Source organism: Rhea pennata, chromosome 2 (assembly GCF_028389875.1).
Source record: "Rhea pennata isolate bPtePen1 chromosome 2, bPtePen1.pri, whole genome shotgun sequence".
Lineage (NCBI taxonomy): Eukaryota > Metazoa > Chordata > Aves > Rheiformes > Rheidae > Rhea > Rhea pennata.
In genome coordinates, this window is record NC_084664.1 from 75,443,185 (window position 1) to 75,581,645 (window position 138,461).

A 138,461-nucleotide genomic window follows, 5' to 3' on the forward strand; every position below is an offset into this window, starting at 1 on the left:
TTAAAATGATGTAGCCATGCCCTTTGACTCTAGCCTGTAGTGCAGACAGAGCAGAGAAACATATTTTCTACCTCCATGATCCATAATTTTAGAAAAATGTATTGGTCCTCTGAGTGAAGGTGATGAGGCATTTTCACAAGTTCCAACTGCTTTCTGCATTGACATATGTATTTCCAGTCGGAAAAGTGCATATCTTTACATTAAAGATGATCCACACATGAAATATGATAACTAATGGCGCACCCCAGGGGTCAATATTGAGTCCAATCCTGTTTAAATTCGTTAATAATCTGGGTTATGGAACAGAATGCACCCTCAGCAAGTTTGCTGGTGATCCAAACCTGGGAGGAGTGGCTGATACAGCAGAGAACTGTGCTGCCATTCAAAGGGACCTCAAGAGACTGGAGAGGTGGGCAGAGAATAACCTCATGAAGTTCAATAAAGGGAAGTGCAGAGTCCTGCACCTAGGGAGGAACAACCCCAGACACCAGTACAGACTGGGGACTAACCTGCTGGAAAGCAGCTCTTCAGAGAAGGACCTGGGAGTGCTGGTGGACAAGAGGTTGATCATCAACCAGCAACATGCCCTTTTGGCAGAGAAGGCTAATGGTATCCTGAGCTGCCTTAAGAAGAGGAGGATGTGATCCTCCCCCTCTACTCAGAACTGATGAGGCCATATCTGGAGTGCTATGTCCAGTTCTGGGCTCTGCAGTACAAGGGAGATACAGAGGCCAGTGAGTACATCCTATTATCTAGTGGGCAAGACACAAAAAGAGTGTGAGGAAAGAAGTGTGGCCAGAAGCCCAGTAGAGTTTCTGAAGACCTGAGAAAAAAGGAAATGGAGCTGGTGAAGCAGGAGTATGGGTATGTTTCTGAGGAGTGATTTGGCAGGGAGTGCCTGGTTGTTGTACCTCCTGCCAAAGCAAAGCATGGATGAGCAACCACAGAGTGATTTCCAGGGCTGATCTTTGGGAAGGACCATCATGGGGTTAGGAATGAGCAGGAACTACTTGCCATCAGGATTTGCTTGAGATAGGAGAGAAATGAGGAATGCAAGTTAGTTCTCACCTCCTGAGAGCTGTGGGAGATGCAGTAAGTGTGATGTTCCATGCAATGAATGAGCAATTGGAGGTCCATCCAGTCCTTTATAGCAGCTAAGATTCCCACCATCTGCACAAACAGGTGTGGGGCAGAATTTTGGCTAGAACTCCCTCTCCTGTTTGCTCTATGAAGAGTTTTGGAAATCTCATTGTTTTAAAGAGCTTCCAGGCCCTGAGGAAATCTTGGTATAAAATCCATGGGGTAGATGAGAGACCTGCCAGTCATACCAGAGACCTCAAAGCCAGTGGAGCAGTACACATGATAGCATCTTGCACAGCAAAATACCTGATCTGTATGGAGTTAGGTTATGTGATTAAAAGCTTAAACACAAAGGAGTAGAAGAACAATGACAGGCAGAGGAACTGCACTAACCTGATTAGAGGAAACAAGCAGCAAGTCTCAGTACTTTCAGGGCCACCCCAGGAGGACAAACAGCCCCATTGTCCAAATGTGACACCCACCGAATGAGTCAATGAGAGACACTCACCAAGTTGAAGGGGTTACTGCCTTCAGTGGTATGAGGCTCACTGCGGGATGATGGAGTAGAGCATTTTTGGGATTGTGCAGGACAGTGTGGTTGGTTTGGGGGAGGTACCAATCACTCGCAAACATCAAGCTGAACCAGCTCGTGATTAGGATAAGAAGCCTAGGAGCCATGTAGCACAGTGATTGTGAAGTTGGGCTGGATTGGAAAGATCAGAGGGCCTGATAGTTGGCTACTGGAGGGATCAGGAGAACCAAGTCAACTACCACAGAGACTGGTGGTCTGATGGTCTGCTACCATGAAGCCCTAAGTCTAGACCAGCTAGTGGAGTGACCCGTGTGAGTGTATATATGTACGTGTGTGCATATATGTACATGTGTGCATGAGGCATCCAGGGCCAGCTGCTGGATAGCCTGCATACCTAAGACCAGCTACTGAAGGGATCTGTATTGTACATTTTCTACTAATGTGCTTTCATTTTGATTAGTCAGCAAGGGGAACAGGCTCAGACTGTTTGGGTTTGTGTGGGTGCTGTTTTGTCTGTGCTGATCTGTGTGGCTGGCCATGTGTGTATGTATATATGCATTTTGCGTGTGTGTGTGTGCATGCCTGTTGCTAATACCTGCTCAGCCCCACTACTGGCTGGACTGGAAACACAAAGCTGTAGTAGTGTCACCTCTGTAGGGCTACCAGATTCGGCAGCTCCTGAGATTTTGTATTGCAAAGTCAAGAAGTAAATATCAGGCAACTCCAGACAATTTTAACTTGGATCTCTTCTGCTTACAGGGTGTTCTTCAACCTTAGCTCTGATCAGCACCCAAAATCAAGTCTTTTTTTCAGGGGACATCTCTGAGTAAAATCTACTTTATTAGAGACTTCATATGCTCCTCACTATTGTTCCCTGAAGCAGCCAGTTTTCACTGTCACTGGGTACTGAGAGTGTTATGCTTACTGCACTAGTGGAGAGTGGGAGACAGGCTTAATCCCTCATACAGGGCAAACAACTGAAGATGCTCAACTTTGAGTACATATTGTACGTTCAAAGCAAAATCAAATGCAGATCTGAGTACTTCTTGCATTTTCAGGAAATGGCAGTGCCTTAAATCTGCTCCCAAAAACTAGACATGAGCAGTTAATCATCAAATGTTGGAATTGTGCTTATTGATTTGTCCATAAGAAACCAAACATTCGGAAGCCATAAAAAAGGCTTAGCCCATTTTAGCTTGTTTTCAAACGCACAGTTATGATCTTCCACTAGAGCTTCAAAAGCAGGTTAAATCTGTTGTTTTTTTTTTTAATTTAGAACTTCCTTGGAGTCACAGAAGATGTCAATTGGAAGCGACCTCTGGAGGTTTTGAGCCCAGCCTCCTGTTGAGAGAAGGACTGTCACCAGCACTAAATCAAGTCAGTAATGACTTCATCTAGCTGATTCTTCAAAACCTCCAAGCATGGAGACTCCCTTTAAACGTCATTGTATCAAGAAACAATACACTGTAGAGTTGTCTAAGCTATTCTCTTTTTGTCAAATGTGTTGACTTCTGTACATTTACCATATCCCCCAAGACAAAAATATTGACTGCCTGAGTAATGACAGCAGATGGTACATTACAAATGCTAGACGTGTATCAAATAGTTTTACTCTACTGTTCTATTTGGAAGGAAGCCAAACATCAGATAGAATAAATACAGATGATAGTGCATCTCTTTTCCATGAGTGACATAAAATTCCTCTGGATAACTCATTAAAAAAAAAAAAAAAAAAAAAAGAAAGAAAAAACAGGACTATTTATGTAGCCAACAGCTATGAGGTGTAACTTGATGTAAGTACCACAGGCAGAAATAAGATTTTTTTTTTTCAAAATTTAACTCAAGTAGCTAGTGTAAGAAATAAACAAGAGTACAGTACAGAAATAATCCTTGAGTCTAAGAAACACAGAACAACAAATTACCTAATTAAATCTACTTATGGCTTTGGTGCAAGTATCAGCATAGGATGTCATCTCATTCTGGATGTCATCTCCAGACAGAGGAAAAGAAAAAGAAAAAGAAAAGAAGGTGATCAGGAGTAGCCAGCATGGATTCACTGGGGAATCCTGCTTAACCAATCTGATAGCCTTCTATGATGGAAGGACTGGCTGGGTAGATGAGGGGAGAGCGGTGGATGTTGCGTACCTTGACTTCAGCAGGGCTTTTGACACTGTCTCCCATAACATCCTCCTACATAAGCTCAGGAAGTGTTCATTGGACAAGTGGACAGTGAGGTGGATTGAGAACTGGCTGAAAGTCAGAGCTCAGAGAGTTGTCATCAGTGGAACGAAGTCCAGTTGGAGGCCTGTGGCTAGTGGCGTTCCCCAGGGCTCAGTACTGGGTCCCACCCTGTTCAACTTCTTCATCAATGACCTGGGTGAGGGGACAGAGTGCATCTTCAGCAAGTTTGCTGATGATACCAAGCTGTGAGGAGTGGCTGAGACACCAAAGGGCTGTGCTGCCATACAGGGGGACCTGGACAGACTGTAGAGCTGGGCAGAGAGGAACCTCGTGAGGGTCTACAAGGGCAAGTGCAGAGTCCTGCACCTAGGAAAAATAACTCCATGCACCAGTACAAGCTGGGGGCTGACCTTCTGGAGAGCAACTCTGCAGAGAAGGACCTGGGAGTGCTGGTGGATGACAAATTGACCATGAGCCAGCAATGTGCCCTTGTGGCCAGGAAGGCCGATGTTCTCCTGGGGTGCATTAGGAAGAGTGTTGCCAGCAGGTCAAGGGAGGTGATCCTGCCCTGGTGAGGCCTCATCTCGAGTACTGTGTCCAGTTCTGGGGCTCCCCAGGACAAGGGAGACCTGGAGCTACTGGAGAGAGTCCAGCGTAGGGCTACGAAGATGATCAGAGGGCTGGAGCATCTGCCCTATGAGGAACGGCTGCAAGAGCTGGGCCTCTTTAGCTTAGGGAAGAGAAGACTGAGGGGGATCTTATCAATGTGTATAAGTATCTGAAGGGAGGATGTCAAGGGGACGGGGACAAACTCTTTTCAGTTGTCCCGTGTGACAGGACAAAAGGCAACAGGCAAAAACTGAAGCACAGGAAGTTCTGCCTGAAGGTGAGGGGGAATTTCTTCCCTGTGAGAGTGATGGAGCACTGGACTAGGTTGCCCAGGGAGGCTGTGGAGTCTCCTTCTCTGGAGATCTTCAAGGCCCGCCTGGATGCAATCCTGTCTAACCTGCTCTAGGTGACCCTGCTGAGCAGGGAGGTTGGACTAGATGATCTCCAGAGGTCCCTTCTAACCTTACTGATTCTATGATTCTATGATAGGCACTGAAAGCCACTTGAAGTTACATGGGTATAAATGCCCAGTAAACAGTGCTGAACTGCCCTCTGCCGTACTGAAATGTGCCCTTGCCAGCGCTTACAGCAGGAGGATCCTTAAAGAAGTGCAGAGCTCCTTTATACAGCAATTGGTTGCCTCCTATAGTTTAGTTAACAATCCTTCACAGTCTAGGGTAGTTTTTATCCAGCCCTGTGCACTTGTGTTGCAAGTATCGACATGCCACTTGCTGAATTTCAGTGTCTCTCTCAAGCACTTTACAACATCATCATGGTTTTCTGCTGTTCTTACATGGCAAGGGAGGTGCACGAAGGCATTGCAGTTATTTTCCAGGCTGCCACCTCAGCCATTCAAACAGGGACAACCGTCTTGTGACAGCTCTGTATCTGAACCCTTTTGAAAACCCATTTTTACTAGCCTATCTTTGTTTAGGTTACAAAATATGCTTTAGAAAAAGGCAAAAACATATGACACTGTAAGTAGTTTCCTTAGAAAGACAATCAGCCAATTTTACCTGGACTTTTATTGGAAATAACAGACCTGCTATTCTATCCACACCCATTTGTTTTAGCTTCTTCGCAAGATTTCTCCTAGAAAGAAAACACTGCAAGACCCTGAGCTGTTCTCAACTCTGTCAGTAATACGACTGCTTTTGTTTCTGTGCTGGAGTTTTGCCATTGGAAGAAAGAAACATGTCAATTCCTAAACATGCAGTTTAGAATATGGATCATTACAAAAGCTCAAGTGGTTCCTTTTACTGCTTAAAACTAAATTTGAAGTTTATAGGCAGGAAATGTTGAAGGGTGTAAATGCTTTGAGAAATCTCATTGACTTTTAATAAGACTCAGATGTTTAAGAAATTCATCTAGGTACCAACAGATCATGGTGTATTGATTTTGAGGCAAACTAAATCATTGAAATTCTAACAAAATTCCAAAACACTATTAACATTAAATAGATATTGAGGGCAAAACTGCAAAGAGTATCCAGTGCTTTCCCTCCTTTTCTTTCTAGATTTTTCAGATAGGCAGTGGATAATTTGCTGAAGTTTCTAGCCGCTCCTCTTAAGGGCCTATCTGAGCAGAACCTAATCAGAGGATGCTCTTAGATGCAAGAATTTCTTCTTCTGGTTTCCTCTATTATGGAAAAAACTCCTGCCATCAATGCAAACATTTAGAGTCCTGCATTGCTAAAAATGGCAGTTAACTACCAAAAACTCTCACAACATTTAATAGGGCCTGCTTATATGAACTTGATTGTTTATGAACTTCAAATCTGAAGATTTAAGAGGCTTATATTCTTAGACTTAACAAAATCATTTATTATTATTTTTTAGTCTTCATTTCATATTGTTAATTATGCCCAAACCCAGTTCAGCATCTGATCTTTAGAATTACTTGCTATAATAGCACATACTATATTTCTCATCAGAGAAAAAAAAAAAAAAAAAAACACAAATGTTCCCTGTTTCAAAGGACGACTAACCTGGGAAGCTAGGAGAGACCTTTTTTTTTTTTTTTTTTTTTTGGTTAAACACCGGCAGTCTTTGGGGTTTTCTGCAGATGTGGAATAAGGCCACTTATCAGCACCAAAAATAATCAGATTCACAATTTCTTGACTCAAATTCTCAAATGCATTTGCCAAGAAAAAAACTCCAAAAAAACAAGAGAAGGTATCACAGGAAAACAGAAATACTCAAAGAATTTAAGAGAATGCAGATGTGGGCTCCTGTTTTCTTACGAGTCTAAGTTATACCTGATCTAACCTGTTTAAGGTGATATAGGATGATAGCCCCAACTTTTCTCTAGTTTTTAGGTAAAAGTTTCCTACTCAGTCTGCCAGTGATGGCTCAGTGGTGAGCTAGATCAAAAAACTTAACAGGATTGTCTCACTTCTTATAGTTAGCTTACTGCTGACTTAATTATCTGAATCAACTTTTCCTGCAAGAATAACCTGTCACAGAGTTGTATCCTCGGTCACTGACTGAAACAAAACTTGAAACTAATACTCAAGGGCATCAACAGCTGCAAGAGCAGACATCACTCAAAACAAGTTCTGATCCTCTCTATAGGATTTTAATACTTGATCTCTGATACTTTTATGCTTTAATGAGGTCTATAAATTAGTGGCTGCATTAGAATCAGCCATCTTCAGTGGTGAATAGTACAGTCTGTGTGATGTTGAAGAGGACTTTTAAAGTTACAATTATCTTCCAAGCCTTCCTCTCTTTTTGATACCTATTTTTTCAGGATAAATGCAAAGATATCAAAACCGATGTCAAATATAATGCTCGAAGTGTGAAACTGCCGTAGAAGAATTTTTTTTTTTTTTTTTTTTTTTTTTTTTACATACTCCATTAAGAATTTAACATAATTCAAAAAATCTTTCTGCTACACTGTTCTGCAGCTTATGGAGCTGCCAAAAAAGAACCTGTCCCATCACAATTATCAATTCAATGAATGAATCAAAACTTAGTTTTGAAAATACATGACAGAGTATCCAAAATGCAAAATACAAGGGCAGGAACTGAATTTTTATTAACCTACTTTTACGGATTCTCAAGAGGTAAGTGACTCCTGCCAATGCTTTTTCACTGCATGAGACTTAACATCTTCTCAGAGGACATGTCATTATTTCAGTTTTATACCTTTCCCTCAGGAATACTTCTCTTGATGAAGTAGTTCAAGGACAGGCATCCAAAAGTCTGTTGTAGGAAGGTACAGCAAATGGATTCAAGCCATATTAGGATCTCACCAATAAAAATAAGAATCATAAAATTCAGTTTGACAACCAGTACAGTCTGTGAAATATTTGCAGCACATAGTCCTGCTAGAGGATAATACTTATCTTGTACCATCAGTCACTTTCCTTTCAGGTCAACTTGATACAATGACAAAGGGTATTGCAGAAGTTTAGCCACAAAGGATGGAATCTCTACTATAAAATTCTGAGACAGTCATTGAATTTTTTTAGTTGCATTAAGTGAATCACTCTCTTAGATCTAAATAACATCCTTCAAGCATATTCTCTACAACAGTATATACACCACCATCTATTTTATTTTAACTATTATTTCAGCTATAAACATGTATCTTGCAAAATTTAAGAAATGACTCTCACTTGAAGAAATGACAAAGAAACAGATGACTGGAGTTGGCCTGAGGGAGCGTCACAGACTTTTAACAGGCAAATTTTGGACAAGAGTTTGAGGCATGCTCAGTGGAAGTGTTCTTAAATAGATCTTCGGGTATGAGCTGTCCCTGATGAGGAATTTGCCACACTGAAGAATAATCTTGGACATCAGTCTCTGAATAAACATACGTACATAGTATATTTCTTTACAAGGACATTGTGCATTGTTTTATTCTGACTAAACATTAATCAGTATTTTATATTAATGGTTGTTAATGATGTATCCTATGAATGTACTTGTTTGCACATGCACACTTACATCCTTATCCACCAAAAAACCTACATTCTCAGGTTGGGGGTGAGGTGAGAGAGGTCTTAAGAGAAAAAAAATGCTTTCCTAGAGCTTGTACTTTTTGAATGAAACTTCAGTTTTTTATTCTGAAAAGATTCTTCACAAGATTCGGACCAGTATGATAGGCAATTTATTTGTACATATCATTATTCCGTTTCCAAGACGCTTCAGATTTTACTATTGCACGGTCCATTGCCAGCAACAGACACAAAAACCCATTGGTAATAGAGCTGAAAATGGTAAAAACAAGACAGACAAAGAGAAATCTCCTTATAGTTTTCTTTTAAAAAATAAAATAGGTGAAACTTTAAAAAGAGAACCTCATATTCCAAATGAAACTTCAAAAGAACTTCCCAGCTAAAGGCAAAAGTCTGGATGTGAGCCTCATGGAAGCTGTTAAGTGACAGAGAGAGAAACTTAATCATTTGCGCTACTTGTATCAGTCTTTGCTTTCCCAGCTTACATGATTGTTGGCATTTTTACTAAGTTGATCTAGATCTTCAGTTTTAGTTTCTACCTCCATAGAACTACTTTCCACAGGAGCATGGGAAGATTCTTCACCTGTTTCTGCTTCCATTTTTGTGACTAAATCATGTTCTTTATCTTCTACATCCATTCCTTCTTCCAGTTGTGTTTGCTTGTACTGAACTTCTTCCTCTGTTTTACTTTCCGATTCCTCCTCTTTCCTCTTTGCTTTGAACACTTCAACTCCCATCATCCTCAGGTAATGAAGTCTCTCATTCTTGGGCACAAAGGCACGTAGTGATGTCTTTCCTTGCCAACCACAAAGCACTATGGGACACTGAAGGGTATCAGGTTTTCTACAAACAAATAGTTATGTTAGGTTAATTATGATAAAATTAATCTTAAAAAATTATTTTATAGCCATATCCTTATAATTAAATGCATAATCCTTAATAGCATATGCTTTTATACCTATTTTAGAAGATGCAAGTACGTTGTTCTTAACTTTAAAATCTAAAGAAGTACTTGCTCACCTACAGCAAATAAGCAAAAAAACTGCCCAAACCCGAAGCTACTAATTTCAGCATCATGTATAACAAATTTCTGGTTTTGATATTTTCAAAATTAATTTAAGTAGCAGTGAGATTTAAGTTTATGTTTAAAAAGAACTCAAGGGCTTCTGATATTGCTTCATCAACAAAAATGAACAATGAAGTTCATTTTTTCATAAATAAAGAGGTTTAACTTCCTTTATTCCAAACTGCAGTCAACAGGGAAACAAAGAATCAAATGCAGTGACATTGTGGAGCCCTGACAGGCAAAACTACTGGTTCTCCTTCACAGGGCTAAATCCTACAACTGTTTTTGATAGTAGTCAGGCAAGATAGAATATACAAAGAATTAATAGGAAAAAAAGCTGTCTGGCACTGACTTTATTGTCGACCTCACTGCATCTCTATGCCTCCATTAGGTTTTTCTGAGTGAAAAGAAAGTCTTGTCCAAATTTTAGAAGTAAATAAACAAAGAACAATCCATCTACTTACTCAGGATCAGGGTCATACTTCAGAACTATACTTCCCATTGCTAGGGGGAATAAGGAGGACATTTTATTTGGTATAATGTTAAAATAACTGTAATTTAGAAGTGTTGAAGACAACTAGAAATTTTGCATAGCCACACAATATGGTGTCACAACTGTGCAGGGATTTTCTACATGAATACAGTAGACAATTACATTTTTTTTCTTTTTTGCAGACCAAAGTATTCATATACATTTTATATAAACAACTGCCACAAATATAAAACAGCAAATAAAAACACAAAACCAAAGAGCGGATTAATCCTCTCAGCAATGCCAACAAAGAACTTTATTTAAGTAAAATGAACATGAGAGCATCCTAGCCCAAATATTAGAAAAAGTGTTCTTTAGCTAGTCTATCCCTCACTATTTACCTTATCAAACATTGAAGTACAAGTAACTGTGGTGACTGGAAATAAAATGATATAAAGACTGAAATGCTGGCTGAATTTTTACAAGCATCCTGTATGGAAAGGGAAAAAAAATCTAATATGAGGAATAGACAGGGCCTCCTATAGTTAAGAAAAAACAAATCTGAATAAATTTGATATGTACAGTTTATGAGAAACCACTGCAGATGCCACAAAAACAGCTTCAATTGGAGCACTGACAGGAACAAAAAATCAGTAGTGCATCATAAATATTTGTTCATCAGTACTGCTTCACAGAAGTCACAGGTATGGCAAGTCTCCTGTTCTCTGGAGTTCATAAACCTCAAAGGCTGACCAGAGAGGTCTACAGAGCCTAGTAGCAGACCGGGCTTTTGTAATATTTAATGATCTAATTAACAGCTATGTTTAAAACAGATTTAGCCAACATTTTTAGTGAATACAGCTTGTGTGATCAGACTTTCGTGAAGTATTTAAAAATACTACATTATGCTCTTTCGGTCAAAACATAAACCAAAAAGCTTACCCATATCTTTGACTTTCTTCTGTGTTTCACTGCTAAATTTACTTAAGAATGGATTCTCCTGGGTTAGCAGAATTTTAACATCTTCTATACAGACATTTATAATCCTTGCATGAATGAATGGGTATAGAGTATATATTCCCTGTTAAATAAATAAACACATTTCAAAATGCAATTGCTACTTTCTAAAGGAAAAACAGAATTAAACATAGTATTTGCTTTAGCTAATATCAGAAAACAATTTTCACATTTTAAAGTATACTGAAAACACAAATTGTCCTTCATCTGACAAAATTTCTGCCAGATTCATTCTAGCTTCTACAGGAAATCAAATAGGAAAATATAATGCTATTTTATTACCTCCTGCGCTAATCTGAAGGCACATCCAAACTGCTCACCATCACTGTTACGAGACCAGACTTTTATCCCTGTGTTAATAACCTGCAAATTATAAAGCCAAAAAAAGGATAATTAAAGAGTATAAATTCTAAATTAGCACTTTGAACTTTGTTTTGCTTCAATTGTTTAACTAAAGGTAGGAAAGAAAATAGTTCTGCTGCAATCTATGCTCATTCATGTTGGACACAATTAAATTCATGGCAAAATTCAAAACCTAGATTGGCTTACATTATCAATGCAGTTCAAGATTCAGTTGTTGAGAGGGAGAGAGGAAAACAAATTGCAGTACCAAAATACAGATCCCTCTCAAGATTAACAACTTTCATTCTTTTCTATATTGTTGAAAATTGAACACTGAAAAAGTGGTGGCCTTAAAATGAGGACACTGAACTAGGAAGATCTAATTTTAATTTTAGTAAGAATTTTCTGGGTGATTCTGGGAAAGTCAATCAAGGCAGGATTTGAAAAATACAGAATGCTTAATATTAGGACACTATCCATTGTGTAAAGATTTAGTGCCTAATACAATGTATCAGTTTCTTAAGATCTTGTCAATTATGTAGTCATTTCTTGTCAGCAGGATAAAAGGATAAATATTTACCCATCCTGAATATTTACTCATCTTCTCTAAAAAAAAAAAAAATGTATTTAATCTTGGAAACAAAGACTTATCCATCAGAGACAATTCTTTACCTCTTAAGAAGAGGATGGAAAAAGAGGAAAACATTCATTCAGGCTAAGAAAAAAAAAACAAAGTAGTCTAGTTCTCTGTATTAGCAACAGGCTGTGCAACAAGGTTAGAGGAGGCATCCAGCGATGCTTATGAATTCTGTTCTGAAAATGTGAAGAGATGAATCATACCTTCATCTTCTCACTGTTGTTCAGAAGCACATTCCTTAGCTCCTTAGAAACCATGTACAGCTGTCTCTTCTTCCCTTCTTGAGTTCGAGTTAGTAAATTCATCTTGGGAAAAGAAGGGTCCAATGCATAAAATTTCCTGTGACCAAAATACTCATTAATGCTTGATTAACTGAACAATGAAATCAGATATTCAAAACACACTTACTAGCCTACTTCCTGGAGTGATCTCTGCAAAATCCTTCAGTCATCTGACACTTCAGCTGCAGAACATGTATTAGCATTTCTAAGACACCTGATACCAGAAAATATTAGCTGCCGTAGACACTAAGATACATTTGAAAGTTTCCAATGCTAGCTATCTTCTGTGGCCTACTGAATCCAGATTATTTTATTTTAGTTGTCTATCCTCACTTAAGAAAAATTTAAGTGTTGAAAAGAGAATTTACCTGACATAAAGTTAGGGAAAACATTTTATATATGAACAATTAGACCCATCTTTTGTGATGAACTAAATTACTAATATCCCCAAACAATGAGGATTCTTACTGCTAAAACAAAAACTTTTTTCCTTACTGGATAGGAGGGAATAATGGATCATCTTCAGGGAGAAACACAAATGGGTCTTCTTTAAAACCAAACAACTTCATTTTTTTAGATGGTGGTGGCCTAAAAAACAAATAGCATTGCCAAATTTTAGTAAAAATGTCTGATTTAAAATCAGTAGATTTAGTTTACTTAGTCAATACTTTCTTTACAAATAATGATAATATGCAATAAAGACTGGCATTTTCTTGTGCTCATTACCTAAGACAGCACTACCCACAATTTTTCTTAAAATAAGAAAGTGAAAGCAGTGCTTGAGAACAGAAAGCCCATATAAGAAAGCAGAGACTTGTGCAGGAGTAACAGAAAGATCTTCCAAACGTTAATTTTTTTAAGTAGTTGTTTCCTTAACAGAGAAGAAAGGCCTAAAGAAACTTTGCAAATGATAGTAAGTGAAGTGGTTGTTCTCCTAATTTTCTGAAATACAAGACAAAACATGGCACTATAAGACAGTTGAGTATATTCAATAACTGCTCATTGATCATTTTTTAAATGAATCCAGTAACTTAAGAACTACAGAATACTCAGCAGTTAGGAAGCTGTTACAATAAAAATATTTAGACATAGCCTCTCACCCACAAACACCTTCCTTTTTGCTTTCGTCAGTGTCTGAATTCTGTAATTTTTGCATTTTCTTAGACTCTTCATTTTCTGCAAGTATCAGCTCTTCAGTGATATCTTCAGAACCAGCATCTGAACCAGCTGCTGTCTCTACAGTATCTCCTGTTCTTTGTGGTAATTTCTGATTAACCTGTTTCAAATTATAATCAGTATTTTCAACAAAGCAAAAGTAGTGTCTAACTGGTAGTAAGAGGTACCTATGTTCTCTCTTTGCACACGCTTAATTCTCATTGATTTGTACACTAATTTAAAAGATCCATTTAGGGAAATACTCTAACTACTAAGTCAAGATTCCATCAAAATTTGTATTTACCTGTAGTATTGCTCTGGACAATTTCTCACTGACTTTCCAAGAAAGGTATTCTTGTACCATTTGTAAAATGCTCAAGCATTCACAGAGAAGACCATTTTAATTCAGGATCAATTCTTTTCCTTCTAGCTCTCAAAGTAACACACACATCCTGCTGCACACTTTCCATGAGAGTATAAAAGCATGAAATTTACAATAGCATGAATTATTCAGATGAAGCTTGCTTCTGCGTGCATACTTTTTCCTTACTGTCTCATAAATTTAACTCATAACGTGTTTTAATGAAGCAAATCAAATCAACAGAAACAGCCATAAAGTATTCACAGAAGAAGGTTTTTTTTCCAAAGATACGAATAATCTAAGAGATCAAACAAAACCCGACAACTTTAAATCCTGTTGGTTAAGAAAGAAAGATAACTGACAACAGTGAATTCAAGTCAGATGGCTGAAACTGCTACACTTTACAGCTTTACATCCATTCCTCCTACTGCGGATCTGCCAGACTTTAGCGAATCACTCCTGACTCATCAACCATAGAGTAAGATGCATTGAAATCAGTTAGCTTACTGCTACAACACAGTAGAAAAACTGCAGCTGAGGGACTCGCACACACATCTAAAGGCAGTAACAGCTTTAGCTATCAAACCTAATCTGTTTCTGCATTCTTTCCGAACCATAATTTTAGGTTCAACTTTTATCTTGCTATTTTACTGTGGTTGCAGAATTGCTTTTTCCTACTTTCAAAGGAGATTTGTTAAAGTTTTTATGGGATTTAGGAACTCATTTTTACCTGACCCACTGAAATATAACTTAAGGTACATACAGAGCAGTAGTTACATTTCTATTACGAAAACTTTCAAAAAATTCTAGAAATGTTATAAAAGGTTATCATTTTATCTTTTTAAAGAGAAATTACCTTAGGCTGGCGTTTATTCCATGGCATTGGGGATTTTTTTATTAATACTGCCACAAAGAAGCCTCCTGTGTTCTGGTGATGAGGCAATATCCGAAGACTTGAAAAAGAAAGGTTGCCATCTGTTCATCATCAGCTTTCAGGTTTTCAGAGTACTAGATGCGTCGCATCTGTATTTACTTCTAGAGTAAACTAAGTATCCCTATTAGGATCGCACAGATTAATTGGTCAAGGTAGAAATCAGATCTAAAATGGAGCATTCTGGCAAATAATTTGCCTCAGTGCCATACACTCATTTCATCATTCTCTTCTGAGCTTTCATGAGTCATTTCTAAACACTGTATTTTTAGAATAGCTGTGGAAAACCTTTCATAGAAAATTAGTCACACTGTTGAAAGATCCAAGTTTTACCTACTTTTCTAGTAATTTTGCCTACGTATCTGTATCAGTTGTAAATAATTTGACCTATTTGCATGAATATTTTTTTTCCTTGTAAGCAACCTCCAATAATTTGTCTGACATCACTAGACTCTAACTACTGTCTGCTGTCATTACCTATGATGCAACCAAAAAATATATTTACTAAAAAAAGCATAGGTCTGTGTTGCAAGACATTCTTAACTTGAACTCCTAACTATAATTTGCCCATCAACATAAAAGCTAACCATCCAAGACTCATAAAATCTACTCTGGGAAAACTTACCAGCGCTCTAGATTCATTGCTTTTAGCTTCTCTTCTTCTTTTATTGGAAACATAGTGGGACGTATTTGTGTTTGTCTGTTGGAAGGTACATCTTTCCAGTCTTCAAACCACTGCCCATCTTTCAGCATTACCTTCAGAGGAGGAAAAAAAAACATGAACAATTTGGGCCAACATTTTTTACAAGTTTTAATTAAAATACTTTCAAAAAAAACATTCAGATGCCAAAAAGAGAAGCTATTTTCTGGTACAGTAAATTAAGTTCTTTCAAATGTATTGTTCCTGTATGTAAAGCATGTGTGCACCTAAAGTACAGAAAATTTTTACCAGCTATGCCTCTTTACTCCACTCTTTATGCATCAAATAGTGAGCAGTCAAGCAAAGACTAGTGCAGGATCAACTGCAGTGACCACTGTTAACTTCCAGAATGTATAGAAACACAAAAACCAAAAGGGGAAGGATAGTGGTGGAATTTATACAGATTTGAGATATGTCACTTCTCTTTCTCCATGAGACTGGCTGTGTGACATTCTACTGGGGGTAGTTTCCAAGCAATATATAAGGAAAAAGGGTGATTGTATTCTACTAGAATCAAGTTATCTGGAAATGAGGAATCTGACACATTGCTCATTATGTTAGTAAGATGCAAGATTGTAACATGGCCTGGTAAGCATAAAGCCCCATGTTGCAGCCCTATATAACTCACAGAAATGTTTTTAAGGAAAGCTGCTGAAGAACCATATCCCTGTGTATTTTCTAGTTCTTTTAGAGTACAAGTAAAAGGTTAAAACCATAACTGCTAAACAAGGCATTTCAAACATTGATTTAGCAAGAATAGCAAAGGGAAGAAAAATAAAATAGGAAAAATTTTAACTTCATGATCTCTAGAAGTCTGTTTTTCATAGTGGATGTTAGGGCTGTAAGGAAAGTCACACCTGCAGATATGTGGGAAAGAAAACAAAATTCATGACTAGAGTAAAGGGTCATTCAGTGTTTTCAGAAAAAAAAAAATAAAAACAGTAGCACCACCATAGTGGTGATTTCAGGATTGTCAGGTATACTGAAAGGTTTCCATATAACCTTCTGTGAAAGATTCAATTAAGTGGCCTACTGGAAACTGAAATCTTAGATTTATCTAGACGATAATTTCGCTAAGAAAGTTCAAACACAGATTTCAACATCATGCAGTATGGTATTTCTTAGTAACTGTGCTATAGTGCCAATGATCAGATCACATCTAAAATATCATGCCTTTACATGTTCCTGCTACCAAAATAGAACGGACTGCACTTCCAGATTTAGTATTTCAAGTCTAAACCCACTACATGTCATTTTGCTAGATGGAGAGAAGACAGAGTGTGATTTTGAACTGTTCTTCTTTGCAAGCTGCAAGTTCAGCTTGAGAGAAACAAACAGTGGGACTGATAAATAATCAGAAGTGCTAATGAGTCTAAAACTATTTTGGATGTGATAGAGTAACCATCTAATAGCTCTAATCTGTTCAGTTTTGGTTTAGCAGTCTAACATCACAGTGTAACCACTGGAGTGACAAGAGAATATCCTAACCTCTTTCAGTCAGCCAATTCACTAGTCTCTCATAAGGGGAGAGCTAACAACGTTGCACAAGTAAATTACCATATCTGAAGTTCAAAAAGTCTTTTCAAGATTCTGAAAGAAGTCATTGGAATTCGTTCATTAGCTGGCTTGAAGACACAGTATATTTGCAAGGACCTCAGTGTCCCTTGAACAAAACTTAATTTTTCTTACGTTGTTTATAGAGATTTACAGTTAGTCGACACTCAGGAATATTCAGTGTAACCACTAAGTCAAACAGTACTACAGAGGTTTTTCCAGGAAACAAAAGGCTTGAAAGAATGTTGTAGCAGCAAATAAGGGCTGAAAAGAAAGTCTTAGAAACTTCCTACATATTTTATTAGTATACTTTTTGAAGTGCATCTGTTAGGGAGATTTATATTTCAAAAGCAATGACAGAAGTAAGTCTTCACCAGAACACAATATACTATTAACAATGAACATATTTTACAGCCTTATACTTCACGAACAAGTTAAGATGAAGATCATATAGCCAGTTATCTATTTCATATTTATCCTTCAGGTACAAATGTACAATTTTAAACGTTTTCGATCAGAAGTGGAAAGAAACCAGCCAGCTTACAGGTTGGCTTTTTAATGGAAGAGCATAAATAAATCTTTATTCCCTGTATCTTGCTCATTAGCCTAGTTTGAAGTAGTGAAATGGTGGGAGAAGATAGAACAACCAATTGTGTTGCAAAGGCACATATTAATAATTAAGATTTAATCAAAACTTCTTTCCCTGCCACCAGGATGGTCTTCTGCTTTTCTTGCCCATACTCTTAAAGAAGTAAAAGAAGATTGAATTATTTTTGCCCTTCCCTAGTAGTCTGTTTCCAGAACTGAAATCAAATAAAGCCTGGAAAAAAAAGTTCTGGGTTTTGTTAATATACTAGGATTACTCACATCCCTGCAGTTTCTCTAGCTTATTTAGAAGTAAAAGCTATTACTTTCTTGAAATAATTCAAATGGACCAGCTACAAAAGCGCATCATCTGACAGAGTCTAAAGACTGAGAAGGAAGAACAAAGTGGCTGAAATGATGTTGCCATCTACAGGACACAAACTGCATGCAGTAGGGAAGAGAATTATGTTAAAAAGGTAAAGGAGGTAGAGCAAACAAAGATAAAGGACAAAGAAGAAAGCAGACGAGGGAGATGAGCCGTATTTTACTCACCATCAGAAAGAATTTTAGTCCTCTCCCCTACAACATACAGACTTTAAAATTCTAAGCAACAAAACATTAATATTATTTTAGCTCAACTTAATGACTTAAAACTGTACATTTCAAAACTATTCCCTAATTTAACACTCCAGTATAGACCAAGAACTTTACAGAAATATCATGCAAATACCTTCCATTTTGTAATTCCTGGCATCCTTTTCAAACCTGGCAACTCAGAAGAGACATCAGCAAGTTCTAAGGCACCTGAAAGCCAAAGAATATAAAAGTTTTTAAAACAAAACTTTTTAAACATATATTTTAAACATTATGTTTTAAAACATAACTTGGATCCAGAACAGTGATTAGTATACAGAAAACATTATACAGAACAAGCTATTCTACTTCCACAATCAGCCTAGCTCCACTACTTCTGCACAGTACAAAGCTCAACTTAATAAACTGTGAAACTTTTCAGGCAAAATCCAATTAGATGTCTTCAGGTTACTGGCTCAGAGAACACTGTCTACCAGTTCAGATCCCAAAACAGGGGCTACTCAACCCTACTATCACAAACTGAGGCAGTGCAGCTTCCCAGCTCATCTCAAATTTGCCACCTCTTGTTATCTCAGATGATGGAGATTTAACAGCAACTTATACAAGCCTTCATATACAAGTCCAAAATACAGAAAAACATAGGCTTAAAGATATTAAGATTATAAGGATGTCAAGATGCAGGTGAAAGGACGCTAAAGATAGCAGTGACTCTCACCCACTGGTGCACAGTAACATTCCTCAGACTGCTTATATATGCTTGTGGCCTACTCTAGATTTGTCACCCTTATAGCAAATAGCATTAGGGTAGGTCCCAAGCTGTATCATCCACAAGAAACAAGAATGTCAGACAAGGACTCCAATCAGTGGAACCAAACAGTAGAAGCCAGATAATAAAAACTCAACCCCATTGTTCTACAGAGGTCTTTTGCATATCATCAATAGAAATTCTTCAGGTTTTATACCCACACCTGATTTAAGCCCATTTAAGAATATGGCTTGTATCAATGCCAATAAAATCCTAAAAATGTCCCCCAAAATACCTTAGTTTTGCATATTAGGAACATTACCTATTTTATGCTCATTACTGGCTCTATTATCCACATATCCCTTTTTCATGCCAAGAAAAAGAATATCCCCATATTCTCCGAAGGTCACACTCATACCTTGACTCTTCTCCAGCAGAGATGCAATCACAGCTTCATTTTCAATTGGATTCAGTGAACATGTAGAATATACCATTCTCCCACCTTCGGCAAGCTGTTCAACACCACGGGTTGCAATTCTTAACTGCAAACTAAGAAGACATTCCTGATGTAGCCAGATACCACCCAGGAACCAGAAAGACTTCCCATAATATTTTTTTTTTTTATAGCTGAAACTGTACTGAAGACACTTTACTTTCCTTGGACTGAGTTAGCACCTACTGAGTTCCGCAGCTGTCATCAGTGCACAAATTAAAGAAAATTTTAAACTAAGTCAGTTATTTCTATACTGCAGACATTTACAATTACATCTGTTACACAGTTACAGCTTTTAGGTCAAGTAATTAGGTCAAGTATTAACATTTTTGCATAAACTTTAGCATAGCATTCTGTATTTTGGTCTATACAGTGCCTCATCGAGTGTCCAAAACTGAAAAAAATAACCCCAAATTCTTACTCTTCTTCTCAAAAATCTAGAATTAAAATGAAGAGTAATATGACTACTAAGAATAACAATGACAATATAGCTTAGCTAGTATTGGGCTTCTGGGAAAAATATCACCATAGTGCATTATCAGCTTGTATCCTAGCTGTGTACTTAAAATTAAAACAAAAGCTGCAGGTATGAATAATTTATCAAGTAGTAACAAGTTATCATACAGCAGCTGAGTCATAGTAACTGACTGCATTCTTAGCTTGTTATCGATACACATTAAGATGTTCTAAATTCTTTTATCTATGTTTAAATTACTGCCTTTTACTATGCATCTGCACTAGGCTAAGTGCTCTTTCATCATCAATTAACATAAATCAACCATTGACTGGTAATTCAAACTGTATGTATGAAGAAATGGGAAAAAAAGGAGAGAGTGCATAAGTATAATAAATATTTTTACCCATGGAGCTGCAAACTATTTTGTGTAGTCCACTTCTTCCATACATCAATGTTTTTCCTCATGGTTCCATCTCCACTATAACAAGAGGTTGAACAAATCTGCATTATATGTGGATACAACTCATTTTGTAACAGTCATTTACATTAGCAAAAAATTAATGTCTCCTCTCCTGTATTAACCAGATTTTGTATGTTGCATTGTTTGCTTCTAAGCTGTCTTTGTATTTCAATATTGAGTGTAAGGAGATCAAAATTCATAGCCTTTTAACTAACCAACTTTAAGAACCACTTAGAATAAAAAAAAATGTACCTTGATTTGATTTACCCAAGACTGTTTAACAGATTCACCTGTTTTAGAAGTCACCATAAATCATATCTCACTTAGCAACACAAAGAGGGTAACTTGGTAACAAAAATTTCAGTATTTCACTTAGTACAATAAAATCTGTATACTGAAGATATACACGCAAGATACCTACCTGCAGGGGACATCACACAAAATCCTGTCATAGAAGAGTACCTCTTTTCTTCCATTAATGTCTATTTGTAGATTAGGGATGCTTGAGGCATCATGATTTACCACCATGATACATGGACTGTTTAACCTCTTAGCTTGATGAACCAGCAAATAGCAACGCTTGTTGTCAACATCATTAGCAATTACAAAACCCTCTGGAAACATAAAATATCAGGAAGATGCTTTACTATTCAATAGTGAAATAATTTTAAACAGTTTATTGCCTCACCTTCATATTTGTACAAGTCTTTTATTAGAGGGTTTTTTATTTATTTAGAATGTCATAAGTAAAGAATGTTTTACTGAACATAAAATAAAATAAAGCACCATGAGGTTGAACTGATATGTCAAATATAGTCTCAAGATTTCTAGTTTCTGTGCAGCTGATCTAAGACACAAGCAAGGCCCTCCTATTTTTCATTCTCAGACTAAATAAAGCCCTCACAGCAGAGAAAAAAATTCCACTGCCCCCAAAGACAGAAAATCTACGGACGTGCAGAGACTGCATAACAACCGACCCTCCCTCACATCCTCAGGAACTGTGAGGTGGGCTTTCATTGTTTTAATGGGCAGTATTTTCAGTGAACATCTAACTGCAAGTAAAGATTCTGAAGCTTAAAAAAAGATAACTATGATATCCTTTATTTTTTGATTGATAAAGTAACCTGTATACAAGACACCACTAAAACATAAGCACTTCTGGGGCACCACCTAATTAAATAATCTTAATTATTACACAAAAATTAAGTTCTGATTACAGCTAATATATTCTGAACTGTGAAAATATATAATCCATCTCTCTATTCTAAGTCAAGGAAGCCCACAAAGTTTCAAGGGAAAGACAGAAGTAAAACAAGATCTAGAGTACAGCATGCACATGCACTGCCTGAATTGTGAGAAACTACCTAAGTATAATCTTTAAAGAATCTGAAAAGCATTCTATGCTTATTTTCCCATTTCATATAACCTCAACACTTAAGAGAATTCAGTTAAATACAGTTATTATTATCTGTGATACAAAAAAATAATCTTCTATAAGAAAAAATGTAAATCTCAAGTCACAAAAGTTTCAGGTGTTTTTTCCAAACTTACTAGGAAAAGGAACATTCATATCTGCATGTAACATTTCAATAAGTTGTGCCGTCTTAGATCCAGGTGCAGCACACATATCCAGAATCTACAAAAAAACAGAAGGTTAAAAAAAAAAATCTACCTTTTATTTTTAATGTCCTTGCAAAATTAACTATAGGCTCTTGTTTAAATTAAATATTTTTGCATACAATTGCAGAATTATGATTGTTCTGTACACAACTTTACAAAAACACAAAGTACACTTCTGCTCTTTATATGTATCAAGGAATGCAGAGTTCAAAATATAAAACGCTATCACCTTTTAGAGAACAAATGCATCAGCTGACAAAATTAAATTTAAAGAGAAATGTGAACATAGACACAGGGACATGGTCCTTTTATCAGCTCACAAGCAATTCTGAGACACAAGGACGCACATACCTGCACATACACACACTAAACTTATCTTCAAGAGCAAGCTATATTTTTCCTTAACTATCAGTAAATTAATTGGAGCATATCTGACAGGTGGTTATATATATTTAGTAAAAATGAATTACTATTCTCCCTACATATTTGCATTTCAACACAAAAATCAGTGCAGCATAAACTATTACTATCCCTGGAATAAACACCTAAGAAGTATTCAAAACACCCTCAGGCAACACAACACTCTCAAGCCACTAAGACCTGATTGCTAGTATATTTCTTGCCCCTGGTTTATCACAAACTTTGATTGTGATTGAGTCACTTAAGAGAGTCACCTTCACAGCAAACAATTTGATAACTAACACTGTTTCCTGAGTAAGGAAGTTTACAGTTTTTCCTCTTGCTTGGTTACAAATTTTCACAAAGCCTAATAATCTAACTATCTTCTTCATATGCACGAACAGGTCTGAAGTTTTAGAACTTAAAATTTTAAGGAAGGAGTGCACAACTTGGCTCCTTAAGATAGCAAGGGGCTTGAATCAACATCTCAGAATTTTTTTTTTTTTTTTGTATCCTTTGCAAATTGGGTGGACCAGCCACCAAGAAATAGCTACAGTCCAGGTTTAATGCACAGCATTCTAGAATAAAGAAAAATTCCTAGCACTTTTAATAGCTGACTAACATAGCCTGAAATAGTAAGACCACCTGACAGACTGCAAACAATTGCATTCTGCAAATATATGTAGTGTATTAAGATATCACTGAAGTCAGAACAGATTATTGGCTATTATCATTCCTACAATCTGCCATAAGAAAACATCATAGGCATTGCTTGACCACCTCAGTTAGAAGCCAGCAACCTATAATCTTTAGCTACAATCAAAAGTGTGTTTCACAACCAACAGGTTTATGGAGCAGAAGGTTGCAAATTATTCAAAAGGCATAAAAAAGGAAAACTAACTTGTAGAGAATACTACCATTTGGAAAAGATGACTACTCCTAGTGTGATGGGTATCAAAGAGTTAAAAATACTTAGTCATTCTTCTTTAAAAAGGAGCTGAAACACAAATAAACTAACTTATACACAACTAAGTGCAATTACACATTGAAAGTAAGATTATACAACTAATTCAAAACTGAGTATTTCTTACGTGACATTAAATCGTTAAAAAAGCAGCTGTTCCTTTGATAATGTACCTATGATCTGAAATAGTTATCTACTGTTGTCTACACACAGAAAGCGTGAAACACACTAATACATAAGATCTAATTTAATATATTACATTACATTAGAGCTAATCTAATATATAAGATGATACCTGTATAAATGCTGAAATAATCTCTAGGTATCTTTCTTAAAGTATCTTCTAAGAAAAAAGTATACAGTATATTTCAAATTTACCTTATGATGAGGGTTAACATTAAGCAGCAGAGGTGGGATCATACTAACAGCTTCCTGACGACTGATATTTCCCTTAAAAAAACAAAAACAAAGCCCAAAAGACTCCTTTTTTATTCCACAAATGAAAGCATTTCTCCTGTAATATACACATATTTTAGAATTCTTCACAGTATAATAAAAAGTAGTCAGTAAGATAGCTGTAAACTTAGAAATAAGCAAAAATTTAGCACTTAACACCAAACATAAACATGAGATAAATACAAAGTTACTAGAAAATTCAGCTGGATGAAATACTGTAGTTTTATTAATTCTATGGATGTATTTGCTACTCAGAAGAGATTTGGAACAGGCTTTAACCATGTACAAGTGAGAAACATCCATTCTTAATACATACATACAAACGCTTTTTTCCAAAGACTCAAACGTCAGTTTTCTAACAGTAATTAATTCTAACAGTAACAGTAACTATTTTAGAGGTACAAATCATCACATTCACAAACAAAAACCGAGATTAGTTCAGGCTAAATATATATAATTGCAGTTATGTGCTGGAAGTACAAGATGAATCACAGTCAACAGCAATACAGGAAAACATGCAGATTTTCCTGAGTTAATCAGCTTTTGAAAAAAAAGGTAGTCATTTTTTGATAATGTTTTTAAATAAAACTCAGCATATATAAATATCAAGATCTATCAGAATCAACTGCCCTTAAACTTACACATTCTGTCTCGCTAACCAGAAACTGATGAAACTTTTCCAGTTCTGGCGATTTACGTAAGATTTTTCTACTCAGGTTAGTGTGCCAGGCTAACTCTTCTGGATACCTGGAGGGAAAAAAAAAAAAAAAAAAAAAAAAAAAGAAAAGAAAAAAGGACAACTGAAAAAGAGTAGAGGCAAAGGAAGGAAAAAAGAAAGAACAAACTAATCCATCAAACTAGGTAACATGAATCCGCAAGGCACCTTAGTTTACTTACCAGCTTAGTGACTGCGGCATTTCAACTTTTTGGCCATCTACCTCTAGGTCCTGCAGCTCTTTGAAATACTTATTCTTCAAGCAATAGAGAATCTCTTTAGCATGGCTAAAGAAGAGAGAAGATTTCTGATAAAGACTAGATTAACGCATATCTTTTCAGACGACCGAGCTTGTCTGCCATAAAAATATTGGAGACCAAAAAAACCCGCTATGAGAGGGCATGCTAAATCTCTTCAGGAGCGCGCAGCAACAAGCGTGGACGCCTCGCTGTCTCCCTCCGCCGCTCCCCGCCCTGCCCGGCCAGGCCAGGCCCTCGCGGCCGTGCCGGCTCTCACCTCTTGTAGCCGGTGATGCGCAGCGTGGCGGGCAGCGGCTCCCGCAGCGCCGCCATGAAGGCGTCCCACTCGCCGGCCGGCACGATGCCCAGCTCTCGGTAGTACTGCTCGAATAGTTCGTTCTCCTTCACGATCTCGGGGTAGCCGCCGGCCCAGCCCTGCAACACCGGCACCGTCAGCCACGAGGCGCTGCCGCCCCCCTGCCCGGCCTGGCCCTACTCTCACCGCTTGGTCCCCACTGCCGCCGTCGCCTCCTCGCTCCTGACGCTGCTGCTGCTGCTGTCGCCGGCGGTCGCGCGCTCGGCGGCCCATGGTGGCCAGGCGCCTGGCGAGGCCCAACGCGCGACACGCCGTGGGGACGGTTACTGCTCGCGAGAGGGGCCAAACGGCCGCTCCGCGCCGTGCAACGTGCTCGTCGCCGCTCCGCGCATGCGCGGGCCCTCCGCTGCAGCGCCGCCAGGGCTCTCCCGGTTCTGCTTGCTTGCGGAGCGGACCCAGCGCAGCACCAAAGACACCCTAGTGCGCCTGCGTCTGTCGGTGCCCGCCCTGACATCATCGCGCTAGCAGGGCTCTTCCCCCGCACACGGCGAATTTAGCGCCATCCGATTGGCCGGCCGGCACAGGGACGGAACAGCGCTGGGCTCGGGGAGCGGCCCCGCCCCGCCCTGGCGCTGATTGGGCCGCTGCTGCGCGGGGCGTGGGGGGCGCTGCCGCATGAATGACGGCCCCGAGGCGGGCGCGGGGGAGGCGAGCGGTGCGGTGGGGGTGATGGGGGCTGCCTGCGGCGCTGGCGGGTTCTGGCAGCGCCTGTCGGGCCCGGCGGAGCAGCGGCTGCTGGAGCTGCTCTCCTACGGGCTGGTGGCCCTGGGCGCCGGCTCGGCGCTGCTGCTGTGCTTTCTCCCCATGCCGTACGGCCGCTACTCCTCGCGCCGCTTCGGCTGGCTGTTGCCGGCGCGGGCGGCCTGGCTGCTGCAGGAGCTGCCGTCGCTCCTCATCCCGCTGGGCCTCGCCGCCTGCAGCGGCGCCGCGCGCGTCTCCGAGCTGCCCAACGGCGTCCTGCTGGGGCTCTTCGTCGTGCACTACGCGCACAGGTGCGGGCCGCGGCGCGCCGTGCCGGGGCGAGCAGGACCCGGGCCCGCAGCGGGGAGCCGGCGAGTGCTTGCGGAGCTTCTGCTCTCGGGGGCCAGGCTTTCCGCGGCCGCTTCCTTGCTCGGAGGGCTGGAGGCGGCTTACCCTCGGGAGAAAAAGCGATTTTCGAGCTGTAGTGTTGGCGCTTGCCGCTGTTGTGAGGGGTCTGTGGCTAGAGCAGGGAGAAGTGCAGTTCTGTGCCTGTTCAAGGTTACTTATCGACACAAATACCTGACTGCTTTTCTGAGTTTTCTGAGTGCAGGGATTAAAGTTCAGCTGGTAACTAATTTGTTTGCTATAATCACAGCTGAAGTATTTTGTGCTTCTTTTCCTTAAGAGATTTAATGTCTTGATGTGAGCTGGGAAAAATTTGTAATGCTGCAAAGATAATTATATGTATGTAATATAAGTATATATGTGTATATAAGTACATTTTGATATAAAATATACATGCTTATATGTAATTACAATGTTGCAAGCATTTAGCTGTTGTTGTTGGATGTGCAATGCAGTGATGTTGCACCTTTAAGAAATTGATATAGCACACTAGATTAAGAATAAAAAATGCTTCTTTTGTATTCCGTGTGCTGCAATCATAACTATTGTGCTGGCATACTATTAAGCTATCACTTGATCAAGTAATCTTAACGGCAAGTATTTCAACAAGGGGTGTTCAGATTGGTATTAAATATGTAACTTTAATATTGTGACACAGGAGCTATTTTGTAATTACATGTTTCAAAACAGCATTTATTAAGATAATGGCAAAGCCTGGTCTGACTGGCCCATATTGCTATGCCCTTAATGACATTCCAGTACTTCCTGTAATTACTTGGGAGAGCTGGAGCTCAAATAATACTATTCTGTGCCTTTTGAGCCATTAACAATAGTTACTGGTAATAATCAGCAAATAATTTTGTCACCATACCAATCCAGCAGAGAGATTGGTACTGTAATTGGAAGTGTAAAATTGAATGGCTGTTACAAGTTGTCTGCTGGTATTTACTTTTAGAGACTTCAGCTTTTGCCTGAAAGAAGTATTCCAAAAGCCCATGATGGAGGGAAATAATGCATTAGTTATCCTGGTGACTTGGCCAAGCCAAGAGTGCTTTGTTATGGTTTTGCTTCTTCCTCTGAAAAGGCTGATTTGAAAGACTAGGGTAGTTGGAAAATACTTGCAGAATGTTCAGACTTTAATCCAAGTGCTCTGTTGTCATAGATTCTAACCAAGTCAGTAGGTGATCTGGACTTGACTAGTTATGTGGGGAAGAGCACAAGCCTCACTTGGCTTTGTTTGTTTGTTTGTTTGGAGCCTGTTTGTTTACTTATATGATTTTCCAGGTAAGCAGTCAGGATTCCATTCTCAGAGGGAATGGCAATTGTGAATTTGTTTTTACCAGGTTTCATAGAGTAGACAGATTTCAATGCCCAGCAGTTAATGTTTTAAGTGATTTTTGTTGTGGGCTTTTTGTGCTTTTGTGTGTGTGTGTGTGTTTTTCTTTTTTCTTTTTCTTTTTCCTTCCTGCCCTGAAAAAAAAAAGAAACTTGGATCAATGGATCAATTAAGTCCTGTTCAATCCCTTCAATCGAGTGTGTGTGTGTGGGGGTGTTTTCCCCTTTTCCCTGCCAAGAGCATGAGTATTTCAGATTTTTCACTGATAACATGGGCTGTGTAGGTATTGAGGATATCAAAATATCTAGTAGATCTGCAAATTTTGCAACTTGAATTGCACAATGTATGAAGTGTGACAGATTCACAAATTCACATCAGCAAAAATGCCCACAGTATGCAGAAGATCACAGGTGTGCCCCTCTATTAGGTGTATCTTGTTGGCCTGTTGACTGGTCTAGCCACATTTTTTTTGATTTGTTCTAGTTTTCCAGCTCAGTTGTGGGGGTGGATTTATATAATGTGTGTGTCTATGTATTTCATATATATGCACTTAATTTGTATGTGTTTATAGTGTTTATATAGTTTGTGTGTATATTTAGATAGATACATAGCTGTAGGATTTCATAGTAGCTCACCTTTATTAGTGTTTCACATTCTGTACAGATAAAGAATACTTGGGATGATGATAGAAAGGTTAGTTGCAAGGTGTCTCTGTTAGACTGAAGGCTTATCTATTACAATGTTTTACAGGTTGACTTTTTTTCTCCTCCTTCCCTCTCTGCGCTTGGAAGTCCTAATGGATTTTGTGTAGAGATTGAGACCAAGTTCGCTGCAGAATGTTTGACTGTACCATTTAGAATTTTGGATCAAATGAGAATGTTGAGCTTAACATCAGTTTTCTTTATTACTGTGCTCAAAGTAATTGCCTTAGAGAATTTTTGATTTTTTTTTTTAATATATATCTCAAAAGGGGAGGGAGAAGCCTGGTTTTAACTCCCATTAGGCAGCAATATAAATTTTTAGGTGATGAAGCATAATTATTCCTCTGAACTGGGATCAAAGACTAATGAGGGTTCAGAAGGCAGGATATGGAGCATGGATTCCAGGTTTGGACACAAATATCTTTTCTGCTTGTTAATGTAATTTTTCTTTCCCTGTTCATTATAGGGCACTCATATTTCCTCTTCTGATCCGGGAAGGAAAGCCAACACCATTTTTCACTTTTGTACTAGCACTTCTGTTCTGTGTTTACAATGGGTACTTGCAAGGTCGAAGCTTAAGCAACTATGCAGAATACCCTTCAACTTGGTTAAAGGAGCCTATTTTCATTGCGGGTAAGTTAAAACATGCTATGAGAACATCAGTAGTAGAAGGTTTACTTTTTTCTTATGGTTGCTTACTATATTTTGATTATATCTCCAATCACATTCTATAATTTTATCGTAATTGTTCCGTATTCTAAGTAAATTTGTCTTGTTTACTGTAACACAGGTGTAAAATAAAAAAGATAAATACTTCCAGCTTTGAATTGAGACTTATTCTTACAGCTTCAATATTAGATGAGCTTATTCCCATGTTTATTCTGTAGAACCACAACCAGTATGAAAAAGGTAGATAAGGGTCGTGTGCACATTCAGTGCAAGAACCAGGAGGCCTTAAATGAAACTAGCAGCAGACAGGCTTAGGGGAAAAAACAAAACAAACAAAAAAACCACATAGTTTTCTTTTTTTTCTTTTTTCTTTCTTTTTCTTTCTTTCTTTTTTTTTTTTTTTTTTTTTTTTTTTTTTTTTGCACAGATTTGGAGGACATGTTTATTCTCCAAAAATTGAAAAGTTGAGGCACAAAGGAATGACTTCAGTAGGAACTGAAACTTGGATATACTTGAAATTCTCTTGGCACTCAACTGTATCTTTGAAATTCTTGTCTCCTTAAACTTGGTTCTAATGGACCTGACCAAACTGTACAAAGAATCTGTTGCAACATGGAATATTACATTTAGACTTCTGGTATCCTAATTTAGTGCATAATCAAAAGGTTATCTCAATACCACACTGTAAACAAACAATGAGTCAAGAAGCATAAATCAAATCCTCCTTACTGAAAGATTTTAAGCTAATAACAAAAGTCTTGCTGAGTGTGTGTTTTGAGTTTTTTGTTTGTTTTGTTTTCCTTTGGGTTTCTTTGTGAATGCTCTATTTCAAGAATTTCCAAAAAGATGTAAACATAAACATAGCTGTCTCCAGTTTTGAAAATTTAAGTGTATGTGTGGGCAAATAATACCAGTTAGGAAGATATATATTAATATATACTTCCTGCACTATTCAACATAAGGCAGATATCTCTGTGGCTAGAAGGCTACAATAAAAAGATATCCTAACAATTAAGAAGCTGAACATTTCTGATATACAGAGCATCTGTTGTAATGTTACTCAATTGCTTTTTTTAAGGAGACTATTGCAATAAATATTTGGAAAAAAAATGATAGGACTCCTAAGCAGTCAAGCCCAATAATTCTCTTTTCTACTCTTTCCAACTTTTTTGTAGTGCAGGTCAATATAATTTGACTTTTAGCATTAATAGTGGATATTTATAGCTACTACTTTGTGTATATCCTAGCTACGTACCTCCAAACATCCAGCTTCAAACACCTGCAGTTTGTACTTGCAGTTTTGGGCACTCAGATGCAGAATGGGTCTATTGTATACTGGGTACATCCTGAACAATTGGACTACTATGCTCTGAGCTTTCAAAAATATCTGGCAATACCTTACACCTCTGGACAAAACAAGAAAATTGAGTAGAAGATTGGGAAGAAAAAACAAACAATAACATTCCTTGGCAAATGAGTTTTCTTGCTATGAAATTATTCCTTCAGTCTATAAGAAGTTATGTAAGGAACAGAAATGTGTCTCAAAGTAGCAGACAAACAAGGTCTGGTAGCTGGAAGTTGAAGTAAACTAAATTTGTGGTGAAAAAGATTTGAAGGAATGAGGCTAAATAACTGGTAGCGTGCAGGGCTTTGAAGAACTGTTTTTCATCTGTAGATCCTTAACATACATGTTGAATGTCTATTTTCAGATTTTTAGGAGTTAATGCTGGGAAAGTAATACCTTTAATCTAGACTAGCAATAGATTTGGAGCAGCAATATGATTTTAATGTGGTTCCCTCAATCCCTGTGTATGGTGTGTTGATTTAACTCAGAGCAGTGAACCAGACTCCTTTCAATGGAAACTTAAAAAAAAAAAAAAAAAAAAAAAAAAAAAAAAAAAAACTTCAAATTCAGTTAACAGTTGATGAAATAGTGCAAAAAGACCACAGCTTGCTTTTATCTGACATGTTCTTAGTAGTTCATATTCTGTTTTACAAACTTCAGATTTAAGCTTTATACCTTCCAGCTATATGATAAATATAGAGAACACAGATAACACTTTACAAAATTATTATAGCATTTCAAACTAATGATAAATTAAATCTAATTTCCTCTTTTAAGAAAATGATTATTCTTCTCAGATGTTACATTTAATCTGTGTGCTTGTTAAGAAAGTAACTTGAATAGACTTTATTTGAAATTACTGTATGAATAGAGGTAATATTCACTTCTCATCTAGTTGCATGAATAGCATCCCTATAACTTTTCTAGGTACTGCTCAGCTGTTCTTCTCTAACAATTAGCAAACTGATATGGTCATCAGTGTTAAGAGAAGCAGACAATTTGAATATTGAAGCACAATATAGTGCTGAGTTCAAAATAAAAATTTACTTTTAAGCATTATTTTTTGTTTCATTTTTGAATATATAAAAATGATAGCTTTATAATGATATTTTATACCTGAAAATATCAGGTATTTCCAACTTTTCAACAGTACTTCTTCAGAAAGTAACTGTGTAAATAGATCTTTGGTCTACATGTACTAAGCTGTATTCTATTTCTTGTGTGGAAGGAATAAATTCTGACTACTTTTAACTGGCTGAATCTCTTTTTGGAAAGAGGTAGGCAATGCTCTTCGTGTGTGTGTCAGGGAGATTATTCATATCTGTCCAAGTATAATAATGGTAAGGCAGCAACCAAAAATAAAACAAAACTTACCTGCTTTTACTGAATGATGAGTTAGGACTTTCCAGGTACTTAACTGATTAAATAAAATTGACTATGATCAAAAATAGTTACATCTCCTTCTGTGTTATATAATAAGTTTTATATGAATAGTGATATGAGAGTAACACCATCCTATGCTAAGTTTGTGATACAGAAGTTAATGTCTGCAGAGGTCCAGAGTTCATTGTAAGGACTTTGATTCTCAATAATAAGTTAAATAAAACTATTCCTGAACAGGCTGCCCACTGGTTGTTAATACTAAGACAGACCTTTAAAAGAGTTTTTTAACTTTTGCTAAATATTATTTCAGTGGTGATATATTCAGATAATCAAAGAACAGTGCAGTATAAGCAGGAATCACAGAATGGTTGAGGCTGAAAGGGACCTCCAGAGATCATCTAGTCCAACCCCTCTGCTCAAGCAGGGTCACCTAGAGCACATTGCACAGAACTTTGTCCAGACAGCTTTTGAGTATCTGCAAGGGTTGGGAAACTCTACAACCTCTCTGGGCAACCTGTTCCAGTGCTCTGTCACTCTCACAGGAAAGAAATTCTTCCTTATATTCAGGCAGAACTTATTGTGTTCCAATTTGTGCCTGTTGCCTCTTGTCTTGTCACTAGGCACCAACAAGAAGAGACTGGCCCCATCCTCTTGACACCCTCCCTTCAGATATTTATACACATTGAGAAGATTCCCCCCCTCCCCCGCCAATCTTCTCTAGGATGGACAGTCCCCAAATGAATGCATGAATGACTACATGAATTAATAAATGAACAAAGTATGCAGCAAGTAGGGTTTGTTTTTCTTGTGTGTATGTATTTTTTGTTGTTGTTTGTTTCTGTTTTGTTTTGTTTTTTGAAGAAGAATATGTAGCCAGACAGAGTTTGGGGGTCTGATTCCAGAAGAAATAAGTTTGCTGTGGCTTTCAGTACTTGGTATTCAATCAACATTTCGGCTTCAAACACTACAGAGGGTTGGGTTTTTCTTTCTTTTTTTTTTTCTTTCCTTTTAAAAAGTATTTCTTTGTTGATGCTAATAGGAAACTCTCGTATCAGAGCCTGATATTTCAAATCATAGAGATCAGTGGCATGAATGTGACCCTAAGTAGTATCAGGTGATAACAGGAGAAGTAGTTCCAAGTTTACAGTCAGTTCATACAAGGTGCCTATTTACAGCTGAAACTGGAGAAGAAATGGTCTCTACGTCTTTCCCTTTGATTTTTTGACACAAGGTCTGTGCTGTGTAGAAGTCACTTAGATGGTAAGAACATAGTTTTCCCAGCATTTTGTTCAGACAGTGTGGTAAGATCTCATGCGATCTTACCTCTTGTGTAGTTCGGGACAGCATTTTAGCTATTTCCTTTTCCCCTCAAAGCAGCATGCAGCCAAGATGTAAATAAATAGCTAGTCAGAATGATTTCTAACTAGTTTGTGTAGGCCTGTTTAAGCTAGAATTCCTTAATATAATACATACATCTTAATATCATACATCTTATTTACAAATATCTCGAACAATTAAAATTTACTCTTATTAAAGGCTTTTCTGAATGAGGCTGCAAAGCTCCAGCTTAGTTTATGCTTACAAATGAAATTTGTTAGTAGTGGCATGCTCTTCAGGGAGAAAGTAGTTCCCGTTACTGCAGCTTCTGTCACTCAATAGTTCCAGTAATTTTACAGTCTTTTTCCAATTGGTATTAAATTAAAATTTTAGGCTGGATCTCAGCATTTAGGAGTGGCATATGCAAAAAAAAAAAAAAAAAAAAAAAAGAAAAAAGAAAAGAAAAGAAAAAAAAAAGAAAAAGCAAGCAAAAACGATGGTCTCTGATCTTGCATTGTGGATTCCACCAATTGTGTGGAGTGTCTGAAATCAGATGTTTGGCTTGTTTGGAGGTCTTTGAGGATTGTGGAGGTTAATTTATTAGATCAGCTGCTTTGATAGGACCCACAACTAACAATTTAGAACAGAAAAATATTGGTTTCAGCTTCTGTAATCATAGGCCTTGGCTAGTATAGGATGTTGTGGCTGGCTTTTTTTAAAAGCAAGCAATAGGTAGAAGAAAACTACCTACTGTCTGTGAGAACACTCATCACTTTTTCCAATTTTCACTTCTGTTTTTTTTACTTTACATTTTTGTGGTGGTGGTTGTAAGACTTCATGAGAGCCTACTCACGCATCTGTCTTCACAATTAGGTTATATTCAAGTTGGTTCCATTCTCTCACAATTTAGTGCTGTTTCAGATAATTTTGTAATCAAGATAATATAACATTTATTGTGTACCTCCAACTTCTCCCTGTTGCTAATGTCACCAGACATATTCAAAGGAAGTCAAAGATAAGCAGAAGCTATTTCCATACTTTTCAAAAGAATGTCAACCTAAACATACATTTTTTTTTTCTGGTTCAGTATTTTACTTTGTTTTGCTTCTACCCAGTAGAAATAGGATCACAGCTGAGAAGTGGCAAATGACTGAAATTTACCTTTGTTCTGTGGCTCATGTCATATGAACAGTATTCACACTGATGTACTATTTTGCCAGGCTGACAGATCTGTAAATGTGAAATTCAGTACAGATTTGGTAATCCTTTGTTTACCTCTGAAGCCTGAAACCTTTAGCATTCAGTCTCTGTTGTGGATGTCTTAGACTACATTTTGGGTTTAGGTCGTAGAAAAGGGAATGATACTTGGTTGAAGTTGAGACAGACAGACAGAAGCTCTTCTGTGGTCTTTGAAAAGTACAACCTTTTTCTCTCTGTTTGTAGAACATTACTAAAGGAATGTGATGCAAGCTCCTTACGCACAGTACTCAGCAAGACTAAGTTTAGAAAGACTAAACCTAACTTACGTAGGCACATGCTTACACTGTCTTTGCCAGTCTTGCATCTGGATCCACTGTATCTTATTATTCTTTTTATTGTGCAGTTGTCTGCTGTGAAAACTCTAGCTTATTGTTAGTGAAAAAGAAGAAAAATATGTCCTTTTCGTAGGAATCAGAATGGTTGATTCTCTCAGTTTTGTTTAAAATGTTGGTGATTTTCTATATAGAAGGTAGAGGAATATACACACCTTTATATAAGTCAGCAACATAAGAATAAAAGTTTATACTCACAGTACTGCTCCTATCAAGAGACCTATTAATTACTGTGAGCTCTACTGACAGAAGAGCTCAGTATGGATTTGTGATTATGTATAGTATCACTAGAATTTCTTATACTGCTTGCATTAATACTACTTTGAGACAATATGTTTCCTAATATGTAATATAAGAAATGTGACTGTAGGTCATTTTCTGATCAAGCATTTCAACTCAGTGTATTAAAGTTACTGTTTTAAATACTTCTCTTCAGGTTTTCTAGGGTGGTTGATTGGCATGGCAATCAATATTCATTCTGATCATATTCTTAGAAATCTGAGAAAACCAGGGGAACATGGTTATAAGATACCGAGAGGTGAGTAAAAAATATTACAGAAATTATATAACAAAAGAAGAATTTTCTAAAGCTTCGTATATTTTAGGGGAGATATGATGGAATAAGATTAGAAATAGGAGTTTGTTATCTATGTTAAGAAGTAATTTCACAGTTTGGGAAACATTTTTCTCTTAAGCCAAGTATCGTAAGGAGTAAGTTACATGATATCATGTGGTTTGCACAAACCTTTGAATTTCGTGGTCAGTTTTGATTCTAGTTTAAAAAGTGGTACGGATCTAACCCAGCATTCCACAACTTTCAGGAGACGTAGCAGCTGGGTAGAGAGAAAAAAAAAAAAAGAAAGAAAAAACATAAATTGGCATCCCACTGCCAGGGAAAGGCAAAAGGCATTTAAATACTTAAGCAGTTGTGTACACCATGACTGTTGTCACATATCTGAAGAGGAATGAATCTCAAGGAATCAGAAAAGGCAAGGAAAATGCAGGGGAGAGAGGATGGAAATCCGAAGGAAAATAGACTTTATTAGTTTTGTCCTTCATGGGACGATACAGATTATGGAAGGACTTTTTATGAAGCTTAAAGAATGGTTAAGCCTTATTGATACTGTTGGAAGCATTAGACTATTCCAGGCATTTTACACACTATGAGGATAGGAAATAATAGCCCAGAATTCAGTACCTCTGAATTCTGCAGTTTCTCTGAGGTTGGTTTGTATCATTAATAGATGTAAATACTATTTATGAATAGTTGGCTGTACAGCATGTCTAACACAGACACTTATTTCACTGAATGGCAAGATTGAAGTAGTTAAGGTAAGCTTTCTTTAGACCTAGCTGGAGACAGGAACAAAAGAGCAACACATTTTAAGCCAGAGAATAAATTTGCCTCAGTAAAAGATATGGCAACTTTAATTCATAGTAGTTGGGATTGTGTTTAACATTAACTTAATTTCTGAAGTACTTCAATAGAATGAAGAAATAAAACACTGTATCCTAACTAATGCCAGATGTATTTTACATTTTAGAAAGGTTGATTTCATGATTGAAGAGCCAGTTTAATATTATTTTAAAGTAATAATCTATAGAGGCATGAAATTGCTTCTGATATTAGTAAATCTGCTTTTCTCTTTCATGATTTAAAGAAGAAAATTAGAGCTGGAGAAGATCTGTGCTCTAGAATGAGGTCATAAGTAATTTTTCATTGCACAACTTGAACTGAAAATACTACTTCTCCTGCCTTTAAAAATTATATTAACTGAAAAATGGATGACATAGCTTGTATTAGACTTCCAGTAAGAGAGAGCTTTAAAACTCTCCATGATTAAGGTGCTAATAGAATAAATCTGTCCTGCTTTTTAGGAGGAATGTTCGAATATGTCAGTGGAGCCAACTTTTTTGGAGAGATCCTGGAATGGTTTGGGTTTGCACTTGCCTGCTGCACCATTCAAAGTCTTGCATTTGCATTGTGCACGCTTTTCATCTTGAGTTCACGGGCAAAACAGCACCACCAGTAAGTATTTGTGTCTTAAAATTTCTGTTGTCTCTGTGCCACGCTTCATTTCTGTTTTATAAATGTTCTGTAACGTACATACATGATAAGGTACAATTCTTATGAAAGACTTGGCTACTGCAGTGTTGAATAATACAGAATACTCTCTGAATAGTATTAAATTATGCAAGATTTCAATGTGGTAGTATTAAGGATAACGAAAATGAACACAGTGTACAATCAGGTGAAAATAATTACTTTTTGTTAAATGAACATAGTCCGTTCTGGGCCTGAACTGATTATAGACTCATGTAGGAAAATTGTTTTACTTGATTATGTACCATAGTCCTCTTTCCCTTGAAGCTCAAACTTCTTTCTGTAACATTAAAAAAGATTAAAAATCATTCTATAGGCTTGCATAACAGTCACAGTCTATAAATCTATCAAGTGTATAGAAAAAAACATGACAATAATTCTTCTGCCTAATAAATGATATTTAATAAAGTCTCTATTCTATAAATAAACCATCAGGCTGATAATGTACTGTAATCACATGCTGACTTTTCTGTTAACAGAAGAATCAAGTTGAAGGAAAATTTGTTTCTTGGAAGAATTATCCTTAAGGAATAGCACATTTAAGATAATTTGAATACCTTAATCTTATAATTTAAGTGTTAAAGATTTTGGTTATTTTCAGATTCTTGCTTTGGTTCTCACTAGGAAGCTCAACTGCGTAAGAAGTAAACCTCAATTTAAGGAGGAAATGGACTGAAATTTGCCATTGCCAACAGTTTATCAGGATAGACATGACCTTGTCTAGCAGAGCCTCAAAAAACCTCCAGAGACGGAGATTTTCCTTCACCTTGTTTGTGGGGTGCTCCAGTTCTCCCTTACCCTCTCCATGAACAATTTTTTCCTAATATCCAACCTGAACCTTCCAAGTTGTTGCCTGGGACCATTTCCCTTTGTTTTATTATCTACCAGCCAAGTCACAGAACAGTCTAGTTTGGAAGAGATACCTGAAGGTCATCCAATCCAGTTATCAGCCAGGGCTAACTTCAAGGCAAGATCAGCTTGCTCATAGCTCATCTAGTTGAGTTTTGAATGTCTCCCAGGATAGAGACTTCAATACCTCTCTGAGTAGCCTCATGCAGTGCTTTCCCATTCTCAAGAGGAAGAATTCTTTCTTTATGTCCACCTGGAATTTTCCTTGATGCAGCTTGTACCCCCTGCCACTTGTGGAGGCACACATTTGCTGTGTGCCTCCAAGGAGAGCCTGGCTCTGTCTTCTCTCTAATCTCCTTGTAGGCGGTAGAAGACTGCAATTAGATTCCACCTTAATCTTCTCTTCTCGAAGCTGATCAAACCTGTTTCACTCACCTTTTCTTCATATATCACATGTTCAAGATACCTAACCACCTTTGTGACTGTCTGCCAGACTCTTGGATGTTTCAGTTGGACTAGGAGACCTAAACTGGACATGTTCTTCATGAGCAGCCTTTCAACTGCTGAATAGTGGAAAATAAGTGCTTTCCTTAATGTAGTGGCTCCAAACTTACTAAAGTAGCCTGGTATTTCGTTCGCCTTCATAACTGCAGGGATCCATTATTGATTCAGGTTCAACTTGTTCACCAGGGTGTCCTTGTAGAGCTTCTACCTAGCCTGTCAGTTCCCAGCCTGCACTGTTGTATAGAATTATTGCATCCAACTGTAGGAGTTTGCTTTTTTCTCTTTCTTTTTTTTTTCTTTTTTTTCTTTTCTTTTTTCTTTTTGTGTAGGATTTTTTTTGGTAGTTTTTTGTAGTTTTGCTCCATTGTTTTAAGTAATTCCCCTTCCAGGAACTGCAGGTAATGATAACAGGCTATGATAACAGATATGTTGTGTTCTTAAGGCTCAGATTCTGTGGTTTGTTTCCTTCCATCTTAAGCCTTGAGAGAACTCTTTCAGAGTTCTTTATAGAAAATGATAGAAAGATAAAGGTTGTTAAATAAAATAATTTGCATTAAAAGAGAAATCCATAAAAATGGAAAAGGTGCACAAAAAAAAAGAACTAAAGACTATCCAATCCATTTAAGTGAAGTATATTATTTTTGGCTGTTCAGTTTGAAAAAACTTGGAATAAATCACTGAAGAATTTAACTAATGTAAAAAAAATGTATCCCACAGTTGCAGGTGATCATTAAATGCATGTCTCCCACAGAAGGATCCCCAGGGCTTCCCCTGCATGTATTACTGTTCAGATAGGGCACAAACAGTTATCCTAAAGTGAAAGCGAAGATCTGCAGAGCACCAAAAGCAGCGCTTTAGTTTTATAGTCAGTGTTTCTTCTCTGTTTATCCCAGCTTTATCTTTTAATTATTGTCAATATGAATACTTGCACCTTAGTGGAACTGAGGGGAAATTAGTTCCTATTTCCCATGTTAAAGTAGAAGAACAAGGAATATTTGAAAATGGTAGGAAATATATTTCTCAAGATGATCAGAGAAGGAATAATATTTAGTAGTGCTATAAATGTGTTCTTTTGAAATTGTTTGTATTTGAAAATAGTGAAGGTGTTTGAGAGGAATTAGCAGTAGGGCTAGTCTGGTGTCTGACTAGATTATCTATGTCCTGACAGGAACTGGAGATAATTCAGTCCAAATTATCTCCAAATAATTTATAGTCCAAAACAGACTGTTGTTTCAGTATGTAAAATATTTCTTGCTTCCACATGTAGTTTTTATAAAATTCCGTGTGTGTTATTCCTTTGGCTATTATTTTTACCTCTGCTTCTACAATATGATACATAGCATTATACCTTTTACAACAACAGGCCATTTCTTCCCTGGCTGCTCTCACAGCATCTATTATTTGATATTTAATATTATATTTATGTTATATTTAATTTTATATTATTATGATTTCCCATTGCTGGCAGCAGTAGCTTTGTTCTGTTGTAGTTAGAGATTAGATTTCATTAGGATGAGTGTGATACTCTATCCAGAGTAGGTTCTAAAGACAGGTTTTTTTTATTTAGAGCCTAAGAAATACAGCAAATAGTTTGAAAGTATTGTTCAATTACTTAAATTTCCTTGACAGCATTTTGAAGATGCAATACTAATCAGATTTTTATCTTTATTTTGCAGCTGGTACCTTGAGAAATTTGAAGACTACCCAAAGTCGAGAAAAATTTTGATTCCATTTCTATATTGAGCTGTGCTTGAAATAAGATCTCATTCTGTTGGTAATGGTGTTTTTGAAATGTCTGCTCTCCGGAACAGCTAACACCTTGTAAGTGTTAGCCAGCTAATATTCTCCGATCGTCAATGTGACAAAGCCTTTGCATCAATGCTATTATTATTACTGCTTTTCCTCTAAAAAAAAAAAAAAAAAAAAAAAAAGAAAAGAAAAAGAAAGAAAAAAAAAGAAAAGAAAAGAAAGAAAGAAAGATAAAGAAAACTCAATCTCTTGGACACGGTAATAGGAATGGAGATGCTTTTCTAGCTCTGGAGCACCATCATAAATACGTTAGCTTGTGTATCTGAATTCACATCATGGAAACTACCATACTGTACAGGACTCTGTTGCTTCCTTTTTTGTCTATACACTCTTCTGTTATTTTCATCTGATCTAGCCACACTGTTCTGAGGATTGTGCCGTGAGCCCAGTCATGGCAATGTTACAATTTGGATAGTGTTTTTTGTGCTCTTTTGTCTGCATACACAAATGAGGTTGATTTGTTTCTCCTTTCTAATCCCTTCTCCCTCCCCTCATACTTCTGGGAGAATCTAATGCAGAGAAGGACTTTAGATGAGCATAATTGCTCTTAGGTGACAGACTACTTGTTATTCCTCCTCTTTGCACTCTTACATAGATGTGGACACTGCATAGATTATAATTAATGCCATTTATATACACAGCCTTAGATTTTTTTTTCCCCAAGTAGTAGATTAAGGTTTAATAATCTATTTTTAATTTTGATAACTATTTCAATTAAGATTCAAAATGTACTTTCTCACTCAACACTTTGGGAGGACATTCCTTATTTGGGGTGCTTAGGCCAGTTTAGCACTGTGAACAATTCTGTGTAACATATTCTAACTTTATACAAAAACTTAAGATTTTTATACAATTCTTACTGTGCTGCTTAAAAAAAAATCCAGGCTCTTCCTACTCCTGTTGATAATGATCTAGATGGTTGTATATTCCAAAGATCTGGAATTTTTTAGTATTTGTTTCTTGCTTTATTAATGATAATTCTCACACCCCCACTCTTTTATTTGAAAGACCCCAGAGAGGTTTCAAAAACACGGTAACAGCCCAAGTATACTAACTTTTGAGTTTTGGACACATCTATGCCCTTTGTATGTTTGTGATGTTAAATCTGTAGAATTTTTAAAGAATCTGAAGAATTCTACAGGAAACAAAAAGGAAAAAAAAATATTGCTAACACTTCGGAAATATATGAGAATCAAGCTTTTGCTGAGTATTTTCTGTTGTGTTTAGGTGGTGTATATTGGATTGTGATCTTCAAAACAAAGCACTAGTATAATTTTGCCAGATGTTGACTTTTCCAGTATGGTATTGGATTAAGCTTTGTCCAAGGATTAAAGCTTTGCCTCTGATACTGATTTACGCTGCTGAAATAGTCAAAGTAATGTATCTGAGAGAAGAATTGGTACCTTTAATGTTTTAGATTTAACTAAAAAAAAAAAATGTAGTGCATTCAGGAACTGGGCTCTGAAGGAATTCACTACCCAAGTTTCTACTTGGGTAATTATTTCTTCTTCCTCTCCCGCTTCCCTCCTGCCATATTTATACAGTACTTACTGCACCGAAGTCCTGGCTATCATTAAGGATTTATTCAGTGATATTAAAAAAAAAAAAAAAAAAAAAAAAAAAGCAGTAAAAATTCTGTCATTACTTACAAAAGCGGTCAAGGGCAGAAGTGAAGAGAAACTCAGTCATGCAGGGATGATAACTTATCCTACTGTCAAGCCATCAGATTGCCAGTTGCCCTTCATGATGAAGTTCATGCTGCTGTGTAGTTGAGGATCACAGATTGTGCTCTCAGCTTACATTCAAGAAGTCCAGTTTAGCGAGAATCTAGGAATACCCATTCCTTTGAAGCCAGGTGTTAGCTGGTGCATTACTTGATTCTTAGCTTGTTTAATTTTTTCAAATTTTTTGTGTTTCCTTAGTGTTTTACAGGAAATTTGAGGCTTCCTCTGCTTTTATCATGACACTATGATGTGACATTTCATCCTAGCTGTTTTGGCGACCACTAGGTCGTCAGGTTTCTTGGGGAAGGGATGGTGAGGAGAATATCTACCCATTGGTAATAAAATGGAGCTCACAGGTAATAAATTTTTTTAGGATAACTTAAAGAATGTTTTAAAGATAATTTTAGAAACCTGATCTTGCATATCCAGGTATTTCTAAACCTTATCACATTAACTGTGGTTATTTTTAAATATTGGTATCTAAATCAGCCGGCTATCATAAACTATATTAGAGGAATAAAATATGCATTACAGGATTCAAAGAGCAATTTCAATACCTAATTTAAGTGTTTAAATAGTTTATTGTTATTTAGTAAGCATATATTTAATATATATCTTTGGGGGATACTTGTTAAAACAAGCACTAAGGGGGCAAGCAACTGCTAAAAAAGAGATCTGGCTACTGCAATTTAATCTCTAATACCCATGTTAATTATTTTGTTCTCTTGTACAGTCTTTTATGAAAAGCAAAGATTCTTTTAGTAGTAAAAAATTGAGAGAAACTGTTTAGTATTCAGTTCCTTAATTAAGGAATGGCTTCCAGTTCTACAGACAGCAGCGCTTTAGTAAAATTATCAAATGCAAATGCCTAATCTGACTGCTGCTTCCTACAATAAATAAATAAATAAATAAAAAGTTGACATACCTGAGAGTCTGACAGCGAATTGTTTAATGCCCTTTTGAGTATAGAATTCGCAACAAGTAAGATACTGGAACAGTGTGTAGTCAGAATACTGCCCCTAACTGCTACTATTACTCTCTTACTGAATCTTCCTGCTCACCTTTCCTCTGCAGTAACACATAGTAATGGATTTTACTTTTTGATATGAATGAATAAAAGAGGAAAAGACATTATATGTGCACATACATGTATACCCCCACAACAACATACAACAATTTATATTTGTCTTTTTTGCAACATAAGCTGCCAAAAATTTCTATAGGCAATATATACTAAGAGTCAAAAATGTGTATGTAAACACATTTTTAGCTTTTACTATGGCAAACACCTGTATATAATCTTTCATGTTTAGTAATGTTACCTTACCTGCATAACTTCATCCAATATAAAGTAAAGTTGAAAGTTTTGAGAATAAAAATGCTCTCATTTTCCCCATTATTATATTGTACATACTTTGAACCAGATATATGCAATTATGTGTGTGGTTATAGGAGGGGAATTTTGTAAAAGGAAAATGTATTTCTATGATCATATGATCTAAGATATGGTCTTCTGATCTATGATTAGAGTAATTCTGCTGACTTGTTTTTATCTCAGAATGATGTGAAATATTTCCTTAAATTCATGGGATACATAACTACATTCAGTTGTGTATAATTATATCAAAGTTTACAGAAAATGTGTACTGATACCTCAGTTTTGCTCTTGATCTATGCTGCTAAATATTTATCTTGAGTAAAAGGTTAGCTAGTTTTGTCTGTGTAATGTTCAGTATATGCACAGCAAGATGGAATACGTGTAATACTTTGAGACCTTCATTAATGTTCTTTCCATTTTACTTGTTACAGAAATGGAAAAGCTGAGTTCTATGGGATGTGAATATCAGTGAATTTAGAAATTCTGTTTAATTGGGATTGTTTAAAAATAGCAGAAGAAAAATGTGTTTAGTTTTAGTGATTTTTGTATTCTTACTATGCTGCTGAAAGTTTCCGTAGGTAAAGTACAGAATTTACTTGGACAGTTCATTCTTGCATTTAAAGACCAAACTATACTAGTGAAGAGTATATAATTAACTTGGTCAAAAGCTATATATTTTTCGAACAGTATCCCATTATTTGTCATACTTTACTAGTCCCCTCCACCACTGTTTTTTGACAGAATTTATCTATCAGAAAATATCTGATATTGCAAAATTCTTTCAATTAGATACACGTAGCATAAAAATGAAGTTTGTATGCTGCCATTTTCAGAAGAAGAAAATATGTATACTTTCTATAGAGTAGTAATAACTACAGCTATTTAAGGAAAGAAACGTCTTTCCAAACCAGCTGTATCTCTATATCTTTGCCAAAGTTCTCCTGCTAATAAAAGATGTTTTATGGCATGTATTGCTTGAGTACTTCTTCTTTTTTTTTTTTTTTTTTTTTTTTTTTTTTTGTTAGTAATTATATATAACTATAACTTGTGAAGGTTGGCTAAGACTTTTGTACTAATAATTCCAGTATTCCAAATGAGGTCTTGAGAACTCTAGTAGCTCAATTGTATTAGAATACCCAGAGGCATATATGAACTTGATTGGATGTATTTATAAATGTTATTAAATGTCACAAGATAAATTTAGTTTGGCTAATTATACATTTTAAATTACACAGACATACTGTACACTTGCCTATAGATCAAAGAATAACAGAAGCACAGGGAGAGAAATATCGTACAATCATAGAATCAGTAAGTTTGGAAGGGACATCTGGAGATCATCTAGTCCAACCTCCCTGCTCAGCAGGGTCACCTAGAGCAGGTTAGACAGGATTGCATCCAGGTGGGCCTTGAAGATCTCCAGAGAAGGAGACTCCACAACCTCTCTGGGCAACCTGTTCCAGTGCTCTGTCACTCTCACAGGGAAGAAATTTCCCCTCACCTTCAGGCAGAACTTCCTGTGCTTCAATTTCTGCCCATTGCCTCTTGTCCTGTCACATGGGGCAACTGAAAAGAGTTTGTCCCTGTCCCCTTGACACCCTCCCTTCAGGTACTTTTACACATTGATAAGATTCACCCCTCAGTCTTCTCTTCCCCAAGCTAAACAGGCCCAGCTCTTGCAGCTGTTCCTCATAGGGCAGATGCTCCAGCCCTCTGATCATCTTTGCAGCCCTATGCTGGACTCTCTCCAGTAGCTCCAGGTCTCTCTTGTCCTGGGGAGCCCAGAACTGGATGCACTACTCGAGATGAGGCCTCCCCAGGGCTGAGTAGAGGGGCAGGATCACCTCCCTCGACCTGCTGGCAACACTCTTCCTAATGCACCCCAGGAGACCATTGGCCTTCATGGCCACAAGGGCACATTGCTGGCTCATGGTCAACTTGTCATCCACCAGCACTCCCAGGTCCTTCTCTGCAGAGTTGCTCTCCAGAAGGTCAGCCCCCAGCTTGTACTGGTGCATGGAGTTATTTCTCCCTAGGTGCAGGACTCTGCACTTGCCCTTGTTGAACCTCAGGAGGTTCCTCTCTACCTGACTCTCCATCCTGTCCAGGTCTCTCTGAATGCCAGCAGAGCCCTCAGGTGTCTCAGCCACTCCTCCCAGCTTGGTATCATCAGCAAACTTGCTGAGGAGGCACTCTGTCCCCTCATCCAGGTCATTGATGAAGAAGTTGAACAGGACGGGACCCAGTCCTGAGCCCTGGGGAACGCCACTAGCCATAGGCCTCCAACTAGACTCCCCACCACTGATAACAACCCTCTGAGCTCTGCCTTTCAGTCAGTTTTCAATCCACCTCACTGTCCACTTGTCCAATGAACACTTCCTGAGCTTATCTAGGAGGATGTTATGGGAGACAATGTCAAAAGCCCTGCTGAAGTCAAGGTACGCAACGTCCACTGCTCTCCCCTCATCTACCCAGTCAGAGTATGTAGAGACGCTGCTAGGAAGGCTAAGGCCCAGCTGGAACTGAGTCTGGCAAGGGATGTTAAGGACAATAGGAAGGGCTTCTTCAAATACATCAGCAGCAAGAGGAGGGCTAGGGAAAATGTGGGCCCGCTACTGAATGGGGCAGGGGCCCTGGTGACAAGAAATACAGAGAAGGCAGAATTACTGAACGCCCTCTTTGCTTCAGTCTTCACTGCTAAGGGCAGCCCCCAGGAATCCCAGAGCCTAGATGTGAGGGAGAAAATCTGGAGAAGGGAAGACTTTCCTTTGGTTGAGGAGGAAAGGATTAGAGACCTTCTGGGCAGGGTAGATATCCACAAATCCATGGGCCTGGATGGGATGCACCCATGGGTATTGAGGGAGCTGGTGCATGTTATTTCCAAGCCACTCTCCATCATCTTTGAAAGGTCCTGGAGAACTGGAGAGGTGCCTGAGGATTGGAAGAAAGCCGGTGTCACTCCAGTCTTCAAGAAGGGCAAGAAGGAGGACCCAGATAACTATAGGCCAGTCAGCCTCACCTCCATCCCTGGTAAGGTGATGGAACAGCTCATTCAGGATGTCATCTCCGGACATATGGAGGAAAAGAAGGTAATCAGGAGTAGCCAGCATGGCTTCACCAAGGGGAAATCCTGCTTAACCAATCTGATAGCCTTCTGTGATGGCATGACTGGCTGGGTGGATGAGGGGAGAGCAGTGGACGTTGTGTACCTTGACTTCAGCAAGGCTTTCAACACTGTCTCCCCTAACATCCTCCTAGATAAGCTCAGGAAGTGTGGGCAAATGGCGTCACCATTTGTGACAAGAAGTTATCATCAATGCACTGCAGGAGCCTCCTGGGCTGTTTGTGCCTTGCTGTGTAGCCCCTCCAGCAGATGTCAGGGTGGTTGAAGTCCCCCATGAGAACCAGGGCCTGTGATCCTGAGGCTACCTCCAGCTGTCTATAGAAGGCCTCATCAATTTTCTCTTCCTGGTCAGGTGGCCTGTAGCAGACACCCACAACAGTGTCCCCCATGCTAGCCTGACCTTTGATCTTTACCCATAAGCTCTCAACCGCCTCCTCCTCCTCCCCGCCTAGGCAGAGCTCAATGCATTCCAGCTGCTCTCTCATATAAAAGCAACTCCACCACCTCGCCTTCCTGGCCTGTCTCTCCTAAAAAGCACATAGCCATCCATGGCAGTATTCCAGTCACGCGAGCTATCCCTCCATGTCTCTGTAATTGCAATGAGATCATGGCCCTGCGACCACACCCAGATCTCCAGCTTCTCCTGTTTGTGCCCCATGCTGCGTGCATTGGTGTACAGGCATTTCAGAGAGGTAATTGAGCATGCAGGTTTCCCAGGAGGGGTGCAAGAGGATCCCCCATAGCCATGTCCCGAATGCATATCCACAGCTGAATGCACCCGTTGGAGGCCCCCCAACCCAGCCTGTGTTTTGTTGTCTACCCTGCCTCTATGACACCCCCTCCCCCTCCTACCTAGTTTAAAGCCCTCTTTACTAGGCTGGCCAACCTGTTGGCAAAGGCAAACGTCCCCCGCTTAGTGAGGTGAATCCCATCTCTCCCCACCAGTTGCTGATCTTCAAACCATATTGCATGGTCACAGAATCCAAAACCCTGTTGCCAACACCAGCAGCATAGCCAGTTGTTGATTTGGAAAAATTTCCTACTCCCTCTAACCGTCAGGACCGTTGAGAAGACCACCTGGGCTCTCAATCCCTTGACCGCCATGCCCAAGGCCTTGAAGTCATCTGTGATTGTTTCCATTTTGTTCTCTTTATCATCAGCACCCACATGAAAGAGCAGCAGAGGGTAGTAGTCTGATGAGCGGACAAGCCTAGGTAGCCTTTCAGACACATCTCATATCCTCACCCTCGGCAGGCAGCAAACCTCTCTAGAGGAGGGTTCAGGTCGGCAGATAGGCGCCTCCGTCCCCCGCAGCATGGAATCATCCACTACAACCACTTGTCACCTCTTCTGAGTGGTCACGCAAGGCACAGGGTCAGACAGCCCAGTTGCTTCCCTTGAGGTCGGGCCCGGGTCCTCCTCATCCTGGAGTGCACTTAACCTGTTCTTCAACTGTAACTCCAAGTCTGCAGGAGGATTAGGGGCCTTTCTTCTTTTTCTTTGAGAAGCAACCAGCTTCCAGCCTTCGTCAACAGTGCTGTGCTGTACTATTAGTGCTCTTCACAGAGCCCTCCAGCAACTCCCCTGCTGCAGGGAATTGGGACTCCGGGAGCAGTACGGTCTCCAAGAACTCCCTGTCTATCTCCTGCTCACTTTCTCAGATGCTTCACAGTCTTCATCCCGCAACTCTTTGACTTGATGACACAAATCATCAACAACAGCACACCTCTTGTTGGAGGGTGGACCATCAGTCCAGGCCTTCTGGAGAGGCTCCAAGCACTCCCTGCAGCCTGAGACCTGTAGGGCAGCATCTGCTGTAAGAGGTAAGTCTGAGTTGAAGCTTCCGACACAGCTGATGTACCAGTTCCCACAGCTACAGGCAAATATGCTTTTGGATTCCCTTCTGCTACTAGTTCAGGTGAACTTTTCATTTGAAGCAACTATTGCACCTCGTATTTCAACTATTTTAATTGTTTCAGCAGCATACTATATTGAGGAATGAAGAAAACACAGAAATGACTTGTCACATAAAGTTACAGTCTTTCAGCAGGCATGAAATCCTGACTACCTACCACAAACACTTTATAGCATATTTTGGAAAAACATCTCTGAAAATTTTGATCATCGTAGTATGAGAATGTATCAGTCAGTTCTATACTGTTTAAGTTTTATCAGTAATAGTTACTCTTGTCAAGACTGTCTTTCACACATACATCAGTCAATTTTCTCAGGAGAACAAACCTTCTCTGGATAAAACTGCATCACTTTTTGCAGCGATGCAAAGTATGTTTCAGTAAGTATGTTCACACATGCACATACAAAGCACATGGAAGCAAGCAATTGTGGAAGTTCTTACTGGAAGACAACTGAAGGGATGAGCCTAATGCAAACATTTGCATTCTGCTGTAATAATTTAATTACCTCTAAATGTTCTCTAAGAGTTGTTCCTGTGACATCTTAGACCTGAACATCATGTTTATATTCATGGCTTAGCACGGTAAGCTCAGAGAGTTGTGCTCAGTGGCAGAAAGCCAAATTGAAAGCCTTTAGCTAGCAGTGTCCCCCAGGGCTCAGTACTGGATCCATTCCTTTTCAATTTATTCATCAATGACCCAAATGACAGAGTGTACCCTCAGCAAGTTTGCTGATGATACAAACCTGGGAGGAGTGACAGATACAGCAGAGGACTGCGCTGTCATTCAGAGAGACCTCAAGAGGCTGGAGAGGTGGGCAGAGGGGAACCTCATGAAGTCTGACAAAGGCAAGAGCAGGGTCCTGCACCTAGAGACGACTAACCTCATGCACCAATACAGGCTAGGGACTGATCTGCTGGAAAGCAGCTCTGTGGAGAAGGACCTGGGGGTTTTGGTGGGCAACAAGTTGACCACGAGCCAGCAGTGTACCCTTGCAGTCAAGAAGGCAAATGGTATCCTAGGGTGCATTAGGAAGAGTGTTGCCAGCAGGTCGAGGGAGGTGATCCTGCCCCTCTACTCAGCCCTAGTAAGGCCACTTCTGGAGTACTGCATCCAATTCTTGGCTCCCCAGTACAAGAGTGACAGGGCACTATTAAGGATAGTCCAGTGTAGGGCTATGAAGATGAAGGGACTGGAGCATCTCTCTTCTGAGTAAAGGCTGAAAGAGCTGGGCTTGTTTTGCCTGGAGAAGAGAAGACTGAGAGGGGATTGTATTAATGTATACAAATATCTTAAGGGAGGGTGTCTTTCAGTGGTGCCCAGCAACAGGACAAGAGGCTACAGGCACAAACTGAAACACAGGAAGTTCCACCTGAATTTAAGGAAAAACTTCTTTATTGTGAGGGTGACACAGCACTGGAACAGGTTGCCCAGAGAAGTTGTGGAGTATCCTTCTCTGGAGATATTCGCGGTTCCCAATACCAGTTAACCTATTCACTGGCTAGCCTGGCTTGATATTTTGTAGCCATCACACATTGACACACCGCTACTCACTCCAGCTGCTGTCACTTAAATATTCACTTACTCCAGTCTCTCCAGCTGCTGGCACCACAAAGATGTGGTCCCCTAGGATAGGTGGTCTGTCTCCAGCTGCTGTCACCTAGACATCCAAACACATGCATGCACACACAGGAAAATAGTTAGAAATCAAGTAATCAGGTGAAAGACACGATCAGACAAGCATACTGATGAGCAACCTGTTTATATCTGACCAGTCTTTTTAAATCTGTTTTATCTCTATTTTCCCATGCTTGTCCTTTCCCAGGCCAATTTGTTCCCTTCCTTTCCCTGTCTTTGGTTTCTCTAAACATCTCATGATAAGTCTTTTACAATTTCCAAATAATATTCCCTGGCATCCCATAATGTGTCCCATACCACTGCATAGTAATCCTCTACAGTTGACCAGCATGATGGATGCCGCTCTTAGCCCCTGGGGCTGATGGCCGTCTTGTGTCAGCCCTGGGAAGAGTTGGGACAGCAACTCTCTTTCTCTGACTGGGTTATTTGGGTTCCTCCCACCCGAGGGATAACGGTGCCTTTGTGCTTCTTTGTGTGTCTGGAGACAAGCTTTTTATCACATAGTCTAGCATAAGGGTTGCTGGGAAATCACATATTTAGAAATTTGCATCTGAGATTTGTGTTAACTTCTCAGCTTAGTACACGTTTATACACACCTGTTTTTGCTGTTTCTGAATTATAGCTCCTTGTGCAAATGAGTGGGAGCTAGCCTTTACAAAAATCATTGATGTAACATTGATAGGTATTTGGAATAAATAATGCACTTGGTGAATGTAACCTATTATCTGCTCAAACTTTCTCACACTATAATTAACCCCACCCCCCACCAAACTATTCCATATGTTATTCATATAATGGATTGTTTTGCAGCTTGGGAAAAACATAGTCAGTTTATGGAATCTTTATGAACTGATCATAAGAGGGGGTTTTCGGATAGCAGATACTTGAAATTCATTTGTTGTGCTTGGTTACCTCTCATGTTCCTTCCAATTCATGACTAAGAAAATCTAACTTTATAACATATTTTTGTCCCAGGTTAATTTTATTTTAGCAAAATATATTTCACTTAGTGATCTGAAACAGTGACAACCCCTCCCCCCAAAAAATCTACTGTTCCTTATAAGTAAAGTTAGCTATGATGCAGGCTGGCACATGCATTTGCAGTCTAGGTAGAGTGGAAAGGAAAGCCAAAGAAAGTGTGGCCAGCTGGGAAAAGCAAACTTCTGCATGTCACCCAAATGATTTCTCAATATTATTCCCTATCTGAAATGTAACTATGGACAGAAGATTGATTACTGATGGTAGATTTTAGTTCTTTTTGTAATACCAAGACTAATACAGATTTTTTTGTGTTAATGACGCTGGTACTTAAATGAAGCAGAGCTTGGTCCTATGATTATTAGTGATTTGTGACTTAAATATGTGGTAAAGCACATAAATACAGCGTAAGATGCTGGGAAAAAATTCAAAATGCATAGCACAGTTTTCCTGTTGTTTTTAAAGACTGATTTCCATAACACTATTTTTCAGCCAAGCAAATAAACTTCCATGGCCGTTTCGAATGGCAGCCTTTGAATGGGTTTTCAAGCAAATCATTTTTTTAAGGCTGTCAAACAAGCATTTGGAATGGATATTAGTGAACTCTCCAGCTAATTTTGGTCTGTGGGAACAAGTTCTCTTACCTCCGTTAACCTCTGTACAGATTCCTCCAGAGAAACATACGTCCCTTTTCTTCTTTCTGTTCCAACAGCAAGGCCAATTGTTTGGCAGCAAGGCTGGGCACTCAGCCATGGCTCTTACTTTATCTAAAAGAGGTTTTATCTTTCTTGATATATACTGAAAATATTTTGTTCTAGCAGATCTGATTCGAAACTTTCCTGGGTGTGTCATGAGATCTTCTTTCAGACAGTCACAGACTATTTCTCCTTCCTTTCAGGCAACTGCGGATGTAACTTCTGCGAGACCAAAATATTTCATCTATAATTCTTGCTGGGTTTCATACAGCCCAAATGAGAGTTTGAAACATATAAATCAGACCCAGCAAACCATAGTGCTACATGTCACAAATATCAATAAATTATTCCTAGCAGCTGTGCTGAAAGTGGAGGCATAGCTGTCTATCCCACAGATGGCACAGCCAAGGCCAAAGTGGCTGACAAAGCACTTCTACGCTGTCCTTCAGCCCTACGCCAGAGCCATTCTTAGGAATGACAGATCATTTCCAAGCTAGCACCAGGCTGTCATCTACAAGAAACGTATCACACTCAGGATAGCAAAAGAAGTTCTCTTGTCACAGGAAAACAGAAAGTAGAGAACAAAAGGAAGAAACAGGTGGCAAAAGGTAAAAGAGGCAGCTTCCACATCCTCAGGACAGCAACTGTATATAGATCTTCTGGGTTCTCGCTCTCCATTCCTAATAGATGCAACCCAAGGGAAGATATGAAGTGTTCTGCACTTCACAGCCAAGAATTTCTGCAGTAGAACTCTTCAAACATCCCAGCTGGCAATACAGGGGTATAGACTGGTACTATTAGGCAAGTTATGGAAGAGAATGGTCATGAGAGAATCTCCATCAGAGGCACAGACGGCATTTGCTGGTAAATTCATACAAACAAGGAGATCAAGGAGCCTGTTTCATGTAGGAATTGGCTGAATTCTTAACATAGCATCCCATGAGAACACTACTATCAGAAAGGATGACCTCTGGATAGCATGACATGGGCCATCAGTAAGGAGAGGAATTCACAGAATCATTGAAAACAAGTGGCAACAAATTTGTTAGATAAGCACCTTTCAAGCAGTAAGTGATATATGTGTGCAGCTGGGAAGGACAATAGAATGGTTTTATGTTCAGAATCACCACTTCTGTGGAGAAGTCTATATGGCCAGTCTGAATATAAGCATATATAAGTCTGAACTCAGCATATAAGAGGCAGAGACCATACAAGAGTTACTTGTTCAACATGTTTTGTTCTACTGTTTTCTCCTACCATTGCAAAACTAATTGGCAGTACAGATCTTAACTTTCAGCACTGACGGTGACATAGTTTGGCCAGGTTCAGAGAATTTTACACATTCCTAAAGAAGCTCAAGGATTACACTGTATTAATTTGTCTGTCACTTTCGCAGCCCATGCTCAAGAGAGGAATTTCATCCCACTGCTGTCCATCAAAGATAGAAACTATACCTATCACCACCTCAGGAGGAACCACCTCCAGGTGGTTATCACTAGGCAACTCTGTAACAGAAAATGGCTGTCTTCTGGTGATGAAAAAAGGCTGTCCAGATCCTACTAAACAGCCCTAGAGCCATAAGCACTTGGCTCCAAGTGAGCTAGATACTTCCAGATGTGAGAAGGGGGTCGATGCATCCCTGAGAGTATATTGAAAAAAAAAAAAAAAAAAAAGATTGCTGAGCAAGCTTAGAGTCTCTGAGTAGAAGAGACTCATCTTCTGCTATTTGCTTGGTGGCTTCAGTCTATACCACACCCTGAGCTCTGTCAGAGACTCTGCAAGAAAGGAGTATCCTATTGGGAATTTCACGCAGCAGTGACTATGATAAACAAATGAAGAGCTTCCAATCAGTTGTAGTACTGGAGGTCAGACTGTTCAAAGGTGGGTACCCAGCCATGGAGCAGTCAGACCTCCCATCCTGCTGGGAAGCACAAGAATCATTGCTCAACTGCCTGGACACCAGGTTGGTCTCAGCTGAGACAGTCACTGGAGGCCTCACAGGGCTTACTGTGGCATCGCTGGAAGAATCTAGAGCTGTTCCACTCTTATGGATGCTTTGGGCCAATGGTGTCTTTGAAACAGGCAAGAAAAGGAAGCTTCCCCTTTAGGAAGTCAGTGCTACTTCACCTTGTTACCTGGTAGCAGGAATTGCAGCCTCCCCTCCTTGCTCAGGCACAGGACCTACCTGGAAGGCTAGCAGGTATTCTTCTAGTGCACTAAGCACAAACACCACAGGCAATCAGAAATCTGCTTCAGTGCTGACATTTTTCTCTTCCTTCCTCATGCATTTTCTGTTCTCACCACAGTAAATGAATGTTGTTTCTTCAGCTCTACCTACCTGCCCACAGAGTGCTCATCAGTCCAGGAGCTCAGAAGCATAAATTTACTGTGGAGCTGATGCTCACTGAGATAGGGCACTGACACTGTGAACAGACTCCTTAATTTGGTTCACGTGGCTGTGGGGTGGAGACTACTGCTGTAGAGAACTATCATGTTCATTGCTGATAACCATAGATAGGAGACACAAGCATTGGCATTATAATGGTGTCTCGGGATGTTCAGGTATGTCTTGTTCATCTACAACCTTCAGGCTCCCATAAGGATGTCTGTTACACTACGTATGTGTAAGGTTCCAAGATGAAATGGTACTGACAAACTCCTCCAAGCATAAAGGACCAGAAGCTTGGAGAAATTCTAGCTGACGTCAGTCCACAGTCAGTCCATGCACTGAAAAATACTGAGGGTGTGGCTGTTTACCGTATCTCGAGGGAGACAGAGGACGTTGTAAAGATGCAACATGGTCCCAACACTGAGCTAGCAGGATCTGCTGCGAGAAAGTTCGAGTGTTGATGGAAAGTCTGGGGGAGTTTGAGCATTGTTCTGCTGCTCCCTGGCCTGTTCTTTAGCTCCTTCAAAAAGAAAATGGCAAAAGGATGAGTGAGTCAGTGCACTGTCAGTTTCCCTGCCTCATGTCTGCATCTTTCCATCCTACCTACTTTATTCTTCTCTCCCATAGTCCAGGCCTTTCTCTACATAAATTTGAATGTACAGACACACTCTGTCTTACTGACTCACACTTTTCCCATCCTATTCTTCTGCCTGTTGTGCCTGCTAAGCCAAATTTTTCTTATCAATCCTGTATTGAGAATCTGATGATCTGATGAGGAGTCAGTGACTGGCAAAGTACGTGGGAGCAGGCCCAGCATCAGAAACTACATACTAACCAAATTCCCATCAGGGCCAGGCATGCATGTTCCAGTCCATCAACCATGTCTAGCTGCTTCCCAGACACTAGTTTCTCAAGATTAGTACAGTTGAGATCAGGAAATTCTCGTAGATTTAAGGGTCCCTTAGAATAAAAGTCGAGTCCCACCTGAGCATCTGACCTGTGTGTTCAACCTGTGCTGCCAGCAGCTCCCCATTGGTACCCCTCCTTGCAGTTCCTGAGGCTCTTCATGCAGCTTGGAGTGCAAGTCTTTTATTAAATCTATCCTGTTTAACCCCTCATAACCCCTGCTTAACTCTGAGTGTCTCTCTCTCTACTGGTATGCAACCCTCTCTAGCCCACCTTGCAGTCACAAGTCCATACCTAATCTATCCTACAGCTGTGTCATATCAATGTTATCTAAAAATCCTGCCAAAAATCCTGCTCTCCTTTCATCTCTGTACTTTTCTGCTCACATATGCATGGCCCAATACGAGCATGGGTAGCGTAAGCACTTTTATACAGGCGTTATGCCATTTCTGTTCTGGAAATCTTTCTGAGATGTCCAAGTGATTTAGTTGTGGCCCAAGTATAGTTTAAAATAATAACTTTGAAGATGGACATGGCAGGATGTCAATATCCCTAGGAATGGAGAGCGAGCTGCCTTGCAATAAACTGTGACGGAATGCAGTCTCTATATAAAGAGCAAATTTATACAGGTATGTGCATGTGCTACCTTTAGATGACAATTGGTAGGCAGGATGAACCAATGAAGAAACTTGGGCAGCTTATCAGGGGAGATAAATTAGCTCCCAGAAATCTGTGAAAGATTGAATATGGCTTTGATCTAGGTTGGTAGCTAATAAAATTGAGCTGAATTTTTCACCATGATAGTCTTTACTGACACCTGAGATAGCTTTTGTTAACTCTATCCATAGTCATTCTGATATGCATAAATGCATAAATGATTCTTCCAGGATTAATAGATGCAGCTGATGCTTTTTCTGGCACCATGTTAACACGGTAGATGGGGGCTCCAGATCACTTCCTCACTAAGCAAATTTTACATTAACTCTCATAGCTTTTCTAGTATGTCTCAGTACTTGTTTAATCCTGTTTTTCTGCTAGCATCTTGCTCTCCTCAGAAGAAAGATTACAATCAACAGATCTGAAGGAAAACATTTTTATTCTAATATTGTTCCTGAGAGGAATGCCTGACTTACAGAGTCTTTTCCTAGCAGAAGGTCTAGCTAAATTTTCCTTTTCTTTAATTTTAGAATATGTACAACTATATTCTGAATTGAGATTAATTGCTTTTGCTAGGATTCATACAGCAAGTTCTATATGTCCTAAGCTATCTTCTGCACAATTACTGGAGAATGACAATTTACAGATGATCCTGGTATTAAAAATAGGGGTAATGGAATCCTGACCAGTTGCCGGAATCTATTGTCACAAAATTTCATGAAAGTCTCTTTAAGATATTCTCTCAACTTGTCATTCAATGGAAGGCCAATGTTCTTACATAAGAAACTCTTTGTAGGGTTCTGCTTTAACCAGGACATGAAGAGAGAGCACTGATTTCATAGAGCTTTTTGGATCCCACTTAGGAAAATATTTCAAAAAGATTTATAGATATTTAATATAATCCTTACTTGTTTATGATCTGTCTATCCTAGATTATGGTCCACAAACAAAATTTTAAAATTTTTTTAAAAAAAATCTTAAAATGCTCTCTGTGCTCGCTATTACAATTTAGTTTAAACATCTATATAAGGCTTTGAAGAAAGCAAACCTGTAAGACTTAACTGTACTCAATTACATGTCACTGTTGGGGTATATTCTTGGCATATTTGGAACAGCCTACTACACTGCCTGCATTTACCTGCATTTACCTGCATTTAGCTGCATTTACCACTCAGCTATTTTATGTAGTTAGCTAGGAAAGGATTTTGATGTGTATAAAATATGCCTGGCTAGAAGCTGCAGCTGTTCAGCAGTTGATTTATCATCCATTCAGCTTCTCTGACAGAGGGCTGGCAATCTTTGGAAGACTAGCAGAAGTCAGGAATAGGAGGACAGAGATGGCTTGTGGTTGACAGCTCTTTCAGCCTTGGCAGTTTAATTCACTGCCGCGTATGCCTCAACACCCTAAATTTGGCCAAAGCTCAGTGTTCATCAGAAGAGAATGTTGATGCAAGAAAGAGGAAAGAATCAAGCGGGAGATTTAAGGAAGGAAAGTTGACTTGATTTAAGCCTGTTCGAGGTTACTCATGCTAGGCCTTCATTAATGGGAGACAGAAGCCATTTTGAACAAGCAAAAATTGACCACTTGGCAGCCTGTGTTTCCAGGGGACAGATTAAAAGAATGCACCAAATCATGCTTTTTAAGATCCAGAAACTCCAGTTCTGACTTTCCACTTGTTTCTCCATTATGATCAGCTCAATTTGAGATATGAAATCTGTGTCTCTGCTCTTTTGCCTAGGAATATATTTACTGAAAAAAGTGACAGGAGAACAGCTAAAGAAACTTTCTCTCCTCTACATCCTCCTATCAATGTCTCCTGGTGAGGAGCACGTTCTCAGGGTTACACGTTACAGATCAACCTCCTTAGCTGGACAGCCTTTCTCTCACCCTCCCATCCAGCTGGAGACAGTGGTTAGTCCTGTTACTGACTATTTCTGCCTTCAGCAGATAGGTGTCAGGTCAGACCTACTGTTAACCCTCTCCCTGTGTCTTCTCCATCCACACTGTGGGCAACAAAGGGTATGAAAAAGGAGAATGAAGCTGGTGAGTGTGGAGGACGTGATGTGCTGGAGGCTTGCAGTAAGATAGTGAGTGACCAGAATAAGGGTCATATGAGAGCAAATGTTGGAGTCATACTGGAAAGTGTGAGCCTTTGGAAAATCTGTTGGTAGTTTCTCAGCCCTTGTGTCACCCTTATGGAATCATAGTCATAGCAATTATCCAGTTTCAGAGAGCAGAATTAATCACACGGATGGGATGTTGTATTTTCATTTCATCATTTTCAGGGCTGTAAATTGATCCCCATTAAAGGTATGAGATGCTACCTACCTTTACCTGTGTTAATGAATTTAGAGTGTTTGTTAAAAAATAGATTAATAGCAAGCACCAGGCAACATTGTTTTGCAAATGTATCCTCCCTAGATATTCAGCTTTACTACCATTATTTACCAAATAGTATGAACTATTCACAGAATTGGCGTTACCATCATCAGGACTGTCAAAGTTACCAACTACACAGTTATCAAAGACTGCAGCATTATCACTGTTGCCAAATCAAAGGCGAATTTGGCCGAAGCTGAAACTGAAATATAATCATTCAAAACGGACCTGTGGCTGCATTTCCTTTGAAAATGTATGCTACTCCTGCTGAAAACAATCACCTTTTTTTCCCAGTGCAGTTTTCCGCTGGATTAATAAGTTTAATTGGCTCACTGTTCAGTATCAAGGCTACAGCAAGAGTGTAGGTGAAGTGTGTGGTCAGGCAGGGAAAGGGAGTAGAAGGCTAGGGAGAGTGGGACCTCTCATTTTCTCCTTTTCTGTGGCAGCAAGCCACTAGATCACCTAAGATCACTATTCAACTGCCCTCAAGGGATGGTATAATTGGGATTTCCTGCTAGTATTTGTCACTGTGCATGTTCAACCCTTCTCTCTGCTGTTCTGCAGTCAGAATAGGGCTGACTGGAACACTGGAGATGCTGAGGGGTACCATGGAGAGAGGATGTTTGATCCAAATGTATGCTGAAGCTGTTTGAATAAAAGACCAGATCCCAGGACTTAAAAGAAAACAGGAACAGCATTCTCAAAACTCATGCTTAAAAACCTCAGACCGGAGAAGAAACATGAGGTGTTTGCATTTAGTCCAGCTCCAACAACTGGTATAGTAGGCACTATACCTAATGAACACTGCGTGCAATACCTATAAACATAAACATTCCTGGGAACAGGCACTGACTTCCCTATAAGTCTAGCCCAAGGAAAACCTAGGTATCCAATGGAAAGGTAGTATTTCAAGGCGGTTTCTTGATGGTATGAAGAAAAGCATGGTGCTTTTCCTTCGGTTGTGGTCAACCTCCATTTGCTTATTTCCTGCGTTTTGCTGGTATGGATAACCATGGTCTCGCTCCCTCTGGGTGTCCCATTTCCTTCAGGGAATCAGCATCTTCCCTTTCGCACTCAGTTCTTTTGAAGATCGACCCTTACTTGCTTTTCATTTAAATTACTCCTCAAAATCCTTCCTGTTCTTTTTATGGATAACGGGTTCTATCCCCCCGAAGGGAAGAACCCAAACACAGAGCGAACTGACACGGTGCTTCCCGAAAACTACTAGCTCCGCCGCCGCTCCCGCGCACCTCATCGGCTCAAGCTGTCACGACACCGCTCCGACCGACAAGCTTCCCTGCCGCCTGGGGAAGAGACCCACGTCTCCGCCGCTCGGAGGAGCGCCACAGCACGGCTAGGGGACTCCCAGCACCGCGCGGAAGAGCAGCGACCTCCGTGCCAGGCAATCGCCCGCCTCGCACAGCCAGCAGCGACGGGCGCTGCAACGGCGGGTAACGGCCGCCGCCGCACGCAGGCGCAGCGCCAGCTAAGCCCGCTCCTTTTCCCCGAGCGCTCCCCAGCCATTCCAACGCCCTTCCCCCCACGCCCGCCCCCGGCGCGCCTGCGCACCACGGCAAGTGCGCCGGAGGGAGGAGCGCCTTCCCAACGTCCTTCCTCCTTCCCCTTCCGCCGGCGCGCGGCGGGACCCGGCCCTCCCCCAGGGGCGGCCAGCGCGCATGTGCGGTTGCCAGGGCACCCGTCTCCGGTGAAGGTTTAAAATCAGTGGGGCATGCGCAGTGCTGCTTTTGGCTCTGGAGCGGGGGACGCCACATTGGAGCGGCGACGGAGCGCCCCGCGCAGCGCCGAGCCGGGTACAGTTTGCGCCGCCGCCGCGCCTCTCACGCCGCCCTCCCCGGCTCGGCTCGCCTGGTCGGGCTCGGTTCGCTTCCGCGCCTGGCCGCCCTCCTCCCCGCAATACATGCTCCTGCTCCCGGCCTACGTCTAGCCCCGCTGCCGGGCCCGGCGCGCCGAGGCGAGGGAGTGCGCGGCGGGCGGCGAGCGGGCGGCGGCGCGGCGCTCTGGCCGGACCGTGAGGGGCGACGGCGGGCGGGTGTGGATGGATCCTCGCGTGGCCTGGATCCAGCCCGAGCAGAAAGGCCCCGCGAATGCGCTCTGGATGCAGATCTGGGAGACCTCACAGGGCGTGGGGAGCCGGGGCGGCGCCAGCTTCCCGCACTACCTCTGCCTTAACTCCCCGGCGCTGGACTCCACCGCCACCTCCCCGCCCCGCAACCACAGCTGCGTCCGGCTTGGGACTCCTGGCGGCGGCTGCTCCTCTTCCTCGCCGCCCTCTCCTTCGCCGTCTCCCCCGGCCCTGCTGACCGGACTGGTTGCCGCGGCCGCCGCCGGCCCCGTGGCGGCGAACAGCGGCGGTGATGGAGGGCGGCGGCTGCAGAAATCGCCTTCCGTGTCTTCCTCCTCCTCCTCCTGCTCGTCGGTGGAGTCTGGCACCGAGAGCCCCGGCTTCTCCTCCTCGGGATCTTGCAGCGGAGGCGGCGGCGGCTCCTCCTCTTCCTCCTGTGGTCCCCGGGCGGCAGCGGTGGCTCCTCCTGGGCTGCTGGGCAACGGGGCCGGGCGCGGGGAGTTTTTTAACTTCCACGAGAATCAAGTGAACAGTGTGAACGGGCATCACCAGCCCCCGCACCTCGCGCGCAGCCCCCACCCGCCGCCACCTGCTTCTCCTCAGCAGCACCAGTACCACCCGGGCCGCAGGAAACGAGAGAATAAAGCCAGCACCTATGGGATGAATTACCTACTCTCCGGCAGCCGCGGCGTCGCCATCAACAACTCCCCCCACCAGCCGCGGCAGCCGCTGCAGCCGGCACTGCAAAGCCCTGGCACACCCTGGAAGACCAGGAAATACAGCCCGGGCGTGCAGGGGTGAGCAACCGGCGCCGCGGAGGCCTCTGCCTTCTCAGGGCAAGGGGATGCTTGTCTGTTCCACGGGCAGCCTCCCCAGCCACGAGGGAGGGTGGGCTTGGGTTGCACACACTCCTCTGCTGCCGACTGCAGCAACGAGGGTGGTGATCGGGGATGGGGGTGTTAAACCGGCTTCTTTCATAAATCGGCTCTGGTCGTGGTTGGCTTGGTGGCTCCTGGTTGAAGTAGCAATGCAGGCAGCATCTGGGAACCATCAGACACAGTGGGTTAGGCCTTACCTTATAGTAAGTTGAGAAATTAAGTGTAGGACCACTGCCAGAGTGCTGCTTGGAATGATTCCTGTAGTAATTAAAGCAGAGATGGGAGGGGATAGCTTTTCAAAGCTCCAGGGGGTCAATTCAGATTGCAGGGGGGAAGTGGAAGGCTTTGGTTCAGAGGAGCTCAAAGGAAAACCTTATGTTAATTTTAAAGTATCTATGCATAATCTGTAGCAGACTGGTAGCTTTGAAGAGTGTTAAGAATATTGATTTTTAAATAGCTGACCCTGTAGCTGAAATAAGCATGACAGCCAGTGTGATTTTTATAATGTTTTTGAGGGGAAACATTTTAGCACCACAGTAAGTTGAGCTGACCAATGTCTGAACTGAAATCTTGGCCTTCTAAAGAGTGAATACACTTCTTTACGAAGGCTGTCTTATTCCCTGGTTGTTACTTTCTCGTATTGATGGATAGATATTAGGGCTTAAAGAGATGATTCAGTCTGGCCTGATTTGTGCCCAGAAAGCATGTAGAACTTGAAGTACTTCTGGGGTGCTCGAAGAGACTTTTTGATTTCATGTGGTCAAACTTTATTCAGTCAAGTGGAAATAATGTTTTCTAAAATAATTTTATTCACACAAAATGTGCCAACCACATTGACTGTAGATTATGGTATTTCAAAAATGGTTTGTTGGAACTCCTAAAATCCAGAGCTCTTGTATGGGCATAGGAGGCATTGCATTTCCCTGGAGGAAAATAGGTAAGAATAATAGGGTACAGGGAGTGGTTTAACAGGCAGAGAAATTTTAAGTGAGATTGACACTCAAGGTTAGTGTCCTTTTTCTCCTTTGAGTGGATGCATCAGGCATTGAGTGCATTAAAGTTATCCAGAAGTATTTAAAAGTGTATTTTAAGTTCTGTTTTTGAAAACCATAGCCACCTGTGGTGAGGGGACAAGACATTTGTGGCTACTTTTTTCTTCATTCCAAACTGATGCAGAAAACAAGTTACTTGCAGGAAGCTAAGACTAAGATGTGTCATATGTTAGGATTGCAGCTCTAAAATTCAAATAGAACCATAAAAACAGTCAGAATTTATTTGCACCATTTCCATACAAATGTAGTAGAATACTTAGTTAACATTTCAATTTATCTGTGTAAAACAAGTCAGTGTCACAAAGCTAGTTCTCCAGGCAAACAGATGAGGGAATTGCCTGAGATCATGAAGTTTGTCTAGGGCAAACCAGGAGATAGAATCCAGATGTTGCAGGTTTTGTCCTCTGGCTGTTGGGTAGCATTGTCTTATGCTAGTCACATACCCCTCTTGTCTTCTGCCCCCTTAATTCCTGTTGAATTTCTTTTAATAGAAGTTATGTCACTTCTTAATGTAAAAGCTTATAGAGAATCTGTATGCAACAAAATTGCTTAGACAAGCTTCAGTTGTGCTATTTGGTAGCATGATAGAAGTTATTTTGTTGATGAGTTAATGACAAGCTGCCTGCTATGTATCTTTAATAGTGGAAGCTGTGTTGTTTCCTGGCCTTCTGTAAATGATCTGTTACTACAATGAGACTTGATGGTGGGAGTGGAACACTAGAACAGATAAATACAGCATATGTGATCTCCAGAGTTCCAGATTCTCATGATTAATTTGTCAAATCATTAAGCTTCACAAAATTGTGAATGCCATGGTTTCAGCTGGGTACAAGGAAACTCATGCTAAAGGAGAGCATGAGAGTTGAAACTACAGGCTTATTTAGGAAGCAGTTTTTGCCTTAAACTTAGCATCTGTTACCCAAGATGAATCTTGAACAAACATATACTCTAAAAATAATTACCTGCTTGGTGTTAAATTTTTTTGTAACATACTTGATGATTGAAATAACATAAAAATACTGTCACTGATGGAGTAGCTTTAGGTGTCTACTCGTACCTGTCTATTAGTGAGTTTGATTTTTTCAGTGTTTCTTGAAGTTAGGCTGGTATATCATCTGGCTGTTCAACTGAAAATGCACTGGAAAAAATTGGGGCAGGAACAGATCCCTGCAGAAGTTTTTCCAGTGTCCTTTGCATTCTTCACTTGTTACCTAGTGTTACTTGGAATTGTCCATGCTGAAGCATCACTTTTATAATTATAATGGCTCCCAGGCTGCAGTAGTACTTCTGGTGAGTTACTACCTTTTGAAAGTGGCATGCAAATCTTTGGTGAAGTAAATAGTATCTATCCCTCATAGAACACAGTAGGTGTACTTGATTAGATTTCATCCTAAAGCTATGGTTTAGCTTGCCTTTGGAGTGACCTGTATGTTACATTTGTCAAGATGTTTGGGAGAAGTGGAGTGAAGAGGATGAGGCAATCCTTATTTGTTCCAATCCTTTAACTGATTGGTTGATATAGCGATAGTGTAAATAAATACCTGGATTTAGTTTAGGGATACAACATAGTACAGAAGACTGACTCAATGATTGTTTTTCTTGGGTCTGAGGCAGGTAAATGTCTCTTATAGTATTATTAGATTAGTTCAGAACTACATGTGATTTCTTGCTAGTATAAAGTATTCTTGTAAGTGGTTGTGAGCTAAATCTAGAATCTTAAGGTCCTGCTGTTCAGCACGTCAAAGTAATTTTTATTTCTATAGTCTCTATTTTAAATATAGTTGAATAATTTTAGCACCCAGAGAGTTCCTACTGAGGACTCTGCTGCTAGGTTTGTATAACTTATGTGAACAGGAATATGGCAATTTTCTCTTAAGATGTAATTATTTTCTAGTGTAGAAAATATCTGAATTAATTCTCCTTTTTAATATTATTTTAACCAAGTGAATTAAGAGTTAAGATATTTTTAACAGTATGAGCCTAGTCTGCTTAATACTCTTAAGTATTCAGATTAATTGTATATTCTGTAATGAGATTACTGCAGAATCAACTGACATGCCTACTTGGTGCAAAACAGTGCTATGCAGAAACAATAGAACTGGCTTATTTAGTGTTAGTATGGGTAGCAGAAGTGGTATGATACATTGAAACGATATTCTACCTGTGCTAATTAGCATTACATGATAGCTTGGAGCTTACTGCATCCTTTTTTCCCTCTCCATACTTGTTATTTACCATCTTCTGCTAATGGCACAAAAAATGTATCATAGAGCACAAGAGGGCAAGAACATCTGTATTTGATTAGGCCAAAGAAAGAATCAGATATGCATCCTGACTGGTGGTCAGTAACAGATGCCTGGGAAGAACTCCTATAAACAAAATAAGCTTGTGATGCTTCCCTGGAACGCTTGCTTAAGCCTTCAGTGGTTTGCAGCTGAACAACGCTGTACCAAAAGTGATGTCCTGAAATCCCTTTCTGTAGCTACTGGGATGTGCTGTTATTACTGTACATTAAGCCTGTATTAAGTTTCTTTTATTTCTTTACCTATATGCTGATGTGTTAGCTTCTTGCTTTTATTATTGTACTCAGTATTCTTATTTTATATTTTATTTTATTGCTGAAATTTGGCACCAAGGTATATTTTGGGGGGTTTTGTAATACGCAGCTCCACTAATAAAAGTACGTTGCTTTCAGGACCTTACATAGCTGTAATTACAGCGTCACAGCATGATTGAGGTTGGGAAGGGACCTCTGGAGAACATATAATCCAATCTCCCTGATCAGGTGGGGTCACACAGAGCACATGGGACAGGACTGTGTCCAGCCAGATTTTGAATATCTCCAGAGAAGCAGATGCCACAAGCTTTCTAGCCAGACTGTTCCAGTGCTCTGTCACCCTTACAGTAAAGAAGTTTTTCCTTAGATTCAGGTGGAACTTCATGTGTTGCAGTTCATGCCCTGTTGCTGGGCACCACTAAAAGAACTCTGGCTGCGTGTTCTTGACACCCTCACTGAAGGTATTTGTACACATTGATATGATCCCCTCTGTCTTCTCTTTTCCAGGCTAAACAGGCCAGTTCTCCAGCCTTCCTTCCTAGTAGAGATGCTCCAGTCCTCTGATCATCTTTGTAGCCCTATGCTGGACTCTCCAGTAGCTCCAGGTCTCTCTTGTACTGGAGAACTCAGATCTGGACACAGTACTTGAGATGAGGCGCTCCCCAGGGCTGAGTAGAGGGGCAGGATCACCTCCCTCGACCTGCTGGCAACACTCTTCCTAATGCACCCCAGGAGAACATTGGCTTTCTTGACCACAAGGCACATTGCTGGCTCATGGTCAACTTGTCATCCACCAGCACTCCCAGGTCGTTCTCCGCAGAGCTGCTCTCCAGAAGGTCAGCCCCCAGCTTGTACTGGTGCATGGAGTTATTTTTTCCCTAGGTGCAGGACTCTGCATTTGCCCTTGTAGACCCTCAGGAGGTTCCTCTCTACCTGACTCTCCATCCTGTCCAGGTCTCTCTGAATGCCAGCAGAGCCCTCAGGTGTCTCAGCCACTCCTCCCAGCTCGGTATCATTAGCAAACCTGCTGAGGAGGCACTCTGTCCCCTCACCCAGGTCATTGATGAAAAAGTTGAACAGGATGGGACCCAGTACTGAGCCATGGGGGACACCACTAGCCATAGGCCTCCAACTAGACTCCACACCACTGATGATGACCCTCTGAGCTCTGCCTTTCAGCCAGTTCTCAATCCACCTCACTGTCCAATCATAGCTTGCACTTCCTGCTTGCCTATGAGGATGTTATGGGAGACGGTGTCAAAAGCCCTGCTGAAGTCAAGGTACACAATGTCCACTGCTCTTCCCTCATCTACCTAGCCAGTCATTCCATCATAGAACGCTATCAGATTGGTTAAGCAGGATTTCCCCTTGGTGAATTCATGCTGACTCCTCCTGATCACCTTTTTCTGCATATATCTGGAGATGCCATCCAGGATGAGCTGTTCCATCACCTTTGCAGGAATGGAAATGAGGCTCTCTGGGTCCTCCTTCTTGCCCTTCTTGAAGACTGGAGTGACACTGGCTTTCTTCCAGTCCTCAGGCACCTCTCCAGTTCTCCAGGACCTTTCAAAGATGATGGAGAGTGGCCTGGCAACAACATCTGCCAGCTCCCTCAGTACCTGTGAGTGCATCCCATCCAGACCCATGGATTTGTGGATGTCTAGCCTGCCCAGAAGATCTCTAATTCTATCTTCCTTGACCAAAGGAGAGTCTTTCTTTCTCCAGACTTTCTCCCTCACATCCAGGCTCTGAGATTCTTGAGGGCTGCCCTTAGCAGTGAAGACTGAAGCAAAGAAGGCATTCAGTAATTCTGCCTTCTCTGTATCCCTTTTCACCAGGGCCCCCACCACATTCAGCAGTGGGCCCACATTTTCCCCAGTCTTTTTTTTTTTTTTTTTTTTTTTTTTTTTTTTTTCGCTACTGATGTATTTGAAGAAGCCCTTCTTGTTATCTGGCATAGGATGTCAAAGACATACTTTCAAATGGGCCTTAGTCTTCCTTGTCACATCCCTGCAGTTTATGATCACATTCTTATATTCCTCCCCAGCAGCCTGTCCCCTCTTCCACATTCTGTGTATTATCCTCTTCTGTCTAGAGTTTTGCCTGGAGCTCCTTGTTCATCCATGTGGGTCCACTGCACCATTTGCTGGACTTATTTCTCTTTGGGATGCACTGTTTTTGATCTTGGAGGAAGTGATGATTGAGTACTGGCCAGCTCTCTTGGATTCCGCTTCCTGCTAGGGATTCCTGCAGGTAACTCCCTGCAGAGGCCAAAGTCTGCTGTTCTGAAGTCCAGGGTTGAGATCCTTGTCTTGCTTCCTGCAGAGATTCTAAACTCCACCATCTTGTGGTCACTGCAGCCAAGGCTGCCCCCAACCTTCACATCTCCAGCCTGTCCTCCTTTGCTTGGTTAATACAAGGTCCATTAGCACACCTCTCCTCGTTGGCTCCTCCACCGCCTGTGTCAAAAAGTTATCATCAGTGTACTGCAGGAGCCTCCTGGACTGTTTGTGCCTTGCTGCGTTGTCTTTCCAGCAGATATCAAGTGGTTGAAGTGCCCCATGTAAATCAGGGCTGGTGTTGTGAGGCTACTTCCTGCTGTCTGTAGAAGGCCTCATTGACTTCCTTTGCAAATCAGTATTCAGCTGTCCTTTGGCTGAGCTGGAGAAATTGAAACTTTTGAAATTCCATGAAATCTTTAGTGTCTGTACTTGTACGTACAGCACCTGGAAAGGCTCGTGCGCTTACGCCACTCATCATTGTACTTAGTGCTATCTTTCTCTAACATTCTAATAAAGAATCAACACAATGAGTTATACTCCATCCACACTACTGTTATTTCTGTTATGCACTACTATAGGTGAATACCTGTAGTGAAAGTGTTAAGAGACAGGCAGTGCTGGCAATGTGTATTAGATTCTGGCTTTGGGATCAGGGTGAAACTTGACAGTATATACAGTAATACTCAAAGAGAAAGGCAAGGGTAGTTGCTTGTTGTGGTAAGTAAATTTCTGGAGAGAAACTTGACGGAGCATCAGGAAGTGATTGAATGTGTTATTATTCTCATGCCTAAATATTGGTATGCAGCAGAGTTTAAGGATAACTGCAGAATGAATTGTCAAACAGAACATGCAATACTCTCTGCAGCCAACTGAGCTAAGCAGCTAAAGCTCAAAAGCATTCTTTGCAAAGTAGATATTTAGCATAGAATTAGAGGGACTGGTGATGGGATGAAAGGAAGATTTTGGAGCAGTAGTCTTGAAACAGTGTCATAGTAGAGACTAGAAAGGTTGAAATACAGTAGTAAGAAATGACAAGGGTTTATATGATAGGTGCCCACATCTGTTTTTAGAGGAGAATAAGATATGTTTAGAGCAGTTTAATCATGATATCAGTCTTATCATTCTCTTCAGTTGTTCAGTTTTGGCAATAGACTTAATTGATGTTAAGAACATAGGAACAGCTGTAATGGGTGAGTCCAAAAGAGGCTAGTTCCAAGTGTTTTGGGAGGAATGTATCAATGTGAGTCTGGAGTGGTATTTCCTGGAGTAGTGTCTCAGATTTCAATGATCTATGGCTCTAGGCTCTACCTGAGTTACAGACAGTGCATTGTTAACAGATTTTTATGGAATTTATATGTGAATGGCCTAACTTTCCTTGAGCCTCTGTGAACATCTGGCATCAACAATATCCTGATGTAAGGTGCTCTTTGATTAAATTATGTGTTATATAAAGATCTAAAACCTTTTTTTTTTTTTTTTTTTTTTTTTTGTTTCAAGTCTATCACTTGAGAGTTGTACTTAGTGCCCACCTCAGGTCTGTGCATTAATGAGACAGTCTGTGCCCATTCTTTGCATCTGTTTAACATGATACAACTTTTCCATTCCCTCTTGTACCTGACAGTTGCCCCTTTTTTCCTGGCTAAAGGGCTTCTAGTCTATTCAGTTATTTCTTGTATAGCAGTTGTTCCACACCTTTGGATGTTCATCTTCTCTGTATTTTTTGCAACTCTGTTTTATCTCTAAAACTGAGGAGCTAGACCTGTGTGTGTGTGTGTGTGTGTGTGTGTGATGGTAGTCCTGCATCTTGATATATTCTATCTTTTTTGTTTCCCAGTTACTAATACTTCAGCCTATTCTTTTTGAGTACTGAGTATTGAGCAGACATTTTTAAGATGATTCTTATTTCAACATCTTGATTCTTGAAGTTGACATTCAGTGCAGAGCCTATAATTCATCATCTTAAAGGTAGAATACCCTCACATTCCTCTCCCATGTGCCTTGCTTTGTTTATCATACCTCAAATTCTGCCTGCTACTTCATTGTGCAGTCTGTCTTTAAGTGACCTTCTGCAGTTTTTCAGTTGGTTTATTCCAGATAACCTGGCAGCCTAAGCAGATTTCTCTTGCTTTACTATTTGTCCGCTTTCCAGATCATTTATCAGGATATTGAACAGCATGGAACTCTTTAGGACTCTTCTGGTGACCCTCCTTTAATATGAAAGCTGATAGTTTGTCTTTTGTTTCCTATTTAAAGCACTTCTTTCTCTGCATGAAGGTCTTTCCTTTTATCCAATATCAGATTAATTTCTTTGCAAGTCTTTATAAGGATATGTGTAAGACATTGTTAATGCCTTTTGGAAATCTCAGTAGATTCTGACAGGACTTCCTTTGTGGTTCAGTGATTTTTTACGAATAATTCCTAATCTTTTTCTTTAAGATATGACTTCTGTTTAAAACAGCTGTGTTGACATTTTGATAACCATACTTACTCCTGTGTTGCATTGATTCTAGCTTTGACTTGGTCGCCTATTATGGATGTCAAGATTGCTGGTTTTGCAGCTTAACATTCCTTGTATGTCAGTGCAGTATTGACTGCTGCTTTTGTGTGAATACCAAATTACCAGGAATAGATGACACCTATTTTATGCTGGAAACTCTTCTACTGAAGAAGTCAGTTTCGGATCAACTCCATGGAAAGTAGGGATCAAGGAAACTTCTCTGGGGAAGTGTGGTGGGGGAAATATTTACCTTCTGTGAATGCTTCTCGTACCTTGTGATCACTTACCTTTGAGCCAGTTTTACGCTCTTGAGGTAATTTATCCTTTCTCTGGCACAGGTTTGTAGCTCATTGAATTCTTCATAATTCTTTTTGATATCCTGAATCTCCCAGTCTTTTCTTTTCCTGCTTTGTGCATGACTTCAGGTTTCTGCAGATGTCTTCTGATAGCTTCCACTTCCTTGTCACAAGAATCTGTTGGTGTCATGTTCTCCCCCCCTCCCATCTAATTGCTGATGCATGCTTTTTCTGAACAAGGAATGTGTTGTCTTTAATAGTCTCTCAAACACCTTATTCTTTTCTTGAGGGTCTTAATTCAGGAAGTTTTCTCTTTTATGTAGTGAACTACTACAATATTTAAATCCCAAAAGAGCTTTTCTAGATTTTGTTGCCTTACAGAGATACTGCATCTGAATGTGCAGGACTTGCTGTTAGTGGCTCTTTGAGAGATGCATTTTGAACAAGACTTAAGCCTGCTGCTCAAGAGTAGTCGAGAGTTACTTCTCTTAAGGTTTCAGTGGCTAACTGGATGTGATGCTTACCTGATCTACACGGAGATAATCAGTCTGTCATTGTTAATGTGTTTCTGCCCTTGCAGTTTTTCCTTATCTGAATGTTAGTCACTTGCTATCTTTGGGCAACTGGAAAAGTGTAATATTAAAGACTGGAATTTCAATGTTTAATAATTCTATTTAATGGTTTATTAAGCTTACTAATTCAAATTCAGAATTTTGCATATGGTTTCACAGATGCAACAAAATAATGAAGTAATGTTTATTTGGTGTTGTGGTGAAGTCAGCAGTGTAGGTCAGGTATAGTATACAGCTGTTCAGGAGCTTAGATAGTAGATCCATTCTGTTACTTTAATATCATCTTCAAGTTAATATATTATCAGTTTCATTTTTAGATTTTTATAATGGATTTTTTTCAAATACATCCAGTCATATTCAGAAACTTAGCAATTGGGTTTTATTTGATTGATATCCTTTCACAAAGATTACTTTTTTCTAATCCCTTTTCCCTTTCGAAAAACAAATAAATGGGGGTATTTAAACAAATCTGAAAATTTGTAGCTTAAATCAGTCCAGGAAGTTTAGTTTCTTGACTACTTGAACCGTCAAACGTAAGATAAATTTGGGAGATAATTTTAGATAGTTTCTTGTCAATTAAAATCTAGTCTTGCTCTGACTACAAGAGTTGGGGGCAAGGAGAAAGCTGCACAGACCATGGAGTATCATTAGCTAGGTGTCCATGGTAGTGAGGAGAGCTGGTATATGGAAGAAGAAGAATTGAAACTCCCATTTCCTCTTCTGGGTCATGACTTCTGTTACTTTTGGAGATGTCTTGATTTTAGTTCATGCTGGGAAAAATTCTACAGAATATACTATTGTATAGTATATACTCAGAATATACTATTGTTTCAACTATATTCCTCTATAGTAAACTTTTTTCTAAGTTTTAGGCTGTATCATTGAGCTTTATAACTATTGAATGTATTTGAAAAATTATAACCAATTCTTTTGTATCAGGATGGTTGTTGCAGTGTAAGGTTTCACCTGTAGTGCCATGATGAAATTCTACTTTACAGTAGTTGCACCTAGGGTGGAGGTAGGATATTTCAACAGACTTCTGAAATACCTGCATTGGTCTGCTAAGACTTTCTCTGTTTAAACTTGAAATAAAGTCTTCAGACATCCTTCAGAGTTCATACTTACAGAAAGTTATGTACTTATCCTGTTGTTCATAAACTTTATTTCAGCAAAGCTGTTGAAATGCTGCCTCTGCCTTCCCAGCTCTTTCCAGACTTTTCATACCCCCTAAGTGTTGCATAAAATACGCTATAAATGTGGCATATATTCTTTCATTTTAGAAGGATTCTTGGCTGACTTGTCAGACTTTACAGTTCGAGTAAGATTCTTTACCTGTTATAGCAAGTGTAGTTTTTAGTGTCAGTGGTTCCATATTTGTAGTAAATGCTGCAGTCCCATTTCTGTCCATTTCTTTAGAGTAATCTGTATGCCCAACAGTGCATACATGCTGAAAAGAAACAAGACACTTATTTGAGGACAGTCTCTGTAGCTTATTTCATTCACTTTCTTATTTGTTGATGCTGTTTGAGAATTTTTCTTCACTGCATTGAAGTGAGCCCTTGATGTAACAAATCAATATAATTATATAATAATACTTGCAGATACAGTAAATGATAAAATAGATAAGGGTAGGTGATTTTTCTTAGAAACTTAGACTTTTGTATTGCCTTTTTTAAAGTTGAGGATGCATTTCCTTAATCTTATTTTAACCTGAAGACTAGAAATGTATCTCTGACTTTCCTAAAATATTAGAGGATAAACTTCTGGTAAACAAAAGATGTCTGTCTTGTTCCACAGTTCAGCGTGTAGGCAGCAGTTTGCTATTGTGCTTAATGGTAATGATCTTAACAGCCTTGAGAAGCCTACAATTGGCTAAGATTAACAAACTAAACAGGGTAGTAAGTGGGTCTCTTCTGCATCCCTGTGTTCTTGTCTTTTTCATCTTGCTATAATACTACAGTTGCATTTCATGAGCAAGTTTCACTGTATTTATACAAATACTGCAAATGAAACTGCCTCTCTCCCTCCTCCCTCCCCCCCGCCTTTAAGTCAGTTAAAATGTTCAGCTTTGTTAGGACTGTAACGTAATGGGAATCTTAACATGATGGAAGATAACTAGGTGGTGGGATGATGTTGAAGCCTAAACTGTTTAAAAAGCTGGAAAGAGATCAAAAATATGATTGATGCTGTAAGTTGAAAGAAGCTCTGTAGCTTAAGAAAAAGTCAAGATGTTAACTGTATCAGTAAGTACTTCATGCTTCATGAATTGAAATCGTGTTCCGAACTTATGATACTGTCACGATGCTGAATTAGGAAGCCACAAGTGCTTATGGAGGTTAGAGAGCCTACATGGGCAAAAAACTCAACAAAAAACTGTCCCTGTATTGCCTGGGTGAATATTGTGTTATGATCTATATTTTTAGACACTAGATGACTCCTGCAGCTAGAAGAGAAGGAGCTCTGGGATTGATTAGTTCTGAGCACCATATGGCATCTGGTTCTAGGTACAAATAGTAGAGTTACTCTTTTTGTGAGATTTTCTCCAGTAATCTTGCTTGAGCAAAGAGGACTAGAAGAATATCAACTATAGTAATAAAAAGCATCTAATTTTTTGAGAGACTTTTTCAAAAGGAACAGCCAAACAGGTAAAACGTTTGAAAAGCCTGTATTAAAATAGTGAAGTGTTGTCACATGCTGACTCTGAGGATACCATTGATAGTTATTCAGAAGGACTTAAATGAGGAAGGTGATGTTCTCTGAAAAGTAGAAGCTATTGAATTGAAGAAAATGGGGGCATTAAGCAAATGAAATATAAATCTGTAAGTCAAGTCAAAGGGTTTGAGAACTGGTTGGCTGAAGGTATTTAAAACTGAAAACATTAAATATCAAAAGCAAGAAACTTCTAGAGTCACTAAGACTTAAGAGATCAGAAGTATAGAAGGGTACTTAGGAGAGCTCAGACCAGTTAATGCCATTGATCTCTGCCAGAGAAGGAGTTAAGAGTTTTCACCAGAACTTTCTTTGACTTTTAGGAACTGTTGTTTTAAATCTCAGTAAGAAGCATTTAAATCTGCCAGTGGAATTATAACTGTTGTGTAGTGGTATTTTATTGTATATGCCAAACAGTTCTAGAGGAATTCTGTGAAACCACAGTGTATAGTTTGAACTTTCAGTGAATTTTGACTATTTAGCTCTTGGTGGTGTTGTCTCATGCAAATGAAAGCATAGGTGAAGTGCTACCTTCTCAGTGCAAGAAAATGAAGAGTTGGTGTTTGAGATAGCAGTCTGATGAAGGAAATAGATTAGTGATGAGTAGTATTCTTTGAGTCTTTCATGCTGTCATTAAAAACTATGATAGCATAAATCCACTGAACAGAGGCTCAGTGGGATGCTGAAGTGTGTGTGTGCTGGCTATGTTTTTGACCTTGCTGCCTTGTTAGGGGCTGTCGTTGAAAGAGTACACTGTGTATGGCAGAGGCTGCAGTGCATAGGGGAACTGAGACCAGTTTTATTTTCCTCCCTTCCCAATATGGGATACCTGCTATAAGCAGTTCTTTCTTCTCAGGAATGTGTCCTGTACTGATCAGATTTGGTTGATAATGTAACAGAATAGAACTAAGTTGCACGAGTAAACATATGGAAGGAGCTGGTACAACCTTTTATAAAAGGCAGTTGTGCCTTGTAGTTCTGTTGCCTAAGGGATTTGTTAATCATCCTAATTAAAGTGGTCAGTTTGATACAGATTTGGATTTTTTCGAAGCATGTTTCTGAGGTTCTGTTGAAAACTGTAAAAACTGTCCTATGTCCGCTGGTGTTATGGGATTAACTGCCAATTGAAAGAATAAGTTATTTACTTCTCTGATAAAAGAAAGTTACCAGTGGAATTACTCAAGTGTTTCTCTTGCTCAGTATATTCATAAATACCTGGCATGAGGAAATGAATGAGGAAAGGACAAACACTAAGAGGATAAAAAAAAAATTAGAGCTGGTTGCAGAAGGTTGCAGTGGGAGCTTATTATTCATTTTTAAGTGATAAAATTGCAGATAAAATGAAGTGCTAGTACATATGAATAGCTGTGTCTGAAGAAAAATAACACAGGTTGTATATACCCAATGGTGGGGTTTTCTTAACAGTAATCAATGTAAAAGACCTTGAAGCTCCTTCATACAGGTTTCTTTTAAAAAGCAGTTTTATGCTAAGAGATCCTCAAAAAGCACTCAGTAGGTATCTTAGCAAAGGAATGGATAATAAAATGGTAACAGGTGTCATGAATTTAATGGTACAATTATACGTTGACTGTTTGCCTTTCTGGTTGCTGTGTCTTTAAAAAGAAACAAAACAAAACACTGAGGCTCTAATAGAGAAATAATGTGTAGAAAAGTCTTAAACTCTAATATTAAGTAAAACCTATGGCCTGTTTTCAGTGGAATTCATTGTAATAGCAAAATCACCATTATAACTGATGCTACGTTCTCCTTTAGACTACACGAAGAAATAATTGATTTCTATGACTTCATGTCCCCTCGTCCTGAAGAAGCAGCTATGAGAAGGGAAGTGGTGAAAAGAATAGAAATGGTCATCAAAGATCTCTGGCCTACAGCTGATGTGAGTGTAACTCAAGCAAATATTAATTTACTTTTCTGATAAATTTTAGAACTTGATTCACTTAATTTCCTTATTTCGTTTTTTGGAGATGAACAGGTAAGACTTCAGCTTAACGTAGTGGACTTAGTGCTGCACCCTCTCTGACACTGACTTTTTATTTAAAAAAAAAAAAAAAAGTGAAGGAAATTCAAAACCTAGATTTCCAGTTAATGAAGGCTACTGATAGTTTGATTTCATTTGGAGAACTGAGGACATAGTTTTTCATGTGCATGTGAGGAAGTAGATTGCTTAAAGTAAAAGATTTTTAAATTGGTTATTTCTGCATAACTTCATTTTGAATATTTGAGTATGACTAGTTAACTACATCTCCTTTTTTACACAGAGTCCTAGAGATTATGTATGTTTAATTTTTTTTAATAAAAGAAAACATTTAAACAGTCAAGACTTTTCTTTTTTTTTTCTTTTTTTTCTTTTTTTTTTTTTTAATACCTTCCCTTTGACATTCAGAGAACTTAGCCCAGCTTTCATTGGGGAAATTGGACTTGACCTCCAGAAGTTTCTTCCAGCCACTTAGTTTCAAACCTATTGTTACTCAAAGTAAATTTTCTTTAAACAACAAAAATTTATCCCAAGGGAACTTAATGTAAACTGTATCTTTATCAATACCAGGCACCAGTGCTGCCATGAACTTGTGTAAAAACACTTCACACCATCATGATTTCATTTTCTCCCAAAGGCAAGCATGAAGGCAGTGGTCATAGTGCAGAAGTAGAGATACCGTAAAACTCATCTACTTTATCCTCATGTGCATTTTTTTTAGTAATAACTTTTTCTCGTGATCAAGAGAGCAGGTGTAGCCACTCAAATGACCCACAGTAGCCCGGCCTTTTCATAGGTCACTTCAAGTGAATGAACTTGTACATTTTGCTGTGTTGTAACGAGAGTGAGAAACATCTCCATCCTCTGGATTGGAAGCATAGTGAAACTATCTGATCTAGACTGCGCAAGTCTCTTCAGCTTAGGTTTTTCCACACACGAACACCTGCCACCACTTCAGTGAAGTGCAGAATATACATACTATATCATCAGTTTCCTAGGTATTGCATTCAGCCTCAGAAATGAGAACCTACACACAATTTGTGTTACCTATCTGTCTAAAACTTGGGGAATCAATGAACTACTTCTGTAGAACGAATAATCATCCTAACCCTTCCTTTCCTCCTCAGTCCATATCATGTCCTTAGACAGCAGTTTTTACTCTGAGAATAATGTATGCAGTGTTCCCCTGCAGTGTAATATTCTTCAGACTCCTTTTTAGATTACTCTGGAAAGCATATTGAGCCACACTTCTTATCTGTACAAAACCACTTACTACTCATATACCTTGGGTCATGTACTATCCTACCTGGAATTTCTAAAGGAAATAAGCTGAGCTCTGTGAAAATAAAATCCCATTTTAAAAACTATTCTAAAAATGCTATCCTAGCTTTCAGGTACCTTTTCCCTACCACCTCTTTAGAACTGTATTTAGAAGCCTTGAAAGCTAGTGCTTCTGATTCAGACTTTGGGCTTGTTGGCCCAAAAAGCCCATCTAATTTTTCTAATTATACCACTTTATCAGATAAGGTGTTTGGTTTGATCTCTAGGTAGAACTAGGCTCATAGAAAACAAGTCATTCAACACTACAGAGGTTCTTCAGTGAACCGTTCCTGAAAATCTGTGTCCGTCTGTGTCGTGGAACAACAGGATGTTAGCTTCTCATGAGCTTATCGTATGATAAATGTTGATTAAAAAATGAAAAAGAATGATAAGCAATACTTTTGATTAGAAGCATCAAATACTAATCTAATTATAAAAATGGCAGAGATCTAACAGATTTTCAGAATGTGTGTATTTAAAGAGTAGCATACAGTGAGGTTAGCTGTCTTCTACTGTAAACTTTTTCAGTACTTAATTTTAGTTTAGTGAAACTTTTAGACATATAGGTAAACCATGATTGAATTTTAATATTTTAAAAAAAATAATGAAAGTAATATTGCATTGCAAAGTGCTGTTAATTCCTGCTTCTTCTAATTGTCTTAAACAATCCACACTTTTTTTAAAAGTTTTTAAACTCAAGTTTAAACTAAAGTCTTCAGTGATGATTTTTGTCAGAAAAATGAGTGGTCTAGATTATTAAACTGCTATTTTTCCTGGCACAAATTCTCTGCAGGGACCACACCAGAGTTGTTGCTCAAAGTACAGCTAAGTGTGTGGATTGATGGGCAGCAGTCATGACTTGTCTGTGCTTTCCTCTAGGAAATTATGCAGAATACGTGCATGGTGCTGTAAGCCAAAAGTTTTAGAGTTTTAATTTGATTCTTGAATTTTAAACAGTCCTTGTCATACTCCGATGATTGATCTTAATAGAACTGCTTCATTTGGGTGCTTACAAGAATGTGCTGAAATTGGCTACAGTTACTCTCCTGAACTAAAAAAAAAACTTATTTGTTAAATCTAACTAATTTGAAAAATGTTTTCCTTAAACTCTTCCAACTTCAATAAAGCTGTCCTATGAGGAAAGCAACCAATACAGCGTCTACTGCTGTAGAACTGGGGGAAAGGGGGAGGGAGTGAAAAAGTCTTGTTCCAAAAGTGTATGCTCTGCTGCTTGTAGTCCCTTCCTGTTGGGAAAATACCATTTCCTGTAGAGTTGTATCCTTGAAAGAAAGTGCATTTATACAGGCCTAATAATTTGGTAGAATAAATTTTGTAATGTATTTTTGTTGGGCTACATCTTTAACAGGTCTAGAAAAGTTATAGCAAATCTTTTGAAACTGAAATGAAGTGAGTATTTATAATTACAAGGTATTTCAGTGGTGTGTTTTTTCTTTCTTTCTTTTTTTCTCCTTTTCTTTTTCTTTTCTCCAGGTCCAGATATTTGGCAGCTTTAGTACAGGGCTTTATCTCCCAACTAGGTAAGTAATAATTTACTTCTATATAAAAAAAGTTTATCTTTTAACATAATGGCAAAACTCAGGAATTTAAACCAAAATAAGTAAATCTATCAAGCATCCAGTAAAATTTTTGCATAAGGTCACATATAGCCAAGGAAAGAGCTTGAACTTGAAGATTGTAGATAAGTATTTGATATATTGGTGTGTGAATTTGGTGCTTTTTGCTGCCCTTCTGGTGAAACAGCTTTTCTTCTTACCAATAGAGTAACTACAAAGTCAAATGAGTCATCATAGCTGGTTTTTCCCAGCTTATTGGAGATTAAAATGTCTCATTTAATTCAGTGGTTTATATCACTTAATGGTTTGATAGATAATCTGACAGTTCTAATATTACCGGCAAACTTGTGTGGATGCACTTTAAAGACTTAACATGAATTAAACTCTGTGTGTGTGTATGAGTATGTATATATGTATATATATAGCCCCCCCCAGATATATATAAATAAAAATATAAAAAAGCTGACCGTTTCACTTCTGTGATTAACAATTCTTAATAAGCTTGTTTGGACTGTTAACGTTCTTGCCTGCATGGAGGAATGAGGGACAGGTTGGGGCTGTGGAACTTGGAGGGAAGGGGGCCCAAAAAACTCATTAGAGAACTGGAAACAAGAAGCTAGAATGCTTATTTTGGGTCTTAAAGCACACAAGACTATCTCTAACATAGCTAAAGCAAGCTTATTTGAAACCTAGACTGTTAAAAGCTGCATGGTGGTTCTCCTTGTGGACTTGTAACCTGCAGAAGACTGGTTTTTATCATATTCTTTAGTGGAGTACTGTGTCCTAGACTTAGTGTATCTCCTGTTGTGTTCTTTTTGTCTAGTGATATTGATTTAGTTGTTTTTGGAAAATGGGAACGCCCACCTTTACAGCTGCTGGAGCAAGCACTAAGAAAACACAGCGTGGCTGAACCGTATTCCATTAAAGTACTTGATAAAGCTACAGTAAGTAATAGTCTTTGGAATATTGAACGGAAAAGCTTTCAGACTCCTTGATAGGAAAGTGATAAATAATTAGTAATTTATGAAGCAATTAGTGTTGTCCTAAGCATGTTGCCATAAGCACCATGTTTTACTGTGACTGGGCAAAATCTTAGCAGAATATGTGCGTGCTTAGCAGTAATGTACAGAGTTTTTTGAGGCAGAGGACAATAATCCTGTGCACGTGTACTCTTGTTTCCTGGAAACTCTCTTTTGAGAGTCAGTATTAGCAAAATATCTAATAAAATAGGTTAATTGTATAATGTAACAACTCTTTCACTCAATTTTAGGAGGACTTACGTTTAGTGAGAGGCTAGTAACTGGGATTGTCTAGCTTGAAACCAGTATTTTTTTAGATATCCTTTTTTCTAATGGTGTAATGAAGTGTTCTAAGCCTAACAGTTGGCTTTCCTTCCAGCATATACTTTGTCAGTGATTTTTATTTTTATTTATGAAACTGTTTTGCATCAAATTTGTAAGTCTGGTGGATCAAGTATTGAATATGCTAAAAACTTAGTGTGAAAATCTTACTTTACTGAGCAAGTATTGTTTTCTCCAATATCAAGCAATATTTTCCGAACTTACTAGTAAGCTGATACCTTCGGTGGTCTCTAAAATAAGTTGACTATTTCAGCTCTAGAAGATTCCTACTGCTTTTGTTGGAGAACCACATGATAGCTCTAATAGCCTTTGGTTTGCCTGAAAGCAAGTGGAATTTTCAGAATTAGTGATATCAGTTAGCGAAGGAGAATGACACTAGGCAAATCCATCTTACTGACCTCACTTACGTTCTTTTCCACTGCTGTTGGTGTAAAATAATGCTATGCTTCATTCTGCCCATCATTTTGCTTTTCATTTCAGATCAAGAATAAATTCAACAAACTCAATTTAACATAAACTTATCAGCTGAAGTTTAAAATATGATCATGTGATGACATTTGTAATACCATTTTGCAAGATACTGCCTTGAAGGCAGTGGTTTGAGATTGTGCATGTTCAGTATTTTTGTAATGACTTACTGCTACTTGAAAAAGAAGTGCTGCTATTGCTGCTATTCCTGATTTGCTTTTAACCAGCCTAGCTTTTGCTTGACTCTGCAGTGAGTCAGTTCAACTTGATAATCATCAGCAGACAGCTTTTACCTTTTCTGCTAGGCTAGTCTTCTCTGTTTAGTAGGTTGAATGGTCAGATGATGCAGGTTATAGGAGTAGAATGTCTCTTACTAGCAGCAGTTAAGTCATTTAGTTGTCTCAACAAACGTATTTCAGCTGAAAAGGTAGATATCTAACAGCTATGTGAGAGTACAGGCACGATCATAAGTAATATCATACATATGTATGTTTATAATCAACTCACAAAAGTTCACTTGTTGAGTCCTTTCTCAAAAACATCATCTTTTTGTCTTGACAGGGTCATTTGGACTGACTGTGTCCATTTCTTAAGTGAGTAGCTGGAGAGGAGGATCAGTATTCCATTTCTGAGGATTCATAAAACCTTGTCTTAATCTTTTCAGGTACCAATAATAAAACTTACTGACCAGGAGACAGAAGTGAAAGTTGACATCAGCTTTAATGTGGAAACTGGTGTGAAGGCAGCTCGATTTATCAAGGAATACATGAAGGTATCAGCTGTATAATTAGTGCCATGCTATTTAGGAATGATGCACTAGGTGGTTAGCTAACTGTCTTTGATATGGCTTAAGACTTTTGAAAGCACATTGCTGAAGACTGTTTTCATTAATACTAGTTAAACATGGATGTTTTAATTTTCTACGTGGATATTTTATTTTCATATCCAATATTGCCTTAGTTGGTAGAAAGACATGAGAATTAAAAAAAAAAAAAAATCTTGATCTTGGATTTTATAAACTGGAAACATGTAATTTGCATGTTTACATAGATTTTTCCAATATTTGAGTGGTAGACACTTGTGGATAAACCTGTATACTGAAAGGACTTCTGCAATTGTATCTAGGTCTGTGGTGAGATACTAAACTTTCTTTTAAAAGAAAGGCAATTCAAGTTTCCTTAAATGAATTTCAGTGACACTGGATTATGAATACTGTCTTGCTAAACAAAATGTCTAAAACCAATTTTTCTGTCAATGAATATTTAAAATCAAGTTTACTTTTATGCTCTACAGTAAAAGTACTGTTCAGATGAAAAGCTTTGGTTGTAATGAATGACACTGGCATTCAGGGAAGGATATAAAAATCCTCCTGTTTGAGAGTAAAGAATTAAATTTGATATGTAGACTGTTTGATCAAGTAAGATTTGAAATCTGCTCTTCTCTGTTTTCTAGAATAAAAATGCATGGTTTTTTTTGCTGAGTGTTCATAGCATGCTACTGAATAACACTTTTGCTTTAGAATACAAATCTCTGAGATTGTTTAGCTCTTATTTTGTTTTGAAAAGTTGACATTATCATTACTTTGTTTTGCAGAAATATTCTTTGCTGCCCTATTTGATTTTAGTATTAAAACAGTTCCTCCTTCAGAGGGATTTGAATGAAGTTTTTACTGGTGGAATTAGCTCTTACAGCCTAATTTTAATGGCAATTAGTTTCCTGCAGGTAAGTTTATCCTTTATTTGCTTGTAAATTCTTTTAAAAAATTTTTGGTTTCTTATGCCCTGTTATGAAGGGTGCTATTCCCTTTGATTTTTCCTGGCAATGCCCAGCTAGCTTTATTGCTGTGATTCTGGGTGTGTGCTTGTTGGCAGCTGCTATGGATTATCTGTTAAACCTCTAAGAACTTCTGTTAACTGTGTAAATCAAAAGGGCAGCATCAGGAGCCTTGGGAACAACTTTCAGGTGGTACGTAGCTTTCTCTGCCAGGCCTGGTGGTGTCGGTTATGCCATCTTTCTGGGCAGCCCGTTCCAGTGTCTGAATGTTCCTGCTGGTGTCTCCTAAATCTTTCAGAATGCAGTTTAAGCCTGTTGTTTCCTAGCCTACTGATACTAAACGTGGAGATAGTTGCTTGCTGAGTGTTCATTAGAACAATGACATTAAATACCTCCATTGCTTTTTAATTATATGTGGGTTGGTTAGGTTTTGACATATTGAAAGCTAGCAGATATTTTAGATTATTTATGAGCTTGTTAATGAGTTATTTCTTCTAGGATATTTTTGTAAATGACATCAAGCTTTGTATCAGTATGACCAAATAAAATGTTTTTCCCTCTCAGTGCCTGTGATAATGGAAAAACCTACATATCCCAGTGCTGTTAGAATAAGTGACTGAAATATAGGTGTAGATTATACATATCTAATATAATACAGGGAGATTGAGGACCATATTTTGATTGTGGTAAAGATCCTCCCCAGATCTTCTGAAAACATTAAAACCTATCGAATGTGTGTGAAAAATCTGCTATTTTTCTTTCATAAACTAGACCTTAATGTAGTATGCAGTACTTACTGCTTTTGCCTTAGGAAAAGGGATTTACTAACTATCCCAATGTTAGGAGAGGAAATTGGAAGCCAAATGATTCTTTTTCCTTAGACTAAAGTGCTGCCCCCTCTTGGTTTAATCAAAGTAGTTTCAGTATATAAAGTATTAGTGCCCTGTGAAGAAATTGTACTCAGCTGTTTCAACTCGATTTCTTGTGGCATAGTGTTATGACAAGTGTTCACTTTTTAATAATTAGCAAGTGTTGTGTTTCACAGCTGCATCCAAGAATTGATGCCAGAAGAGCTGATGAAAACCTTGGAATGCTTCTCATAGAATTTTTTGAACTCTATGGAAGGAATTTTAATTACTTGAAAACTGGTATTAGAATAAAAAATGGAGGTGCCTATATTGCCAAAGAAGAAATCATGAAAGTCATGACCAATGGATACAGACCATCCATGTTGTGTATTGAAGATCCTCTCCTGCCTGGTAAGACTGTACATTTCTTGCAGTTTTCTGGAGCCTTGGCTCAACTAGTGCTATATTATAATCTGAGTTCCTAAAATCTGTCATATGAGTTGAAGTTGCGCTGGGGAAAGAGTATTTCTGGTGGTATGGTACAGTTAGGGAGATGAGGTAATAGATAAGGAACTGAAATCCCCGAAGATTCATAGCTTCACTAATTTTGACTGCGCACAAAGTTTGCAGATATATGGAGATGCAGAAATGCATGAGTGCATAGTAAGGCTCTCTAATAATGCCGAGTGATAGGGAGGAAAGGTCCAGGAAGTCCTGGAAGGAAGTTACTAGAAGGGATAGAACCTCATTCTTTATTATGAGAGAATGAGAAAGGAATGTGTAGCTTTCCCACTACAGTCTACAGAGCAATGCCATTTTTCGGGTAATAAAGCCCCAAATGAAGGGTACTTCCTGCAGGGCAGTATATTAGAGTATATTAGAGACTGCACAGAAACATGAACTCATGGTCAGGAGTATAGAGCAAGGGAGAGGCTGCAATATGACGTTGGTATGAAGAGTCTGACTGGTGCAAATTGCTTCTGCACTGCACAGGCACCTCTGTAGAATGTCTATTTTAGTTGCATGTACTTTTAGAAGCAACCAACTCCAATATTTTTTTCTTTAAGATTTCATTTTGATCAAAATGATCAAGATTAATTTTGTTTGAACTCTTGAGAATGTTCTAATTAGTACTCAGTTTGGATTCTGTTTAGACTGTAACAAGTAACTGGAATTCCAAAACAGCTTTTTAATAAAGTAAATATTCAGTTAATTTGGACTTCAGCATTAATATTTCTAGGATGTAATTGGCACTCAAACTCCTTTATACTGTCACATCTTGTGGGTAGGCTGCTTATGTATAGCACTTCTAAAGCAAATACCATGGATCAGGAGCTAAGTTTGACTCCTTTCTAAATACTCAGGGTGCTAAATGTTCATACTTCTCTAGAACAGGTTGCAAGCTAAAATACTAATTTTTCTAACCACGTCTCTGATACATAGCTCAGATTCTTTGTCTCCATTCGCAACTCTTGTATAAAGAGCAGGCATAAGTGAGATTATGCAGAAATTTTTCAGTGTTTTTGAGGTTTCATTTAGTAGTTGTGCGCTTATTTGCCTGAAGATCCATTTCAGTAGCAGCATGAACCACTTTTCTCTAAAAGAAGAACAGTTACTGTGTCTTCCAGTTTTCTTTCTTTCTGTCTGCTAGCTGAGGACTAAAAGAGAAGAGTTTATGTATACTGTAGAATGTTTTGATCGTTTGTAATAACCAAATTTTAGAAATGTTTCTTCCTTCCACTGACTCTCTGAAACAAAATAGCAAGTCCAGTAAGGGCTCTGAACTGTTCCTTTAGCATAAATCTTGAAGCAAAGAACTCTGGAAGAACGATCCCAGTTTTTATGCTCTGAGTTGTGAAGAACTAGATTTCAGACAATGTTCTGAGATAGTGGAATTCTTATAGGAGAGAACATTTTGGCAAGGCAAATGAAAGCTGAATATAACTCGAAATAAGTCATCTGGAGAGCATAACCTAAAGGATGTCATCTGGCAGCTGCCATAGAGCTTAGAACTTGCCTGATGGAACTAGAGGGAAAATTGTTTGAGATACAGGGATGACTCTTTGAATTAGATCTCAGAAATACAGCCTCCTTAGGTCTAGGCATAATCATATATCCACAGAGTGTTTAGGAGCGCCTTTCAAGTATATATATTTAGTATCTAAAATTCTAATAATTATCTTTGTCTCGTTACTGTTTATCTTCAAACAAATAACTTTTTCAAGGGTTCAGGTTCTTGTTCAGTTGACAAATAATAATCTCAATGTTAGTTTGTGATCAGATCAGCTTGGTGTCTGATTCTGTGAGGGTTTATACCACTACAGAAGAGGAGATGGAAACACATTTTTGGATAAAGGGACAGCTGTTGCTGTTCTTATTTAGATTAGCCTAAGTTACTGTAGATTTTTCCTTCAAACACCTGTTTCTTTGTGGTCTATGTGCACCAGTGTTTAATCTTTCTTTGGGGTCTTTCTTAGCCCACTCCTAGCTTTCTCAAAAATTCTGGTTAAGCCTTGCAAGAAGACTTTGAAAGATCATTTAGTCCTGAAAACAGAGACAAAATACAGAGATGGGGAGGAAAAAAAAAAAACAACAAAACAACAAACCTAACCCCCCCCCAACCCACCTTTCCATTTCTCAAGATTATCCAAGTACTGTGAAAACCTTTCTATGAATATTTGCACAAGCTGTGTGATAGGGTGTACTGAAAGGTATAGCTCATGGATAACTTTAGGAAGTCTTACAGAGGACAAGATTAAATTTAGTGGGATTGGTTCCTCTTAAGTCTGAGGACTGATGTTTGTTCAGTGTGAAGTGGTGATGTCCGACTAAAATTATATCATCAGAAAGATACGGTCCTTCAGTTAAGTGTTCAGCATGTTTTGTTAGTTCCTAATGCAGGATGTGACAGATACCAGCCTGTTCTGGTCTCTGTTTTTCCTTATGCCAGATTCTTTTGGATGCTGCAGAGTTTTCTCTGAGTTTCTCAAAGATTGTTTATAGGGCACTAGAGGATTATAGTCTCTGTGCTTTGAGAACAAAGATTCCAGGAAAAATGTGAGGAGTTTGCACTTTGAAGTGAGACAGGTTATGTTGAAATCTAGATTTAAGATGTCAGACTACTCTACCCTGTGATACCTTGTGATGTTTATTAGGGTGCTAGGTGACCTGATCTAGATAGATACTCTATTTTTTTTCCTCTTGAGTTAGTAGTGTCCAAGACTAGGTAATAAGATCTCTCCCTTGCAAAGAAGGAAACTTCTGTAAACATCTTGTAGCTGCCACCATAACAGAATTGTTTTCTTGATAAACTGACATGTGATGTGTAAAAGACTTGGAGAAAGCATTAATTCAGGAGAATTGCTGAGTCAGTCACTTAAAGAGTGTTACACTGAAGATACCTGTCTGTTCAGGGGAGTGTGCTGAAGCAGGATAGAGGTTAACCATCTTTCAAGAGGTTTATATGTGTCTTTCAGTGTCCTATCCTGGAAGACAATGACACTGGTTGCAGGTAACAATTCCTTAACCTGTGTTTGTAAGATAAACTTTGCATTTGTTCAGTGGGCTCTTAGGGAGGATTATTCCTTTACACCTTTTTTTAGATTTGAGGCTGGGGATTATCAAGGTCATGTTTTTGATACTTGAAATTGGAATGATTTTGATCTTGGTTCAGATTGGCAGCAAGATTAGTTAAGTCATAGCTGAAGACTTGCATTTTCATTTCCACTGTTCTTTACGTTAGAAAGTATTATTTTTCATTCTGAATTGCTACTGGCACTAATGAAAATTCTGAAACAGTAGATTTCATATGGCTCCACTGAAAAGGGTCTGTTTAACTTGCCAGCCCAGTTATGCTTAATGTTGCTTGCTTCTGCATCTTGATATGCTGAAAGTATATTAAGTAACTTATTTTGAGGTGCACAACAGCTATTGGGAGTATATATTCTAGCCTTTGTGGCTGCCAAGGATATTCATCACAATTTTTCAATACCTGATATTTGTGATTAGAACATGCAAAAGCATGCATGTGTATATGTTTTAAAAAAATTATAAAAATACAAAAATACATCAAGACTAGCAGCTGAAAGAGCTCCTGAATACTGAATGTTGCAAAGAGGTATTTAGTGGGTAACAGCTTAAAACAGATCAATTTCTGTCCTTGCTCACTGTTTTACCTTTACTTTTCCAGGCCATATTTTTAAAATTACTTCAGGTTACGGAAGACTGCTTAACTGAGTGATAATACTGATATCTAGTCTTGGAAATCTTAGACATACTTCTTCAGGAATGAAGGCTTATGCTGCAATAAAAAGAATGAGGGTTGAATTATCTGTGAAGTTGCACACAATTGTTATCTGGTAATGCTGAGGGTTGAAGTCTTTACAAATTTCTTAAGGGTGAAAGCATTTGACTACATGCTTTAACTGATCAATCTGTGATGAATGAAAGACTTGGGTATGCAAAATTGATCTGCTGATGAGAATGATATCTCAGAAAAAACTTTTTTTTTTTTTTTTTTTTTTTTTTTTTAATTCATGACAACATATGTGAGTATGTGATCTTCTGGCTTCTTTAATATGTTGCTTTGTGGATTGGGTATGGTCATGCCTATACAGACTTGACTGGTACAATTCACAGTAGCTAGCACAGTAGCTACTACCTTCAACCTACCTTTTCAGCTGCAGTGCAAGCCAATACAGAGTGTATAATTGAATAAGACTGTTTATTCAAACATTTATACACTAATTACAGGTGCAGAACAAGGCAATCCAGGAACCTAGGCATGCTATGGTATGAGCTGTCCTGCCTCTTATCAAATCTGCTTCAATCAAGACTAATACACAGCTTCATTAGTGGTATAAACTAAACTGCCTGAGTTTATTGTAAATGGATTAGGGAAGGCTTACAATTTCTTTTGTTGGCAGAGCAGTGAAGGTGGCAAGCACTGTCAACAGGAGTTACCAACACTTTGGAGCAGCAGTGTCTTCATTTGGTATAGCTTCTTGCAGGATGCATGTCAAACCTATGTCAACGCAGACACTGGATTAGACTAAACTAATGTAGTTTGGTTGTGCATATATTCTTAAGTCTTGTTATATAAATTTAGTAGTAGGAACAATTGCATGAGTTTAACCACTTATATTATTTCTCTTTCTGTATTGCTTCTCAGCTTATTTTCCTTTGTATGTACCTTTAGCACTTAAAGTGAAATATAGCATTGTCGCAGGACACTCACGACCTTGAAAAACATGTACTGATAACATCTGTAATTTTTTGTGTTCTGATTTCTTGACTGCTGAAATACCTTGGTTTCTGTTCAGCTAGCTTTGGGTTAAGTACTGTGGAAAGTCTGTTACCTGCTTTGTGATAGTGAAGCTTTGAACTTAACTTCAATGTGTTTCTTCCTAGATTTGCTTTTCCAGGCCAGCAATGGTCTCTGTTTCTACTTTAGGGTAGAGTCTAGCAACAAACATCACTTATAGAGGAAGGGAGGGGCAGATTACACTTCTCTAATTCTGTGTCTGGCAGCTGCAGGCTACTGCAGGAGTACCTTAAGAACAAGATACTTGGTTGCTTCAGTAAGCATTAAGTCTTTCTTAGTTGTTTTTTATTTGACCGTAAACATTACCAAAGAAATCTTGTTTTCCCAAAAGGTTCTTGTATTCCCAGTCTGCTTTAATTGATTTATGCTTTTGTGTTAAAATGGCATTATGTTTGGAGAAACTTGAAAGACTAAAATGTGTTACCAAGCAGTAAAGCCAAGGTTATGTTTTGCGTTTTTTTGTTTTTCTGGATGGTAGACTTCGGAGTGTTTATCTATAACATTGTACTGGGCAAAAATAGTTCAGCAAGTGAAGATTTCCCTTATAGTCAGCATCAGCCTAATTAGATTCAAACTAGTGACCTCCATCTTTTCCCTTTCAATCTTCAAAGATAACTTTTCATTAAAACCTGTTGTGAGCCATGATTTCTAAGTTTAAAATAAGCATGTTCTATGGTTTGCCACTTTCTCATGGTCTTGTGGAATTTCAGGTGTCATCCTGAAGGAACAGAACTCTTTACTGTAAGCAGCTTTCTACCCACTCAAGATCCAGTCTGTATTTCAGACATGCAGTTTGAAGGAAGTTGGTTTTAATTGTTTGTTAATTCAAGTAGTGACAGTGAACAGTTGGTGTCTGGTGCCAAATATGTTTACAGGAAAAAAGCCCAACTGCTTGTTGTTGTTTGTGCCAGCAAGAGCTTTCTAAGTGCCAAACAGATGCCTGTACATTGTCACTGTCGTAGAAGCTTTAGAAAATTCTTTGCTTTTTCTGTTCCTCGCACCTTTTACTGAATTCAGGAGTTCTGCTATACTTGTTCATGTTTGGAGAGTGGCAGTCAAAGTGCCACTAACTTGACTTTAAGGGAAAAAAAAAAAAAAAAAAAAGTACAAGCTTTTGGAATCCTGTGAGATAAAGTGTGTGTCCTGTTTCTTTTTTTAATTATTTTTTTTATTCTAGGAGATGAATAATCTGTATGAGGTGGGTTATTCATCTGTCATACTCTTAGGCTTAAGTAAGGGTGGTTGTAAATATGGCTGGCCCTATGAAGGTAATGTAGTTGCACAGGGGTAATTGAAAGCTGAATTTGGCCTACAGACACTCTGCTGGTAAGTGTGACTTGATGCCTTAACAAAAGCATGATAGGTTCTCTTTTAAAGAGATCAGCTAAACCTCTTACAGCTGTCTTTTTACATTCTGTTTTTTCCATGTTCTGGTACAGCAGCATTTTACAAGTGCTAGATTGAATGCATACTGTTAAGCCTGATTCCAAAGATTAGCTTCCTTTATTTAGATAGCCACACTTAGCTGTTCCTGCTATGAACAGAATGGGCCTTTAACAGTCAGAGTTAAACTGTATTGTTAAGGCGTCTGAGCTTTCAATATGAATATTTTTCTGGTTACTGGTATTAAAAACAACAACAACAAAAAAAAAAAAAAAAAAAACACAAACCAAACTTGACCTGATGACTGTCACATTATTACAGGAAACGACGTTGGCAGAAGTTCTTACGGTGCCATGCAAGTGAAACAAGTTTTTGATTATGCCTACATTGTTCTTAGCCATGCAGTATCACCACTTGCAAGATCATATCCAAATAGAGATTCTGAGAGGTAATTAGTCCACTTTTTGAATATCCATTTGTCTTTTTAATCGATTAGGAATGTTTGGATCTTATAAAAAGAATATTGCTATTTATTGTGTAACTGCAGCTGTATTGAAATTTACCCAGAGATTTAGGCTGGCCCAATGCTATAAGAACATAATACCTTAATGAGCAGCAGAGATAAAGGCAGCCTGATGAAAGAAAGAGTGAGTCCAATGTCATGTTCTTTTAGTGCAAAAAGGAGCCCGATGATGTGTTGGTCTTTCTTCAAATGTTCTGCTTAAAATCCTTCAAAGGAAGGACTGCTGGTCTTATGTTTGGTGTGATATATTTGTCTGTTTATTGCAGGAGAAAGAAATGAGTGAACAAAGTTTATTTAGACTTAAAACCAGATAAAGTGAGGCTAGAAATTTGATTAGTACTCTTATGTGCTCCTATAAGATTTTTAAAAAGGCTTTATTTGTATTAAGCTATTGGAAAAATCAGTTCAATTTGGCCATAACTTTTAAATGGCATTTCTAAAGTTACCATACTTGTACATGTGTGATTTTTAATGCAGTTCTTACTGTCTTTCATAGAGGTACTGGACAGCTAAGAAGTGCTTTTTAAGCTCATGCCTTTATAAACCTTTTTCTTTGAAAAGGGGGAAGAAAGAAAATAAAGGCATATCACACTTTCATATATCTACTCCATTATGTGCTGTTGGCTTCTAATCCTCACTACAGATTAGGACTAAATCAGAGGATGTGTCTTCCCCTGGGACTTCCCTAGAATCCCAATGATATTTTGAATACCATAGCTATTTACAGGGAGGAGTGACTGTAACAATGTACAAACATAGATACAATTCCAAACGTTATAAAGCTGTTAAAATTCATTATTTATGTAACTGAAAAGAAAAATACTTCTGCTATAGTTTGTTTACCACAAAGTGCATCCAGTCTCTTTTTCTTCTGGATTTAAAAATGACAGTACTTTTGTAGTGCCTGTGAGTGTTTAGGTGGTGTTAAATTCACAAAGGCTGTGACTGCACATTTGACCATGACAGATAGGAAGAATGGTGTGTAGAGAAGTACACACTGACATTTGAGACCCTGCTATTTTAAGATAACTTAAAGGTATATCTGCAAAACTTGTACTGGCTGAGTTTTTCTCATTCACAAAATGAAATCGGTACTTTATTCTCATGTAAGTATAGATATAATAATTTAGAGATTCCTGAAGTTTTTGTCTTGGGTCTTGGCCTTCATTAACTTCTCTGAGCTGTGAGGGTTCCAAAGGATATAGTTATTCTCTTAAAGAATACCTATATTTATACTACAAACATTAGAAAAAGTGTTTATTTAATGCAAGCCACAGATGTCATCAACATCTGCACTTTGTATGTACATTTCCACTTACTTTATTTTGGGAAATACTTGAATATTGTCACAACTTTTCTAAAGCTGAGAAGTCCCAGCAGCAGTGTTCAGGTGTGGTAGGTCTGACTTGTCTTTCTTTTAGTTCTGTGTCAGTGAATACTCTGTCTCAGAACCAGTTGCGTTCGTGACTTGCCATTGTGTTGGAGAGAAAGGTATAAGAGGAGCATCACTGCACAGTCCTGTATGCAATTCATTCTACCCAGCACCAGCCTTATCAACAGCTAAGGATTTGTATGTGGATGATGTGCTGTTTGGGACCATGTTTGTTGCAAAAGCTCAATAGCAGTCCATGTTCAATCTCAGTTCTTAGTTAAACATGATGTGCCTGGGTATTCTGGGTATATTTCAGATCCTTCTGGTATCTGTTAGGTAGAGTGGTCCAGGCTCTGTATACAAACTCTCTTGGTGGCCTGATCTAAAGCCTGAACTGTCTAGGAGCTGTTCATTCTGATCCATTTTCCTTTTGTAGGCTTGGAACTGATAGGTTAAACTGTAAGCAATGGGATCCCATTTAGGAGCACTCACTTGCTTTAGCTGTCTAATATTCTACTAGAGGACAGAATAAAAGCTAAGTGAAGAGCACTTGAAAGGGTAAGAAATTGCAAGAAGCTGAATTCCTCAGGCTGACTTGAGTTTGTTCAGTTTTGTCATAATTCAGGCTAGCTTTCCCCTAAGTGTGAAGATTTATTCTTGGAATGGTTGGTGGATTTAAGTTCATATCAACTCTTTTCCTGGAAAACTTCTCTGCTCCTTGTATAGATCTAATTAAATCCTATTTTGTGGATGACCATCTCTGTAGCTTTCAAATCTTTCTTGGTAGTCATAGTTACCATACTTTTCCAGGGTCAATTCAACTCAAATGAGCACAAGTCTAAGGTAATTTAAGGCTTTCTAGTTCCCTCTTCTACTTCTGATAATCCTCATGTCAAAGTCAGGATTTTTGGTCCTTCAGCACAGACCTTGCTTTTGTCCATGTTCTGTACCAATAAGTCGCACAGAATATTATGGGCAGATTGAAATCTGTTTCTCCAGCATTTTCATTCAAGCTTCTAAATATAACCTTTGAAAGTGTAATACTTACTGAGTGGAGAGAGTACTTAATTGAGTCTTGGAGGCAATGGCTCAAAACTACCTGAAGTACCTTAACACTGTTTTATACATACTCTACATTGCCCATCATCTTTCAAGAGTGTCTCAAGGTTAGTAGTTCAGAAGATTTTGTGGAAGCAAATGGATCCCTATCATCTTGGAAGGAGAGGATTTTTTTGGTGGGAAGATGAATGAGGAGACTGTCAATTCATTTTCAACCTGCACAACCCATCTGTGAGATCAGTTTTGGAGTTGGGACGTTAGCCAAAATAATTGAAAACCACAAGATTTTTTTCTTAGTGTTTGAGACCACGGGAACTCAGACCAACTGGGTCTGACCATAGAGTAGTTTAGAACAGGACACCTCTTACTTAGTCACAGAATGTGATTTGAACAACTTTGACCGTAGTCTGTCACCAGAAGAGTGTCTGTGTCATTTTAAATTAGCTAGCTATAGTAGTCTGTAAGGAATGATACTCTAAAGTTACAGTGACCTTTTCAATTGTATTCTATTTCTCATTAAACCACAGAAAACTTTATCAGAAGTTACGCAATAAATTTTTGTTCATTGCTACACTTTCTTTTGATACCAGTCAGCTATCTTCTGGAGGTCACCAGTGCTAATATATTGAAGTGCACTGCCACATTATACCTTATATAGCTTAAGCATGGGCTGCTGCTAGAAGCCACTTTCTTCCTTCTCAGTCTACATATTGTGAACTCTTGCATTGGACCTGATTTAATGATACTGCAGTCAGAAGGTGAGTCAGATAAACTGGTCTGAGAGCAAATTTAACAACACACCCTTCTGGTTGTCATCTCAGCAAGCTAATCCAACTTGTATTGTGGCTGAAGAATAGACAGATCGAAAGTAAGAGAAGCAGTAGGAATTTACATCTGGGGAAGATGAAATGTTATCGCACCATTTGGCAGCTATAAGTTATGCTGTTTTGGATATAGATGCATCCTCGGCTTAAAAGTATGTCTTCGCCCAGGATGTTGGCTTATTTGGTTTATCATGTGGTTCAGGTGTGAATGTGTCCAGACTACATCTCTGAACAGCTAGCACAATCAGGTTTGGCAGGGAGATGAGGTTGTAAGAAACTAGAGATGGAAGCCTAGACCTGCTATGATGCATCTTTTCATTATAACCTTGACTTTTGGAACCTTTCTGCAATTCCCAAAATTATAGATTGGTAACAAGTTCTTGATAGCTGGAGCCAGATGATCACTTAAATGATTTGAGTGATGAGGTATCTGAGAGAGAGGGGCAGTTAGAGCTCAGAGTTTGAGGAAGCCTTGGCTGGGCTTTGCTGTTGCATGTCTGAGATTACAATTTATAGCTGATAACTTTCAAAATAGCAGTAGTCTTACCATACGTAAAGTGATTTTCTTCTTCTGTTCTAGGAAGCTGTTTGGTCTGGTCTTGGTGCATTGTTCACCTAACTGCCAGCAGATCTGTATGTTAGGTTCAGGTTGTCCCTGGTTGGCCAAAATAGTCTTGGGATCTCTGGGAGCTGTCAAAGGGAATGTAAAATTTACCTGCTGGCTCTGATGACACAGGAGGTAGAAATGCATGCAGTCTGAAACAGCCCTTCCTCTAATTCACAACTTGAATGCTGAATGGCTGTCTCTAGAATGAGGGCTGTCCCTTGGGAGGTATCAATAATATCAGCTTTTCTTCCACAAAAGATATCTGTCTAGTCATGTTCAAGTAAATCCTTCTCAGGTGTTGTTTAGACTTGTTTAGATTATACGATCCTTTAAACACCAAAGAGGTGCTCCATAATGTTGGCTAAGGTCTGCTTAACAATTATTTTGATTGTTCTTTCATGGATTTAATGTTTTTGTTTTTTTTTCCTGCTCTTGCACCCTTTAATGTGGAGCTTGACTGGAGCTTTAGATATTTGATCTCACTGAATAGTATGTCACAATTCGATCCTTTTAAAGGTGATCTTCAGGTGTATTTGCACCTTAATTGTGGTGTAATGACAGTAAGAAAGTGTCCCTGTGACCTGAGGGCTTACAAATTAGCATTAGGTTGACAGAAAAACTGTATGGTGTGTAAAACTGGAGCTTCTAAACTTTTATCATAAAATAGTTATTAGGAGGCTGGGTTATGCAAATAGCTTATCTCTGTTTTTTACTATATGATAGTATCTAGCAAAAAAACGTTGAGTGGACTATCTTTCATAGGAGAACTGTCTACTTTTATTAATCAGTTAACTTCATAATTTTCTACCTCTTACAATTGTCTTTAAGATTGGGAATGTCTCATATATAGAAATCGTGGCCTTGAGGGGGAAGCAGAAGTGTAGAATTCCCTAGTACTAAAGGCTGAGCGGATTGACAGTTACTCTTTGTTCCTAAACATTTTCAGGGCGGAAAACAGATATAAGAGCAATTTTAAAAAATTTATTTATAGAAATATTCTGACCCCGTGGATATACTTGAGTCTTGTACATATGATGTCTGGCTCTTAAAGAGCAGTATTCAGTTTGATCGTATTTGCTTCTCCTTTTCTCTACCTTACTGTTTAAGTATATAGCATTGTAGACTTAAGTCACCTTTCAGTTTCTCATGCCTCGTAGTAAATGGTTTTAATTTTGGTGTGTAAGTAATAAACCCTTCCCCCTCTACCACCACCAAAAAGAAGAGTTTAGAGCTATGATTTGCACTGTGAAAGGAGCTAGTAAGAAAAGATTTCCAGGTTCTACATGTGTAACTCTGCCATAATTGTTGATGTAGCTGTAGTTTTGCTCCTTACACCTATTGATGGCAGACATTTTTGTTATACCGGTCTCCAAGGCCAATAAAAATGCCATCTTACATCATTCATTTTCCTTCTGGTATTTGAAAACATGACTGGTATCGGTTTCTTTTGGGAAAGTACTCCAACAAGCTTCAGACTTGACAAGCTAACTGTCTCCTGAAGAGTTTGTCATTCATTGTTCATTTTCTAATCCTAGGACTGCTACTGATAATAGATGTCATTCTGGAGTAAAAACTCAAATCTTTCTAAAGGCTTGCTTGGGTGAAATTTTCAGCTCCAAGATTTCTTTGTTGCAGGGCTGAAGAGCCCAGCATTTCTGTTGGAATTCCATCCTGGCAGTGCTGTTGTGTGAACTGCAACTTCAGGGCCACAGCTAATTCTCTGCAATGTTTGTTTATCTTGTCTTCATTCCTTTTTGAATTCAAGAAGCTGGAATTGCAGTGTTTAAAAATGTGGTTACATCATGGGCTAGTGCACCGACAAAATGCTATCCTCTTTTATTCTGTTCCTTTGCTAATGCTCTGTTTAGGTGTTGAGCTGTGCTTTTCAAAGAATTACCTACTATAACCCAGACCATTAGTTGCTGAATAGTGACAATCACTTCAAAGCCTTTAATTCTTCATGTGCAATTCAAGATTGAGTTTTCCAACATGCATCACTTCATTTATCTGTGTAATAAAATGATGGATGATATTCGCTCTGTCCACGAGGTCCTTCTGCAGTCATTGAATTCATAACTTAAGCAGCAGATTATACCATTTGTTCCAATACATGCTTAAATGCTGGGCAGCTTTTTTTGATACTAACACACTAGTATGTCTTTAAAGTTGTATGTCTAAACATGAAGTGTGTGGTATTTGATCTTGCAATGAAATAGTAATCCTTAAACTAGTAGGAGAATTATGACTCCTCTTTAAAATATAACTATGAAATTACTTGATAAAGCTAACCTAAATACATTTAGGCTACAGATTTCTTCCCTTCCCACTGTAAAAAAACAGAAAAAAAATCCAGTAAAGGTACATTGTACCTTTATGATGTTAAATTAATAAGCTTTTTAGAACTACTGAAGACTTTCAAAGCTAAAATAATATTACCTTTCTCCCAAGATGGTAACCTTCCATGGTGCATTTTTCATACAGTAGTCAGTCATTCTTAAATCCTGATCATTGAGTAAATAGTAAGAATTTCAACAAACAGCCCTTGATGAAAGAAAAGAATGTTGAATAACTCCTGCTCAAGAAGACCTGCAATACAAATGGCTGAATGTCGGGAAGATATGTTGGAAAACATTGCTCTGTACTCACTGTGTAACATTAATCACTGTTCAACAGGACAAGGTGGGCTTTTCACCTGAACCAGTTGCCCTTATGAATCATCTTAAATTCTAACTTACTCTGGTTTTGGAGCCAGTCTGTTTCTCGTTTCCATTACCTCACGATCCATGGTACTTCCTTTATAACTGCAGGGATCTTAAACCTTTTAACTTGTCTTGTAAACCTGTAAGCAAGGGCAGTGAAGGTGTCTCTTCAGCGGGAAGAGGAATTGAGAGTCCAAGATATTAACAGTGCATCCTGTAGCTGTTCTAATCCAGATTTTGTGAAATTTTTTTTTGTATGGAGAAATGCAAGAACCTGTACTCTATGAAATACACTAGCATTTACATGTGCGTTTTTGATAGTTAAGATGCATTGTTTAAAAATATAGAATAAAAATGTTTTACCCCTATGTGTCAGTGCTTGCATATTAGTATGACAGAAGGTAAGTAATAAACTAATATAAAAAAAAATGTGACTCTTCAGTGGCCCAAATGCTGCTATAAGTGAATGAAAGACCAGAAAGATTCTGTGATTGTGGATAACTTGCACTGTTTTTAATGTAATTTAATTGCTTTTTGAAATGCTCGCAAATATATAACTAAATGGCTTTGTATAACAATTAAAAATTTTTTAGCACATTAGGTAGAATCATCAAAGTGACCCAAGAGGTGATTGACTACAGAGCCTGGATTAAAAAGAAGTGGGGGAGCAAAATTAATTTATCACCTGAACTTGGTAGGTATGACAGAAATCTTTGACATTAGTTTAAACTTTCTTCTTGCATTTGGTGCAACTGAAAATATCTATGCCTTGAGATTAGTTATTAGTTCAGGTGTATGGACAAATCTTAAAGCAATTTGTTGCTTTCTAACCTAAGACTAGTTTTCTATGGTGAGCTTGCTTTTCACTTTATTAGCCGATTAAACTGACGTTTTTTATACTGCAAGATTCCTGTGTTGATGCTCTGTGCTCTTAAAATGATACTCATGTCTTCTGTTAACAGACAACAGATTGAAAATAAGAGACCAGATTTCTCCATGCAATGGAGAACAGCAACAGAACAGAGACTCAGAACCACCTTACAACCAACGCTTGGCTTTGTCATTGGCTAGCACACAGCAGTTATCCTCTGGGTCATCTGCCTCTTCAGTATCATCGCTCTCTGGCAGTGACATTGTAAGTTTTCTTTTAATAGGTTAAAAAGCTACTAAGGAGGAGATTTTTACCATGCCTATCAAAACTTCATAACTAAAATAGCACTTAATGTGATGACTGTCACTAAGCTGCTACAGCAAATTAATAACTTCTCCTGCTCAGAAAATTATTTAAATTAAAAAAAATATGTTTTCATTGCATGAAATCTGTCTTAATTCTATGCTAAACCTTTGGTACCCTTCGTGGTGGTGGTTAGACATAATGAACTATATAAACCCCCAAATCAACAGTAATTAATAAAACTAAGAGTAGAAATATCTATTCATAAATCCTCTATCAGGCAAAATCTCCTCTTGTCAAATTCCACTCCTTTTCCTACATCCCAAATTGATCATGAGCATCGTAACTTGCTGTGAAGGTGAATAATAATCCTTGCTGTTTTCAGCTGAGCAGTCAGTTCGTGTTTGAATGCCTGGAAGCCCTCATGTGTAAAGTCTTGCTGTTGACTTCTACTTTGAAAGAGTAGATTAAATGTCTGTAACCTCCTGGAAGAGAAGACACTAGTCTCTTTAATCATGTTTTCAGACACTTCATATTTTGTAGATGTTTTGTTTTGATGTTGATTTAAATCAACATAGTTGGGTAGTGTAGATTATAAAGCACAAATTTACATTGTTTGGCATGACATGCTCATTTAAAATCCGTTGAGGCATTCTGTGTTGTAGGTACAGAACCTGAGCGGAAAAGATGTAATAATCCAGTTGAGGAACAATATTGAGCAACAGTGGGGTCCTACCAAGAGATGTTTAAGTAACCATTTCTTGACTGCTTTTAAAAACTGGTCAAACATGGAAGTAAAAGTTGTATTTAATTGTATTCAATAAGAATAAAATAATCACAGGTAGATGTTAGAGGAACAAATATGTTTGTTATATACCTTGGGCTTGTTTTCTGTAATTCTACAGAATTATTCTGTAATATTATTAAATATTCTGTGTTGAATTTTCTTCTCATTCCACCTCCAGTGAATATGGTGGAATATGGTATTAGTTTTACCCATCTGGCTAGTGCAAAAAGCACAGCATGATGCTTGCCATTGATACTAGTATGCTTCTGTTCTGAGTATGTCAGTGAGGTGGGTATTGCTGTAAGATTGAGGTTTTTATGAGAAACTACAAATATTTGCTTAATATCATGCACTCCCAATCTAATGAGGAACTGGGACCTCCCCTTACTCCCTTTTTACTTGACGCAAAAATGAAGTTTCATGATCTGATCTTTGCCTGGTGGCAGGAATTAATAAATGAAAAGTGGAAAGGAACTTCTCAGCGAGAAAGACTGCAGTCAGTTTTGACTGCCACAGATTAAATGGAAGTGCTATCCTTTAGAGCAAAATTCAAAGTCTTATGCCCCTGTTCTTGTGGCAGGCCCTAGTCTAAGTCCTGGTCATTCATTGGTACTATGTCTTTAACAGACTGGCAGCACATTATCTTGATTTATAAGTTACTGATGAATCCATGTTATTGGCATTTGTATATGTGAGACTGAACAAACTTGGTTGAACAGTCCTGAGCTCTAGCTGACTGAGGAAGAGGGAAACTATTCTGCTGGAGATGAGGCCATCCACAGCCTGATCTAGGATAATACTATGCCCAGATTCTAGCAAAGGAACACTTACTGTGTGTGACAGTTGGTATTGTGCCAAGACTTCTGGTGATAAATGTTATGTTACCTGTCTGCAAGTATAACAAATCAGCTTTGTAGAATGTATGCTGAAGGAGATAGACTTGGCTGCCTGTAGCTTCACTCGGCCAGATAAATGCTCAAAGTTGAGAGCACCAAATGGCAGTTGAATATTCCAGCCATCTGCTCTAGCACAGAGGTATGTATATTCTGACATCACTGTATACTGGCAATAAATCTGGAAGACCTTGCATATACTGATCAGTGTGTCCTGGATGAGATGTTGGCAATTAAGTATCCAAGCACTATCAAAGCAGCGAATCTTACTTGCAGAGATCCTAGAATCTTCAGTAAAACCTGTAGTTTGTGCAATTTAGAGCTATTGGTGGTAATACAGTATGCTGTATGTTTCTTTTTAAGGGTATGCAACCTTGAAGGTCATTTAACATTACAGATTTTGCCTTATATTCTGTAAATATGGTTCAGCAATTGAGTAGACAAAGTTCTCAATGTCTTAGATTTATAGACAGTTCTGAGGTAGCAGTGGGATCTCTTCCAGCAACAGAAGAATGGATGTCAGAATAGACCCCCCAAAAGGAGCATTTTTTTATGGAGGCTGGAGTGGCATAAACCAACACTAATATTTAGAAATTAGTGTCTCATCTTTTATATATGTACATATTCAGAAAAATAAAGTGTAGGGATATAACAACTTCCAGGTAACTACCTTGGTTTTTTTCTTCCTTTGTCCTACAACAGCTTTTCTTCCTTCAGAAATCTGCTCATGATAACCTCTCTAAGATGTAATCTTATATACCATGGAGAAACAAGAGAACTGCTTCCTTCAAGGGTAGCATTTCATCTCTCCTCACTTACTCTAGATGTATACTCGGTGCTTTTTCTCAGTGCATTGCTTCAGATTCAGGTGGACGATTACTTTGAAATTACATCTCTTTTTATGTCTAGAATGATTTCACAGGAGGACATAATTCTGGGCTGCTGTCTACACAGTTCAGAACAGTGGTATCTAATGAGACTAGATCGTAACTTGTACAAAAGCTATTGTTTTATGGATTTTGCAAGACAGTAAAGCTATTTACAAATGCTTATGGTACCACTGGCTGACTGAAGAAGCTGTTGTGCTGTTTTTCATGAGAGGTGTTCCATCAAACTACAAAAATCTGTCACAAGTTTTTTTTATAAGGTCCACTGAATTTCTGCTTAGAATAGAAGAATCTGTTTTCTGACGTCTGTCATACCATTAGTGTGATAACAGCTACTCAGTTTATGGATTTGTCTTCCTAACCTATATGCTTCACTACAGAGCTCTCACTATCTCAGCAATGCTTTTAATCTACTTTCTTGCAAAATACTGAGTACTAAAGTTTCCACCTTGTTGTCTCAGCTCCTTGAAAAACTATTGTTGCAACACTAATGTAAGTATCAATGATTGACTCATCAGGAGCAAAATGGGGAACACACTGGGAATGGATTTATGGATACAAGGAATCTAGTTACAAGAACATACCTGACTGCATGTATTTCTCTGCAATCTACAGATTGGAGCAAAGCAATCTATGCAGTATGTGTTTTCTCAGTGCAGTATTCTGCTGTGCAGGTATTTAAAATGCCACATGCTGCCCTAACAAAAAGGCAGCATGTGTTTTCCACTCGCTCATGCTTACAGGGAAGTAACCGAGCTGATTACTGGTTCACTTTGAAAAATACTACACGTTCTCACAGTTGTTAGTGATCCAAGAAATACTGGTGTAGATAATGTTGCTGACTGTACATAGTTCTTCCTTCATGGAAGATACTTAAACAATATTTTTGCCATCAAGGACAATGCAAGTATGAGTTTTTTGTCCTACAGGAGCAGGAGTCAAACCATTCCACCATAGAACATAATACTTTTGGCATTAACCTTCTTATTGAGTTTAGTGATTGCTGTGGGAATCTGAAACCAGATGAAGTGAGCTATATTCACCTTCAGCACTCATTTGTGGCTCGTTGCAGGTATCAGGCCAAGAACTTAAGCAAAGACCAAATCCCTCCAAGGATTGCTTTTTTTTTTTCCTGGGTGTTTTTTTTATCCAGAGTCTGCACTGTGCAATTGATGACCTGGATTTCTGGCTACTTAAGCATTGTAGAGGATTGCTTTTTATTAGCTTGGGAAATCCTAGAGCAGTGCCAGAGAAGCAAGTGCCTGATAAACAGCCTCTACCAAGTAAAAACAATTATGGGTGTGTGGGGTTTTTTTCTTGTCTTGTTTTGGTCTGGTATAATTCTTGCTGCTAATTATACTCGGCAGTTTTGCTCCTCTTGTGCAAAATAGAGCTGCTTTTATGCAATTCCTCAAAGTTTTTAAACTTTTTTTTTTGAGATCTATGCATACATAACCTCAGAGATTCAATCCAGCACAGAACGTCAAAGCTGTCTGTTAGAAGTTTGAGTTTAAGAAATTTCATACAACTTTTCACCTCAGTCTTTTCTGGTGATAAATTTTCTTTACTGGGCTTCTATGGCAAAATTACTTCATGAGAGATTTTGAATTCTCAGGAACAAAGAATCATGTCAAAGTACTACTTGTGTATATTTAATATAGGGAAGAACACATGGAAAAATGGAAGGTCTTACTAATATTTACAGTGTATTCTATAAGCCTATTCTTAATTTTAACTATAGCTATTGCTATTTACGCTTTATAAATGGTTTTATCTGAAAAAGGTTTTATCAGGATGTCACTACTTGATCTGCCCAACATACTACTACTATCGGTTAGGGGATATTCCTACCAATACCTTAAGTGTTTCATGGAACAAGTCCCCCCCACTTCAAGTGTTAGGTACTTGGTACTTGGATTGGGTGCTAATATTGTGAGAGTAGTATATAAATATGAGCAGTTAAAAATATATTCCTATATATTCCAGTATTTACTCCAATCATTCTGCCAATAGCATGTGAGATCTGCTTTGACTTTTGAAACAATTACTTGCTTTGCAGTAATTGTGCCCTAGTATTGAACGCAACATAGCATTTATTGTAGTTAATACAATCTGCCCTTCCTTCCAATTAGCCAAAGATTTTGAATTTTGGCTTACTTGTAAAGCTGTTTATTTCCCCATACATGGTGCGGAGTGTATGACATCATATTCTGATAAATGTTACTTTTTAAGGGATTAAATTTGCAAGTGTAAGGCATGTGCTTGTCTGCAGTAGAGGACAGACACTGACAACATTTCAGGACAATTGCTGTAACAGCTGTTCTTGTAATCTTGTTAAATGTGTTTAATGACTGCAATTAATTTTTACAATTCCAGATTAAAATATGTTTGGGGGAGGAGGGAAGAGGATGGCACAACAAAATTATCAAAGACAGTCTGATAGCTAGAGCTACACAGAAGCTTGTCTGCCTTTTTTTTTTTCACTTCTGTGAATATTCACGTCCTAATCAAAGTAACATTCAAAATGTATATGAATAGTTTATCGTCCATCTTTATCTAGAACACAAATGTAGCATCTGTATTGTATTCTCCTTTCCCATCCCTGAACAAATCAAGGAAGCAAGTGCTCTAAAAAGTAGACCTCTCAAACTTTAGTCTTTAATGAAAGAGGCAAGTGCTGGCTTGCAGCCAGATTGTCTCCAAATAAAGCTGTGGACAACCCTAAACACAAATATTTATCTGAAACTACCAGGGGATGAAAAAGTGCTTGACTTCTGTTTTGGGCCACTTAAGAATTTAATCCCCAAATCCTTTAAAACTTACTACTTTTCTCTATTTTTGTTATGTAGATCGCTCGCACCTTTTCTGGATCAGAGGGGAGCAGATTTTTTTCCATGCTACTCTTGCCTATTTATTTTCCTTTATCACAATATAGTCCAACGTCTTGTTTTTTATTTTAACCCTATTCTGTCATTGTGTGCTGTTTTGTATTCTCTCATGCTCCTCTTCAGTTTTTCTGTATCAAAATCAGTTGTATGAGCAATTTATTACTATATTCACTTGAAATACGAGTACATTTCCACAAAGCTATAAGGGAGACAACATAGAACCCAAAATTATAAAGATATTTTATTTAATAACCACTGGTTCTAAACAGAAAAGATTATAAATGGATATGTGTGAATCAGTAAGTAAAGTTAGATTTGATTACTGTGCTGTCAGTGAGGTAAAGAGAGAAGCATGTGCTACTCCCCCACCAAAAATGAGATCAATACTTTCTGATGCCATTTGCTAGTTCTACTTCTGCCATATCTCAAGATTAACACATCCACCCCCAAAATGATGGCTAAGCCATTTTAGGATGGAAGAAAACCTAAAGCGAATGCTTATATTATTTTGATGTGGTATAAGCTCAGTTGGCATAATAAGTAGTCCTGTAATTTCCTAAATTTGAAAGACATTTTAATTGTACATCTTAAAATGTTGCAATACTCTCAACAGTACAGGTCAATCTAAGCCCCTTGTGAAATAAAGTATTAGGGATAACAGAAGAGATTTGAGAAGATGCACTTCCTGGATATTTTTAATTTAAGATGGCTTATTTAAAATACAGTGAATATTGATTAAAAACAATGACTAAAAGTCCATGGTTAGGCCTGGTGGAAGATATGACCAAAGTATTTTTCTTTTGTAAAAGCAATTTACTTTTAGGCACAAAAACCCAACCAACTGCAATTATTCAAGACTTCTATTGTTTACAAGCTGGCAAATGGAAATCATGCAACTATATAATACCTATCAAACTCGCTATCCTATGACTTGCCACAAAAATTTTGTTCATCTTCTTTCTACTCTGCTACACTAATTATTAAAATTATGGCTCTACCTACCAGAAAGGAAAATAGTACAAACTGATGTAAATAAAACAGGGTAAAGGTGTGGAATCCATAAAATCACCTTGGAAGAACATGGATTTGTCAAGCAGAGTTAAATTTCCTGACCTAAACCATTCATGTGTGATTATGCATTGAGATTCTGCTCCTGTGCATGGCCCTGAACTTCTAGGAAATGTCCAAAATTTTCTTCTTATGGTTTAAGAGGTGTGGTTTTACACTACTAGTATGTGAATCCAGATATTCTTGCTAGGGATGATTCTGCTCCTGCTTTTCTGCAGGAAAAAAAGTTAACTAATGTTAACCTAACCCTATGTATGGTGAGCTGATTCTGAAATTAACTGACAAAAAAAAAAGGGTTGCTTTTCCTGTTTAGTTCCATGAATTAGCTCATCACAATGTTAAAGGCTATCACTGGTACAATAGAGGAGGCAAGACTGGCAATAGCTAGTTATCAGATCAGTCTAGTAGTTGTAAAGTTATTAAGAAGAACATGTGAAAAATTCTATATGCTGGGGATTTTTAATTATAAGCACCAATTTTCTCACTTTCAGTTCTTTCAAAAACTAGAACATTCTTACTGAAGTGACTTGTTCTGACAACTTCTCCTGTATGTTGTTGGAAAGAAAAAAATCCACTTGTATAATAAGTGGTAAAATGTTGGAGAATGGAAACCAGTATGAAACTTTCTGCCAAGACCCCTGTAGTTTGTTCTTGAGGAAAAAAGAATCTGCTATGTGAGCAAGAAATTTGCATTTTATTGCTGCATTTGATTTTGAATACGGACTTCTAGGTCAGTTGCAGATTCTGTAGGTCTTCTGAGCTTGTATAGAGTTTCAGGATTGTACATGGCACTTAATAATTCTGTCCAGAAGACCAAGCAAGATTTAATCCCTCAGTGTAGGCAGTCCATCTGAAAATCCCTGGTTAGGTTAGACTCAGTTTTTTAGTCACTGAGGTTAATCTTTGTTTGAGGAAGAAAGGTACAGCTGTCCTTAAGAAATGGATTTTGATGCTAATGAGAAGTCATCCAATCATCTCCATCCAGTGTTTCTGTTAGCAGTCTGAGGTCATCTCTAAAGAGGGATACTTTGAAACATGCCTCAGGAAATCAGCATTGCATTGGAGCTATTGCAACACTGTAATGAAGCAGCACAAAATTCCTTGTGTTGGGGTTTATCTAGCCTCAGTAAAAAAGTGTGAATCCCTTTCCGATCTACCACCATGATCTAAACAGTTGACCTTTTGTTGCACAGTGAGCTTAGAAATCTTTTAAATAGGAAGTGTTTCATCTGGGTACCTATGTGAATCTTCAAAGTATCTAATCCTACCTAAGCAAAAGAAAGGGGAGATCCTTGAGTAACAGGAAAGACTAAAACTATTATTTGGTTAGATTTGTGAAGTTTGTGTTGTAGAAGGTAATGTACTAGTTTGGATAGACATTAAGGTGGTCTTTTCCTTCCCATCTGCCTGCTCGTGGTTACTGTGAGTGTGGTCTCAAGTTATCTCTTCAAACATGACCACTTAATTTTATTTCATCCTCTGTTTTGTAACTTATAATTGCATGATCAATGCTGTCTGAAGAAATCTAATCTTAGAACTAGGCTTTTGCCTTTATCTAACCTCTAATGAATATTAGAATGTAGCATTTTCATCTTCATAGAGACCTTAGTATTTTTCAGCTGTGAATATTGTAGGATGAGGCAAAGAAGAAAACTGCTGTCTTGTCTAAGTAGGCTGCTTTGCATGTGCCTACAACTGAGTAGTTGTTTGATCACTGCTACAGTATGTAGTTGTTCACAAAACCTATTTATAACAGTAAACATTTGATATGGTAAATAGCTTAGTCCTTCTTAGTTTGTTTTCTGTTACCAGCATGGTCTGTCTTCAGTGAATTCTTGCTGCAAATACCTGAAATTGCTTCACAAAGGTATACTGTAACTCTTCCCAGTAGTTGAGAGGGAATAAAGAAATGGGGCCAATTGAGGGCCAATAAAGAAATGATCACTTTAGAATTGATGTGTATATTCTGAGGGTTGTTTCTACTGTGAGAATTCACTTCAGTTGGAATGAAAACTGTTTCCTAGTGGTTGATTGCTTAGGCTGTTTAGTCAACCTCTGTTAAAACAGTTCTCGCCCAAGAAAAATGCTTTAAAACACTGTTTCCATTCTTTAATAGTTTGCTTGATTTGACTGAAGAGTTTTTGCTTCTAGGCAATTAATCTTTAAAGAGAGAGGAGTAGATTATTTCAGTGATTACTTTAATAGTAAAGATCAGTGACCTGAGCCAAAATACTTTTTAATTTGTTAACTCCTGAGCTAGCAGTAGCTGGTGGGCTGGTCTGTCTTAAATTTGTTGGCCAAGCCCCATCTCTTGCTGTTTCTTGAGACAGATAGGAATGGGGAAAAAAAGCTTGGGAAAGGTTTTGGACAGAGAATAGAATTTATTAACTTCAAGTTTAGATTATTTTGAAATTAAAAAGGAAGGAAAGGAAAAACACCTGTAAGGCTACCTCTCTATTGCCATTGTATTATGGTTTAAAAATAAATTTAGTTCTACAAAGTCTCTGTTCAAAGTTGTTTTAAAAGGCTATAACTTGCTTTGCAACTATTTTGACTTAAAGCATTGTACATCTAAGAATTGAGGAGGTCTGATGGGTGCTTTTAGATCCATAGGATTATAAGAGTTATTGAAGTCCGTTTTCCTCCTTGTTTGTCTAAGTGCTCAATGCACTGCAGTGTTAACGTCACCAATGTGACTTGCTGCTTCTGATACCTCTGTAATTGCTGTTGCCTCTGGGCTGGGAGGAGGAATGTGGAAAGCAAATTCATAATATGAATGCCATTACAGTACTACTTTCTGTAATTCTACATCATTCTTGCTCCCCTTGATGAATTATCACTCATAGTCCCAATGTAAAGTGGTAAGAACAGTAGTATTAACTAGCAAAGAAGTGAATAGTTGGTGCTTATATGCAATTACAGTGAGTAACTTTGTACAGATAAGCACAATGCAGAACAGTGCTCAGAGGACTTACGCTGTTATGACACCTGAAATTCTAGTCCTTGTATAGTTAAGTGTTGCTCTTGCTCCTTTTTTTCTCCACTCTTAGTTCCCACCTTTTAATTCTATTTTAATAGAGAAATTTTATGTATTTGGCTATAGTTTGAGCTGACTGGAAACTGATCTGTGATCGTCATAGGCCTGTTTAAATTGTCTCCTTGATATAGGTTCAATTAAGTTTTTACTGGATGTGTGAAATAAACTTAGTACTGGCTTGTATTTTTTAAACCATTTGGAAAAAATCCCCACAATTTAAACTCTACAGTATTCACATGAGTTGGTATTTGGGTGCATTTTCAAATGCATAGTCTGTATATACTGTACTTTTTGTAAAGTTGCTTTTCTTTTCCCCTTTTTTCTCTGCCAAAAGGATTCTGATACACCACCTTGCACAGCTTCTAATGTTTACCCGTTCAGTCTGCAAGCACCGACTCAGCTTATGGCCAGTTTACTTGGCATTGTCTATGCCAAGTGGTAAACCCCAATCTGCGCCTACAAGAACCTTGATAGTGGCCACCAGTAATCAGGTATGAGCCAACTAAATGGAGCAACTATTTGATGAGAAAATGATCAAATAGGAAGTGTAGATCGCTTGTACTGTCAGTCTAGAAACCTCTGAAGGTCATCCTTTATATAGGAAGACTCATGCACTGAGTTTCATGCAATCTTAGAAGTATTTACCTACTATAATCAGAAGTCGGGTAGAGGAGGGGATGGGAAATGAGTCAGTGTTTGAGATACTTTTTGGAATAAATGAGCCCTTCCACATCATACTGACATCTAAGAATATATCAAAGGGGGAGTGTCAAACATCTCCCTTCTTAAGTAGTATTTGACATTCCTGGTGCTTAATCCAGTGGGATATCTACAGATTTTTAAGCTCTTTAACTTCCTGTTCTTCAAACAGAAACTTTACTTAGGTAGTTTGTCTGTAAACTAGTATTTCTGTTCGAATAGAAGACTGACTCATCTAGGCTTGTTTAGTGATCTTGGTTTTAAATTACTAGAACAGATCTGACTACTTGTGATCTTCTGTAATACACTTTAAAGAAGAAAAAAAGAACTTAAATATTAATAAGTATGTGCCTAAAATGCACTAGGGAGTGAACATGCAGAGAGGCTGTATGTTACCTATCTAGTCTGCAGTATTTTATGTAATGTATCCCTCATAGTAGATGAGGAGGGAAAATCCTTTGTTTTTCTTGCAGACTTGGTCCTGTTTAGGTGATGAAGATTAAAGATTGCTGTTAAATGAGGTGAAATGAATTTCAGATGATAGTATGTGCCCCTGAGCAAGGCAGACCAGAGCTTTTAACATTGTTCTTGTTGACTTTGTCTCATTTATTGGGGACCTAAGATTCAGGTGTTCTTGACATCAGTATCTCCAGGAAAATGCTCCCAAGATCTGGTGATTAAACTATTAGTCAAAACTTAGCTGTCTCGTGAGCTTTTGTGCAAGTTGTAGGTAATTGTAGGTTGCCTCTGATACCAGAAAATAGTGAACTGACTTCTTTCAAAGCTAATTTTGGTCAGGTTCTTGAAATATTTTTCTCTTTATTCTGACAATCCATCTATCATAATTCTTGGGATTCTAGGACCAGGGTGTTTCTAATTTAATGTCCTTATCCTTTTGGTCTGATTCAGTAGTTTCTTTACATTTTGTGTGTGATAAAAGGTATGTTTGCTTCAGTTTCTGCTTTGAGATTGTTCAGGTATTTCAGACTCACAGAACAGTTGAGGTTTGAAAGGACCTCTGGAGGTCATCTAATTCACACCTTCTGTTGAAAGCAGGGTTAACTAGACCCTGTTGCTCTGGGTCCCTTGTCCGATTGGGTTTAGAATGTCTCTAAGGCTGAAGACTGCAACTGCTCTGGGCAACCTGTTCCAGTGTTTGATCACATTTTGCAGAAAGTTTCTTGCTTTTAAACAAAGTTTTCTGTATTTCAGTTTTGCCCATTATTTCTTGCCCTTTCACAAGGCACTACTGAGAAGAGCCTGGCTCTGTTGTTTGTGCTCTCCCATTGTCCCATGAGCCTTCCCTTCTGAAGGCTGAACAATACCAGCTCTGTCTATCCTTGTATGAGAGATGCTTCAGTCCCTTGTCCATCTTCATGGTTCTTTGCTGGATTCATTCCAGTATGTCGATGTGTCTTCTGTGTGCAGGGGAGCCCAGAACTGGATGCAGTACTCTGGATGTGGCCTCACTGTGCTGAGGTAGAGGGGAAGGATCACTTCTCTTTGTCTGCTGGTGACATTCTTCCTAATGCAACGCAGGTTGCTGTTCTGCCAGCCTTTACAATGAGGGCATGTTGCTCACTTATGTTACTTATTGTTCACCAGGACCCCCAGGTCCTTCTCTGCCAAGCTGTTTTCCAGCTGGTTAGTCCCCAGCCTGTACTGGTGCATAGGGATATTCCACCTGAGGTGCGGGACTTTGCATATACCTTTGAACATCATGAGGATCCTCTGTGCCTGTTTCTCTGGCCTGTCATGGTTCCTTTGAAAAACAGCACAACTGTCCTGTGTATCTGCTACTCATCCCAGTTTTGTACTTGCTGAGGGCCACTGTCCCATCATCCAGGCCATTAATGAAAATTGGTCCTGGTATTGACCCCTGGGGTACTACCAGTATTGTCTGGTTTCCAGCTGGACTTCATACCTCTGATCAGAACCCTGAGCCTGGCACGTAAGGAAATGTTTTTCATTCTCCTTGTGGGTTTGACTTATGTCTAGAGACTATAATTAACACTACTTGCCAGTTAAAAACATGATCTTTTGGAACCTTTAGATGTATAATTAAGCGATTGCATTTGAACAGCCTTTTTGTATGTTCAGTAATACCAACATTGAGTTATGGCATGTTACAGCTTGATGCATGTTCATCACAGATAATACACAAGATTTTTTTTTTTTTTAGGCACTTCACAAAAGTATTTTTCACCCTCTCTTTCGTTTAGACCACGCTTACTGTCCCCCTGCATACCATTGACATTCCAGTATTTCCTTGCAGGTAGATTAACATAGTGCACCATTTTTTGAAAGCTTTTCATCATATACTCTCTTTGTATTCCCTCTGCAAGTCCCCAGCCCTGTTTTGCAAAGTGTGCCTTTTCATTTTATATTTTCAGATTACTGCACTGACTTCTTTCTTTGACCTGGCCTCCCTTTTTGTTGAATCATACCAAATAAAAAGAGCTTCTCTGAACAGATCAGGAAATGTTTGTATTAGTGATAAACTAATATAATTTATTGCTATTTTAGTGTCTGTAATAGAATATTCACACCTTGCAGTGTACAGCCTGGAACGCTTGAAGTTTTTTCAGTTTTAAAATAAAACTGGAGAGCTATTGTAAGGCAAAACTTCATTTAAAATACAAACCTGATGCCTAACTTGTACTTTTCCTCAACTACTATGCCTTTCTGAAAAGGCACTGTGTGGCTTACCTTCACCATAATTACACAAAATCAGGCATGCAGTTGTTGATGCAAAACAAATTGGTATCCAGAGTTTTTGCCTCATTTGTGAAGGAACAGTACGGATGAATTCTAGATCTTGTCTGAAATGTTGAATATTGAAAATATGATAGTGTTTTTCTGGCTTTGTTACTTGGCTGTACTTTCCAAGGCTTCTTATGGTCTCTTAGTTTATACAAAACTTGTGTTTAAAGTTGGGAAATTCAGGGGACTTTTGCTTTTTGCAGGTCTGACCTCTGGATTTGTGTTAAATCAGAGGTATTTCTTGCATTTACTTATCTATAGTTTAGTAATTGAATGACTTTTTTTTCTTTCACATTGAATTAACCAAAGGTTTCTGTCTCATGGAGTAGAAATGTTCTCTTTGAGGATTGTGACCAACCGAGTCAAAAGTGGGAAATTACAATGTTCTGAGTAGAACGATTTTTTTTAAATACCTCCTTTTAGCATGTAACTTTCTGGAGAGTGATGGGGCTAGATTAAGTTCGTCTTTATCTTTTTTTCTTGCAGTTGATGCAACTGAGACCAAATCAGTTTACAATTTTTAAAAGGCACGTTAGTGACTGAAAGGATTTCCGTCCTGATAGGCTTGAACATGTGCAAGCCTCTTTCTTAATAGGTGTTCTTTGCTATTCAGTAAGTCTTTGAAAGGGATTCTTTTGTTTGCTTGATGTCTTCAGCCTATGAGCCTTACAACTTTTTCCCACTCAGCTTGGCTCCTTTGGAAACTACCTGGATCACCAGTACTAGCTTCAGTAGCAAGAAAGGCCAGTGTCAAAAACAGTAGCTTTTTATTTTGAATGAGTTACAGCCTTCTAGGTGAGATTTCTGCTATTAGAGCTTGCTAATGCTTTCCCTTTGGAAAGCTAGTAATCACTCTAATGCTTTATGTACTGCATAACTGGAGAATTTCCAGGTAGTTTAGGGACTAGCTTAACTCCTGATACAGGTTTGTGTGTTTCTCAGGATAATCATTTTTTTCATTATAATCATTCTTCTGTGTTGCTGATGAGCAGTTCAGAATTAAACTTGAGAGAGGAGTTTATGAACCAGTGCTGTCCACTGGGGAAAAAAAAAAAAAAAAAAAAAAAAACACACCATATTGTGGTATGCATGTTCAGGTGAACAGAGGGTGGGGTGAAATCCCTTGTATACTTTCCAAGAAGATAAGGGCTTAGTTTCATAGTTGCCTTTTTGAAGTGAAATATGTTCTGTTCAGTTTATTCTTGAATTGTGCTCGCCCTTCAAGAAAGGAGAATCCTTATGTTGTCTGGCTCAGAAGAGCAATTTACTCTTCAGTTTGCAAGTTTTTACCCAGCCCTGTGTCTTTTGACTCAAAAGTATCTAGAAATAATGAATTCCAGTCCTTGTGCCATACTGGCTTGTAGGAGGTTCGTTCTGTCCAAGAAAAACTATAGTGGAGATGTCATTGTAGATTAGTGGTGTGTGATCCTGGATATGGTGATTCAAAACTTCATAGCAGCATTCACAAGCTCACTTGCGAAACAAGACAAGTGGGAAATGAAACCTCAATGTCAGTGTTGTAGTTTGTTTTTCAGCTTTTTGCGTCTAGTGATATAAGGCACTAACTGCTTGTTTATATAACTTAACTAGTGCTTCACTGGCTACAACACTTCGCTTCAGAGCTTGCTTATACCTGATCAACAGTAATAGTGTTGCTTTGTCCCGCTGGTAGTGCTGATACTATCATCTCTACAGCATCTCTGAAATGACTCCTCAAAAGATAGTTTCATTAGAAATTGATTAAAATCCCACAATCCTGCTTGAATCAAAAAAAAAAAAAAAAAAAAAAAAAATTTGAGGTCTGCATGCAGTTAAGTGATGTTTGCTTTGAAAATATGTTTTCATTTGTGTTGAACTTGATTTCTAGTCCATTTTACCTAGTATTTCTGGGAATGCAGATATCTTCAACTATTTAGATGTACACATACACTAAACTTCATTGGAAAAATGTGATGCATCACAATTTTTAGTACATTAACTTCAATTGAGAGGTGGCCTGACTTGTTCCTTCAAAGGTCATATTAAGCTCTCTGGTTATTGAAAGTTTCTTCGGTCAACCAAAGTTCTTATCCTTTATTTAGAGTCCGTATTCATTTAGACTGGAATACTTTTTCAGTGTTCTTGCATTTCCTTAGACAAAGGAAGGAGGATAGTGCTACGATGTACTTTGGAAGCAGTTTCAAATCTAAGTGTCAGCCTGTCATCTTGTAAATGACAGAACATCTCTTTTTTTCGTACACTTTTCAAATGTATATGCATCTATATAATAAGATTGCATTTCCTCTCTCCTGAAGAATGGAGAGAGGGGGAAAAGGTTAGAAATGTGTCAGAGGCAGTTTAATTGAAAACAAAACTCAGAAAATATTTGTCATCTTAATCAAAATTTCATATATTCACGTACACAATCTTTATTTGGTATTAACCTTCCTTGCATGGAAACTCATTCAGCTGGACTAGACTCAGGGTTACCTAACGTAGGGCCCCTGTTTTGAACTTCAGAAGTCCCTTCCAACCTGGATGCTTGTGTGATGTTATGGAAGTCTTTGGACACTGTAGTGGTTGCTTCTTGCATGCTTTTTGAGTTGCAGGAAAGACTATCTGCTTGACACAGTCTAAATAGTAGTTTCCACCAGAAAAAAACAAACGGAATAGAATTATTGAAACTTGCAAGTAGTACCTGTTCTTTGGTTTGCATAGCATGCCTTCATCTTTCAGTGTCACAGCAGTCAAAACATTTGGGGACTGAATATCTGCCTGTGCGTTTCCTCTAGCTGCTTCACACATACTGTATTGATGTCAACTCATTGCTTGGATAATTTTGGGACTGCTAGCTGATATAGTAGTTGTTTTTGTCTGAAGGCCTAAAATTGTGAACATTTTATGTTGAAAAATCTATCTCCTGCTCTCCTAAATGACAAGTATTCAGATAAAATCACGTGACGGTCCACATCACAATAGCAGCAAAGTTGCAGTATAAGAGTTCTCTTCTGGTAGTTTTGTCTTACCCCCACATTATGTGAAACTTGGTCAGTGACAACATCAGCTGGGGGGGCGAGGATTGTTTTCGTGTATCAGACTTAGATTTCTTGAACTACTCCTGTGACTTTAGGGATTTTTTTTTTTTTTTAACTACAGATTATGAAAGTGGTCTCAGTTTAAATTGATCACTCATTCTGGGGACTAGGCTGTGACTAATAGCTACCTAATCTGTTGCTAAATGTGAAGAGAACGAAGTTTTCTGTGTTTTTACAGGTTACTGACAGTGCTGGTACACATAGTACGGCTGTGAAGGACCACTGTAACCTGGTCCCTTGTGGCTTTGAGTCTTGGTTCTCTACTGTTTGAGGATAGGAAACTTTTCTTCGTGTGCTTCTAGCCTTCATGTTTGTTCTTTGCTGTTGCTTGCTGAGCTGGTTAAGCAAATACCTGTTTTCCCTCTTTAATAGGAGCAGAAATGAGATTGGCTTCTGCTTTTATAAAAGTTATTCAAGACTCGTGACCGTGTTGGCTTCAGTTGAAATAAGCTGGTAGGGCCAAAAGGAGGGGAAAAGCCTTTTTGATATTCATATTACTTTGAATCTTTTTTTCTTTCAGATCTCCATTTCTAAATAGCTTTTGTTTGCTTCTCTTGTACTTTAGGTTAAAGGTATGAACCACATTTAAAACTTACTAGGGTAAGAATATGTTTAGGTAGTCAGTAAAAATACTGTATAGGATCCAGTTAACTGGCTTTAAAGTATTGAGGCTGGCTTGAACCATCTTCTAATATTTGATACCATATGTTGTAGTGATTAGTCCATATATTGCTTTCAAAAAAAGTTGCTTAGGTCATCATTGCCTGTTGCTTCTCTGAAACAGGAACAAGGAACAAGAAGCTAGATTTCCACCTGTGTACAAGATGTGTTTAAGTATATTTCTGATGTTTATATGCTCACGAAATGGGAAATGAATGTAAATCCTCAGAACAAGGGATTTTAGTAGAGGCCTAAAATAGACAAGTTGGAAATAAAGTGAGAAACTGAAAGGAACTTTGAGTGAAATATTTTGAAGATATGCATTGAGGTTTTTCAGGAAATACTGGAAAAGTTAATAGTGTAGTAAAGGTCTTCAAAATACTACACTCATTTTACTTGAAATGATTTTGAAGTACACAAGCTTAAATGGTTACAGTTACTATGAACTGCAGACTGGGTTTAATCATGGCCAGTAACCCTGTAGTGTTAACAATATAATAGTAAGTAGCCTGTCTAAACTGACTTACTCCTTTTCTAAACTTTAGCTGCTTAGGTCCTTACTTATTATTTTTGAGCCTTGTGTATGTATAATTTCCTTTCTTTTAAAGTTAAGAATACTGATACTTTGTTTTCACTGCTAGCTTTTTTTTTTTATTTTTTTATTTTTTTTTATTTATTTATTTTTTTTAAGAACTGACAGGCAGAGAAATATTAAGCCCTGGTTTGAACTGCGACTCTGTTTTTGATACTTATTTGTATTACTTCTAAGTGTAGGTGCTTATTTTGGCTACATGTAAATCATTTTTTTGAATAATGATAGTCTGAGTGCAAGATTTTTATACTGTAAATTTGCCAGTATTTTGGAAGTAAAACTTGAATTGCTTAAGCAAGTCATTACTTGGTATTCCAACTGCCATCAGATTTCTGCTGTTCTAGGGTAAAGGATAAGTGGGTGTTCTTTTGTTTTTCTGCCTCCTGTTAAAGCATGTGGGAAACTTTTTCTAACCTGGTATGTGTTACAGAATTTTTCCTCTCCAGCTTGTTTTTAAATGCAGATTCTTAAATTTTCTTCCAGATCTGGCATCTTTTATTTACAGGATCAAAGTCATCACCTTCTTCCCCCAAAGATTGCATTTCTATCAATTTTTTGGATCAATAGCCGTGTGCTGGGAGAGGAAGTTATTCCAATAAGAGAAATCTAAAGAAGTTAGAACGACATCTAAACCAGATTTGTCTATCACACTGCCAATAAAGGGCTTTCTTTTCCGATTATCTAATCTTTCTGCAGCCATCATCTGGTTACACACATGCCAGCTCTCAGTGATGAGGATGGGACACCTGAGCAGTGTAAGGAGATAGTGTGTGGACAAGGCGATATTGTTTCATATAGCTCCTTATGATTTCCAAAAGACATTAAGTAAATTTCTTTTACTAAAGATCTTGAAAGAAACTAAAGAAGCAGGTCCTCTTCCAAATAATTAACTTCTTAAAAGATAAGAAACAAAGATTCAGCTTTCATAATAAAGGGAGTTCACCTGCAGGAAAGGAAAGCCCTGCAGGAATTTGTACTAAGCTTCATGTTGTCAGATATCTAATAGGGAATGAATAACTTAGGGCAAAGTTGTGGTGCTACTAAGCTGCTTAAGGACAAACCGAGAAGGCTTTGGAAGAGACCTTTCAAGGGGAGTATCAGGAGAGAAGGAAGTGTTTCAAATGCCATAGAGTAGTGTGGCAGCACTGAATTATTTCCTGCTAGATTTTGGCATTTTTTGCTGAAAATTGATTTGACTCAATTCTCAAAAGGAAAGAGAGCGTCATAAAAGCAAGTGTTGCATATTAGGAACGTAGAAGAGCAGAAATGAAAATATGTAAAAATCTACATGTATTCCCACATCATTACCAGTAAGTAGTTTTATCTCTAAATCAGAAGAAAGTTTTAATAGAATGGAAGAAGATTAGGGAAGGATATTAGGGTGATCAAAGATCTAGAGTAACTTACAAAGCATGAATTAATCATCAGCCTGGAGAAGGGAATGAGGGGGTATAGGGTAGAGGTCTGTGTAATCAGCAGTAGTATGGGAAAGGCAAAAGCAGAATGACAAGTAATGTGTAACTAAGAACTGAAAAATCATTCAGAAAAATGATAGGTAGTTGAGCTTTGAAACGTTGTCGCATAGGACACTTACCTCTGCTAACACTGCTTAGCAGAGGATGCTTTAAAAAAACAAAAATACCTTGAGCAAGCTAATGAATGATACCTGACTGAGAACTACTAAATCTAAAGATGTCATCTCTGGCCCTGAGTGCACTTCCTGAAGCACCTGCTGTCAGCTAATGGATCACAAGACACTGGGTTAGATGAAATCACATTCTGAGCTGACAGTTTATCCTTTATATTGCATTTTAGGCCATCAATATAAAAAGTGCTTCATTGTGAGAAATTGGAGATCACTTTCTGGGTAGCTTATTAACCATTCTTTGGAAGATTGATTGTTTTGAACATACCAAGGGTAGAACTACTTAGGGTACAGGTAGATAAACTTAATTGTTACACCTGTTTTTCTTGTGTGGGCATTGGTGCTTATTTGATCTTGTGGTGACCTGGTTGAAGGAGTTAACTCCTGGTCCTCCTTTCCCCCCACTTCTGTCAATTTTTCCTACTGAATCCTCAAATTCAGGGTTGAGTTGAAGATCATTTGCCAATATATAACTTATCAAATGCATTTTAAATGTTTTTAGCTTCATGTGTTGGCTTCCGTAAATAATTTCTAGTAGCTGTTTTCTTTGGCAGCGTACTTCAGCAAATAAAGTTTGGGCAATTTTGCCTCTTCCTCAAGAATGAAAGATTCTCCTCTTGCATCTCTTTTTCCTGTTTGTCCTTGAACATTTGACTGCTGCTAGTCTGAGAAAAGGATTTGGCATATCTTTCTTGGGAGTGTAGAAGTTGCATGTTGAAACCCCTCTCCATCTGTGAAGGGTACCTTGTGGTGACCCAATCGGCTTTTCTTTTACTAGCCTGTAGTTAAATTTAATCATTCCTCAAATACTAGTCTTCAGTAGCTTGTATTTCTTTATGCTTAGTCTCTTCTAATTGTGATTTGATAGTAAAATGTCACTTACAGAATTGTGCCCTGTTTTGTATTTGCACATACAATTTTATTGATGTCTTGGTGTATTCATATTTTGCTTTTTACCCCAGACTTGTTTGAAACTATCGATTAGTAAAATAGCTGAAGATATCTCAAATTCTATGCCGTTGACTCAAATGTTAGCTTTGTGATATTCCTGCTTAACACTTAAGTGGACAAAACATTTTACTAGCTTTTTTTTGAAGGCAGTCAGTTGTCTATCTTAGTTATTTCAGATGTCAGAAAATGTTTGTTTGAAGTTACAAGTATTTGGAAAGTATGTTTCAATTTCATCTTAAACTCCTGTACTTTTCATACATTAAACCAATTTGCTGTATACCATTATGTGATAGGGACACCTATAGTACCTTGTGATATGGTAGGTTGATTTTGGCTGCCACTAAACCTCTTCAGCAGGTTCTGTTCCAAGTTATTGGACATTCCCCCAAGTAAGTACCATGTCATAATGTGCTCCTGATCATTTCATGTGTCTGTGTTGTCTTGCCATGGATGTGAGGTATGGTCTAGGAGCCATATAGCCACATGAGTGTTGGTTGTCCTGCCATCAAACTAATAGGATTTGACAGAGTTGCACTTACATGGCTCCTTACGAACTAGACCTAGCTTACCTGTAGCTGAATGAGATTGAGCAGAGCATATAGGAGTTGACTTCAGACAAGTCACATGGCCTTGCCCTCACATTCCTCCATGACTGCGTGATAACATTTCTGAAAGTCTTGTTGAATATTTCATTTGGCCATACTTTTGCTAAGAACCTCTAAAATAGACTTGGCTCTCAGTTAACTAATGTGGAAGGTCTGTTTTTATAGCAGTGATGTATAATGAACGTATTTAGTACTGAGATCAAAGGGTTTCAAGGACATTTGCTTTTAAATCTACATCATTTCATCTGCAGGTTGATTACTTCAGAAAATATGACTTAAGCTGTTAGTGCTACTGAACTTACGCAACTGAATTAGACAAGCATGAATCAGTATATGCTCCAAGCACTGTTCTGTGGGAATGACTTGTATGTTGAAGAAATACATCTGGTAATAAGTTCTTTGTTTCAGTTGTTTCTATGCCTAAACAGAGTGTTTTATTTATTTTTATTTCTAGCAGCACAGTGGAATGAAGTTTTCCATGAAAGGGGCTCATAACCATAGTCAAGGCAATGGCTACAGTCCTGTCAACAGTGGCGGCATGAGGCAACCAGTTGGTAACCGAGGACACCACCAGTACAACCGTAATATATGGAGAAGGAAAAAACACAGAGACAGTTTACCTATTAGTCTCAGCAGATAATGGCAGATGCCAAGATGACCTTCCCCAGTTCTGACTGAAATGGAGTGAGTGCCATTCAACTCGGGGCATGGAGACCAGCGTCCAGCACATTGTTTTAATGGTGTTGCCAAATATCTGCAGCTGACTTCTTTGCATGTTTTTTTTTTTTTTTTTTTTTTTTTTGTGTGTGGTGGTTCCGTCCATCTTCAAGAAGTAGTTGTGCTTATCTGTGAAGCCTTATTAAATGTTTGTTTTCTGCCTTCCCACAATGGTTCATCCAGTGCCGAAGCAGCTCTGACAGTAGAACTGCAAGGACATTTACAAATGCTGTGGCTTTTTTTGCTGTGGCTACATCTGTTCCTTTGTGGGTTTTGTTTTCTTTTATTTTTGAAGTGAAAGAAACTTCAGTTGGATTTTTTTCCTTGCAGCAAATCCAGTTGGGAATTCATAAAAATAAATTTGCTGCTCTTCTATTTTTGTTTCAAAGTTCAGAAATTTTTTGCTCTGTAAATATTGGAAGTATAATTTGTGCAATAACTTGGAATTTTTAATTTAATTTCATATTGTCATATAAGTTATATTTAAGGAGGTTTTTTTAATTTACAGATCCTTTCCCAGGTTGCATTATCTAAGTTGGGTTCATAGTTTTGGCAGGTTGTCTGAGCAGTGTTACAAACATGACATTTGGTAATATTCAAGGCTTCTTGATTCACAATGAAAGGCAATTTGGCTTACAGTTTTAAGAAGGTATTAAGCTCCAAAGCATTTTGACCTTGTGTTTTTAGCTCATTGTCTGGCCTTTATCATTTATCTTGCTCTGACCAATGTGTTTTAATTTATTCCTTTAATTAGATAAGAAATCTAGCTTTGTAGTACCCGAAGTAAAACTTCTGAGGGGGGGGGGGGAAGGTTGGTTTAAGTTCTGACAAATTTAAAAGCTGTGAACTACATGCTTTGATGCATATTAGTAATGTAACCTGTTAATGTTTGGGTTCAAACAACATTATTAAACAGAGGCACCCGGCTTAAGGAATGTGGAGAAAGGAAATATGTTGATTCCATTAAGGAATCTGTATAGCAGTATGCATTAGTTCTGTTAAGAGCAAATATATAAAAAGTACTTCAGCTGCTCTAAGCATTACAAGAAGTATCTTTTAATGTATTGCAGGAGAGCACAGCCCAGTGTTGTACACAGTATGAGTGGCTGGCACTTAATTTACAGATGCATACAGGTATACTATGCAAGTGTGTATTGCCATGACAAACACTGTCTTTAACTTTTCAAAAAGTGTACATCCTGCCTAACCCTGAGTTTTTAAAGAACCACAGTTGTCCTGGGAGTAGGTCACATCTCATGCCCTCTGACTTTCCATTTTTTTAGTGAGTTCTTAAACTGTACAGAAAACTGCAATGAGTTATATATAAGTCCATTAGCGGAGAGAGCTGAAGAGAAGTCCTGCTAACAGGACATCTATACTATGTACAGTTATAGAAGATTTTAAAACTGATACCTGAATATTAAAATAAGGTGTCTAGTATGATGAAGCTTTTTAGTATGCAGTATGCCTTTGAAGCAGGATTAGTTCATGTTATTACTGAATCTGTCAAATCCAACAGGTCCTGGAGGGGAGAGAGGGCAACATTCCGAAATAGAGTAGTGCATATCTGTTCGCAAAAAGTTTGTCTTAATGCTCCAGATTCATCACAATTTTAAAAGATTGTGAGCTGATTCATAAATAATATTTAAGGGCTGTTACATGAGCCTGTACTGCTTAGTCTTCACACACTAGCAATATTGACCATAAAACCTACATTAAAGAGCCTTCAAGGCTTTAGTTGGTGTCTTATATTAGCGTCCATTTTAAAACAAAGCTCATTTAAAAAGTGGTATCATGTAACATTTCAGTCATGGTGAACCAAATAAATTGGCCTGGCTATCACTGTGGTTATGTGCTACAGATTTAAAAAATCATGTTTAAATTTTTTTCTGTGGACAACTATGTGGAAGCTAAAATTGACATATTTTTATGTAAAGTTTTCTATTCTTTGATTTTTAATAAACTTTGGAGACCAGTCACTCTTCTGTACATCTTTATCATAAAATTAATGGAAGATGTAAATTGATTATATCTGATAGGTTAACATGCACTTTGAATATCTACTTAAATCGTTCTTGTGAAACATTTTCAGAATGAGATTGGAAGGGGGATGGATACCCTCAGCAAAGCATGTCTTCTCCATATTGGTAAGTCCTTTTTGACATGTTTAGAAAGGGAGTAATGAACATGGCAGTTAGTTTCATAGTTCTAGATTTGATCTCTTGATCTCTGAGAGAGCAAAGAATTTAGAGATGGTTCCCTACAGTATTTCTAAAGTAAAAGATTGACTAACTGATCTCTTAAGATACAAACAAGGATTTTAAAAAAATTATATAGAAAGTTAAGGTATCTTCTAGATTCTTTTCAAAATCTTATACTAATTTTTAGCCTCTTCAAAGATGGGCTGTGTGGTTGCAATGGCAGCGGTGGTTATTGCTGCTTTGTGTTAACCCTCTGAGAGGACTGTGACACTTCAGTAACTCAAATATCAAACTTCACATATTGAGTCTTAGGAAGAGACTTGGGTAAATCAGCAAAAACAAGAAACAACTGAAGTAGTTGACAGAATGATGCAGAACTCTAGGGATTCAGAAACAGAAATCCATAATATTTGGTCAGTGTTAATAAATATCCTCTGAAGAATAATAGAGAAGCATTTATGCATTGGGAGTTTGTGTTCCTTTGAACACTTACCAAAAATAATCAGATATCTGCCTGATCTGTTCTCCAGCCCTACTGACTGTGGTTTTTGTACTGTGCTCACAGGCAAAATCTGCCATGCTCTTTAGATGTGTAGGGAAGAGTGCAAACTGGATGAATATGGGGGACACAGTATGTCATGGAAAGAGTTCATTCACTCTCCTGCTGCACTATCAAGAGATGTTGGTGCTAGTGTCATGTTGGAATTTTCCTGTTGCTCTTTCCCTCCTGTATCCACCTGTGTACTCAGAAAGGGTAAGATCATATGAATATATTATTGCCTGTTGATCTAATATTGCTTTCTTCCAACAGAATGACAGTGGACAGCAGCATCCTGAACACAGAGGAAGAGAATGAGCATAGCAGCAGTCTGAGGGCAATGTTGAAGCGTGATATGCCCCCAGGCAGTGTGAACTCTTCCTCTGTTATAGGCCGAAAAAAAGTTTGAATTGTAAATGCTAACAGGTAGCCAATAACTGAGTGTGTATGTGTGCAGTGTTGAATGTCTGAAACTGAACTTCTGAGTTCTCAAGCACAACAAGCCTGCTACTTGCTAGCTGCAGTGGTATGAGCTATTTGCTCATGAGCTATATCTTGGGTATTGGTTTCTCCTCCTGGTGAAACCACTTCGACTTCACTTAACTTGCATTCCTCTTTCTGCCTGGAGGATTGCAGAGTAGGATAAGGTCTCTAGGAAGACAGATTTCTTTGTACTTTTTTGATTATTCTATTTCTTGTGTTGAAGACTATTGGAAAACTTTTGTCTACAAGAGGTCTGTGTAGAAAATCAGCTGTATGCTTATGTTATGACTGGTTAAGGTAATCACAGAATAGCCACTTGCATTCTAGTACAAGGATGATAGCAACACCTTTTGTGGAACATCTCTGTACCAGAAATGTGCAAGTTTTTTGTCTAAAAGCTCTGCTTGCATTTCTTTGGGGTATTATGACACTGCAAATGTTTTGAGATAGAATGCTGCCCTATGGAGAAAGCAGTTTTTCAGTCTTAAATTAATTTGAGACTCAAACCATTTGCTTTTTTATTAAGTCTTCTTTTGTTGAGGGATTGATGCATGAACATAATCTCCATGAAAAGTTGTTTTTCTCTCCCTGTGCCACTTCAGAGAATAGCCCATATGCAAGCAGGTTTTTTACTTCACCAGGAAAATTTTCTATTGTGGTACTATTAATGGGTTTTGTGCCACTGTCCCTCATAGTAGGATTATGGATTCAGAGGGCATCTTACCCCAGCTACTTTCTGCAGCCCCACTGTTCTTTTCTGCTTGTATAACTTGTAAGAATTGAACAAGAAGTTGATTTACTTTCCTATTTTTTTTAAGGAGGGATCAAAAATGCTTCACTGTGACTCACTTTTAACATAAACCAAGGAGGATTTAGAATCTTATATTACAAAATTTTATGTGAGATGAGATGAAAGCAGTATATAAAATGGAAGCCTATAATCTCTGTTCCAGAATGACCACTCTCCACCAGTGAAATCTTCACTACCGATCTGCTTGGGGCTGTTCTCTTGAAAATTTTTACAAGGAGATGCCTGCCTTCTTGCCCTTTCTTAACAAAGAGCAAAAGTTGAATCTTTTGATGGGCTTCATCCACCTCCTTCAGGAGTGTTGTTGGATGCATCTGCCTAATTTGAGAGGCCAAGATGAGTAGATGAGATCTCACTCATGTCAAGAGTTACCTGTCCAGGTGATAACAGGTAATTTAGGTACTATATACTACATAATCATTGAAGGGAATGGTCATCTCTTCTGTCAGAAGGCAATTTTCCTAGGAGGCAGATTAGTATAAGTTTAACACTTACATGCAGTCTCAAGTGGGTGAACAGAATAGTTGCAGTTATCAGCTGTAAATGCAAGTTTTGTTTTAATATCCTTATGGAGAGATCTGGGGAGAATAGTTGGCAGATCTGTTTGCCTCTCAGATCCGCAGGAAATGCTGTCACTTCTGCTCAAGAACAAGACTGTGATATATTTTTCTGTCTAGTTCCTGATACAAAAGTGGAACAAAATGACTTACCTTTTTGTTCTACTCCTCTATCAAAGAGGGTGTTGATCAAGGAATGTAAGTGTGTGCAAATTATATATACTGTATGGATGTCTGTGTTAGAAATGATGAGTGGTTAAGCACTGAAAGAAGTACTCAGAGAAGTTGTAGAAATTTCCGTCTTAAAACTTGTCTGGACAAGGCTCTGAGAAACCTAACCCAACTTTCAAGTTAGCCATGCTGTGTCAGTTAGTTGATCCACGTGACTCTAGAGGGTTTCTCTCAATCTAAATTTTTCTCTGATATCATGAAAAAGAATAACTATTTTTTTGTTTTAACAATATTTGGATTTGAGGTGTTTTAATGGGGGCAAAAATGCCACGGGAATTGTTTATTTTTTTGTGTTTTGTTCTGCACTTGATAAAACACTTCTGCAAATTCTAGGACACACAGGTTGAAACAAGAATGCAGTGACTTCTGGAGTCAATAATTCCTTGAAATGTGTAGTCACAAATCACATTATTAATCAGGAAGTGATTAATGAATCTTCCTGAGTGGAGTGAATTTTTATTTGCATCCTCTTTGTAATATTAATAAGCATGTTTTGTCTCTTCTGATTTCAGTCGACTTGCATTTGAAATGGTAACACAATGCAGATGTGTGGAAGAAATAGTTTGCATAGGACATCATCAAAATACATTGGAATGCAAAGTTCTTCACCTTTTCTTGCTGATGGGAGTCGCACAGATACATCGTGGAAACTTTTGATAGTTAAAATCTACTTCACATTTATTTTGCAGTACTGAATTAGGTAGATTACTTGCACTAACAGTGCTAATGTCTGAATGTTAGTAAAACAGCACTGATGGAATTGAAAGCATCGTGAAAAGGCTTTGCTTAAAGGCTGGGTTTTGAGGTTGCATTTGCCCCAGGTTTGCCTAAGTAACTCTAGATGATGTGTGTAGATCGTATTTGTTCCTTGTTTTGCACTGTAGAAACAGGGAAGAACGCCCATCAGGAATGGGTATATAGAAAAAGAAGTATCCACAGAGAAAAAGGAAGCAAAAATCCAAAGATCTTAGTGAATGCAGTTTTGAAATATAAAATAACCATTCTGACATAATGGGAATTATTGCATATCAAACTGCAGATCCTGCTAATAGGGACTTAAAAGCAACAACAAAAAGACCCTGTAGGGCTAGTATGATGTCTGGAGAACAGCTGTTCCAGTATTTCTAAGAAATGGCAAGTATCATTATCTGGACAGTTAGTGTCAGTATTTCATCTCCAGAACTAATTTTATGGGAAAGTAGAATAGAGCTATTTAGAAATTGAGGTAAAGATCTAACACTGATTTATCAGATAGTTTGTAATGCCTTTGTAATTAATAAAAAAATATTAAAACATTTGATTCAGTGCTACATGGAGAATGAACCAGGGTATTATCTGCTACTTAACCAGGAAAGAATCAAGTAGATGGTACTGAGTGCAAATATTTTGGGCCAAGGTAGCACATTTAGCTGAAGATTAACTTTGGACCCACACTGTACTGGCTGCATTTGCTAATGATTGGGATACAAATGGCCATGCACTGACTGGATTTGTTGATTTGACAAGCTTGGGAAGCATGGTCAATACACAAAATTAGTTTTCTAGCACAATGTTACAAATAAGATGGAATACAGTGGTACAAAGCACAAGGTTAGACACCTAAGAATTTTTAGCTACTTCTGAAAGGTGGAGGCTTATGGTTTAGAAATGATAAAAGAGAAAGATCTGGGTGTATGAGTTTACAGTATGACTGAATTTGCCAGTCTGTATCAAAGACAACATAAATGTGACCCTAAGGCATGCCAAATTAAATCTTTTCCATAATGACTTCCTTTAGTTACAAATCCAGAGTTCCAGTGGTTAGGCTCCCTGTGGTTTTACTCATTTCAGGAAAAAAAGCAGAGGAGAAAGAATTAAAAAGAAAGTGGAAGGAAAGAAGGTAATCCTCTTAATTCTTCACTCAGTTTTGCAGGAGCTACAGAGATGCAGATTTTTTTTTTCCTGACATCTGAGGATCATCTTCATCTTTTGGAGATTTATTGAAAGTCACAACAATTTAGCTTTTTTGATGTCTTGGTATATATTGGATTTGGCAAGTGTCACAGGTCTTTTTCTGCCCTGTGATTTTTAAGATCTGGAAATCTAGCAGCAGTCTGGGTGAACTAAACCATCGTGAGACATTTCTCCCTTTGCACTAACCTTTAACCTCAGGTGCTCCAACTAAAGCTTCTACCTGCTTTCTACTCTGCAATAGACACAACTGATAAGTATTAGCTCTTGTATGACCTATCACCTTATATGCTGTGCAGTGATGGAGTACTCCTCACAATTGTACTCAGTTCTGGTCCACCTAGATTACAGCTGAAATCTGTCAAGATGACAGATGCCATTACCCAGTGTTTTGCATGAGTATTTTTGATTTTAAGGACTGAAAACCTATATTTTCTGGCTTGAAAGGAGGGAGGACCTAGTTGGAGGTGGGGAGGAAGTGTCTGAGATCGCAAGGACTTTAATTCTCTAGGAGATAAATGTCATTCAGATTACCAAGGCAAAAAACATTATTTATATGTTTGAATTTCAGAGACCAGTCTGATGTACATGAGAAGAAAAAGCCTACTGAGCTCTTTGTAAGGGTACTTTATGAAGAGTGTTGTGGTGAAGATGAATTCATTTTTTTTTCCAGCATTATTTAAGCAGACCTCTCAGTAGCTACTTAACAATTTATCCTTATTTTATGTAAATATTGAATCTAGAGGAAGGAGAACTTTTCCTTTGGCTTTTTTTTTTTTAATTTTAAGTCAAAACCCTGTGAAGTGCTGGAACTGAATGTTGCTTGTGTATGGAATTTTTCTGGTTATCTTCTTACAGAGTGTTAATAGATTTGCGGCTCCAGTTAGTAATACAGGTAAATCCGATTTTCCACATTGTTTGGCCTAACTGTAGAGAGGGGGCGCTCTGAGACCATTCTTATGTCCCATGCTGTAATGAACAGCTCGCTCGTGCTGCTCTGAGAGATGGTGCTGCCTTGATTGAAAAACCTTTCCTGAAGCACAAGGTAGCTTTGAAAGTAATTTCATTTTTTTTTAACACGTGGATTATATTCATAATATCTGATCTGTAGTTAGGAATGGATCAGTGACCAGGGTAGCTGTTTCTCTGTTAAGGGAAACCGTATGGTTGATTTGCACTGTGCTGCTACACTGTAACCTAATGTTTTATAAGTCTGGATACTAAAATTTTTCCTTCTTAAGGATATCTCAGTCCTTTAACTATGCAAATCCAGCTCATATGGATGTGTTCCTGATTGTTTTAGCATGCAGACACTTTTTATTTGCAAGTGTTTTCAGGAACAGAACTATGACACTGACAGGTTTCATCTGGCTAGCCAGAAATGTCTGGGATTTTTTTGTTACTGTTTATTTCAAGTTGTCAGCTGAAAACAAATTATACTCAACATTGATGCAAAAGGCTCTTGAGAAGAGCTCCTAGCTTTATGTAAATGGGGGCTCTTTGCTTTTTGAGCAGGAACAAATGTTTCTTGTGTGACCTGGCTTCTATTTGCTGCTTTGCTGTGCAGTGTTGCAGAGTTTAGTAGTTAATACGAGGAAGAATTTCTTTTAAGTGCATCTTTATTATAGTAGACATTTCTTGTTAAAAGGTTCTAGTTGAAGTCACTTTTATTAGGCTTCAGTGATGCCTTATTTTGCAAACAAATTATGAAGTGCATGTAAATATGTTTATCATATAAATACATCAAAGGGAGCTGTCTAATGAAACTATAATTACAAATGTTCTGATTTGGCTTTCAGAAGTTTGCAGATGAACTTTTGATCTATTTAATTGTTTCTGTTTCAGTATTTTGACTTTTTCTGTTGCTGCTTCTCTTTGTTCTTTTTCTTGTTTTAACCTAATGCTTATGGAACAAAAATCCTGTTTAGTACTATTTAGGAACACAGAATGACTGAGGAGATATTTTTTGACATTGATGCCATGACTATGTGTTAGTCTGTCGTATCCCGCATCCCAAATACTGTGTTCACTTCTATTCTCAAAAAGTAATATGAGAAAAGATATAGTGAAAAATATATTGGAAATACAAGGTAAAAGTGGAAAAATTGCTAGGAACAATTAGATATCTGGATAGTTTTTAGATAGCAAGGCCACATAAATTGCGCAGGTTAGGATCTTTCATCTTTTGACAAGAGATAACAAAGACAGACATAAAAGTTTAAAGAAGTCAGGCTAGGGAGTAGCTACGAGTCTCATCTGATAACTGTCAAACAGCATCACAAAACATTCAGGTGCATGTGGAAAGCAAGCAAATGAAACAAATTTCTTAACCTCTAGTTTAAGCTGCAGAATTTCTTCCTGAAAATTTGATATGTGAAATCTTATTTGAGTTTGAAAAGTAGACGAATTCCTTGAAGCAAACCTGGTGAGGGCTATTAAATACAAGATAAGAACTCTAGATACAACAGCCCGAGCTGCAAAAGGTTGATTTGGAGAGAGGAGCTATATGCTCCAGATAGAACAAGCTTTACCTACATCTATGCTACTAATGTGATTTGTGAGGAGGAGGGAAGTGATAAAAGAAAAGGAGTTTCTGCAGTGAAAAGAATTTGGTTAAAGGCCTAATAAGAAAATTAACATAAATTACATTCAAAGAGGCTGTTGATAGTGGTTCTCTCTCCATACAGAAGTATAGAGAGGAGTAAAGGGCTTTAAGGAGAAATGGAAGAAAAGTGTAAGTGAATTGCACACGGAATAGGGAGATATTAGCAGAAGCTTTGGGAGGTGAGGAAAGAAAGGAAGAATAAAAGAGGAGAGAGAACTTGCAGGTATTTATGGGGTCTTTTTTGTCCATTTTATCCCATTACAGCATTTACCCCTCTTTCATGTGATATTCATAGTATTAAAGTCTCCAATTTTTATTGTCTTTTCTGCTGTTCAGAACTTCTCTGGTTTGTCTTAGCCTGTCACTGTTACCATTCTGTATGGCTTAAGCTATTCTATTACTGCTCTGTTCCTATCCAGAAATGTAATTCAGGCTATATGAAGTGTGGTGCATACTATTATAGCATATATATTTATATATTTGATTTTGAGTTTTCTCTAATGTCTAACATTTGTATATGTACATTAAAAACATTTTACTTTACCTACTTTACTTACTATACTTTACATACCTATTTTATCATTTGTATGTAATCTGTAGCTTGCTATTTCAATATTCCACTGATTATTTTCATTATATTTCACATGCAAGGTGTAGTAATTGCTCCTTTTCAACGTGAACTTTGAGAGGTGGAATCTAGATGACTTTTATTACTTAAATTATACATGTAAAAAATCAGTATACTTCCATACGGAAAGAAAAATAGGTCAAGTAGATTGTGCAGTGTATCCCCATAATTCTTTTGCACTTTGCGATTTACTATCTTTTCATTTGCTATAGGAACACTTCCTCTGGTAGTATATTTCAGAATAACTGCTGTGGAATTGCACTTACAGTACAAAAAAGTAACTGTTCTCAGGACTTAAATGCAGGACTTAATGTTTGTAAAATTTCTCAAGAAATGTAAGATACTGAAATATTTAACTAACAAATGCTTACAAAAAATCAGAATGATATTGTTGAAGATTCTAATGTCATAATGCTCAGTGGTCAACAAATACTGTATGTAAGAGATGAATTCTGCACATCTTTCCATAGTCAAGGACACTATTGTGATTCATTGTCGTCTACCAAGCCTCTAATGTTCATGTGACCAAGAGTGATTCAGCTATGTTTGCATTACTCACCCATTTCAAGCCTGGCTGAAGCTGACCAACAGGCTGAAAACCTCTACTGAGAGACAAAGGGATGCGTGCATAGGAAAAAGGCAATTGTGTAAGCCTCATTTTCATAGAAAATCTAGCTAAAAGTATAGTCTTCTAGATCTGTTCATCAGTTGTGAATTCCACTGAGCTACAGTTTTTCATGTGTGACAAATATAAAAATTTGGAAGCAGAAGGCACCTTGATTAAATTTGTCTCCTTTGTTACTGGTATGATATGTGTATTCCTAAAATGTACTTTATGCTGCTAGTGAAATTGTTCACAATTTGAGATGATAGTCTTAAATAAAAAAAAATCTTTTTAACCCAGGGAGTTCCTGGAAGTAAATGTCCAAAGGATCTTAATTTACTAGGAGTAATTACTGTGTATCCATTCAGTGGAAATAATAAATATTTTTTTACTCCTTCAGTTTGCAAAAGTTAATTTTATTCAGCAAAATGATTTTTTTTTTCTGAAAAAGTCACTCATCAGTTGTTTGGATTGAGTTTAACAATGCAGAATAAAACTATCAGGTCTCTGCTGCGAGCTCCATCTTTAACTGTAAAGAGGAGAACAATGAATAGATGCAATCATATCTGTGCAGGAGCAATGTGCTCAAAAGGCTGTTGCAAATACAAATACTACCAAACTGCTTTGAATTATATATCAGCAGAGAACAAAACCTGATAAAACTGTTTTTTATGAGCAGCAGTGCAGAATTCCAGTCTTAAGTTTTTAATATTTGTCTCCTACCCTTTATCCCAGCTCCTCATACATCTTCTGTCTAATCTGGATCTGTAGTATTTCTGGTATTGCCACAGGAGATGCAAGCCTAACCCAGAGGGTATGCAGTTAGGTAGTCACAACTTGAGCTTCCCCTCCACCTAGATGCAGATTTTCAGGAAAGTTGCAGAAAGTGAATTACCTGTGAAGAGAGGCTTGTTCAGCACAAAAGGAAGAAGGCTTTGGGGGAACCCAACAGCAACCTGTGGGTACCTATGAGGAGGTAATCAAGATGATGGAGCCATGCACTTTACAGTAGTGCATGGTGGGATGATGATAAGATAATGTGTATAAATAGAAACAAGGGAGGTTCTGACTGGATATATGGAGAAACTTGTTAATGATGAGGACAATCAAAATAGATCAGGGTACCCAGCGAGGTGGTGCAGTCTCCATGAGTTTCAAGACATAGTTGGATAAAGCGCTGAGTACTGTGGTCCAACCTCATAGCTGACCCTGTTTTTAGGCAAGAGGTTGTATTAGGTGAGTCTGAGGTCTCTTTCAGTCTGAATTACCCTGTGATCCTATTTTTGTCTGGTTTGGTTGACCTCATGGGTCAGCTTCATGAAATACCATGCAGAGCATTATGTAAACCAGAGATTCCTTTTACATTTGTTTCTCCCCTGCATCCTTCCCTCCTCCCTAAAAAGAAAAAAAGCTTTCTTTTGCTTATAAAAATAGGTGCAAATTTTGTTTCTGTTATGGCAAGCTGGTAATATTTGGGGATGGGAGGGGGGGACAATTTTTACACCATAACTTTTGATCCACTGCAGATCAAGGGAAGCAAGGAAATCCTCCCTGTTAAAATAGAGCCACTGTACAAGATGAACTAAAGAAAGCTGGTGATGTTTTGGTATTTCAGTTTCTCTCTCCAGGGTTTTAAAGGGACCTGAGCGTCTCTATCTCACCTATTAAACATTAATATATCTATTATTACAATTTGTTAGTATTTTTTAATCCTACTGTTTATAAAATAATCTTCAGATCAAAGTTTAATTCCTTTAAGATAACTCATTCTCTTAATAGGAGCATTTAGAATCTTGTAGACAGATTTCACTGAGCCTTTTTTCTTCTATAACTGTTCTTGAAAATATTTCTCAAAATATGAAATGAAGGAATTGGTCTTGGTAGCTAGTAGTGCATACAACACTTCTTGCTATTTTTTTTCCAATTTCAAATGAAAAAGCCTGGGAGATGGACTTTGCAGTTCTACTTGTGTTTATCTTCTTGTATATGAATGCTACACCTGGCCTATGCATTCTGCGCATAGTAACTATATTATCTTCTTTCTATACACTACCTTGGGGTTTTTTATATCTTCATATGAAGAGACATGGTTATTTGGGATACAACACAGTCAAAGGATCTTTATTTTTAAAAATCCAAGCTGTTGTTGAAGATAGCTTATTATATCTAGATACGATTGAAATTTCTCTGGTGTTATTAACTGGTGGGATTCTTTTTCCTTGGGCCATGATATGAAGTCAAGTTTACACAGGTGCAGAAAAAAACTGCTTTTAGTATTGATAACCTCTACTGCAATGTTAGATAAGACTGAAAGAAAAACAACCAAATAAAGAAGATTATTAGTTTGAATAAATGTCACCAAAAGAATTTCAGGGAGAAGATGAGGAAGGGAACTAGCACATTCTATGTTTGAAGTTTTGTCTAGACAAAAGATTTCACTCTTACAAGAGGAAAATTCCCATTTTAAATCTTGTCTAGCTGATGCAATATACTGAAATATTAGCTTTAAGGACTTGGAATATACTTAATGTGCCAGAGTGTTTACAGAATGTACTGTATGTTTGAAAAAGTCTTTTTTTTTTTTTTTTTTTTTTTTGAAAGGAACAATAATTGATCAACAAGAAGCCAATTAAATATCACCACTGTTCAGATAGGCTTTAAAGACTAGTAGGAAAGAAGAGGAAAAAAATATTGCGATTATTTAAGCTAATACTTGCAAGGAGGATTTTTTTCCTCCTTGAAGTTTGCAGATTGATAGAGAGCAATGGGATTCACCTGACAATGTGGGGCAAAAGGCTGGCCTACCTGGTGAGAAGAGCTTAAACCAGGAGTGACAGAGGAAGATGTTGACTCACATTCAAGTGAAGAAGTTTTGGACTGGGCTGGCAAACAAAGGATGCAGGATGATGTAGACAAGAGAAACCTCAAACAGCAAAACAGGGAAGAAGGTGATACACTGCTTGATTTTTCAAAAACAAAGCAAAATCTTCTTACATCTGGACTAATAATAATTCTTGGATTGACTTAAGATTTCAATTATGCTAACAATAAATTATTTGCTTTACATATAGGGTGCATTTCCTCTTTCCCCATAAATAAGATTGAGTGTAACAGTAGATATTATATTTATTCAAGTCTAATCCAAGAATTATTATTAATCCAGATGTAAGAAGAGTAAGAATACATCTATGCAGAAAAAGTATCAACAATAACAACACAGTTAAAATTGTTATACAGATATGTCTTAGTTTCTGCCCCTTTTTCTGATGTTATGCTCCTCCTTCCTCTGCCTCTCTGAGTCCTAAGGTTTGTGGTTTCGTGTGGCTGGTGGTGAAGTTATAGCAAGTTATCAGCATCTGGAGTCCTTTGCCAGGAGGAATGTAATGCTCATATTGATGATTTCTCCTTCCTCACTCTAGGATCCATTTGGGAATACTTTCATACGTTTGCTATCATGCTATTGCATATCTACGCTTTCTTCATTGGTCTCCAGCACCATGTTGCATCTGAATTTACTGTATATTTATGTTTTATTTACGTTAGATAATATTTCTTTGTTCTTTTTGTTACCTCTAAATTCATATTTGTCCAACTCCGAGTCTGCATTTCTTTGACCATTAGTAAGTTGTTTGTAGCCATGGAGCCTCAAAGTGTCAGTGCTGTGCTCCATCTCTATACTGTATAGTTGTGTTAGGTATTCTATTAAGAATGAGGTATTTGATTGTAACTGCTAGCTATATAAAGCTGTGGTTGTGCTATACAAAGATAAACTGAAGTCAAACAAATCAGACACCTACTAGACTAGAAAAATTGTTGTTATAGCTAGACCAACTAAAACAGAGTTGCAGGCAGGTGAAGAAAGGTTGAGAGAGAGCCAGTCTGACCAGTCCTTATGCCTTGCAAACTCACCAAGTTTATGGTTTGTTACTAGCAATAGCAGTATCATATTACAAAGATACCCAGTTACACTACTAATTGTTTGTTTCCAGATCTTCAAGACTGGTATCAACTAGTAAGCTAGGACTTGGTTAATTTTCTTCAGATTGTTCCTGCCATGTGAGTTATACCTAAGAATCAGTAGTTCCTAAGTATAGCAGGTCACTGGCTTCTAACATCACGAAATGCTGGATGCTGTGCTACTCCTATCACGTAGGACTTGCCTATTCAGTTTAGAGGCAATGATATCAGGGTCCAAGAAATTCCATATATAGCAATCTCTTTAAGAAGCTAATGATACAGTTCTTCAGCTGTGATGGTGTTTTCTGTACTTAGACTATATAATGACTTTGAGACAATCTGAGGAATAGCTCATCTATATTGTTTGAGGAAAGCTCCTTCCCTTACTTTTACTGAGACTGTGGGTTCATGGTGTTCTTACTATCTTCTTGTTCAAATTACCTGTTTCCTTTCTCATGTCTCTTTACCCCCAAAATTGTTACAAAGCATGTTTATAGGTGAGTTATTTGGTGTCTGATGCTTTTCAGATTCTCTGCTTGTTAGCTACTGCATATTTACCCTTCATTTTGTTTACCGGAAGAACTATTCCCATGAGTTCTCTTCAATAAGCTTTGAATACTTCAGTTATGTCAGTCAATTAATTTTCATTCAAGACAACCTTCAGGAGAGTTTGTGGGGAAGGTCTGAGACTGCCTGCTGCAGTTAGTTGTGGATCTGCGTAAAAATTTGTCACTTAAGAGCAAGAATGAGGCTGCCTATGGATACAAAATTATCACCAGCAATTGTTTAAGATGCAGATTTAATGAATTGTACCTTAATATAAATACAAAATTCTCTTTTCTAAAAATTTTCATTAGTATAGCCTTTGTGAAGCAGGAAGTGAAAGGGCTATTCTCATGGGTTTAAATGGTTTCATTTTCAACTTTATAGTAATTTATAGATATGGAAATGCTATGCTATATGGCATGCTATATGCTTATGATACTACCCAAAAATGTAACTGCCATTACTCAGTGGAACTGAAGAACATCTGGGTGACCAAATCAGTCCTGATGTAGTACAAACATGAACTTATTGAGATCGATTTTAAAATTGTTTGAGGTTTTTGATTCTATTCTTCTTAAAAACCTGTTTCAGGACCTGATGTTTTAATGGTCTGAGATGCCCTTTTCTGGTTTCAAATGGATATTTATTCATTAATAGTCATTTGTTACCATGTATAAGGGTTCATTTTCATCCTTAATGGTAATTCACATACCTGGGTATGTGTCTGTTCATCCTTAAATAATGAGTATTCTATAATAGAATGTTTTTTGTCTTTCAGAGAAGCATTGCTTGGAATCAAAACAGCAAATGTTCTCCCACAGTATTTCTAAAAACAGCACACACCCCTCCCTGCCCTTTTATCTTTCAGGTCAGCCTTCTCCGATTCCTCTGAAGAATCATCTTGATTGAGTATAGGTCATCAGACTTGGGATCCACTTCTGAGATGATGGATCACCAGGGTAATGCACTCATGTTTTCCAGTGTCTGCAGGGAATACCTCCACTGACATATTTCATTACTTTGTTTTTTTCATCAGTATTATATCACACTAGCAATTTATGTGGATGTGTCTGAGCTATAAGGGTTCTAAATCCCAACATTATCAATAAAAAGAAATGCTAATGTGACACTGGCTCTGGTTACAAAACCAGAACAGCTCTGCCTAGTTAAGTGTATTGCTTTATATGAACTTATAATAAAAGCAGAGCTTTACTTGCTGCTTCTTCAGTGTTGGTAATTACAAAAAATTTCTTCCAGAATCTCCTTCAGCCTTTCAAAAAAGAATGATGAGAAGTTTTATCTAGAGTATTTTGCTAACAAGGCTATAGATCTTTTTTTGGAATATTATGTTGAGAACAAAGGTCAAGGTATTATTTTTACAATTACAGGTGATTGGTGCAGTGTTTATGACAAGACATTATTTCCCTCTTCACATATTCTCAAGGACCTATTTTAAATCTTACTTGGTCTGTTTCTATACTGTGTCTGGCAGTCTTATGCCGTTAGGTGCAATGCATTGCTGTGCTTTAAGAAAGTAGATCTGAACTGTTTGAAAACAGAACAGTTTGCAAAAATGGAAGTTAGGAGAAAATTTGCCTCCAACTGTTATTTTGAGAACAAACTTGTGACTTGCATGTCAAACTGTTTTCCTTCACTTTATTGTTTTTCTTTCAACAAACCTGATTTTATTGTAAAATACATGAGGATCTGGGTAATCGCCCATAATGAAAAGCTTCTCTTTTCTGATTCTCTCATCATACCCATCACTCTGATACCTATGACTGCTTTGAATCCTCAAATCTGTGATCTTTGAGGCAGTTGGATTTAGAACAATAGCAACAGAAATGAGCTTGTTTGGTTTTCTAGATTCAGTCACACCTGAAAACCAGCTATCTGGCTCCTAAGTTATAGATCTCCTTGTACTGGCAGCTGTAAAATGTCCGTATGAACGTATGATTCTTGACTGTTCCTATAAGGTATGAAGGTTAGTATAAGAGGGTATGGAAGTTCCTGACAGGCAATTTTTAACTGATGTATTTTTTAAAATGGATATTTTTAATGAAATATATAAAATGCATATTGTATTTGTGTTGTTGCTATTTTATATATTATGTGTATATATAGTTATAGTATTAGCCTGGCTTATGTCCAAATGGTTTGGCTATAGCCCCTATTGCCCCCTTGAGTTATGCACACCTGGCCTTGTTCATATTGCATAACACTCAGAGAAAACTGGTCTTGGTACATGTCCTATAGTTTTTGCATGAATTATTCACATACCGCATTAGCATGCAATATATGTTATCTTCAACGCTTGTCTACCTTTGCAACAACCTGCAGTTTATTGCTGGGACTGTTGCATCTGGTGTTGTTGCTACAGCTGCTGCCCTTTTTTACTTTACTTCTTAAATGCTCTGTTTGTTGCTCATGTTTGAGTGGCTTTCATTTATATGAGACCTGCTACTGGGCCAGCCTCATCTGCAGATAGATACATGTCCTGGGGCATGTGGTCCATCAGAGCTTCCAGAGTATGGACAAATAAGTAGTACAGATCAACATCTGGGGAAAAAAGTCCCTCACCAAACTTTTCAAGGAAACTAAATAGCTGTATATAAGATAGAAGGCCCATGCATCAGTACATAATTGCTTAAAAAAGTAGAAAAAAGTATGAAGTTAGGTCCAGAAAAAGAGATAGTTGACAATTATATCTATAGGGGCCTGTGCTGTTTTGCTTATACATGACCCTGAAAAGATGATGAGTAATGAGGTAAGAAAACTTCTGATAATACAAAGTTATTTGCAGTGCTGAAGTTTAGAGTGAGCTCTGGAAAATTGAAGGACAATTCCTAGTCACCCATTCTTGTAATAAACTTGCCCAGATGAAATTTAAGTAGGCAAGTGTAAAGTGATGCACAAAGGGGAAGATAAGCTGCCTTCACTTGTAAAATGTTGGACTCAGAACATCACTCTGGAACAAGATTTTGGGAATATGCTAAATGACCCCATGAAGGCATCAGCTCAGTGCTTGGTAACAATTTAAAAAGCACATATAATGTTGGAAATTATTAGCAAATACATATTATGTGTGTGTGTGTGTGTGTATATATATATATATATATATATATATATAAAAAATAGTATTATGCCATTATATAAATGCATTCCCCTACCATGTGACTTTCAGTCTAGATGTGATTTAGAGGGGATATGTAACAGATGTATGCAAATCCAGTAGTAATATGGAGAAAATGGTTAGAGATGACTGCTCTGTAATACCAAAAAAAGGGGGAGGGGACAATCAATTAAAGCCAGTAGGAGTTAAGTTTGAAATAAACAAAAGGAAGGTGGTTCTTCATGCAACAGTAAGATTTACAGAACTCCTCAGCAACAGATCTTTGTAGATGCAGGAAGTGTATGGAAGTTTAGGGGAAGACTGGATAAGTATTTGGAATTCAGATCCAGTTAGGGTTACTAAACAGATGAAATAAGGCACAGGAAATGCCTTGAGCTGAAAACAGGGATAGCAGAGTATCAGGAGAAGAAGTTTTCATGTATGCTTGGCCAGTTTTCCCTCAGGCACCCACTTATAGTCATTGTTGAAAGACAATACTGGGCTAAATCAGCCCTTAATCTTAATGAGAACAGCTACTCTTATGTTCTTATGATGGGGTCACAGCCCTCATCACTATCACTGTAGTTTCCCCATGATGGAGGGGAGAGCGGGATTACAGACAACCTTTGTCTCAGGTGGAGTGATAGGGAATATGCATTTTTTTGCATGAATGGAGGATCTAACAACCATTACGAAATGTTAGCATGTTCTGTTCCTGAAACAAAAACTGGTCAAGAGGAGGCTCCTCAATGCCTTATGGAGTTCCCCCCTCCTAGCTCTTAATGCTTACTGGGAAATTAGTTCATGATAGACAGGTATAACCCTTAATAGTGATAACTCTTACTATTTCATAGTTCTCTTTGTTGAGGAGACTGCCAGGTTGGTTGTTTGGTCATTCATACCCTGCAGTAACATCTCCCTTAAAGCTTGGGATAGTCATATCTTGGATTTCTGCTACTGAGCTTATAGTGTGAGCAGCTTCTGCTCTGTTCTGTTTTGCTCCTTTGCTGCATGGCTCTGCTAGCTATACTGGTTTCTTACTTGGCTGGCTGCTCTTGTTAATACTGCAACTTTACCAATAGTTTCTGTTATTTCAGCTCCTAATTAAAGGGTTTACAGTATTGCTAAAGAAAGATGCTCGAAGGGATTCTTTTGTCTCTTAAATCATAGATCTATCTTAGTCTTAACTACTTTGACTGTAGACTGTACAACAATCTGACTACTTTACAGGTTAGAGTAGACTTCTAATATGTTGCCCTTCTATAGTACCTTTTTGTACCTTTTGCAAACTTGAGTTGGAAACTACTGCCCTAGCATGATCACTATTCCTGGCACACTTATGTGTAATTAGGAGGTCCAGATTCTTTTTATTTCCTCTTTTCTCCACATCATGTCAACACAGAAATCTATTTCTGGAGTTCTTCAGCACTGGAGGGAGACAAAGGAGCTGCTTTCCCTTTTAGATTTCTACTACCAGACTTAACACAAGTCCCTCTGAGGTGATTGAAGTCTTCAAGGCTGTCATCCATAACATGTACCTAACAAGTGGTTCTGTTTCCCATGCATTCTTGAAGTCACATGCCTTCTCCCAGCCTGAACTTCCAGCTTGCTTTGGGCAAGTCAGTGTGATTCCTACCTGCATATGGTGCTTTCCACAGAACTCCTACCAATAGTTCAACTACAAAGGCTGTCATTATACCCTCCTGTAATAATGCATGTCTTCACTAGGAAGATGTCCACCAAGGAAGACTCAGTTGTTATGGGGCTGTGTCCTCTGGAACAGCTGTCTTCCTCTTTGCTAAAGAGAGAGTACCGACCAAGGGCTCAAACTGTCTTTTCTTATACAGATAAATACTTCCCTAGTCTTTGGCCCAAAACCTGTTTAGCCAACAATTCTCCATGTATATTCCATCAAATTTAGAAGATTATCATTTTCTCCACCCTTCTGAATTTATTCTTTTCCTATATTTTGACACTTATCTCTGGGCCCAGAATCTAATTAATGAAAACTAGACCCAGTGAAAATTGGATGCAATGGAATGCCTTAGCTAGTCACCTGAGTCAACAGTACTGCAATTATACTGTGCCCTCTAGTTCTCATCTGTTCTGCAGAGTTAGAAGTTGGAGGCAGCCCACAGTCACTAGGCTGAGGCCTTCCAATCCATTCTGCCATTACAGTACACATTCAGTAAACTCAAGACCAGAATAGCTTAGTGTGAACCATATTATGATTACAATATAATTATGTCTTTATAGTAAAGAGATATATGGCCATTTGACCTA

General features: G+C 38.3%; 3 protein-coding genes across 6 annotated transcripts; 2 read left to right on the top strand and 1 right to left on the bottom strand.

The window, feature by feature from the left end:
• Positions 1-8,495: 8,495 nt before the first annotated feature.
• Positions 8,496-25,249, bottom strand: NSUN2 (NOP2/Sun RNA methyltransferase 2). Its single transcript, XM_062567982.1, has 19 exons — positions 25,112-25,249; positions 24,887-25,044; positions 24,553-24,657; positions 24,297-24,402; positions 23,578-23,649; positions 21,768-21,852; positions 20,638-20,830; positions 20,160-20,234; positions 19,225-19,355; positions 18,198-18,271; positions 15,254-15,384; positions 14,554-14,650; positions 13,282-13,457; positions 12,677-12,769; positions 12,104-12,239; positions 11,204-11,284; positions 10,847-10,985; positions 9,897-9,936; positions 8,496-9,209 (listed from the first exon to the last, which is right to left on the bottom strand). The coding sequence occupies exons 1-19, from the start codon at positions 25,196-25,198 to the stop codon at positions 8,828-8,830; spliced, it is 2,361 nt and encodes a 786-aa protein (XP_062423966.1). The 5' UTR covers positions 25,199-25,249; the 3' UTR covers positions 8,496-8,827.
• Positions 25,250-25,654: 405 nt separating this feature from the next.
• SRD5A1 (steroid 5 alpha-reductase 1) lies at positions 25,655-39,777 on the top strand. The gene is made up of 5 exons (XM_062567983.1): positions 25,655-25,977; positions 28,575-28,741; positions 34,851-34,952; positions 36,293-36,443; positions 39,548-39,777. The coding sequence occupies exons 1-5, from the start codon at positions 25,655-25,657 to the stop codon at positions 39,612-39,614; spliced, it is 810 nt and encodes a 269-aa protein (XP_062423967.1). The 3' UTR covers positions 39,615-39,777.
• A 19,446-nt stretch (positions 39,778-59,223) lies between these two features.
• TENT4A (terminal nucleotidyltransferase 4A) lies at positions 59,224-121,034 on the top strand. 4 transcript variants are annotated; one of them, XR_009957458.1, is made up of 13 exons: positions 59,224-60,342; positions 74,162-74,285; positions 77,196-77,242; positions 78,102-78,222; positions 79,772-79,879; positions 80,701-80,829; positions 81,926-82,139; positions 88,756-88,882; positions 96,112-96,212; positions 96,481-96,653; positions 117,696-118,607; positions 120,051-120,105; positions 120,971-121,034. XR_009957458.1 is itself a non-coding variant. In XM_062567985.1 (11 exons), exons 1-11 carry the CDS (start codon positions 59,519-59,521, stop codon positions 117,879-117,881), a joined length of 2,154 nt encoding a protein of 717 aa, XP_062423969.1. In that variant the 5' UTR covers positions 59,224-59,518; the 3' UTR covers positions 117,882-119,923. The 4 variants fall into 4 exon arrangements, 3 of the variants coding, with proteins under 3 accessions (XP_062423969.1, XP_062423970.1, XP_062423971.1); XM_062567985.1 differs by lacking the exons at positions 120,051-120,105; positions 120,971-121,034 and having other exon boundaries at positions 117,696-119,923; XM_062567986.1 differs by lacking the exons at positions 120,051-120,105; positions 120,971-121,034 and having other exon boundaries at positions 117,699-119,923.
• Positions 121,035-138,461: the final 17,427 nt, after the last annotated feature.

Bases quoted from the DNA above. Each gene is read 5' to 3' on its own strand.
- NSUN2 (XM_062567982.1), bottom strand. From the start codon at position 25,198: ATGGGCCGCCGAGCGCGCGACCGCCGGCGACAGCAGCAGCAGCAGCGT. The intron at 20,235-20,637 runs GTAGGTATCTTG...CTCTTGTTATAG, and splicing joins TTGTGTGATGTCCCCTGCAG to TGGAGATGGAACCATGAGGA. The intron at 9,210-9,896 runs GTAAGTAGATGG...ATTTGTTTGTAG, and splicing joins AAGTATGACCCTGATCCTGA to AAAACCTGATACCCTTCAGT.
- SRD5A1 (XM_062567983.1), top strand. From the start codon at position 25,655: ATGGGGGCTGCCTGCGGCGCTGGCGGGTTCTGGCAGCGCCTGTCGGGC. The intron at 28,742-34,850 runs GTAAGTTAAAAC...ACTTCTCTTCAG, and splicing joins GGAGCCTATTTTCATTGCGG to GTTTTCTAGGGTGGTTGATT. The intron at 36,444-39,547 runs GTAAGTATTTGT...TTTATTTTGCAG, and splicing joins CGGGCAAAACAGCACCACCA to CTGGTACCTTGAGAAATTTG.
- TENT4A (XM_062567985.1), top strand. From the start codon at position 59,519: ATGGATCCTCGCGTGGCCTGGATCCAGCCCGAGCAGAAAGGCCCCGCG. The intron at 60,343-74,161 runs GTGAGCAACCGG...GTTCTCCTTTAG, and splicing joins TACAGCCCGGGCGTGCAGGG to ACTACACGAAGAAATAATTG. The intron at 77,243-78,101 runs GTAAGTAATAAT...CTTTTTGTCTAG, and splicing joins GGGCTTTATCTCCCAACTAG to TGATATTGATTTAGTTGTTT.